Source organism: Ptychodera flava, chromosome 20 (assembly GCF_041260155.1).
Source record: "Ptychodera flava strain L36383 chromosome 20, AS_Pfla_20210202, whole genome shotgun sequence".
Lineage (NCBI taxonomy): Eukaryota > Metazoa > Hemichordata > Enteropneusta > Ptychoderidae > Ptychodera > Ptychodera flava.
In genome coordinates, this window is record NC_091947.1 from 7,515,789 (window position 1) to 7,646,930 (window position 131,142).

A 131,142-nucleotide genomic window follows, 5' to 3' on the forward strand; every position below is an offset into this window, starting at 1 on the left:
CAAACAAATAAATAAATAAATAAATAAATAAATAAATAAATTATTTATTTATTCATTTATTTATTTATTTATTTACCTTTTTAAGGACTATATTTTCTGAAGACCTAAACGATCCGGTGATGCGCTTTATTCCAAAGTCTCATTTCCATCCGCCTCGGGGTGTTCTGTGTTTGTTTTTGATTTGTCTTGTCATGATTTGAATATTTATTAGTGAATTTTAATAAATTCTGACAAGATTGCAAGGTGTTATCAGTGAGTCACCTTTACAACCTAGTTCTAAATGTGTATTTCCAAATGTACCAGTGGGCATATTCAAACTGCCACAATGGGTGTTCATCTAGAATTATGTATTTCACGATTCGACACGTGATTGAGAGTGTATCAACATACACTTCAATCAAAGACCTTGAGGAGACGAATACAGCTTGAGTGTCCCCGGCAACATCCGATGGAGAGAAAACGAAAAGAAGTCGGAATGTTCAATTCGTTCGATGCCTCTGAGAATTTTCAGGTGCAAGAAGTTGTTTTTATGTTACAGGAGTTTTAAAAATGCGTAACACGTAGCTTATATAATCCACCCATGGATATTCTTCGCGCACGTGTCGAACCTTGGGGAAATGTTTGTATTTGACGACGCGTCGTTGTCCTTTCCAATAGGCGATGACGCACTTTTGCATCGGTCTACGTGACACATTCTTGCGTGTTTACCTCATTTGACGGGTGCTACCTGGCATTACACAGCGAAAAGAGGGAGCTAACAATGACTCGGTGTATCGAAGAATCTCTTGTGTTAAACCAAAGTTTTGCTGCAAGCTAGTGACGGCTATTGGAGTCCAGGCGTCATCATCTTCGCTTGCCAAGCTCTCCGCTCCGGGCAGCTGGATGCTTCCCCAGGCGTCATTAGAACAGTTAGCCATGTTGGGCAACTGTCGCAAACGTAAAAGGTTAATATCCAGGCGGTCGATCAGTGAGTTCACTTACGATATATGAATTCGCTATGTGGCTCACTAAACGCATACATGCATTTCTGTGGCGGGTACTTGCATGCCGCATAGTAAAGAAGTAGGACTTCAAAATGAGTTTTGACAGTAGTAAACTAAACTTTATAGTTCCAGAAATTGTCAGAATACAACGGAAAAGGAGCCCTGAAGGAATCACTGCAAGTAAAAGTTTGAAAATCAGTTAATTTCCTCTCTTCTGCGAGACTTCTGTTGAAGGCTTTTTGACGTTGGGATTTGCAGGTTATTCAATTGGACAACACAATAGCAGGATAGTTTCGTCAAAACTGTATTCACCCTGTATAAACTGTATGCGCCCGTTGACGAACCATAAGCAGAGGGGGCCGACAAACAGTATACCTCGTAAGTTTGCTAACATTGGGTTGTGGCTAGCTGTCACTATAGTGAGCGTTGCAACGCTGTACAAATACCCCACGCGGTTCAGTAGTTTAAAACTGTCATCGCGTCATCGTTCAGACAGCATATTCAGATGTGTCAATTTCAATATTTGTAAAAGCCCGGGAAATAGTTTCCAGGACTAGGTACATGCTGCTATAAAGTTGTGATACCGTTAAAAAGTCTTCACTTTGAAACCAGAGTGTTAATATTCGGTGTTCTTGCCCTCATGGTATATTTTATTGAACGTTTTAAAATAATTATTCATCATGTAATCGACATCCTGTTGTAAGGTCCTTATTAATTAGATCAACCACTTTGACTCATCAGTGAGTACAGTTTTCGTTTTCTTCAATAATCACGCTCTCAAAATGTTTGATTCTGTTGAAATAATTACTAATTAAACCCTTTGAGTGCTGTAATTTTGTTCGCCAAAATTTTAGCGCAACATTTTACCAATTTTTACGAATTTTTCTGTAAGTTTTTGGATAATTTTGGACCAAACAGACATCACATTTCAGTAGCTACAGGTTGTTATCAAAATTTGGCAAAAGATTCTGAAAAATTGACTTAGGGTATATTCTTTAAAGGTGACAAAAATTGACTTTGGCGCTCGATTGGTTAAGTTTATTGTTCCCTTTTATTTTATTCTCAGTTTTGACAATTTGCATTGTTAATGTACAGTAACATTTTGACAATTTGTTCTCAAATATAACACTGGATTAAAATTTACATATTTAAAATCATCGATTTCGGAACGTACTTTAATTTGAAAAAATGAACATCAAATTTTTTATTTAATGATGAAAACTTTTCAAAAGATTTATTTACATAGCAAAGAAAGGTTATCTTTCAGTTCGATATGAGTTGACATAAGATACATTGACACTAGATCATGGGGTCAACCGTTTCTTTGAAAGGGCAACCAGTGTTAGCAAGTATGTAAGTGGGCCCATATTTTGGGTTGCAAGAAAACAACAGAAAAAGCTTGAACTCTCTAAGCGTCATCGCCGTCCATTTCTATCAATAATTTCTGAGCGAATCAGGAGAAAACCTATTGCGAACGACAGACGTTTTCACCCGCTCGCATCAGTGGGAGCGGGGAGCCCCCTCGATGATTCCTGCCGAGCGACGGAAGAAACTGGCTCATTACAAAGTCAAATAGAGGAAATTAATTCCAAATATGATTTAACGTTATTCTCCATCATCCGGTCCGCTCGGCTTGGTAAGGTCGGTGTAGCATAATCTCCCTAACCAACGGTGTTTCGAGGGAGACGGGCTCTGTCCGAAGAAACACCCCTGGCTTGCGAAGTTGGTTATTCTCTGAAACATGTTACTATGAAGTAAAATCATTATAGAATGAGGGTAACATCTTGAAATATTTCTTCTCGATTATTCTGACTCTGTCCTCTACAGTAAAAACATATGTTGGCGCTCAACACTGTATGAAAATCTATTCGTTTGGCACAGATAAGTTTAGCTAATACAAATCTTCATTGTAAATCTACGATGAGTCAATCCTAAAACAGAGGCACTATAGACGATCAACACACTTGCATATACTAAACGAAATAAGACAGTAGTCTGATACAAGAGGGCGCTATATTCGAAAAACAACACAGACAAACCCCAGATGGATTTCAAGGCTTGTAAGACTTGAAGGAGACAGTATGCGTACTGAACGCATGATATGGGATTTTTTATAGTTCTCTTTCTCTTCTTTTTAGTTAAATGACTGATTCTTTTCAGACAAGCTGCTTTATAATTTTGTTCATTCGCTCAACACATTCACACTTCTGTAGATTTATTTTATTTGCCATTTTGTTGGAATAAATTTTATCTTTTTTTCAAAAAAAACAAATCCTAGAGGGATTGGCGGGTTACATTTTCATTAATCAACAGCTTAGGGAGATAAAACGTAAGCCGCTACGGATCTGTACGAGAATTCGAATGTAGAATTTGAATGCAAGACTTTTAAAAAGTAAATTTACAAAGTAATTACAAAGTATATTTGTGAGAAAAAAAACGTTCGCTGCATGATAAATTTTAACAATAATGTATATACTGAAGTCAGGCTGAGAATAAATTAATTTTTAAGACAATGGTGTTTAAAAATCACGCATCTTGTGTATCGTGCAACACGCCTGAATATATGATATATAACCCATGTCATGATGAACGAAGGCGTGATACAATAATTACGTTGGTGGCGTCCCACGCAAACTAGCAATATAATGGTCCAAAATAATTATACTCCCGTGAAGCGAACGTGAGGTAGAGAAGAAATACCCTCTCTGCGACTTTTGCGAGGGTAATTTTCCCTCCGGGCATAAGGTCAAAGAACTTTCGCACCCCATTTTAGCAATACCAAGTCAAGATTAAAACAGAAGCCAGTAAATGGTAGAGACAAACAGAGGTCGAACACCTCTAGCACTTTCCCACCATACATTAAAAAGGGGTAAAATGTAAAGGACAACGACAATGTTAAATATCTAATGTTAACACTTATTTTCTTGTTTAATATGTAGAAATAACTAATGTAAACACAAAAAGCTGTCAAAATTTTGCTTCATAAAAAGTAAATCACAATTGTTACATGGTATTTTGGGTAAAAAAATTTCAAAATTGTCAAAAAAAATCATTTTAAAGTCGTCCTATGCAATGTACACAAATTTATTTTGCTAAAGTTGGTGTTTCTCATAAGAGCAGTATCTGAGCTTTCCAAAAATGTAAAGTTTGTGTTATTTCATGCTAGTTTACTCAATGTAGGGGAGGATATAGTACCCCCTACCCCTACCCATTTTTCTCCATTTTTCGCGGTACATGCAAATCAAAGTCAAGCCCAGATAGGTAGTGCATCCCAAAATATCTAATGTTAACATCTTTTTTGTAGAATTATTTAGATTTCCAATCCAACAATTTTGTTTATTTTCACATAAATTATTGTTCAGATATTGCACATTATATGCATCAAATAAAAATATAGATATTTACAATGCTAAATCGCTTAACATCACCCCCTCCCCATATGTGAAATGGGAAAATCACATTTTGATGAGAAATATGTCCTTTTCAAATTATTTTGTTGGGATTTTTAAATACATTGTAAAATATATCGACATTAAGATATTTATAACTTACAACTACAAGATAATATAATGATCATTCAATCATCACTAACAACGTCCGCTTTCATGCTAAAAGCTCTGACAATAAGTTGTATGAAGATAGATTTCCATCAAAACCACGGTGTAATTTGAACGCACGCAATGCGTGTACGTAGCGTCCAACCAATTTATTGAAAATTGAAAATTGAAATCACCTTCAAAATGCAATTTTCATTTGAATGAAATAACAACCAATTTTTAATATTCGTTTTTGCAGACAAAATTTTTATTTTACCGATTTTTTGGTACGGTTTTCGCGGCCAATCAATCCCAAAAATATTAAACAGCCTTTGGCATAGAAAGCAACATTTGAAATGTTTCAAATCGAAAATTATTTTTCATTTTTATCTTCGTTAAAAAAAAACGATTGGCGGCCCGTTTTAAATAAAGCTTCTGCTATTTCATTATTAATGAAACATAATTCTGTTTCGCCTTCTTTATATTTTGAATCCGAAAAGCAATTTCAGTAAACACAAATTAAGCCTTAATCAATTAATCGTGTTTCATTCATAAGATTTGAAGACACAAGTTCGGGTTTACTTTTATTGAACGTTCCTTGTTTCATATTTTGAATTTAATTCATTTTTTAAAATGATGTTGCCATTCTCAACAAAGCATAAAAATAACTTCAAGTGTTCAACTTTATTCTATCTTAACATAACAAAAATGGTATTTCTTCCGATTTTGTAAAATATAAAATATAGGATAATTTTGACATTTGAAGGAGAACAAAAATGATGAGAATCGAAACTTGTTAATACTAAATCATGTACGACTAATTTAAAATGAATTCGCTGTTCATTTTGTTACTTGCGAAAATTGAAAATTGAAAATGGTAAGTTAAACCATTTTCATCTTTTTGAAAATGGTCGAAACTTAAAAGTTATTTCAATTTCTTTGCTGTTCCTGGCCCTCTACCGGCCAGTGGGCGAGCAGCGATGCGTGCGAGATTTCCGGCTTCCGTCAACGCAAGAACTGCGTAAATTAAAATGGAGTTGTCTTCCTTAGTCTCTGAAGAGTTTATGCGGCAAATGGTTGTTTTTGAAGGTAAAACACACCGCGAGATAGCATGTACTTTGAAAGACTTGTTTCCTGATCATAATCTGTCAGGATTAAGCGAGAGATCAGTGCGCAGATTTTGTGAAATACATGAAATTAAGCGACGCCACACGCCGAACAATGACCAATGATTAGTACAACATATACTGTTAACATAACGAGCACTAGCAAAATCCTTATAAGCGTCCAGAAACTCCGGTCGATGCTGGGTCACCACACACCGGATCGCTCACTACAGTCAGTCAATAGAGTGGCTAACTCTCGGAACTCTCTCAAACAACGAATCTGGCTTCTCCTCCTCGAGGACGAAGATGACTTCATCACACAACCAAGCGGAGGGGATACAAAACAAGAGAGCGACTGATGAAGGAACCCCATTTTTGGTTCCGAAACACCGTTATTAAAGACGAATCACTCAATCAACAAACCGGTTTACCGGGAACCCAGATTACATGACTAGGGACTCGTGAGAAATTGTAGGGAGGGAGGGAGGGCCTAATTAAAAAGAGTAGGCCCCTATACGGAATCTAGGAATTGTGTTAGTTTATACATGCCCGTAGTATATTCAGGCAACACCACAATACCCATCTCAACACTACCTTTGTTGCGCCAAACTTACATAAGTCGGGGATTGAGATTGGTTCGAATCCGATTGAAAACTATCCGTATTGATTAGATAGAATAAAGTCTTTGAGTTTGACCAATTTCGACACCTCTACATGCAGAGTCTCTGGTATGCGTCACAGTGGTTAACTGGAAGTACATTTGTTTACGCATGGAGGTATAAAGTGAGAGTCGTCTTTTGCCCGTGATTAGGACACCAAGACTGGCCAAGACTGTATCGTGTTTCGAAAAATAAACGTTGACCTGGCCTGACACGAGTATGCCTATCGCGTTCATGTTAGGCCTGCCCGCAGCCTGTGTTGTGGTGGGACTGTGGTTTACTTGCACGCGTGCGAAATACAGCGTTTTGGTAACATTTTGATTGATACAAGTTGGCAGGATGGTGGACTTGTCCACAAAATAAACCTGTTTGCAACGTTTTTATTAATACCTGTCAATAGGCTTACGCCCATACCAGTCACAGTTCGATAGACACCATAGGACATACATATTTGCAATATAGCAACCTTAACATATGGTCTTCAAAATCAATGTACGGAATTTTGATTGATCAATTATTAATGTTACAAATTTACGTGCAGTGTGATTTTGAAAAATACTGGCCTCCCTCCCTATAATTTCTCTTGAGTCCCTTTCTGCATATGCACGCTGGTCATTCGCTGGTCCCCAGTTCATGCATTTAGAAGGCGGCGTTGAAGCCCGAATGGTGATTTGTTAGTCCCCACGGACACCGTCCGGGGGGACTTATAGGTTTGGTCATGTCCGTGCGTGCGTCCGTGCGTGCGTGCGTGCGTGCGTGCGTGTGTGCGTGCGTCCGTCCGTTCACACAGATATCTCAGAGATGCAAGAAGCGATTTCATTCAAACTTGGTACAAGGATTACTTCATATGTCATACAGATGCACGTCAATTTTTTTTGTGATACGATCCAATATGGCCGCCAGGCGGCCATTTTATTACGATTTTTTTCATGTACAGAGCCATAACTCAGACATGTTTCAACCAATTTTATTCAAAGTTGGTACAAGGACATTGACCAATGTCATAGATATGCACGTCAATTTGTTTTGTGATATGATCCAATATGGCCGCCAGGCGGCCATTTTATTACGATTTTTTCATGTACAGAGCCACATCTCAGACATGTTTCAACCGATTTTATTTAACGTTGGTACAAGGACATTGACCAATTTCATAGATATGCACGTCGATTTGTTTTGTGATACAATCCAATATGGCCGCTAGGCGGCCATTTTATTACAATTTTTTCATATACAGAGGCATAACTCAGGCATATCTCAACAGATTTTATTCAAAGTTGGTACAAGGACATTGACCAATGTCATAGATATGCACGTCAATTTGTTTTGTGATACGATCCAATATGGCTGCTGTGTGGCCATTTTGTTACGAGTTTTTCATATACAGAGGCATAACTCAGGCATATCTCAACCAATTTTATTCAAAGTTGGTACAAGGACATTGACCTATGTCATACATATGTACGTCGATTTTTCATGTGATACGATCCAATATGGTCGCTAGGCAGCCATTTTATTACGATGTTTTCATGTACAGAGCCATAACTCAGACATATTTCCACCAGTATCATTCAAAGTTGACATTGACCTATTTAATACATATGCTCGTCAATTTGTTTCACGTCATGTAGCAGTAACATGTCAATTATTGAAGTTTCGTAAGTAGGCTGATATGTCAAGAAATATGTACTGCATCAATTCATGAAACTTTATACAGACGTTAACTGATGTTAAGCTCACATTGCTTTAACATTGAAAAAGACATTTATCAGTGTCATTTTAATTAATTTGTAATTGCATAAGTAATGAACTTTCCTAATTAGGGTGATATAGCCACAAATTAATACAACGTCAAATGTGATGAAACGTGATACAGATGTTGATCTCATAGTGTTGTAAATACCGCATCAAACTTTATGAAATATGGTACCAGTGATAATCTGTTAAGTGTTAGAAGTATGCAAAAATCTTTTGCAACATCCTGTTGATTAATTCCTAGTTGACTCATTTTATGAACTTTAGGATGGTGGCCTACATTGGTTTATGTTTTCATCACCATGGAACTCATTCTTGGCCATTGAGCGCCGTCTGAATCAAAGTATTTTTATCACAGACCTAATTAATGAAGAGGACTCTATCCTCTCTGAGGACATGTAATCAAAGTACCCATTATTAACAAGTGGGGACTGTGTCATCAACGATGACTTGTTCATGAAAATGAATCAATGAATTAAGTTGGAGTGAAAATTCACCTACTTCTGGCTCGCGACGCGTGCGTGGCACGTGAATTAGGCTTACCCCGATTCACCGGTGTCTCGCCATGTATTCCACACAAAATAAATGCAATGATCCTTTTATTCACCACATCGTAATACTAAACAATCTTGGTAGAGCCGATGTGTGGAGTAGTCCTACGAGTATGACGAGAGTGTCCAGCTTTGGCTACGCCGTGGGAGGCGGCGTAGCCAAAGCCGGACACTCTCGCCATACTCGTACGGCCAATGTTTAGAGTTGCCCTCAATTTCCTTTATATCGTCTTCGGTAGCCAGTCTTCCGCAGCACATGCAGTGAGCGCGGGAACAAGTATGCGTTGCGGAAACTGGAAGTCTCGTACGCATTGATGCTGCTCACCCACTGGCCGGTAGAGGGCCGGGAACAGCAATTCAAATGAGTCGTCTTTCGACCATTTTCAAAAAAATGAAAAAGGTTGAAACTTACAATTTTCAATTTTCAATTTCTAATTTTCGCACGCACCAAAGTAAAATTGCAAATTTCTCTTAAATCGGTAAGACATGATTTTATTTCAAAGAGTTTCCTTTCTCTTCATTTCGTTTTTCATCAAATACATACAATGTCCCGTAATAAATTTTACGAATCTTGAAAATAGTATTTTTTTTTTTATTTTAAGATTAGTTAATATTTTGATACTGGTAATAATTTGTTTTGTTTTGTTGAAAATGAAAACATCATTTTAGGATACAAATTATAATATGAAAACAAGCAACTTTCCTTAAAAATAATCCAGAACACGTGATTTTGAAATTTAAGAAATAAAATAGAATTAATAGATTAAATTTCATTTTGTTTTCACTGATAATTGCATTTCGGATTCAAAATATGAACAAGGCGAAACAGAGTTATGTTTCATTAATAACCAAATAATAGAAGCTTTATTAAAATTGGTCTGTCAATTGGTATTTTCAATTAAGATGAATATGGAAAATAAAATTATATTTCAATCATTAAAATAACGCTTTTTGTGCTAAAATGCATTTTAATATTTTTGAGAATTGATTGGCCGCGAAAACCGTACCAAAAAATCGGTAAAATAAAAATTTTGTCAGAAAAAACGAATATTAAAAATTGGTTGTTATTTCATTCAAATGAAAATTGCATTTTGAAGGTGATTTCAATTTTCAATTTTCAATAAATTGGTTGGACGCTACGTACACGCATTGCACGCGTCGTAGAGTGCGCTTTCGGAGCAAGTGACATGACTCGATCACTCATACGCGTCGTCTGTCTACCTCGCACTGCGCAGTGCGAGGTCCCAGGTATGAGGTTGAAGGCAGGTTGAAGGATTAGACGACGCGCATGCGCTTGGACCAGAAAGCATGGGGATTCCCCTTTCAAAAGTTCCGCAATGTTGTCCGCGTCCTGCGCCCATTCTTACTTAATTTTTCGATTTTTCCCGATCAAGATCACATAATACGTGCACAACAAAGTGATCATACTCTAATTTCATTTTGTCGCACCAATAGTTGAGGGACATTACTGACTGGGCGACTCCTGTTCATTCCCCGGCGCGGCGTCTGGCAGTCAGAGTGACGTCACAAGGTCATCTGAGGGCTCTTCCATTGATCCAATACTGTGGGCATTTTGTGTCCCGAAAACCAAAGTTTTACCATGTAGATGTAATCTTACTTGTAAGAGTCAAGTTAATGCGTTGCGTTGTTTTCAATCCACACAATTAAAATTGAAAAATAACAATAGTACGACTCTATCAGCCTTCGTTGATTTTTTTTCCTTTGATTTGTACGCGGTAATGCAAAGGATGACGAGACGCATGCCTTCATATTATCAACCAATCACTGACTGTATTGCAAAAAATGATGAGAAAAGAAAATTTTTATCATTGCATTGTTAGGACACTTCATTGAATCTGTTTTCAGGCGGACTTTTCTTGGTTTTGACCTTCTTCCCAGGTTTTTGGTCAGAAATGCTGTCGTGACCAACGTGTGTAGTTTAAATTCTTGCTATCCAGTAAGTAATTTTCAAAGGCAAGCCATGTTTTAAATTCTCTGTGAAGTTCTGAGATTATGTTTCCCTTCCCCACGAGTCTTATTGTCATTGTGTAGATCACCGTACCAAGAAACTTGATACTGTTGATAATGCTTACGTAAGTTATCATGTCATTCTGGACCGTTTTAACAGTGAGATTAATGTTACAAATAGCTGAAAAAAATGTTTCCCTTTAATAAAAGTAAGTAGTGTGTCTGAGTAAGAGAAGATAACTTGAGTGTTCTATTATATATCGAACTATTTTTGTTTTCAGCCCTCCCTTCGTCAATTAATATATTGCCCTGACCGGGCGCAGACCTCGACCGACCGTTGATATCGTTGTTATTTCTGTCACTACCCGTGATGCAATGCTATCGGACGAATATATAGAAAATGGCGGTGAAATCGCGGTGATGAGTGATACGTGAGCGTACTGTTTTAGCTTGGTACCATGGCCCATACACCTGCGGTCGTCATGATAAGCGATGACGAAGATGACGACGTCATAGTAATCAGCTCGGACTCAGATGTCGACGAAAAACCGGGTGTGTGCACGCCGAGAACGGGTAGTAGAAACGGTGAGCGTGGACCGTTCAAAGACCGTGACTATAGCTGCTGCAACCAGCCGATCAAAACCATGGCTGCAAGGTCACGCCGTCGGAAAAAGCCTAGAGATCGAGCTCCTCGCAAACCTACAGACATGAAAAACAGAGACAGGGAACGGGTTAGGATGAGCACAGACAGCTTTACAGATGAGCAGAAGTTCCAAGAAGATATGCGATTAGCCATCGAGCGCAGTTTGCAGGCAAGTACAGTGTTCGCTGTTGTTTTACTTTAGATATCAGCTTCCGAGACGCTGCGCATCAACACAACATTAGATTTTGGTGAATACTGTACCTGGGCGGACTTTACCGGTAGTGGCAGAGATACGCAGTAATCTATATTTACTATTCATGTGACAGAAAATCAATCTTATCTTAATCTCATAAATGCAACACCAGTCTAATCGGAGAGGAAGGTGAGGAAATAGGTGATTGTATATTGGCAATGTACGTCAAGAAATTGTCGATGGTAACCGTAAACAGTCTACTGCTGTCACTGTATCATCTTTCGAGCGTCCAACAAGGTCAAAGGTAGACAACGCTACGGAATACGGTCAATCGCTTTCGTGTTTTATATGCTCATGAAGGTAGTAGAGGGTTCCATGATATGCTGTTCTCTGTGGACGTGGAGGAGCTTAGAACAAAAAATTATGTACAAGCTCCATACCTCCCCATATACTGAAAAACGTACCCCAAGGGGTACATTTAAACCGCTACTAAACGGGTTTGCAGAGCTACCCTGATTTGTTCATTCTTTTTTTTGTACGAAAAAGATTTTCTATTTTTTTGTTATTTTAGAGCTTGATTTCGCTTTTGAGTATTCTCATCGTCAAGCATCATTGTACTAAATCGTTTATAAGTTACTATGTGAAAGGATAAACAACGCAACCATTTCATTAAATTTCAGACAACAACCACAAATAGTTGTATACCCGTATAGGTACATGTGTTTGATGTACTGTAAGCTATGCGATTAATGGAGACGTGTACTAGTGATCATATATGTACTTTTCAAGTCATATTTTTGAAATTTTAAATTTTCACAAGTCTTAGAGCTAAGGTTTTCCATGTTGTAAATGTTTTGCTCATCAAAATCAGAACGATTTGCCAAATGTTTTTTTTATTTTATTGATTTTATTTTGCACAACATAATAGCGTTGATCGCGATTTCAGGTTTGTTACTAAATATAGCTGTGTAAGCGCATGACTTTCGGACAAATATGCTGAAATTTGGACAAATTTTGTTGTTGTATGCGCGGCTGTTGTTGCAGCTTTAGTCTCAGTCATCAATTCATACGAATAAGTGTGACGCTAAATAGCCATTCTAACACTCGCAGGTTTTATTTTCATCGTTTATGCGGAAAATGCGGACAAATGTTTATTTATGCATATTAATGAGAGAGAACAGTGACATCATTTGCGATCAGCGCTATTAAATACACAAAATAACCAACAAAACAACAATATTGTGCATGGATCACACAGAAAGTCGAAAGACTTATTTCCACTGTGGTCGAATATATTATTATAGTAGTGTTAGTACCATTGCCTTTGTACAAGGAACGTGTCCGAAAATTTGAGTGAGCAAATACATGTTGTAATCTTGGGTGTACAAAAAATATGCAAGCAAAAGTAAGTCTTTACCAAAACTGAACATACCTGACACAATGCTTTGTAGTGCCATGCATAATAGAAGGAGCTTGTATCCACTTACGAACACTGCAACGGAGTGCATAATCGTTTTATTAAAAGTCACGCTACACTAATATGTGAAAAATAATTGGAAATGGAATAATGATCTTTATGTGTAGGTGGTTGGTGGTGGGTAAATTTTGAAATCAGACGAAGCTACCTGGGTTCAGTTCCAATATTTTTATCAGTATGTCAGATTTGTGCAAAAAGTTGCAGTTGCAGTTGTCACTAGACATGAAATCTTCACTGTTCTATTTGTATCGTCAAGATGTGACAGCACTGCATCTGTGCTTATCAAATCAGAAAACTTTTGTCTATTCTTTGCTCATGATATGGAATGGCTATTTCGAGGCAATCCTTTATTACTGGTCTCTATCTCCGAAGTCAACAGCCTCCCGCAGAGTAGCAGTCCGCCTGTGTGTATATCAGTCTGTCTGTTTGCCAATCAATTCGTAAGTCTTCTGTTGAATGAAAGCTTCCTCTCAATTAAAAATTTAAAATTCATTCACCACAATCATGCAAATTAAACTGCCAGGACAATTCAGACTTTCAAGGCTATAGACTTGTTTCATTTTACTGTGTGTCTTGCTCAGCCTATACACAGTCAGGCACAACCTGTCCACAGTTGTAGACAAAATTTTACAGTCAACTAACAATTGTCAAGTAAGAAATTTTTGGAACTGCGAAGTGTACCTTCTTTACCATTACTTTGCCAGTGATAATTCTTATCAGTGACCTGCATGTTTTATGATGCAAACATCACCTAGTGAGGCCGCATTTATTGTAGAGAATGAAACTTTAAATAGTGCATCTCTTATTTTTCAACAAATCACATTGAAAAGGAAAAAATTTACTGTGGATGTAAAAATGTGTACTTTTTGTTATCCCGGAAGTGAGATCATATGATGTGATGTGATAATTACCAATACTGCATTTGTTGGTATGAAAGAAAGAACTGCTTGAAAGATGGTTTTTTTACTGCATCTCAATTTGATTCAGTTATTGTCTAACCATGACATTCTGACTCTAAGGCTACGTCACCTGCTTTCAGATATGTGGAGACATGTGATTGGTTTGCTTGGAAATGTACTGGGAAGGACTGGTCCATTTTGCCAACAGGTGGTGAAGGGTTAGACTCTCCAAGACAGACAAGAGGAGCTATGATATTTTGTCAGCAAATGTGTCTTTGAGATATGACAATATATTTCCATGTAGTCTTAAATGTTGGCAGGGTTTCCAAGTTAATTTTAAGAACAATTCCCAAACCAACTGTCTCATTAAACTTTGCAATATTATCACTACTAGCACACATACACTACAGTATCATAGTATCATGCCGGCAGCATTCTCACCATAATGTTTTCATCACTTCAGACTGACAAGACACCCTGGAATGGGGAGCAGAAGGCTGCTTCCAGTGGTAATTTTACAAATCAGGGACATCTTTTCTGGTCACAAAATAGACTATCCACCGATGCTTCTGCCATTTGACCTTTCAAATCTGCTTTTTTTGATGAGTGCCAGGCACAACCACTCATGTCTTCAGCAATCAGTCATGGGTGAAGTATTGAATTTATTCCTATTGTTTGGCACTTGCCTATGATACTGGCTATGCTATTTCAGGCAAACAAGACACTTTTGACAGTCTAGTCACAAATTAAATGCTACTTATTGTCCAGATGTACATGTAGATACCAGAGTATATTCTGAAAACCACTAGACCATGATGCCATCCTTGCCCTTTTTCCTTTCTTTGCCAGTTGGCATGTATCGCCTTGCTTATCAAACACAATATAGTGTGCACTGTATACTAGAGCATTGTCTTTGACAAGCCAGGCGATAGATACACATTTACCGGTACTGTATACAGTACATCTCTAGCTCAGTTCTCTGTCCGTTTACCTGGGTCCGTTCACCTGGGTCTGTTTTCCCAGACTGTTGCATGGTGTATGCTCAGGTCTACAGTCTACAGTGGCTGTAGCCTGTAGCCCTACTGAGCGAAGTGACTATTTGCTGAAAGAAAGTACTTGGTGTAGACAGGCAACACTGGGCCATGGTATTATAGTAATTTCTGTACTTGATATGTTGCATACCAGTCCTTTGATTCATCTGGTCTTTGCAGCCTCTGTACATCTGTTGAATGAAGACATTATTTGATGGAAAATACTCTGCTTTCATCAGTAATCCGCTGTAGTTTCCGTCAGTAACCAGTGATAACATTCTTCATAGGATTAGGTTAATTCTTGATAGATATGTCCTGTAATTTGTGTATTCTAGCAAACACTCATACTATCTGCTGATCCCATCGTACGACTGTCACATCAGATAGTTTTCCCGCCAAAACTTTCTTATCAAGAAGAAAAAATCCATTCAATATTACACTGGAAATGTTCCCATTCTTGTTACAAGATACCCTTTTGAGACATAAAGTTCATCTTACATTTTCCACCATCCATTGACCCTACATTTGGTCAACCTAACTTTTCCCGCCAAAACTTTCATATCAAGGAGAAACAATCCATTCAATATTACACTGGAATGTTCCCATTCTTGTTACAAGATACTGTCTTGAGACATACAGTTCATCTTACATTTTCCACCATCCATTGACCCTACACGGGATCAACCTGACCTTTTCCCGCCAAAACTTTCTTATCAAGGAGAAACAATCCATTCAACAATTACATTACTCTGAAAATTTTCCCATTCTTGTTACAAGATACTGTTTTGAGACAAACAGTTCATCTTACATTTTTCACCAACCATTGACCCTACATAGGGTCAACTATGGCCATGAATCCCATGTTGCACTTTACTCTATAGAATGTGTTGTTTATTCATTGATGTGATTCAATGGTTCTATTTCTTAACCCGCTACCAACCATGCATGGCATTTCTGATCATTTTATGGCCTCACAAGAACTATGCAGAAAACGGACAAAAGAATCAGCAGGTAGAACGCTGAGTATAGCAACGGCCTGGTCAGTCTATTCACTTGTATGTAGTGGCGTTCCTATGACAGAAATACTTTTAACACAATAGTGCCTCAGGTTTAACCTAAGTATGAACTTTTTTACAGTAGGCACGTGGGTTTATGCATAGATAGTTGAGTTTGCCGGCTATGGTTTATGAGGCATATGGCTGTCAGTTTCACTGATGTCCCAGGTGTTGTATTGAATTTGAAAACTCTAGCAAATGCTCCCTTCTTAATTTTACACACAGCAGCACATACTAGCGTTTTCAACAGTTGTAGACAAGTAGAGCAAAAGTTGCCCATAATACACAAGTAATTGTGAAAAATTATGGTAAGGTTTTAATATTGGCAGTTTATTTGTGTAACTGTGAAGTTTTTAGGCCATAATGTCACTATACTTTGGTGAGCTGTATCTTATCAAGTCCATATCAGCAATGATGTAATCACTTATTTGCCTGGACCAGCCACAAGACAACTATCACATCACAGTTATTGCAAATACTGTGGGACATGTAGATTAGAATGTAGGTTTGAGTCCAGGCCCTTGCCACCTTGGGCTTTCAAGAGCCCTGAATTTAAAGGATAGATTCTATGGCTGTACCAGTACAAGCTAATGTCCAATTGTAAGTGTCGGAAGAACGTCAATATTAAAATGCTTAGAGACTAGTCTCTCACAGCCCTTCGCTGGCTACGCACTAGTGTGGCCAGGTTTGGCACAAGCCCGATTAGCCAGCTTAGCGAGGCCTCACTGGCTGCACCAACTCACTGAGCCTAGGCTACACCAGCCACAGTGTCTACACATAGCCAGTAAGGGGCTGTGAGAGAGCACACAAAATGCTAACATGTTACAGAGCAAGATATAAGATATATGAATATTCTCCATGGATAATGAGTCCTTATCTCTGGATTTGCATATGGTAATATGCAGCACTATAATCATTGACATCTATGTTAGAATTGGAACCAAGTTGCCAATACCTTTATTTTTAGACATTTTATCTAATCAGTGCTGGATAGCAAGCAGATGATTTTTGCACTCCTGTATAGATTGCCAATCTCTCTATAAAGGCATTGTTGTGTCTCTAAACAATTATCATATATCAACATATGTACATCATGCATAGCACCTTTCTATTGGTTGGTACATATACATGATCAATTGTGAATGAATACTTGCACTTATAAAACATCATTTGTGCCAGGCCTGTGAGGGCAGTGTTCAGAAACTTGTGACTCACTTTAATATTACATAAGCAGAACTCAGTGTGGGTAAGTGTTGCTGTTGGTGAAACGATAACTACATAAATGATAAATTAAGTGAGATAAAAAATAACAGACTGGCATAAGCACGCGAAGGATTTCAGGATAGTCAACAAACAATTTGATAGCTACAAGTAAGTGTACATGTAGCTCACTGCATGCATGCTGTGTTGTGCTGGTGAATTTGATGAGGCCTTAAAAAAGCAAGTGGTCATAAATGGATCATTTAACAACATTGAAGTGGGCGTCAAGGATCTGCTGTTCACCTGTATGACAAACGTTTATCACCGAGGTAGTAAGCAGACAATTGCCCATGAATTTTTTACGCAAGCTATGTGTCTACATAGGAGAAAATAATGTCCATTCCAACAAAAGTATACATATGCTTTCAAATACAGATATTCTTGTGCGTTGGATATGTTCTGACTTTTGTTTACCGGACAACAATTTCTCGGAGGGGAGGGAGCGTTCAGTAGGTCGCGAAAAAAAGACATACATGTATCATTCATAAACTCAGACAATGCTGACACAAGACTAGATGAGAGTGAAATGGGCCGTATGGGCGTGTACATTCTGTGTGTAGCACAAATACGGTTGCTAATTTTCATTTGGTAATGCAGACTGAAACACAAAATTCACTTGTTGTAATATGTCTGTTTGTTTGTAATTGCACATCTCGTTTCCATTCCATCACATATTTACTCACAAACAGTGTGAAAGTCTTTTGACTCATGAAGCAAATCAAACGGATGTAGACAAACCACATTTTACCATTTTATTTCATGCTGTAGGCCAATTCCATGATGACTGACATCAACAGATATTCCAGCAGTTTGGATGTTGATAAGCAGTTAGAAGATGACATAAAGACTGCAATAGAATTGAGTCTGAAGGTGAGTGTCTTTCTCTTTCTCAGGCAACAATTTCATGTTCTGACTCACGTCTCTTTTTTGCACCTCCATGTGAACTCAGAAGGAAAGGTGAAGTTTACAAGATTTTGATTTTCTGGGCAATGATTTTCTTTGAATAGTCTTTCTTTAGACACTTCTAGAAAAAATATTACATCTTTGCAGATCCTGATGATAGGAGTGTTAGTTGAGAATATGTCAGAGTTACATTGAGACTGTACAGTGGTGGACCCACCTCACTCACTTCTGTATTTACAAAGGCATGGATCTGGTGCAGGGTATTGGTTGAACAAAGATCTGATTGTGTGTGTATAGATTTGTCCAACATTGTGGTGTTTGTATTGTAGGATGAGATAAATGATGTGCAATTCATTCATTGACATGGCATCCATCACTTGATGGTAAATTCCATCAATGCATACCCTAGAAATGGTACAACTCAGCCAAGGCAAATCCAATACGGGTACAAAGTTGCACAAAAAGCACAGTGTACAGTCTGTTTATAAGTTGATGCAATATCAGTGAAAGACAACTACCCGTATTTGTTGAAATGAGTATGATAAACAGTCGTTTGATGATAACAGAGATCGATATCATTCAGAGGTAGACAGCTGTTGGTTATCAAAACCATAGAACACTGGGATTACTCAAATTCCTGTTACTGTCACAATTCAACTTTATCCTGTTTCTAAGTGTTCATTAAAACGGTACAGTTTTTGCTTGATTCCTCAAAAGAGAAGGAAAAATTTAGGGGTGGGCAGCAAAGTATGAGGTTTTAAACCACCAGTATGAAAATATCCTGACAATCAAATGGCAAAATTTCATAGGATCACCACTTTGATTTCCAGAAATCCCTTTTAAACTGACTACGTTTTAAGTTCTGCTTCCTAAGTTTGCTACTTTCAACAATTATACCAGCATTTGTGTCCATGGGAACCAAATCACCTGTACTCCAGCTGTCCTTTCGTACCCATCACATTCCAATAATCAAAGCTGAGTACAATACACAACTTTTTTGTGTGAAATTTCTATGAACATCACAAGAAAATCAAATTGTTTGATACAGGTCACTTTGTATCCTTTATGTGTCTGATTTTGTGCATACATTGTGCAATGTTGCTGTACAGGGTAGTCTTTTCAAGGACATTGGACATCCGGACAGCAGAGAGAAAACTGCAACAGGTGTGTTTAATACAGATAACAACAAGCGACCTAGCGGCCGATATAGCTCCGCTGTGTTTATGTAGAGAATAACTATTTTTGACACATGTTGATGAAGAAGGGTGGAAATCTTTGATAGCTCGATGCAGTGGCCAGAAAAAAGTGGCTAAAATAAGCTGCAAAAATACGCAATTGAAGATTTCATCATACTTTGAATGTATCACATAGGATCATCCCAAAGAGCATGTCAACCAAAGCTATCTGATGAGTAGTTTTTGAGAATAAATTTTTTGACCAAAATGGCAACAATTGCCCCCAAAGTAAAATTGCAGATTTCATCATAATTTCAAAAGATCAAATTTAGTTCATTAGTACTTTTTTTGAAACGCATTTTTTGACCAAAAATAGGAAGAATTGCCCCAAAAATTCAAAATTGCAGATTTCATCATTATTTCAATAAATATCATTAAGTTCATCTATGGAAACCTGTATACCAAATTTCAAAGCTATCAGATGAGTAGTTTTGAATATACACATTTTTTGACCAAAAATGGCAAAAATTGCCCCAAAAATACAAAATTACAGATTTCATCAGAAATTCAATATATATTACTTAGCTCATCTGTAGAAACCTGTATACCAAATTTCAAAGCTATCAGACCAGTACTTTTTGAGAAACACATGTTTTGACCAAAAATGGCAAAAATTGCCCCAAAATTACAAAATTGCAGATTTCATCATAATTTCAATAATTATCATTTAGTTTATCTGTAGGAACCTGTACACCAAATTTCAAAGCTATCGGATGAGTAGTTTTGGAAATACACATTTTTTGACCAAAACTGGTAAAAATTGCCCCAAAATTACAAAATTGTAGATTTCATCATAATTTCAATAACTATCATATAGTTAATCTGTAGGAACCTGTATACCAAATTTCAAAGCTATCGGATGAGTAGTTTTGGAAATACACATTTTTTGACCAAAAATGGCAAAAATTGCCCTTAAAATACAAAATTACAGATTTCATCAGAAATTCAATACATATTACTTAGTTCATCGATAGAAACCTGTATACCAAATTTCAAAACTATCAGACCAGTACTTTTTGAGAAATAAATTTTTTGACAAAAAATGGCAAAAATTGCCTTAAAAATGCAAATTTGCATATTTCTGCACAATTTGAACAAATCTGATATAGATCATCCCTAGGGACCTATGTACCAAATATCAAAGCTATCTGACTGGCAGTTTTGAAGAAGAAGATTTTTAAAGATTTTTTTACCAGAAATGACAAAAATTGCCTTAAAAATACAAATATGCAAATTTCGCCACGATTTGAAGAAATCTGACTGAAGTCACCCTAAGCAAACTGCATATCAAATTTCAAAGCAATCGGACAAGCGGTTTCAGAGAAGGAGATTTTTTTACCAAAAACACCAAAAAATGCCCCAAAAATACAAATATGCAAATTTCACCACGATTTGAACAAACTGAAGTGAGGTCACCTTAAGTGAACTGCATATAAAATTTCAAAGCAATTGGACTTGCGGTTTCAGAGGAGAAGGCAATTGTTGACGGACGACGACGGACGACGGACGACGACGACGACGGACGACGACGGAAAATCAACCTATTTGATAAGCTCCGCGTCGCTGACAGCGGAGCTAACAAACTGGTTCAGTTTTATATCTGATAATGTCAAAGGTCAATCCGCAATCATCAGGTAATCATCTCCCAGAAACTTAACATGCGAATAACACGAAGGACACGAAGGTTTTTTACCAATCCAAACCCTTGCCACCATATCAGATATGGAAATCGATTGACTCATTATTCCTTTATGTTTTAGGAGTATATATGATTCAGGCGTGATAGATTGTGGTTACAGTGTTTTAATGTTGATGCTATCGTACGTGTACAAGGACAGGCAGCTAGCAAATCTGTACAATTGCCAAGGTTTTTCTGTACCTAAAGGGTTTAATTATCTCAGTAAAATGATAATTAACAGTTTTGCCTGCGTAATTAATTATTAATGATCAACAAGTGGAAGCCCTCCATAAAACACAGTTTTGTTGTATTGTTGTCATGCAAATAAATGATCTGATTCTTGTGTTTTGGATCTGGAGTAGTTCTGGATCTTTTTTTTTTCATTTAAAGGTTTTACGTTAATGGTTCGGGCAAAATAATGGAAAAGCTAATGTGTTTGGGTAGATTTAGCCATGAATGCAGTGCAGGGTAACTGACCTTTGTTTCAACCCCTGAGAGAGAAATAGGCAAATAGTTTACAGGACATTTACCCCAACCCTAACCAGATGACACCGATCTTCCTATCATAAAAATATGACCCTTGGGATTGATTTTTCATGCTATAGTTTTTGAAAACATTAAATCAAAAAAGGCAAACGCTTTGGAAAGTAGTGCAATATTAGAGACAGGCTAAATAATTTCAATAAGTGAAATGACTCCTTTTAGAATACACTGAATAGGTCCTATAATTATAGTTAATTATATCATACCAGTATATTGATGGCGCAAATACAGCGCTCTGATTGGTCGAGACGCAAAAAGAACCGTGGTATATTGCGATATACCACGGCTGGCATACGCGCGAGTTCTCAGCTTGAGCAAAAATCCCTTTTTTGACGTTCCAAGCCATAATTTCAATATACTGTTATGATATAATAGCAATAAATCACACCCAGCGACGGTATACTACGAGATTTTGACCAGTTCACTTCATATTATTTATTTATTATTGCTTAAATATACAACTGTCCATGCAAGCAAAAACATTGGAACTAAGGTGTTGTCTCTCCCTGTCCCATATGCAGGGCTATGCAAGAGAATGGCTGTAGCTATAAGGTAGTGTTTGCCTGCAATCATAAAACATTATCAATCCAGGTGAATTAATGTACCAGATCTCATCAATAAACATGACATTTGTATGATTGAAAATTTCCACTGTCCTTTAATGTCACTCCACACCTTTTCTACAATTCTCGTTCTGTGTAGATGTAATAATTTTAGCGTCGGTGAAAGTCCCCAATCAGATTAGGCCAAAAACCCTCTCCCATCCCAACTCAACCCTCTGTGAATGAATGTTTGCTTTTGAACTTGAGAAATAGCTTTACAGACATATACATGTATCACAGTTTTTTAGTTGCGAAGCATTTTTTATTCAAAGCAATTAGAGTGTGAAGTTTGTTGCTATGGCAACATCAATAAATCATAACTAAGTGAAATGATAATCATGGCCTCGAGATCTTTCGACGGTGACTGTGCTTTGGATGACAGAATTTGATGTATTTTTTGTGTCAGTATCTTTTTGAAATACTTCAAGGCAGAAAATATATGGCACACCCCCACCCCACATGGTGGATCCCTGCTACAAATGCCGCATGTACAGTATTCTTTGGGGTTGACATTTGTACGTGACAAAGATGATATATGAAAGGAGAAGCATTCTGTTGCTGACTGCACTAGCCAAAGTCCTTTCAGGAAAAAAGAAACATCAAGGCAAAATGTGAAGCAGATGTTGAAGAGAATTTCAAAATGTCTTAATGTACTTCAAGGGTAAACATAAAGTATATGTAACTGTGATTATTGACGTCATTCAAACTCACAGTCATACCTGTAGTTTTGCTGCTGTCTATCATCTCATGTACTACCTTCTACTTTGATCTACGCCCACTCAAAGCGTATACAATAATAATTTCCGATATCGCATCGATGGTTTGATGCATACCGGTATGCTTGCAGGTTTTCACTGCTTCTTTGCTGTTCCTTTGAAACAAAAATCAGAAACTGTTATGTTTGTCTGACCATCAGCTCGTAATGAAGACCATTCTATTTTTGTGTGACCACAGAATGGAATAAATAGCTTTCTGATTATTATTCAACATTGGAACATGGTAACAATAGATTTATAAAAAATGCAAGCCTTTCAAAAGTTAATTTTCTGTCACACTATACATTAGTTTGTGTGACTCATTTTCTAAAATTCTTTTGCGAGGTTTCAACAACTCAAATAGGTCCACTGCCTGTTGATTTCAGTTTCAAGTTTGTTGAATTTCTTCATTCAGCAAATCTGAACACATGAAGACACAGTTTTCTCAAACGTTCAAAATCTGTGTTCCACACCTGTCAAAACAAAAAATACATTCAAAGATAAATACAATATTTCTTTTCCAATGTCCTGGCAGATGGCAAATGCATAAGAACCTCATGAATCAAAGGACGTCCTGTTGATTTTATTAAAGCAGAAAAAGAACGGGGAGCATGTCAAAGGTCAATTTCCAACTGTATCAGTCAAGTATTTGCACTCCAGTTTCAAAACCGATTCGTTAGTGACAAGACTAGCAGGCTTTGTACAAAACTTTATTCAGGGATGGAGCAACCTTTCAGGAGACAACACCCTTCTTCCTCAATTGTGTGTGTCCAAGATAAAATTCCACATGGCTACACTTTCATTTTCGAGTGTTAATGTCGGTACTGTCATGCTCATGCAATTGCCTCAACATCAAGCAAATTCTTGCTAATCCATAATTCATCGAGTATAGTATTGGAGACCTCACACAATAAAGTAAGATTCTCTTCCAGCACCTTTTGTCACATGCTCGTAACCTTTTCCAATTTCCAATCAACAGAGTATCATGTTTGTTCAATTTATATGAATTATCACACTGCACCTACTACCGGTCCAGTATGTTCCTGCATAGTATGTTGTTAGAGGAAACATAAATAATGTCATGCAAAATTCATTTTCCCATAAAAAAAATGATCGATACGTGATATGTACAGATTTTATTCAGAAGAATAAGTGCTATGAAGAAAACAGAAATGCATATACATGTATCCTGGTGCTTTCAGTAATTGTTTAGTGCAGTTTTGATGGTCTTTGCTGCTGCCATGTAGATATTATGGTTTGCTAACCATCCTAGGATCCCAGGTACAGATACAATACATGTACATGGGTACTTCAAACTCTAAATTCACTGCTATTCCTACACAAATATTTCAATTTATTGACAATCATTTTCCATACTCGATCATGTGCACACTGACTGACGTACAAGCCTGCACACACTGACTGACGTACAAGCCTGCACACACTGACTGATGTACAAGCTTATACGGTACACTGCGCTAGAACCATGAGCATAGATCGCTCATCAAGTACAGATGAAGAGACTAAAATCAAGTACAGATGAAAGGAGACTAAAATAGGTCTTCATGAACTCTCTCACACATGGGGAGGTTTAACCATGTGCAGTGATGATACAAAAGCCACATTCATGGGTACTTGGTTTTGCGTGAATTATGTTCAGTGACTAATGCCCAAATCTCTAAGGTTTGTCCTTGGTTTGTTTGCCTCATGTACGGTATTCATCAAGACAATGCCCATGGTGTTTCATGGCATACAAAGACACTGCAGACAGTAACTTTTGTCTGCAGCCTTGCATGACTGATCATTCTCATGCCGCAAACAATCAAGTCTTACCTTGACACCATTTTCGACATTTTTGAAAACTTATTTATGCCAAGGGTGAATTTGCAGTGTGCGCTTACATTTTTGTAGATTTTCAGAACTTCAATCGGTGCTGATTTAAGGTTGTGAAAAGCAAAGGGGGAAAATCTGATCTGACAAATAAAAAAGAGAGACAATATACGGATAAAAATGTTCTAATCCACTGTGAGAGCTTTATCCACTCCTTTGGTGATAAGGAATTACTTGGCACTACAGTACATCTGTGTACAAGTACATATTGTACTGCTTACCCATACCAATCAATTTCTTCAAAGCTACTTGTAGTAATTGTGAGCAGACAGAATGTCAATACACACAGTATGCCTATACCAGCTTGATTTGCGTTGCTTATTTTGAAGCATATGTATCAATTTACAGTGGTTTTATAGAACGGAGCCCTTCTTGTCCGGGAGACACTTTGCTTTTCATTGAAGATTGTATGACATGTGTTTCCCAGTATTGAAGAGGATATTGGCTGTTTTCATGAAAGTTATGTACATAGAGCATGAAGCAAATTTACTGTTGTGATAATCTGATGTAAACATCTCTTGAGAAAATAATCTGGAGTTTGAAAATGAAATAAAAACGTTGCAATGTTTTGTTTGTAGTCACATGTGTGTAGGACTGCACAGAAACAAGGACAGATATATGTACCCAACATCACCTTTTTCCATAGAATGGAATCTTCCATCTGTTGTGATGAGTTGCATGTAGCCCGGCTCATGCATGCAAGGTTCAAAAGGTACCCGCATTACGAATGGAGTGTACTCCGCTTTTAAATGATGAGGTGGCCTTAGGTATGCAAATGAGGACAGCTAGTCACATGAGGCTGATGTAATCCACTTCCCTTCCAAAACGCAGGAGGATATCAGTTCATTTGTGTAGCATTGTTGTGTGTGACCTACAAAACACCCATGCCCACAGTTAGCAACGCCGCTGCTCAGCCCAAGCTATCGTGAATATTCTAATCTTATCTGTTCACAATTTTGACTTGTGAGAACTGTGGTGGTAGTAATTAAGCCATGTTACAACTTGGATACCATTTTCATTCAGTTGCAATGGTAAGTGTAGATGGATTTTTTTCATCATGGTTAGAAAACTAACTACCGCAATAACCGGTCATATTTTATTGATGTATGTATATTATAATTGTCATCGTGAACAGTTAAGGAACTGTTTTAGTTTTCGAAATGCTCACAGCAATTGTTTTTGTCTCTTTGTACATAACATGTGACAAACCAGCAATTGCAGCTCTTGGTGGTTGTAATTAACGTGTGGATTTATTTCTGTTATTGTTCCGATTTTGCTGAATTTAAAAGGGTGGGTTGTTTGTCGTCAGTAAGTTAATTATAGAAATGCCGTCACTTCTTGTCTTTTATTTGAAGTGGTGTATCAGGAATGAAGTGTTCATTTTGAATTTTAGGGAACAGTTAGTCTGTGGTACTCAGTGTTCTTCTCATGCATATTTTTGTAACCTGGTTTCAATGTGTATGGCTGTTCACATGCTCATCATTTCATCACTATCCTATGTTAGTGGACGTGTAGTTTGTGACGTAGTAGTTTGCTGATGCCAAATTGATTTGCTGTTTTGACAAATGAAGTACATCTACTCCGTAAAGAGTTAATTAGTTAACTATTTACGGCAAAGAAGTTCACTTTTTAATGAAGATGCAAAAAGTGAAGCCCTTCTTTCCTATAAATGGTCATTTTCTTCTGGCCAAGCAGTTGTCCTGATGAAATTAATATTGCCAGATCTTGAAATATCACAATGCTTGAGTTTTTTAAATTTCTTTTCTTAGATCACAATGTCAACCTTTTGTAAAATGAAAGATCCCTAAAGATTGGCTGGGGAAATTTGGTGCAGTCGTGCTTTTTTGACATTTTAATGAATGATTTGTAGAGCTATTTAACTCAGCGTTGCAGACTTCCAGAGTGGTTAATCGCAGCCGATAAAATCCAATAAGAAAAACAAAATTTAGGGTACTTACAGACATTGTTTGCCAATGAAGTTCCCTACCGAATAAGTGCAGTTATAAAATTGTATCTCTTCCAAATCCATGACAAGAGACACATTGTGTGTTTTCTACAAGTATTTGACAGCGATGCAATGAAATATGTCTTTTTTTATAAAGGGAAGCTTGCCAATGATAAATGCAGTGATCACATTCTGCAGGCAAATGTGAGCGCACCATTGAAGACTGAAATCTGTGTACAGCTGCAAAATTCTGCCAACAAATTGAAACGGCATATTTTAGCAGTTTCCTCCATGCACTTTATCGTTTCTGTTGCCTGGTTTTATTTGAATGAAAGAACTATTGTACACAGACTATTCATCACAAGATAATGAAAAAAGGGCATTGTAAGTTGAGGGAGCACAGGTACACGGAGCCCTGCCAATGTGTCTGACTGTGATTGGCCACAGAAGGCTTCTTGCCTGTGCTGTGGAAATCAGAAGGGTTGTGTTGATTGTTGCGTGAATGTGTAAAATTAAGTTTTTCACTAAAGGTCAACCACAGAATAGAAATATTAGAAAAAGAAAATTTGGGACATAATAAAATTAGAATACATTCTGTGGACAGGATGTGAAATAATAAAGGCCTTTGTTTCTTATGTGATGTCGTTCATGTTCGTTCATGTTCAATGATAAAAGGATATTCATTACGTAGCAGATACTGTAGTATTTTCTATTGAGATGAATTTGTTCCGGAATATGCTAATACATTAATGTGCTTGTGTCAATTAGCTTTTTATTCTGAGCTCACTGTTTCTGTATCACTTGGCAGATAATTGTCTTCTCCTAATCTTGTCTCCTGGGAAACCAGACTTTAGCAAACTAATTGTACACATTGATCAGTTACAGACAACATGTTGTATATTTAGATAGGTCTATCAGCTCAGTGGTTTACTTTTAGAAACTTAAACAATTTAAGTCAGGATAATAATTTTTGATCTGGTATACCTGTATAGGATTAACTGTTCTAATCTTTTCTCCCGTTCAACTCAATTTCATACTGAGAACAATGCATTGTAAGTTACCTGTACAGTCCATGAAATTTTAAAAAATGCCTCATCCTTTTGCAAGATTGAACTTTGCATTCAAGCATCAACTTTGCACTTTGATGTTAGGGATGTAAGTTCCTAGGGATAACCTATTTCAGATTTGTTCAAATTTTGAAGACATATGCAAAATTTGTATTTTTAAGGCAATTTTTATAATTTTTAAAAAAATTTTAAAATCCCTTGTCTGATAGCTTTCATATTTGGTATACAGGTTGATAGTGATGATCGAAATGTGATATGCTCAAATTATGCTGAAATCTGCAATTTTGTATTTTGGGGGCAATTTTTGCCATTTTTGGTCAAAGAATTTGTTTCTCTAAAGCTACAGGTCTGATAGCTTTGATATTTGGTAAATATGTTCCTGGGGATTATCTTAATATGATATCTTCAAATTACAATGAAAACTTTGTATTTTTCGGTCGATTTTTGCCATTTTTGGTCAAAAAATTTGTGTCTCAAAGAGTGCTTCGCTCTTGCATATCATAATCATAGAAAAGTGCGCTGCAAGCATTAGGGAGTGTGACTTAGCATTGAGTTGCGAAGCGACAAGGTCTGGAGACTACTGATTTCGGCATTCCAAGATATTTATACCCACCAATCAAATAGCTCTATCAACATTTGAGACAATAGGTGAAAGGCCAAACCGTTAAAACTGGCCAACCGTATCACATAGGTGAAAGTTGTTTATTGTCAGGGAACCTTGCTTTGTTTCCATCCTCCAATTTCTCTTGTAATGGTAGCTGTAATCCTGCTTTCAAATGGTATGTGTCTGTCAGAAAGCAAAGTGTTTGTTGGGAGGCCGAGCCAGTAAAACACTCTGACCATTTTGTATGTGCAAGGCTTGGGACATCGTCGCTGTATTAAATGTTGAACCAAATTGTCATCCGAATAACTGTGGATGATTCTGATTTAGAACGTACGGTATGTAATTGACTGTGAGTCTTCATCGGCAGCTGGTATTAAAAATTCAAATGTTTTGCTGTGTATAGACAACAAATTGTTCATTGCTTTCATTGTCAGCAATTCTGTTTCACAGGCAAAAGTCTAACAACAATTGTATTTTTTGTCTTTTCTTGTAGGATGGTTTAAATCACATGTCACAAAAAGGCGTCTACATGTCAAATGTTGACTCATCTGCAAAATATGACAAGACAAGCAGCATTTTCCAAGCCAGCAGCCAGGACTTTATGTCTTCAAATGCAAAGTTCGATCTCAGCCCTTTCTCCCGGAACTACAATGTTTACTCATCCGGAAGAGACACGCCTCCACCGAAGCTGGAACGATTCGATGAAAGTTCTCTTGCCGAACACCAGGTCAATGGCCTCAGTCCGCCTGTTCTGACGCCGAATACCGCAGTGAACCGTAAATCAGTAAATTTCCAAGCTGATTATCAGAGGCCAAATTATGGCTCTGTCGTTAGCTTGTGTTCAATCAGTGACTCTCCTAGTAGCAAAACAGGGGAATTCCAGCATTTTGACTTCAAGACTGCCGAACAGTTCAATAGAGTGCAATCACTACCAAGTTCGCTAAGTGCCAAGACGCCGAGCACTCCACGTGCAGCTTCAAGAAAAATTGGAACTCAGCTCCAAAAGGGGACTCTTCCTGGGACGCTAAAACACAACGCTGTTTCTGTGGATATTTTGTCTGACACAAGCGAAGAGGAGCTGCCAAATTTTGGATATCTCTTCAAACATAAACATAGCAAGGACTCGGCTGTTGTAATTGATCACAAAACTTCTCCAGGACAGCTTGCCGTGACCCATAGAAAGAATGGAGTACATTCACTAATATCACCGATCAAAAACAGTGCTGTGGAGAGAGCAGATTTTGGAAACGTTTCGGATATACCGGAGCTGATCCACCGGAAGGACTCGGTTTCACCTTGTCATGGTGATGTGTATCCAGTACACTGGGAGAGTGATAGACTGAAAGGATGCATTGATAGGAATATCACTGCCTCGTCTGCTTGCGTTTCCACTGTTCAAAACACCAATGGAACTGTTTCGCCCCTGGCAAATGGCAAAGTTCATGAAAAGCGAGGGGAGAAAAGGAAGGACTCTGTCAATAATTTGCAAAACGGCTGTTCACCGAAGCAAAAGAAAGTTAGCAGTGTCATACATAACACTGACGGTGCAACAGTGCTCCACAACTCAAAACAGCCAAACGAAAAGTTTGACATCAATGGAAATTTGAAAATGTGCTTCGACAAAAAGATGCATGAAAAAAGGAAAATGCTGACATCGTCTGAGGATGTCAGGAACAGATACAGAGCTGAAAACTTTAATGGTGAGCCTACCGCAAATTTAGCCAAATCACAGAGCAATAACGTATCTGATGTGGACTTTGGGAAAACCAACAAGCTTGGTACATGTACATCTGGACAAAATAGAAGGGGACATTGCATTGAAAATGAAATCTTACATCATTCACAGCTACAATCACAGGGTCAAAGGTCAGAAAGGAGCTGCCATCAGTACAACAGAGATACAACTCCAGATTCCAAAACACTTAAAAATACAGTGAACGGTCATCACAGGATGAATTGCAATAAACTTTCCCTGTCTGAACGGAATATCAAGAAAACACACCAGGAAAAGGTAGGCTTGAAGGCAAATGGTCATCAAAATCCCAAAGTTCAGAAAGTTCGAAAACCAGAGTCTGTGAGACACGGCCATGAAAAGCTGACAAATGGTGAAGTCAAAACCAAAGTATCAGTCAATCAGTCAAAGCCAGTGTCACAACCAGTGAAATCGTGTCCCGCATCACGACAGATGAAGTCGCCAGTTTCACCTAAGACTCAGTCCCAGCCAAATCCAATGAAGCTGACGCCATCTCCCACAAAGCCTCTTCTAAACCAAGCAAAACTCAAAACAGGTCCTATAAAGAAGTCATCATCTCAAAGCCAGGTTGCGCATATGGAACATTCCAAGAATGTGTTGTCCTCCTCAAGAAAAGCAAAGCCAAATGACAGTGCAATAGAGGCTGTCAAGCCAAGTAAACACCAGCAAAAGACAGTTCCTTTCCCAAATCAACCAAAGTTCTCCTCTAAGACTGTGTCCTCAGATGCAAAGCCAGTGACCGGTTTTGAAAAATCTCTGTCCTTGCCAGCTAAAAGTGAAAAAGTTGAAAAAATTCACAATGCGTCACGCAATCCAAAATCTGTGCTTACAGAAAAATTATCTTCGACAAACACACTCACAACCCCCAACCGTCCAGCGTCTGGAAAAACGACAACTTCAAGGTTTATGAAGAAGCAAAGTGGCAAACACAGATCTTCACCTGTCACCAGCGAATCGTACCAGTCAGTTATATTGCTGAGTAGTGCATCAGACAGCTCTGACAGTGAGAGGACCCTGGAGGACAAACAGCCCATCCTGCACACACTGACCAGGGAATTACTGCAAAGGTCAGAGTTTCAACGCAAGAAGAGTACCACGGGGCAGTCAAACGGGAAAATGAATCCTTCAAACGGGAAAATGAATCCTTCAGTGCCACAGGTTGGTAAACAAATAAAGGAAGAACATTCTTCCAAATTGAATGCAGCAGTGCTGTGTAAAAAAGAGGAATCAGAGACGGAAAGTCCAGTCATTCCAAGGAAGAGGCAAGAAAGTATGTTCATAGTGGATGAAATCATTCTTGATAGTAGTTCTGACAGTGACAGTGAACTTGTAGATACCTGCTTTGATGCTCGGGGAAAGAAAAGTGGTTTTGACCATGACAGTGATCTGTTAGATATCAATTTTGATGTTCTGAGAGAAACAAATAGATCACAGGAAAAGACAAAGCATGTAACACCGTCCAGCTCAGGACAGAAATATCAACGCACACAGAAACCAGAAAAAATTCACCTCTCCGCACACCTATCAAAACATTTCTGAGGAATAACCAAGAAGTTTCTCCTTGCAAGGATGCTCAGAAAGTTAGAAATAGAATCCCCTCCTCACCGGAAAAGTCAAGAACTGGCCCACCAACTATTTTGTGTACGGCTCCCGTACACGTGCACATATTAGAAGGTAATCACCAGGAAGGTAATCGCCAGAGGCCTGCAGAGTCTTCATCCTCCCCTACCATTGTTGGGGTACAGAGCAGGCACTTGAACGGGACAACTGATGTGAAACTGTCTTTTGGAAGCAAACATCTGAACACCATTGAAGCCTGCCAGGATGAAGGTCACCATGAGGCTGCAGTGCAGCTGATCCAGGATTTTGTGTCCAGCGAGAGGAAACCACCCAAGGCAATCCTCAAATACTTGGTTAAAGATGTGCTGCTTGAGAGTAAAAGCAAGGCGCTCACCTCGTCGGTGTATGCCACTCTCAAACATATTCAAAATCTTCACCCGGAGTTAGAAAGTGATGTGGACCTATGGAACTGGAACTTTCTGTCTGGAGTTGTGGAGAAAATATTGCATAGCCCGGAGAAGGAGACAGAAGTCTACAATAATGTCCTTTGTCTTGAGTACATCATAAGTGTGTTAGAGAATAACTTGGAAGTTTATGCCAGGTTTCCCCAAAAGTCAATCATCTCCCATTATCTCGCCGCGGAGATGCAAGGCCATCGTTTGAACAGTCTGGTAACGTGGATGATAGATTGTGTAAAGATAAAATTTTCTCCAGAGACTGTGTCGTATGAAAGTCATTCCAGAAGTGAACATGTCGCGAGGCTGCTGACGTTGCTGCAAAAGCTGCTGGAGATGAGCGTGGTGGTCACGAGGAATCCGTCAGACAGCGCCACCAAGGTGGCAGAAGAGATGGTGTACCAGTATCTGTCCTTGCCCAGTTTGAAGTGCAGGCAGCTGTTCCTGGAGACCATGGGATCTCATCTCGTCAGAGCCAAACTGCTTGAACTCCTGCTGGAAAACTGCTGTGAGCTAGACAGCTCTTCCTACAACGAAGTAAGATCGCCGGGGCATTGGGCTGCACTCTCGGCCAGGAAGATCCTAGAGCACCATTTCAAACGGAAGCCAGTCAACAATCCATTTTCTGCGTGTCCAAACGAGTCAGACAACTCACTCCAGCAAGTCAGAGAGGCGGAAGCGTGTGAGGAGTTAGTGATGATACTGTACTGTCTATTGCAAAGCCATCTTCGCTGTGTGCATGGTGAGTATGCATAGCGTCTATTGGGCATGTTAGAAAGCTAGGTGACTTCTTTCTAAGTCTTGTGAAAGTCCAACTGCAGGTTTAGTGCTGTGTACATGTACAATGTAGTTCATAACTCTGTTAAACCAGGGAATAAAACCAAAGTGGTTCAATGCACCTGTCTTAGCGCTGCCAAGTTTAATTTAAAAGAGTTATTTGATTTGACAGTGCAAGTCGTTTTCAGAGCTGGTTGAATGAGTGTCAATACCCAAATATTTGTGATGTGATTGTACATTCAGTATAGTGATCATCAATAAGTCTGTTGATTCTCTACAATAGTTCAGGTAATTGCCCAGGGACCTATGTATTAAAAAACGTCAGAGTACTCAGGCTCGCACTTGCCTTCATACATCCGCATTGAAGTTGGAAAGAAAATCGGCAGCTTTCATACCTAAATTTTTGAGACGTCCCTTGTAATTGGAATAAAAAAGACCAAGTCTACATCATTTGATCAGTGAGCCTGGGATGTAAAAAGCTCATTACATTTTTCAAATATTCATAATTTATAATTATCAGGATTTAGAAAGTCTGACCTTCACATGAAAAGAAGAAATGAAACCACTTTTAGAAGTTTCCTGAGGAAAACATCTGATCCAGATTTTTGAGATGTCCCTTGTAATTGGAATAAAAAAGACCAAGTCTGCATTATTTGATCAGTGAGCCTGGGATGTGAAAAGCTCATTACATTTTTCAAATCTGACCTTCATATGAAAAGAAGAAATGAAACTACTTTTAGAAGTTTCCTGAGGAAAACATCTGATCCGGATATTTCTTCCAATTGATGAACAAATGAGTGACTACAAAATCAACTTATACTATTCCTTTGTGTGAGATTTATTGTATGCAGAGGGTTTCCAGATCAGAAAAATGAAATCCAAGCTCAAATGTTTTCACATCTGTCTCTCTTATGCTATACTTAAAGCTTCCCCACCCACATTTACCTTGGAATTTGTTGTGATAGGATATTTCAATAGGATGTTACATAATTTGTATTATAATGAGACAGACCTGTACATGTGTGAGTTTGGCTGTGAACTCTTTTGTGTGCATAAACGTATGCATTCTGGTACATGTATGCACATGACAGCTTGCATGTGTGAATATGTTCACGAATGTATGTTCTGGTATTTGTGAAATTTCAGAAATGTACTTCCTATTATTCGTCTGTAGTACTTTGTGGATGCTGTGTTGCATGGGAGAAAGCTTTCGAACATATCCAAGACTCATGAGGCAAAGTTGAACCTGTTCACCCCAATTCCCTATAGACAGGTCCACAACTACCATTGATAACAATGGGTTTGGGCTAAACCATGGTGGTGAAAGGGTTGAAAGTTAAAACAATCAAAACGCTGAACTCAAGACTGGCTTAGTTGCTATTTGATACAGTGCAGCCAGGACACAATTCCTGAATTTATACACCTCCTACACTCTATTGTAAATAAACGCTGTCATAATTTTTTATCGCAGAATATTTCTCTTTTTTTGTTCCTAGGTAAACTGCACCTATCACTGACATTGCTTTACCATGATGATTCAGCTAGGTCCCAATCTAGCCAGTCGTCATCTCAGTCATCTGTCGATGGAAGTCTGGCCAGTGATGATCTGCAGTGTTTGAATGAGATACATTCACACATTGTCCAGCTCCGCGACAGACTCAGTACTTACTGCCAAAACTTCACCCATAAGACCAAGCTGCTCTTCCATCTCATGGAGGTCTTCAAAGATTTTGGGCAAGACTAGGTGTTTTTTTTATTCTCTACAGACAAACTCGTGTTCACGATGTGCTCATGACAAGATAAGCAACTCAGATACTCTAACCGCATAATTGAAATTGTATACATAGTTTGAAGAAATTGTTTTCAAAAATGTGGCCAGTAAAGACATTCTATAGGACAATCAACCCTTCAACGCTACACTGACAGGTAGTGAAGATCAGTTGGCATTTTGCCAGGTGTGTAAATTCATCAAAATGGCCAGTCAAGGAGGCCAGGTACTTGATATGCAAATCAGGGAAAACTGAATTACATTCCATGACTTTCTGACATGCTATCACAGATAGAATAGATAGAATGGTTTTTTGCTAATTAATAATAGCAAAATGTACACAAAAGTTGAAAAAAAAACACCTTGATGTGTGCAAGTGAAAGTTTCTTTCTCTCTATCATCCAGAGATAAAGTGCTTTCAAAGTGTCCTGTCCCTTTTCCTTAAGTTTAATGACTTTATGAACAGTACTGAATGTTGTTGAGCACATATTTCACACTCTTCTATGAAGCAATTTTCACTGGAAAAGATCTGTCCGATATTCCATACTTACATATGGGGATGATGTGAAAAAAGCACATTTCCTTCTTTGGATGCCATGCCTTATAAGTTCCATACAACATGCCGTTTTAAATTTGGTGCAAAGTGTTTTACAATTTGCCTCAAGAGGACACAGTGCTTTTCTGTAAAATTTCCGGGTTAAGTATGACTTGACCAGCTTATTACCTTGTCATTGTATTTTATATACTGAAAGATCTAATTTCAATTTTAAGCACAGAAATTATCAAATTGACAAGCTTTTCAAGAGTCTAATGTCACCTTGGGATTTTCTATCATAAAATACCTTGAAAGAAATACTGTACACCTTGATATTTTAGGTAGAAGGCGCCTCAAAATGTATTCTTTTGTGTTTGTCAATTCGTGCAATAACAACAAAAGAATTATGCACTGATCAGGATGTAGGGAGGTTCATTTTGTTTTTCAAAATAACAGGAAAGGTGAAAGTTGGCATTATTCAATGTTTGAGTCTCAGTATTATGTATGACATTCTCAGCAACAACCTATTCCGCTCAGAATGGGACATCAGGTCCTCCCAGTATCATGACTTTGGCAGTCGCGACCCTCAACACACTCTTGCCAGTGGTGGCGCTCTTGTCAATCAACTGCCACAGGTGATTAACATAACAATAGTGCATCAATACTGCTGCCTCAGTTTACAATGAAATGCTTTCATGTTACAAAAATTTGGTCCACTATTATTCACCAAATACTTGTTTAGATCAAGCTAAAACAGATTTTTACATTACTTCCTGATTTTCAATATAAGTAAAATTATACTTTTGGGCTCAAAGTGTTCATAAGTATCATTCATCTGTACTTTTTGAAAATGTTGTAAATCACATTTTGATAAGTGTTTGCAGTGATGTAAGCCCTACCAAGAGTGCCACAACTCCATAGCATAGCCTTCCACTGCTGGGCAGAATATTTGTCATTTTTTGAAGTCATCCTATGAAGCAAAGAATGCACAACATATTGCCGCTGAAATGAATGAGCAGCAATGTTTCGTAGAAGTTCAGATTTGTTCACTCCGTAAACCAATTTTGGCTTGCTGGAAATTTCCCATGAGTTTACCCAATACCAATACATGTTACTGATAAAAGTCTTGTAGTCAGTGACAAATCAACTTGTCGTACAAAACACAGTGTTTAGTAAAGGCAATGATTTTTTTTGTTTCGTATTATAAAGTATTGCCAGTATATCAGTACATGTATTTATCACAGAAACACCAGCAATATTGTATGAATCATCTTTACAGGGTTGCAAATTTATCCCTTTTCCTGCCAGACAGTAATAACTGTATCACATCCCCATCAGCCAAGTCAGTAAAAAGCGGTATTGAGCCAAAACATGACGTATTTTCACCCACTTGGCTTGGTATGTTATAGCATCTTTTGTCAAAAAAAAATCAACTTTACAGTATTATGTTTTCAACAGCCTTCAAATGTACAGTATTATGTTAAAATACATCATATGGAATACGTTGTGTTTCATTAATTTTAACCATCTTGACCTGATGGTGAAATATGGACTTGGCAGGAAAAGGGATATGTGTGTGTGTGTGTTATATCACATTGAAAGGTCCGCCTTTACCGTTTAAAGGGACATATTTCCTGATATGGTATACCTGTATGTTTTTTTCTGCTTGTTTACCAAAGTCAGACTGTGATTATAAATCTTTTGGATCAATGTGATCTCCGTTTACTTTCATCAGGAATATGGGTCTTTAAACAGAATGAACAGATATTTCTTTACACTTTGATCTCCCTTCTGAAAGTGAAAATATTCACTTAAGCATCAATGTTGTTGACTTGTCATACATTGGTACAAATAATTCTGTTGAAGCCAGTATTGTATAAGTACATCATATAGTATTGTAAAGTTATTGTTGTTATGAGGGAAATACCTATGTGTATGTTAGTTGTACATCATTTTGTGGAACTATAAATTTGAATCTTGCCATGTGCTATTGTTTCTTCCTTGTCTTGCTGATCTTCATTGAAATGTAAAATGTGTCCCGTGAAGCAGTTTTACACAAATTAGTTGTATAGTATTACTATCAGAATCATGTCAAGTTCATATTGCTAAGGGGACAAAGTTGCAATCTTTTCAAATTACTTCTGTTATCGACAATGTATGTCGTTCTGCTCACTGAAACATACTGTCAGTCCTCGGATCCTCTTCTCCTGCCGTGCTCGTACACATAATAACAAAGCGTCAATTACATAATTTATGATATACACCAGGAATTGCGTCATCAGCGTATTGACGTGTTATTTGAATACACATAGTATGAAAAGACGCCTGATGATTGATAATTCAACATGTTTCAATAAGCAGAACAACGTAAATAACTTCGCACATCAAACATAAATTACCAAAATAATTTAAAAAGATAAGCAACGTTTGTCCCTTTAATGTAAGAATTTAATTTCCTACATAGGGACAAATAAAATAAATTAATTGAGCTCTTTTAATCTGCTGTAGGTATCATAACATGACACAGTACTTTATACTGTATGATGCAGTTGTCAAGGCAACTAATGAAGTTTTCACTTTTGCCGTTTGACTTTTATGGTTGCAATAATATACAATTCCGAAATTGCCATCTCATTTTTCAATGCCGAAGCAAATATATCAAATAGGTAATTGATCTTATTAGTTTATAGTATGTTGTTAGTGGTCTTATATTTATATGTCGTGGTCCCTTCTGATTTTTTCAATCCCAGAATCTCTGTTCACATATTTAGATCCAATTTATCTGTAGAAGTTGGTAGGATTTTTTCCCAGTATTGTGTTCGTTTTGAAAGGAAGGCCAGAAGACGCCTCATGTCAAAGAATGTCAACATTTTGTTTCAATCATGGATGTAGTGTTCGCCAATCACAGCATTCCTTTCAAAGTGGGCAGTTTTTCTGCAACACTGATTCTGATTGGCCAGTTTGTGTGTATGTATTCTTCAACAACCACTTTCTTTATGCAAAGTACAGTCTAGGTTTACCTCACAGGATTTGAAGAGAAAGATATGAGTGACATATGTCGTGTATGCTGCCAACACCATTTTGTCATCGTGTTTCGAGACAATGCTTTTTGCATATGGGTTTGTAAAATGTCGTATTTGTTAAAAAAATACGGGCCTGGACTTTGTTGTGATAGATTTTTGAAGAATTTGTACAATTTAGATATTTATTCTGGTGCACTAGTACATTGTGAAATGTGAGGAATAGGTTTACAAATGTGATGGAAGAGGTGTACAAGTTGTCGAGTCTTGTATAGTGAAGATTTTTACTTGTATGTACTTTCTATTATTTTTCTATTTTTCTATCAACAACCAAAGACTTTGACTTTTGTACAAAATAGTAGTGTTCGTATAGAATATCATTGTTATACATTGTTGTACTCAATCACTGAGATGTTAAAGTGGCGTTGATGAATTTTTTTACAGTAAATTATTGACAAAAATTCAATGTAAAATGTTTATTTTGCATTTTTTACATCTTCAATTGTGTCATGTGTGAAAGTATTGGGTGTCTTGTTCGTGTGTCAGTAGATGGGTATGTGTGTTCTCAAAGCAGATGCTGCTACTTAAAATAGTGTTTCTTTATGTACACAAGCTACCAGGAAGGGATTTCAAAGTTCTCGCCATGTATTCCACACAAAATAACTACGATGATCCACTCATTCACTATATCGTAGCACTAACAACAGTAGATCGGATGTGTGAAGTTGCCTTTATTTCCTTTATATTTGTTACAAACACATCCCTACGCTGGCGTTGAATTTATAGTACAACTTCCTATTACCTCATTGCGTTCAATTGTTTCCCAGCATTTTCTGTGTTTGTAAAAGGCTAATGTCATCATTTATAAAAAGCAAGTTGTTTTGTGCGCTTGTGGCACATTCTGATAGTGAAAGAAAATATATGCCTTCTCAATCAAGTAATACAGGTTAGACTGAAATTAAATATCTGATCCTGAAATGTAGAATATTGGTGAACAAACAATAGAACTGCATGCTTTACATGTAATAATCATGATCGCCTTCATACCAGCTAGAAGTAAAATAGTCCAATATATCCAGTAGCACGGCCATACCAGTACAGTATTTCATGTTCTATGTCATGTATTGAACCCAGATCTTGCATGACAACTACCTGTATTGGCAATCTTCATCTAAAAGACCCATTGTTCTAGTTTTTCAGTGAAGTGCATAGTTTGTTATAGTGCATTCCCCAATGAATAGTCCAATGTCAAGTGCCACTCCTGTTTTGCCAATATAGAGACCTGGTTATTCATATTTTTGTTGGATTAAAACAAATTTTTGATAAGAAGTAAACAACATATTCCTAATAAAGATGTATCTATCAATTTTGAATGGAAAATTTTTGATATTACCTAGTTACCAGGCTGTGTTAAAAATAATAACCATCATGAGACTTATATATGTATAGTGATATGTCATATTGCTATTAAGATCAAAATTGGAACCCAAGATCATTGACACTTTTCTATTGTGGTTTTTCTTTCGCTTTTCTTTTTTTTTGCCCATTGTGCTTTTTCTCTAGCAGTTTTTTTGCCCAGAGTTCAACACTATTTGCAGTTTCCAGCCGTACGAATATTTGTAGCAAGGGTAGCATGGATGAAATTGTTTCATAAGTTTGCTCCAAAATCTAATGCTCTAGCTTTTCAAGGTCAAGTAAACTAACAGAAATAGTGCATCGATGCTCTTGTTTCTCATCCAAAATTTTTTTGTAAAATGTGTATATGTAACTCGTACCACAAGATATACCTCCATGGTTTTGTTTCGTTGAGTTATTTGTCTCTTTTTATTCATCTTCGCTTCTGAATTTGACGTTATTCATTTTTGTCTTGTTTTGCCTGATTTCTGCACTTGTTCAAAGTGACCTTTGGAATCATGTACAAGTTGGACTGAGAAGTGTTTCAGCAGTTAACCACACACAGTTGAAAAACAGATTCTCGCTCTCTTGCTTCTAAAAAAATTGAATATAATTGTCTAAATATTATTTCATTTAAAATGCTATATTCTCAGTTGATATCACATGGATCTAAACTTCGAGCAACCTGGTTCTGCGATGTAAAAAGTTCGATATATGGAATATTTTCCAGACAGGACTCAGGTATGCGTGAAAAACAAAAGAAGTTACACAGTATACTCGTGAGGGAGTCTGAGTATGCGCATACGTGGGAAGTTGAAAGGTTGAAAGTGCAAGTGAACGTCCTCGGAGCAGGAAGTCCTTCTGACTGTAGGGCGTTGTTGTTCAACGTATCCGTGTTTCACTTCGACAACCGTTCAATAACTTGATACCAGTTTCGCAGTAGCAGTACTTCAGAAGATAACAAGAAAGCCATGTCGGATGAAAGCGCAGTAAATCCGGTCATTAAGTACCTACTATTCGCTTTTAATTTTATATTTTGGGTAAGTCAACATATACAGTGTTTATTCTCTCAGATTGTGATGTGTGACGATTGGCTTCGGACTGCTATGTACAGTTTTACTGCTTGTGTGAGATATTATTCGCGTTCTACCTCCATACTTTAACTTTCCATGTACAGCTGCAAGTGTCTATGAATCCCTGATCACATATTTAGAGCCACGAGAATATTACATTCAGGGTTCTCCTGATATAGTTGCATGGTGACGATATATGATACCGAAAATTCTATTAATGTAAAATGTGTACAGCCTGTACCTTGCAGTGTGTAGGTCTGTCATGGCTTCACACTCACAGGGCAAAGAGTTGCACGCAATCGACCACGGGTTTGTGATGGGGTTAGGGAACTGCCCCGAAGTGAGAGACGTTCTGTGACAATGTTTATTCGGGACCATTTTGAGGTTTCAAATTTACTCCGCAATATAGAAACAGCCTGGAATTTCAACAATCCAGAATTCAGGATAGGGCTTAGCTGTTGTTTCGGAGTACGGACTAACACACGAATACTTCCTTTGTGTGCCTTTTTTTCAAAACATTCCATCCTTAGATAAGAAGAGAGTGGAACATTTTTATAAATGTAGGGGCCTGATACTTCTTAGGTGGCTCCTGTTTATGTGTAATAAATGTGTCCAGTAGCCTCTCACTGTTAAACAGTTGTTTATCATGCAACTTGGATACTTTGTTGTCCTTTTGAAAGTGTTCAGTTTTGTACTTTTTCCAATTTTTTGGAATGTACCATAACACACTCTCTTCTAGTGTGAGTTGAGTATAATTAGGATTGATTGATACATCCGTGATGGACCATGATTTACATCACCATCATATAGTCAAGAAATTGTCATTATGTCTCTAAACTTTGATACTAAAAACTTGTAGTAATCAAATGTGATAACAGGCTAAAGACAAGTGGTATTACATTGAAATATTCCTGTCAATGATGTATGTGTATATTGCCCTTTGACCCCAGTGTGGACTTTGCTGCCAGATTACACTTCAGACTTACCATGGCAACCTCTGAATAGGCCAAAATATTACTGCCTCATCTTTACATTTTTTTAACCAGTTCACCCCGATTGCCTGTAATTAAGTGCACAATCGATAACAATCAGTTTTGGCGAAACTGTAGTGGTGAAACGGCTTGAAAACATAACATTATGCATGCAAAACAATTCTGCAGAAGTGAAGTTTACTCAATACAAATTGACATATTGTAAATTGGCCCTTGTTGTCAAGTGTGATATCCGGAAGAGATTCACAATCACCATGGTAACTCTACCCCAACAGAGTAAGGGCAACAAGCACACATATTTAATCTTGCATTTATACGTGTATGTTCCTCGTACTACAAGTACAGCTAATTCTTGTTTGTAAATTTGTGGAAGTTATTAAGTTGTAATTTGCTGAGGGAATAGCACAGGAGTGTATGGTTGGTGAGCATGGTATACTGCACCAATGGTTATCCTATCAGGCATGAAATCACTTGTCAACAGTCACAATGTTCATTCTCTGCATGTTGGTTTTTATTGTGTTTTGAACAATCTTGAGTTGCTGGGAAAAGATTCAGCATCTATATGGGGTACCAAATTTTAAAATTAACCTGTTTGTAGATTACTTACGTTCCTGCAAGTGTTTTTCCACTAGTTCTGGAAAGGGTTATTTAAAGTTATCATTTCACTCATCAATGTCAATGATATTGTGCAAATAAAGCATTTGCAAACATCTTTGTTGATCTTTTTTGGATTCCAATCACAAATATTTGCCAGTGTAATTACCGAATTCCTACCGAGATCACCTGAGATCACAGTTAGAAATTATAAATTGCAGTGAATCAATTATGATGTAAAAGGTCATTGTATGACATTGCAATCATGAGGAGAGAAGGAGAAATTGAAGAGTGAGACTAACCAGAACCCTCAGAAGCTGATGTAACCATTTCCGATTTGAATTATAGGAAAGTTTCCTATGTCACCGAATGATCTACAGGAATCCAAGAGTAGCACATCTCTTTGCCACAGCATGCACTCACTAGCGTTCAAACTCTTTATGTACTAGTATTCCCTAACTCATTGTGCAAGAGTGCCATTCACTAACGTTCAGACTTCAAAAGCTATAAATTCAACCAGCCTATGAAAAGCGATCATCCTCTCCAAAGACGCGACCAAAGGATTTTTTAACAGATTTCATGCAAGCCATGAATTTACCGCAAGACCAATGTTTATATTAAGGTGAGAACATGCCTCGGGGACAGATATTCAGATTCTCAAACTTTTACAATTCTTTTTCTGGTCTACCACTTGGGGGGGGGGGTTCATTTAAAGCTCTTGGTGTAAGAAAACTTAACACCAGCTTAGTTTTTCAATATTCGAAAATTGTATTTTTCTCCATATAGTTAACACAGGAATGGTAGCCATTTGTAATTTTAAATATTGATTAATCTTGGGTTATTTGTGTCTCTAGTACCAAAATTTGTACGGTGACCCCCAATCTTTATTCTTGATTTTGAAAGAGAATGTTTCAAAGATTCCTTGAGGAAAGTTTGAGCAAAAGTTTAAGGCTTTCACTTTTGAGGCGCATACTACCTTAGAAAGTAACCTGTTGAAAAGATTCATACAAAAGGGTAATGCCTGTGTAATTCAATGTTGTGAAAATACAACATTCTATAATATATTAGACTCATATAGGTTGACTACCTTTGAATATTTTCACAAGACACTCGGCACATTTCTGAAGTATGCATTGCTGCATACTTGCTATAAAGGTTGGTGCAAACACTCTTCTTCAGCATCTGTGCAATCGTTGTCAAAGCTCACATAATGAAATGAACATTTTTGCAGTTCTAGTGACTCTTTGACATAAAAGTTACCAAGCCAACATAATGCTGCCCTGGAGATGGATTTTACCGTAATGCGCTTTTCAATACATGTATCTCGCAGGCAACATTGGCCCATGGCTTACACACGACTTGATACATTGTTCTTTTGATAAAACTGGAACCGTCAAAGTCTCAGTTTGATGTGTTGATTATTATGAACAAAATTCATTTGCTCTACAGATTAGGTGGGATTTGAGCACAATGCAAGTAATGAAATTTGCTTCACAGGCTTTAATTATGATGATCCTAAAAATTTTTTATGTATTATGTTTTTATTCGAGTCTTTTCAAGAAGGGAAAAAATTAGTAGATGTTCTCACATTTGATAATATAAAAATGAGTTCAATTCATTCTCTGCATGAAACATACATTTGCAATTACTGCAATCAGTCATTGATTCAATTCAAAGCATTTGTTCCATTTCAATGATGATTCATGGAACCAAGGAAGGAGACAATACCGTAATAGCTGTCAATTTTCATGAAACCAATATCATAATTTCCTATCAAATGTGCCAGTGTACTTTCAGTATCCAGATGCTACTCTTCCTATCAAAAGGTCAGTAAGTTCAAAATAGCCGTCCCATCAAATAAAATCAGAAATTTTAAATGCCATTATTCATTTTCTATATGTGCACTTCACTCAGCTATGGAGTCCCTAGTTGTAATCATGTGCAAAGGGAAGTTTACCTGCAATAATCTGGAAATCTTTCAAAAGATCTTCACTCAGTATGCATAATTTCCCAGCACACAAGGTATACAGTGATTCATTATGAAGCTAGAAATTTCTGTTATTCAAGGTAGTCAAGGTTTTTACGCAAAAAGTTTAACAAATAACAGTTATCGGAATGACTACATGTATGGTATAGGTAGTAATGAAGCATCAGGCATTGAGGGGCTGGTTGTTTTATATATGAGGCTTGTGATGAGTCTTGTATTTAGAAACTACAGGGGTAAAATATTTGGAATGGTTTGCTGAGCAACCTCTAGGAGATTTAAGCGACAACATTTAATTGCCACCATACTCTCCTGTGCTCTTCTAAATCATTATAAATGTCAATACCAGTAGCTGTAGTATGGAGTGTTTCCCAGATACACTGACTAGTCTGCCACATTGTCTGTGTGTGTTTGTTTGATGTCATGTAAATAACTAGCAGGGTATAAACTGCGTTGTTTTCAGTGACACACCCTTTACCACTGCTGGTAGGTTCATGATCATACTGAATGAAGTACCATGCACAGAAACATTGCCATGAGCTCGAGTGATGTCACCATGTGTTTGTTTGCACTTTCTTTTCTCCAGGTGGTTGGATTTTTAATGCTAGGTCTGGGAATATGGGCTACAGTAGAGAAAGGCGTCGGCAATGTAATGGACTACTTAGATCTGTTGACTGACCCAGCCATCGTGCTCATTGTTGTTGGTGCCGTGATCTTCATTATAGGTTTTGCTGGATGTGTCGGTGCCATCAGAGAAAACACGTTTTTTCTCATGTTTGTGAGTATAAATGAAGACTCTTGGATTCCTGAATTTTTGTTATTCATAGTTATGATCATTTTATTCATTGAATAAGTGTGCTCGACTGAGAGAGAGACAGAGAGAGAGAGAGAGAGAAAGAGAGACAGACAGACAGACAGACAGATAGACAGAGACAGAAAAAGGGAGGAGACAGACAAACAGACAGACAGAAACATAGACACAGAGGGGGACGGAGGGAGGGGACCAGAAAATGTAACAATCACAAATATCTTATGGAGATAAATTTATGATCATCTAAAATTCCTGAATATCTCATGTTCTAAAATGTGTTTTTTCCTGGAATACAAATTTGCAACACATGAAAAGTTTACCACAAAACCATATTTATGAAAACAAGCTATCAACCCTAAATCTTGATAATTTTCTATTTCTTTCTCTACAGTTTTATCTCTTCCTGGCGTTGATATTGCTTTTAGAGCTGGTAGCAGGAATTGTAGCCATTGTGTTTGCTGAAGAGGTAATTCATTTTTCTATGTGTTTATTTGTTTTTTTGTTTGTTTATTCATCTATTGCATCACAAGATTTCTGAAAGAACAGCATCTTAACAATATCATTTTGTTGAACAACTAGGTACATACCTAATCTTATGTTACACAGTTTTAACAATATTTAAACCTTGTTGTGTTTTGTACTGTCAGTTCTTTTTCTAACGATACATGTATTTTATTCTGACCTGAAAATTTGCATCATCTGTTGATAATTTTACACTTTATCTTGTTTCATTATTTTATTCTCTAGACGTACAATCAAGTGGACATTGTGGTACAAAGAGCAATTGTCAGATACAGGAGTGACCCAGACTTGAGAAATTTCATTGATTTTGTCCAAGTGGAAGTAAGTTGAATTAAGCTTCTGTTCTAAAATATTGAAATGTCTACTTGATGGCTATAAGTCTTAATTTTTGTGACAATTATCCTCCTCAGCCTGGTTATTTTGCAAAGTCATCCAGGATTTATCCAACTGTCATTGATTGTGTCCTCATGACAACAAACAGACAGAACGCTTTCAATTGATATGATTACATTAGGGGACGTTTCCATCTAAAAAACAGTGCATATTCAATGCACATTCACCCCTTGAAATAGGGGTTTGAAGGGGTATGGAGCTCCTAATTAAAGTTATTTGCCATCTCGTAAGCTGTTTGCAATATGTGATTAGAGATAGCGATTAAGTGGGTGTACAGGGAAGACATCTCTGCCTTACACACTTCACTCATACAGATAATCGTTCGCCTTGAACTTCTTTAAACATTGTACCCTAATTTTCACAGATTAGGACCTATAAATATACTACAAGCCATATGTTAGTTCAAATTAATAAAAGTAGGAACAAATTCCGATGTCCTGAAATGATATACTGTTGTCAAGGTTTACACGAGACTGAGTTTGTGCCGCTTCACTGTACAATACCTTGGCATAAAGTAGTACCGGCCAAGCTATTGGTATCTGAAGTTGCTGACTAAGCGTTATGTAATGTCTGATTATATCTGATATAACTACTTCAGATTGCATATTATCAGTGCCGAAAGAGCCCAAAAAAGTGTACTGTTTTTTAGATGCGAGCGTCCCGTCATGATATATATATATCATATATCGATCGTGCTTGATCATTGTACGGCACAGAGAGGGGCCGCCATTTTGTTTGTTTACACTGAGGGTTGCCATGTCAACAGGTGTCGCGTGTGTGACATTAGCTGTCATGCCATGCGCTCACTACCTGTTCCGAGGTAGAGCGTGTCGTTCGAACGGCAAAATGTTTGCCAGAGCTTATCTAAAAAATACAAGAACTTAAGCAGAAAACCCATGGGAAAACATTACAAGATGTACTCAACATGTTATTTCTGTATTTAGCAACCCGAATATGCTTGTTCCTCGAAGCCCTTCAAATTTCACGTCGGCAACATCACTACGCAGGCGGAAAGCGGCAGCCATTTTGTTTGTTTACGTTGTTTACCATGAAATTGCAAATGTAGTTCAGGAACACTCCAAAACTGATGACGTTTAGTATGCATATCTCAACGTTTACCATGAAATATCATGGCTGATATTTTAATGTAAATGTCACTAGGATGAGGTGATATGGGCATGGGTATATGATAAACCATCAAAATCATACCAACTTTGTTACCTTGAAATCATATTATCCATGTTTGTCATGTATGTGAAAACCACACACGTGTGTGTGTTAGTGTTCTTCCGATGGTAAAGAATGTCAAATTACATTATATGGGACATGGAATATTTAACTGATTTTAACTCATTTGACCATACAGAGACAAACAAGTAGGGCAGGAAGACAGGTAATATGAGAAATAGATGAAGTACTATTTCAGTATAAAGAGTATTTTTGAATAAATATCTATGAATGGTGTAATTGTTTCATCTTCAGCTTAAATGCTGCGGTGGTAAAGGTGGTTATCAAGACTGGAGCAACAACATGTACTTCAACTGTTCAGACAGCAACCCAAGCAGAGAACGCTGCGGCGTACCGTATTCTTGCTGTCGGCCAGAGGACAATGGAAACAACATCATCAACACACAGTGTGGCTATGATACAACAAATAAACCTGTAAGTACTGACTGTCATACATATACTGATACATTTACAAGATTTTCCAAAAAAATGTATATTTGTCATGCCATGTTTTTTTTGCATAAAGTCTGTTATCAAGACTTGTAGTGATCCAATACTGTACGGTATACTGAAAGGTACTCGCTTCCAGACAATTCAAGCGAATGCATAAAAGGTTCCTGAAACAGCCTTTTTTCAGCTGAACATTTTGATACTTCATGACAGTAGAATGACAACTGATTGGGTCCACTTATAGTTTTTACAAATATATAATTAATAGGTTAATCTCTAATTATGAAATCTCAATGTTTTTCCTTAGTTAAGTTTTCATTATCAAATATAGTGGAAAAGTATCCCACCTTTCCTGGACACAAAACAATTAAGTCATGTTTACAACAAAAAAGACCAAAAGATTTGTACATATTCCAGTGAAATTTTCCCATATTGCTGGGCTATCTTTGCTTAATCTAACTATGGCTATCTACTATTGACACCAACCATGTCTACTCCTGTGTTGTGTTTTCTGTTTTACTACCTCCTATATTAGCAATCAAGTATTTCTCTATCATTTACATATGTGTATCTGGATAAATAACTCCGCATTACACACACAAACTTTTATAAGCTGCCTTAGATGCTTTACAAGTAATGCAGTTTTTGAGTGAAGATGCTGCTGACACTTGCGCCATCATATTAGTTTATTCATATTCTTTTGTTTTTATTCATAACACACTTACATGCCAAAGGCATGCTCTTGTATGCACAATACCATAAAGCTTGTCTCATGATTTCCAAGTACAGTGTATATACAGCCTGGACTTCACATAACACTTTTCCATGACTTCAGAGAAGGAAGGCTTTCTGTAAAAGTCAATTATGTAAATTCTTCATAAATTTTCCCGCAGACAACAGAAGTGAGTGATATAATTTACATAAGTGGATGTGTTGCGGTACTGGTCCAACTTGTGAATAATAATGTGTATTTGATTGGTGGACTTGCAATTGGTTTTGCAATTGTGCAGGTGAGATATATAAGTAGTCATTTACCATTCAATGCTGTTGAAAAAGTGATCTTTCCTGAGTGTTGCAGAGACCGTTAAATCTGTTGGCACCGTCCAAATAATTATATGTATTGTGGGTTGTTATATGCGGTGATGGTGATTTTATAGTTTGCAAAGAATGAATTTGCAAAAGGTATTCTGGGATAATGTGAAAAAATCATTTGTCCACATTTGTGTGTCTTTTGTGATTTTTTTGGTAAAAATATATTAGGTCTGTGTTGTATAGTATATATGTAAGAAGAAGAATATCTGATAACATGCTATCATCTGTGTTGTTATTCAATATGATTTCACTGAAAGCAAAATTAATTTTTCTTTTGGGGTCAAGTTTGATTAGATATTTTTTACAGGCCAATGTGACAAATTGATAACATACAACATTTTCGAGCTGTTCACTTGGAAAGAGAGACTGAAAGATCCATTGCTCGAGGGCGCTGTCTACCTCCCTCCCCCTGTAGAAAGCGCGCTCGAACAGATCTTTCAGTTATTGGAAAGCCAACATAAATCCAGGATACCCATGCCATTGAAACAATTAGTGAGACCAAAGCTTTTGCAATCGAGGGTGGAGGGAATTAATCTAACATGAGGTAAATTTGTCTTGTGCATTCTTTCATACAGATCATTGGAATATTCCTGGCCAGGACTTTGCACTCACAGATTGATGAACAGAGACGAAGACATGAAAGAGGTAAACAACAGAATCTGTCTCGGTTCTAAGATCAGTACAACAGCTCTCAAAGTGCATCACAGCAAGGAAAAATATCAGCCATATTGTAATTCTAATAAAAAGCTTACAAGGATTGTAAGGATTATTGGCTATGGGTACAAATTGAAGTGATAAACTCTTTCATGTTAGGGAACTGTTACTTATTTGGTGGTTAAAGTTATTTTTACTAATACTTGAATTTCCATACATCAATTTTGTCTTGGCAATGGTGTTCATCTTTTGAATGGTTTTGAATTTGATGTGGTGCAAGCATTGTGTATTTTTACGACTATTTTTTCTCTTAATTTAAACATGCAATAGGTCCTTAGAAAATTATTAACAGCACAGGTATGCAGTTTAAATCTTTCATTTTCTAGGCATGTACATACAGAGAGTCATTGTATTTCTTTTGAAGGTTAGAATGCACCTTGAAGACAAATATTTGGACACATATTTTTTTTCTGGTCTACCACTTTTGGGAGTTCATTTTTCAATAAGCACTTGGAGTGAAAGACATTTTCACTGTCTTAGTTTTTCAAAAAATTGGAAATTTTATTTAGTCTTGATAGAATTAACATTGGAATAGTGGCCATTTTGAATTTAAAATATCGGTGAATGTTATTTTTTTCTCTGTTGCCAAAATTTGCAGGTGACCTCTGATTTTTATTCTTGATTTGGAAACAGCATGATTGAAAGTTTCATTCAGGAAAGCTTGAGAACAAGATTATGTATTCTGCTTTGGAGGCGCGTACTGCCTGAATTATTGTGTGCTAGCATTAGGTGATGTAGTTGTTATGTGTACCTTGTATAGAAAGGAACTTTTGCAAAAACTGACTGTGACAAGACAGTCTTATCAGTGTTTTGTGCATAGAAAGGTATAAAAGGATATACTTGCAATATTGTCAAATGTGACCCTCTTTTTCCACAAAGTTTTCCATGTCTAGCAACATCACAGAATCAACAATTCAGCTTAGCAAAAGTTTTGTACAGGTAGTGTTATTGTAAATGAAATTTCCAACATTTCAGAAATTCTTCTCTACAAAGTGTACCAACTGTGTAATGCAGTGCATTTAATAATGCAGCCTGTTCTGCGGTACAAATTCCAAAATCTATTATCAATACACTGAACAGATACTGCAAATATGAACTAAATATTGAGTAAATTTTGAAAAAAAGATATGAGGGTTGCTGGTATTTACCGATGTACCCATTCATTATGGGCTATATCATAATAATAGGACTCTAGGTAAATGAATATTTTCTAGTATTCAATATTCATTTAGAACAGTACCATATACGGCATTACATTCATTGTCTTCTCTATCATATTTCATGATTATTTGGAAATATGTATGATAATATCACATCTGTGCCTTGGATGATAAGGTGACTCACAACATACGTGGCTTTAAGTTCAAATACATTGTTGTGTATATTATTGTGCTAGACTTACGGTGTCAAAGAGAATGCATACGATGTACAAGGACATAAATCCTTGTAAATTGTGAGTGAACTTGTCGGTATACACATTTAAAAGTTGAATTTCAAATGCAATGTTGAAAGTAGAGTGTTTTCAGAATCACATGCTGGGGAATGTCCGGCAAATCAGTTGAGCATGTAGAATAAAATATTCATGGGTCATGTGATTGCACACTGGGGAAATCAGTTTAGCATGTAAAATAAAAAATCCAACTCACACAGTGAAGAAATTGTAGTTCAGTGGAATTATTCCACACAAATTCAGTTTTATTGACTGGTCTTTGTACATTCTGTGACTTAATCTTGTGAGATTTTTTTTTTTTTTAATATTCTGATTGTGTATAAAGGTTTTCCCAGTGTTTACATACAGCAGTTGTGAAGTCAAAGGTCAAATAACATCCCAAGTTATTGGACATTGCGCTACTGTCATTGGACTCTGTATCTCTTGATACTAAAGTCTCCTGTACAATGAAACCACATGTTATAGGTGTAAATGTATCATAACATCCCTATTATAATCAGTAGGGGATAAAATCTGATGATTTTTACAATTCTTTTCTCTTTTTCTCTGAATTGTAAATTTTCAATGCTGTGCTTGAAATATTGTAGTTTTAATGTATTTAATGTTATTATTGTATATTTGGTACAAAGTCCATACTCTAAATTTTTTCATAGAGGGACAGTAGACTGATAGAGGCTGAATGTTTTGCCTGTCAGGTGTAAAAAACACACACTCTGTGTATCCCAATGCAGCTTGTAATCTTTTTGATATATTAAATTCAGCAACCTTGTCTATATGATTAATGGAATTTTCAGAACTCCGACAGGTTTCTGTGCAATATAGATTACTACCTTACCTTGATCAGTTTGATGGTTTTCATGTAGACACATTTAGAGGTTTTTAAAGTTTACTTTACATTCAGAACCTTGTCTATATTTGTAATATTTGGAACTTCCAAAACTTGCTGTGCAATGTACAACTTACATGATATTACAAACACACGATGGTCAAATCTTGGAAATGTGAGGTAAATTTATTCCTCAATAACAAGAGTACAGCTGTAATACTGTAGTTTGGTAATACTGTAGTTTGGTTTTACGGAGAACTGTTCATTTTGGGGTAATGAAAGTAGTTGGCAAATAACCAAACCTAGTGAACCATCTTTTCTGTTGTTCAGCTTTAGTGTGTGTCACTAACTTTTTTTTATGCGACGTTTTTTTTATTCAAAAATATGTTTTCATAATATTGTAATATCTACCAAATACAATATTTTCATTTTAGCTCCCATTGTGTCATACATCTGTGTTGCTGCAGATCTGTAGCCCTACCACTCCCTTTGCCCACAACACAATCAGCAAAGGGAGAGGTAGGCTACGGATCCGCAGCAAACATCTGTGATGACGAGTGTTCATCTCTCATCTAGATTATCCAATGTGTGTATGTCTGTCTTTCTGTATGTTTTGCTGTCCATCAACTACAAAACCTCAAAAAAATACAGTCACTTTTATAACCAGTATTAACATGGTCAGAATTTTATACAAACGTCGAGTCAGCACTCTGCAAACTATGTGCTTGGCAGAACAGCTATCACGACAGCATGCACCCAGAAATTCATCATGACAGTATGCACCCAGAAATATGTATGATGAAAATCAGAGTTGGATAGTTCACTCTCTGTTATTGCAATTTGAATCTGGTTTATGTACGTTTGTTGCCTGGTAACCACTCTTTAAGTGTCCGTCATTTTAGTTGGCTTTTAGCGATGTAATCCCACATTTACATACCCAGTGCCCTAAAATGTTGATCTGGCACTCCTGAACAATGCAATCAGTTTTCTCTTAGGGGGCTGTCTTTATGAAGCAAGTGTACCCCTTAAGATTACATGTCTATGGCTTTGTAACATAATTTAGTGTTTGGCCTTAGTAGTGTTCTGCAAATTTCCCTTTGAACCAAGCATATTATTAAATTTCAGCTTTCAAGCTTGCAACCTGCATGTTAGCTCAACCTATGAGCATTGTCAGGACCAGTTTAATCATTTATGGCAGCATCTATGTGAAGCAGACATCAGAACTGCCATGAAAAGAGAATCTGGAGGAGTCTCTTCTATGTAAAGCAGTCAGCCTTGAAACGTTTAATATGATTGGCCATAGACCTTGAAGACTTGACAGAGATGCCTAGATCAGCCAATCATTCTTTGGTTTGAAAACTGTGTCACAATCATTTGTGGAAATAGGACATGAGCACTCTTCCCATGGGTGTCTCGATATTTTAATGAGGATCAAGATGGGATAATGAATGAACACCCAGTGAATGGACTCTCATTATAGTATTGGTCACAAATATCTGCTCCAGTATTATTCTTCATCTCCCATCTGTGAACAGAAATTATTTTTCAACATGTCACTTCCTGAAAGATTTTTTTTTTTTTTATTTTTACACTTCAACAGAAAGTATTCTCTGATGATGTATAAAGTCTTGAGATGATTTTTTTACACTTTTTGTAAATTTTATCTTTCTAGTTTAGGAAATGTCTGTAGAATAGGATAGAAAATTTGATAATATTAATGGTGGTTTGAATTTAATTAGGTTGATCTTCAATACATTTTTTTTTCATATATTTTATTATCATTAAAATAAATCATTACAAGAAAAATTTGTCACGGAGTTGTTAACCAATTTTGCAGCATGTGTTTGATAGAAGACGTGTCATTTGCCATGGGAGTGCTCAATATGAACATGCACTGGAACGAGTTATACTTCAACCATGTCAAATGTCACGTCCAAGTATTGTGCCCTCTTACCCCTCCCTGAACTGTGCTCCCTGAACTTTGGTGCAATCAACAATGAGGTTTTATACCAAAGTGATGGGAGCCACAGGTTGTTCTAGATCCACAACAGTCGTCATCTATCAGCTCTACAGCAATATTTTACCATCTGATGATAACATTCATTCGTATCAGCTGTCACACTTTCTTAATTTTAACCCAACACGCCGACATTTCAGATTTTAGATCATTTAGTGGTACTTAAACCACCGCAAAACCCTTTATATTATACTCACGACACCAATATTCACACCAGACCCCCTTTCTGAACAGTAGGCTATATTGCTACACTCTTCCATGCCAATAGCTTGGAGGATCAAACTCTGGGTATAAAAGAAGAGGCCCTGGTCTTACTTCAGAAATTGTAAGACACTAGAAATGTGTGTCAATGCATGGTTGCCCAACACAACATGGTTGATATCCGTACGACTACCTCATGCAGTCACTATTGTGTCTGAAAGTTAGGCGGGCTTCAGATTCCAAATATTTCATGAATGCAGAACATTGGCACACACAAGAAATGTCAAATAATGCATTATAGTACCCAGTATTACAATTAGAAAATTTGATTTTCAGCTTTAATTTCAATCTGATTACATTGAATAATGGTGAAACTTGCATATGTAAATTTCAAGGCAGAATACCTTCATCATTGAAACTTCTTGTCTGGTAGCTTACACATTTGGAATGAACAACTTTTTGCAGTTTGCATCAGTGTTTACAGACTTCTCCAAAAAATCTCCGGATTTGCAAAATATTTACAGTGCACATGACAGTGCGTCACGTATTGCACTACTCGCATACAGCACAGCATGTCACTGTTCAGTGAGTTCAATATTTGTGTAATATAAGTTCTGGGTCCTTGTTGCCTTTTGCATAGGAAATTTTTGTAAATTTTGAGTTTTCTTGATAATATAATGGAAATAACAGACTCCGCCCTGACCATTTACTTAAGGAGCACCGGTGAGAGGAAAGCCAAAATTAAATGGCTTGGCAAGCCTCGCCCGTTAATTTTTGGCTTTCTTCTTGCCCTTGCCCATAAATAAACGTTGATGGTCAGGGTGTCATCCTTTATTTCTATAGTATTAGTGCCAAATGATGGTTGCACTCTACTACATTAAATGCAGACTGTTTCAGATAAACACTCATCAAGTCCAAACTCTTTATTTCATCAACTTTTTCATGTCAATTTTGTAGAATGCCCTTTTATCAAGATTTGTGTGTTTCTTTCCTCGGAGATTGACAGCAAATGGAAGAAGAGCTGGCTTTCGAAGCACACAACCAATACCACCTGGTGTGTAAGCACGCAGTTCAACTGTCTTGCCCTTGGCCATGGTTACTGCCGCCCACCCTAAGAGAACAATAGAATACAAAAGCTATAAAACTTTGAGCATATTTATTACACCAGTCGGAAAGGTTGAACAGCTGCAAAGAGATGTTGTCAGACCTATTGTAAATGTTTACCATGGATATGGGAACACAAATGGAAGATTTGATAGAAACAGCGTTTGCTCATGAGAATAGAGCACTGTTATTTTACAGTGTCCTAAATTCTGATTTCAAGGCTCAACTCTGAGTATGATATGTCTGTATCTTTTTTGATAATATAATGTAAAATAATATAATAATATAAAAAACAAAAGAGCTCTCTTATTTTACAATGTCCTAAATTCTGATTTCAAGGCTCAACTCTTATGATATGTCTATATCTTTTATGAATTTTTGTCCTTCAAAAAGTTACCATCCAACATTACTCTCATTAGCTCTTAATTACATCAAATTGAGCAATACAAGCTGTGTCAGCGTTGTCATGTCCACCCCACACTGACCGATAAAAAACATCAGTATTGGGAAAAATTCAAATTCTAACTGCCATGTTACATGTAACAGTGCCCTCATCAGAACTACCGGTATTGTTCTTTTATCACCTAATTACCGCCTAAAACGGTAAACTTTATTGCTGTATTGGTCAGTGAATACAAAGGGTAAATTTTCAGTTATTTTGCTGAGTATGCATGTAATATTCAAAATTTACATGGAGCTCTATCTTGGCAGCCATTTTCAAGTATGCACTAAGAAACCATTTGTTGATTCAAAATTACCCATAGATTGCTTTTATGTGGGCATCCTACCAACCAGACGCGTTTCATAATATGTACAAGAACATGACATAATATTTGTTTATAAATCCAAAATCATTGAAGAATGTGGATGGATGTTTCCTAGCAAAATACTCACAAACAGAAGGAAGTTTTCAAATACCTGCTGATGAAAACACTACATCTGCAGCACTTTCCCTCCATCCAGTTCCATCCACAGTCATGTCCTTTGGGACAAGAGCTGGGAACGTCAGCAGTCTTTCTCTACCACCAATTGGAACCTGTGAGTTAGCATTTGCAAAACAAATGAAGAGGACAACGTTACACTTGTACAATAAACATGTCACTCTTTAGTCAGATTTTAAAGTGAATTACCATTCTCATGACTGAAAACAGACAAAAAGCTGGAAATGAAATTTGATGATGTCAGTTCCTAAAGGTGTGTATTCATTCGACGGTCAACATTTTTTCAGAAAACAACAATACCACTTCAATCCTTGTACTATCTACATAGATCTCCAGTATCAACCAATAGATTTCAAGATGCTTGCTAAAATCTAGGTATTTTTTATACTATTTGTGTTGAGGTCATGGATAGAGTGTTTATAATTCTAGCAAAATATCATTTGATTGCAGCTTGCAGATATATTGAAGATTTCATATTGCAGAACAAATGTAGCTGAATTATATTTTTAAAGGAATTTTTATAATTGAAACCGAGAATAACTGTATTTAAAATTCAAAACTCATAACTTAATGCACATACCAATCCATGTACAGATCATAACAAACCTTGAATAGATCCTTCCCAGCATGCTTTGCATAGATGTCATTTGCTTGATCCATTTCAAAGACGTGTACTGGAAGACGATGTGAGGCAAATACTGTCAACATGATGGGATTGTCACCCTGGAAATCAATGAAATACATGATACATCACTTCCTAAAATAATTGATCACGCAATTGTATTGCATTTTACCTCCAAAGAATCAATAACATTGAGAAAGTGGAGACATCTTATCAAAATAAAATTTACATCATGTGCTTCGATAGGTAACAGGGACACAGATAATTTTGATTTGAGTGCACTTGTGTTGAAAAGGGAGCCTATCAAACATGGACAGTAGAAAAAGGAGCACCTGTACTTGTCTTTAGTCAAAGCCAATTGGATATTGAGGTGCACAGTGCCTCCATAATATGATTGGAGTATATATCTACGCTTTCACTAGAAAGTACACAACTAATGTAAGCTTATACCGGTAGTTTAGTCTTTCATTTGGAATTGTTGAACATCTCTATTTGAGTCCAATGTAGACATTGGTGGTGAAATGTATACGATGAAATTAGATGTTGATGAAAGGTAAAAATTCTGAAGGCTGGAAATAGAACATGGCTATTCTTCTGTCAAAGTCTAAATGTGTAATTGCTAAACATTTGGAACTTATATGGTTTCCCACAAACTCCAGTATTACAGTATTCTTTCCTGTACGCAACCACTATCTAATTCACAAAAACACACAAACTTGTACTGATATACATGCACACAGAGGATACATAAATAAAAGACCGTACATCAGATCAAACAACAGCTTATGGTTATACGTTGTTTATGATCTTAAGTCAATGCTGTGTCCAAACAGGAGGCAGTATCAAGAGGTGAAATTACCTTTATATAGTCCAGTCGTCCCAGGCCTGCCAAGAACATAACTTGAGACGGTCTAATGCGAATGGTTTGTGGCAGCAACACTTGCGATGGGATCACATACTTCAATTCTTCTGTGGTTAGCTTTGTCAATATCTACCAATGAAAGCAGGATATGTATGAAGAATAACATAGTATCTAAACACTGCAGTTTACCACATTGTATTACAGTCATCTGTATACATATTCTCATTCAAGAGTTTATTCAAAGCCTGGTTGATTCAAGAGAAAACAAACTACAAACCAGGATTAGGGTTACTAAATGAGTGATTATAATCTACACCCTGTGATCAAGATCAAGATTGTATCATGTACTCCAGTAAAATGTCCTGCACAAGCCATGACCAACCAATGGACCTTTGTGGACTATTGGTAATCTTTTTTTGTACAGCACAAAAATTCATCCTCACGCCTCAGAAGATAGAGTAATATCGACCCACACAAATAAATATTTGAAATATCGTAGTCTATACAGATTGGCATCAAATTTTTAAAAAGTGAATTATTTTGCAAAATGACCAAATGTTTTCATGAGATTCCTTCAAACAAAACAAGCTAATACTATTCAAGAAAGACATGTTGTAAAAATTTTGATTCTCATCAGCAGATACACCATATCAAACATTATACGGAAAATTGCGAGCATATTTTAATCACCTGATTTTCACTGACAACACCTGGTGTATCAAAGAACCATCTGGCTTGCTTGAGTTCATTGGGATGGGGTAATTCAGGCATGTGACTGGACCTCCAGACAGGCTTGGATTCAGACTTGGGTTTCTCTGGATCCGTAACTTCCAGTTGGAAAGGGTTATTGTTTGCATCAAAGCTGAGTTCTGTTGTTGCTTCTTCAGTAGTCTGAAATGTCTGCTTTACTGTGCCTGAGAAGAGACATACACATCACTTTTATTCTATATGGGTTTTTCATTTTGGTAAATCATACAACACTCACGCAGCGATGCCAGGTTTCAAAATTACCGACACAGAATAGAGTTTCTTACTGTGGCTAGAACTCAATTGAGCCTAGTATTCTGTAGGCACATTCAGAAATAGCAAAGTCCAACAGATTGAGGTCAGGGCCCATCAAATTTATTGGAACAAATTAATACTGATAGATTCACTTGTGTGATAGAGAATGTATGTACAACTAACAAACCCAAAATCTGGAATGCTGGATTTATATTGGCACTGGTTCGGATCCACCACATACAGAATGAATTTTTACAGCCCTGCATATTATTATATATCTCTCTTGAAAGGATTTCTTTCATAGTTTTAATGCAAATGAAGAATTTAAAAACTCTTCTGGATTCATTTTGGATTGCTATTGTACATAACTTTACAGAAATCATGATAAACCGGGGCCAAATATTTACAAACAAATACAAAAGATAAGTTTTATATTACTTGACTAACTTTGACAATTCAATCACACATATGATATACATCATCACTTTGAAAATACAAAAACATTCAAAAGATTAGACTGAAAGTGTAAGACATGTTCAAGTGCTCCTGCACTCTACAACCTCTGACCCTAGGGTTGGAGCTCGTCGAGCACTTGGGCGCCCACACAGATGTGATAAGATGTGATAACAAGCATTTGTATTCCATACTGGAACGTACATTAGCTGTTATGGCAGTCAAGAGCTGAGTGTTACACATTAAAACATCTGCACTTTCTACGATAAAAAGTTCACTGCTACCTAATTCTGTTTTAAAAAGGACATAAACTGAGATACCACTCACAGAGGAATCAAAGTTGAAAGGTCAACTTTCCACTCATATAGGAGTCAAAGTTGAAAGGTTAACTTACCACTCACACAGGAGTCAAATTTGAAAGGTTAACTTACCACTCACATAGGAGTCAAAGTTGAAAGGTTTTTCTTGCTTATTGATCCTTTTCTTCCGTCTTATCTTTTCCTGTTTGTTTTCAGCATCCAAACGCTCTTTCCTCTGTGCCATTCTGGCTGATGTGGGACTCAATATGGGAAATTTCAGTAAATTTAAAGTGGTCCCTGGCCAGATAGAAATGGTTGCCCTGTGTATGATATCGGACACTTTGGTCTTGCAGTAGTCAGACCTGAGAAGCTGATTAAAGAGGGATGACTTGCCAACATTTGTACAACCTATTAGATAAACATCGCCTTTGTACTTCCATATTTTCTGTAGATTTGTGATGAGGTCTTCAATCCCGAAACCAGACTTGGCACTGATCAAGCTTACATGTTTGATTCTGTCAAGAGGGGCAAGACCAGCTTCCACACATTCTTGGAGGAGCTTTGTTTTGATGTGATCCATATACTTTGGTGAGTCTCGTGGAAGGAGATCCATTTTATTTCCAATGATAACAACGGATTTGTTTGTTCCTATGAGTTCTCGCAAATTGGGGAAAATACTACAGGGAAAGTCCATAAGATCGACCATACAGAGAACGAGGGCTTTTTTCTTCTTTATATACGATACTGTCTTTCGAAAATCTTCTGCACTGATGTTGACCTGAAGGGCAACCTGGTGATGAGTAAGCAGCCAACACCTCTGGCAAATTGTCTTTCCCAGCTCCAGTAAATCCAGAGCTTTGAACTTCTCGCTTGGAAGATATCCAGGTTTAGCAATGTCATGGCAGTGGAGAGTAGCACCACATCCTGCACAAGGCATATCACTTGATGGAACGCTTGGATCAGGGGTGCCAAAAATCCTCTCAGATCCTGGTATCCTTGGCTTCCGGACTGGCTGGCGTTTTTTCTTCAGGGATTTAAGGACATCGGCAACAGCAGTTTCCAGATTTGCAGAATCTACTGTACCAAATATTAAATCTGTATCATGTTCAACTTTTGCATGTTCTCTGGCAAACTCTCTAGCCAACACATTAGCTACATCTCTGGGCAATTCCTCCAGATCTATCACTCTATGGGCTTCTGTGCTTAAGTAATTAAAATCCGCGTGTAGGGTTTCTTCATCTCCTGATACTGGAGTCTCATGAAACTTGCTTAAATTCTGTAAACTGTGTTTCTGGTTTTGTCCATCTAGTTCTTGCAGGGCTTTCTGCAATCTCCCAATCATTGCCTTTTCTTCTTTTTCAACATCTACGTCAACTTCCTGATCTAAAATTGCTTCTTCACCTACTGAGGTATCGACAAACATTTTATGTTCTCTTTTCATAGTCCTTTCAACAAATCTATGATCCTGTATAGTTTGATGGATAAACTTGAAAGATTCAGAAGCCCTGGGGACATTTTCAAAGCTCCAACCTGCGCCAAAATACTGCTGATCTATTTCATTGTCATGACCTTCCTGTATGTCAGCTATGTTGTGAATTTCTTCTTGATCAATGGAAAAAGATGAATATCCCGTGTCCCCTGCTGTGGTGGCACTTTCAAAATACTGGCTGTCGATTTCACCCATATCGGCAATGTTATGGTCATGTCCTGCCTGAGTTTGTGGCGTGTTGCACATTCTTTTTTCATCCGCAATGGACCCTCTTTCAATGCTTTTCAAGATCTGTGTCATGCAGAATATTCTCAAAGTACTGTTCATCAAAACTGTTGAAATTTGTATTATTCACTTCAAGATCCTGTTCGTTTGCTGCCAGCTCAGTCTCAACCTCAGTTGCACTTCGGTTAGTTTTATCTGTATGTCGCCCTCTATCGATCGAGCCTGTCAACTTTGGTGCATGTTCCTTATTCTCCGGCGAAATGTTGCTAGCGCCAGAACATATCCCTCTTTTAACGTTTTGGCGTATACATGATTCCGTTGGCTTGGATTTGCAACTCACCAGTGGTCGAATGATGAAAGTACACTTCTGGAAAATCCTGAATCCCTTCAGCTGCCCCTCCTCCGGCAACACATGATGATGATGATGATGATGATGATGAACTCTAGTTGCATGATGAGCACGCGAACTGAGTAATAATGATGACAAAAAAGTTGGTCGGGCGTGTGAGAAAAACGACAGCGTCTGTTTTCTCATCATGATACATTAAGAATACTGTGCATATCTTGAAACTGGCTTAGAATTTCCTTCCTTGGCTCAAAAGCACAGTAATAATATCGACATAACATTGATTTAGGCCCGGAGTTGCATATGGTCTGTTTGTTTTTCACTCCATTCCTCAACAAATACTCCAAAAATTTTCAGTTTTTAAAAAATATAAGCTTTCAAACATTTTATTTTGTCTTCTTTAAGTCTTTTTAACCTACTATGCTACCAAAATTCAAGAATCTAACATGTACACCCCTTTTATTGCGTCAAAACATATTAATAATTAGTTCGCGGGCGATTTGACCTTTCAACCGTGACCTGAAATACATAAATAGTAACGAAGGAAGACTCATGATTTTATCCAGACTTTGCAACATGGCCTCCCCGGCGAAAGTCGTGTTGTTGGCCTGTGGATCTTTCAATCCTATAACGAACATGCACCTTCGGATGTTCGGTAAGTGTTTCTAGCGTACATTGGGGCTAGGGTTGTTCTTCGGTTTTGTGGTACAGTAATCCAGTATAATATTGTGTGTGGTCCGTAAAAGAAAGTACAAGTCGTTTTGTTTTTTAAGAAGTAAAAATTTGCTGAACGTTTCCATTTTTATGTATTCATGTTATCATTTCGTATTTGCATAATATGGTAAGTGACGACGAAATCCAGATTCAAGTAGTTAAATTACGCTTATTCTTATGGTTTTGTCGTTTCATATACGAAAAGCTTTCTCTAACATTGTACATATTTCTACTATGGTGGGTCAGATATTTATTTCATCCGTTTGACTTTCAGAACATCTTTACTAACTCATAGCCAGTCGGGTTACATTTACATACGAGTGTTAACGTGAATGTGGATGTATATTATTTGATGTACCTGGCAAATCGAAAGTGTGTCTCTCAAATTCCTTTGCCCCTGCGGAGAACTGCCTATTGTTTTGTTCAGATTCCATCCTGCTTTCTGTTCATTTCTGCGAACCACAGCCTCGCCCTAGTCCAAGTGGCTCCCGAGTCCCGTGGTTGTGTGCTTTCACCGTCGTCTTCACTCGAAATTCGTCTGCTTCATCATATAAAAGCGCGTCTCATTTCTCAGAAACGTTGAGTGTTTACATTACAATTTTAGATTCTTCTTTCTACCAAGAGGCAGTTGCACACATCCAAATGTTACCACAATAGAATATTATTTTTCCATATGACCAACATCACACAATACATTTTTTACTTCGTTGGGAAGTTCTTTCAATGGGCAAAGCTTATAAAATGTCATTCTGAAATGACGTCACATGCGTTGAGTAAGAAAAAAATGGCTGACTGTCGTATGTTAAAATTTACTGGTAAAGAACGCAGCAGTATGCAATGTTTCATTCTTCATAAATGTTATCATTGTATCAAGTGATAGTGTCTTTGAACATAGGTATTGACATTTATTTTGTACTTAAAGATTTAAATTTTAAATGTTTTTTAAGAATTTTGTTATTGCGATGACACCTCAGTGCATATATAACACATGTAAATTGCACCTCTTCCACAGCAGCAAATGATGTGTAACTCACACATTCTCCTGATTATTGTCTTTTAATGAATTATGAACTCAATACTTTCGAGAACCCCAGTGGACCTAGAGAAGGCAGACTAGAGAAAGCTTTGTCAAGATTACCGTGCAAACTGATCAGGTCACAAGTGAATTGTAGTTCTGGAACTTTCTTGAGAATTGCTCAAAGGGGAAGTGATGGCAACTTAGATTGAAGCTGATAGAGACAGAATGGTTATTCACATCCTGTTCTGCCTCAAGTAGACATGACCTTTCAAGAATAATCGATCAATGACTATGCTCTCTTCTGGTTAAATTTCATTGCTGCAGGTGCAACTAATATTTCTTTCCCAAACCTACAGTTACAAATTGATATCAACATTCTGTTTTATAAACTTTGTTACATTTAATTAACGTAAAGGGCTTCGATATTGATAGGCTAATACTGTAATGTCGTCATAAACACACCTAATATTTGATGTAATGAATGTAACACTGTGTGAACATAGACATGTGCATAGGAATCTGGAAACTAAAAGGTTTCACATGATCCCAAATATAGATGGAAAGATACAGTATGCCTGTAGCAGCCTGTGCACTCAAGGAAGTAATTTACTGGATTGTTCTTTTATCATCAAGGAAGTCTGAGCAAAATAAAAGCTATGACAATCCTGTTTGATTGAATACTTTCCCATGATCCCAGTTACTAGTTTTCTTATCCTCTCACAAAAAATATCTTTTGTCCAAGGGGTGTAATTTCTAGGGTGAAAAATGCCAAAGGGTGTTTTCCCTCAATGATTCATTGTCCGTCCATTTTTATTTGAACACATATCGCGATGTGATTGTCAGCTATTACAAATGAAAAAATTATCAATATTGACAAAATTTACTGTTGATGTTTAGAATTTAAGGTTCCAAGACAAGAAATGTGACCTTTTTAATCTAACAATTCTCTAACGGTTAATAAACTCAGAACCCCCGTAAAGTATACATTTTCTGAAAGCCTACATATATGGGAACATTTTGGTAACCACAGTGTCACCATTGTTTACATAACTATCATGTGACAAGATAATTTGCATAACCTTTCAAAAGTCGGTTTTCCCTATGTTTTGTCTCAATACTTCAAAATATCTGACTCAAACTTGCTGGAATGCAAGCTGTCACAATGCTCTTTCAAAGTGTGTCTCAGATTTTTTATATCTTGCTTAGTTTTTTTGGAGCACAATTTTAAAGAAATCAACTATGGTAAAATTCACTGCTCTGGAAGTTTTTCTGGCATAAAAACTGTTTAAGAAGGTTTAAAAAAATTCTGAGACACACTTTTGAAGACCTGTAGGATAGCTTGCATTCACATGAATTTCAGCCACATATCTCAAAGCATTGAAACAAAACATAGGGAAAACCGATTTTTGAAAGGTTATGCAAATTACCTGTCACGTGATAGTTATGTAAACAATGGTAAAACTATGGTAACCAAAATGTTCCCCTATATCTAGGCTTTCCGAAAATATACAATTTACGGGGGTTCTGAGCTTACTAAACACTAGAGAATTGTTAGTTTAAAATGGTCAATTTCTTGTCTTGGAACCTTAACTGATTCATACCCTTTTACCGTACACAAAACTCACAACATACATGCCAAAGTCAATCTTTGTTGCCAATACCACGGTCCCTCTGAACCATGCCTATACAACAACTTTTTTTAGATTTTTCCAAAAATTTTGGTTAAAAACTGTAGCAAATGAAAAGGTATGTCATTTTGGTCCTAAGCAATCAAAAAGGTAACAGAAAAATTCATAAAAATTGGTAAAATAAATGTATTACACTGAAATTTTGGTGGGAAAAATTACGACACTCCAAGGGTTCAAAGGTACTGTACACTTTGTATTTGCATTTTTGCACTTTACCAGCCATTTTCCAGATCACTTTTCCCCTTTCCTATGCAAACTCAGATTTTATACATCCATGAAGGTTTTGCATATTTTTGCCTGCTCAGAATAATTTGTTTTTAGCATACAAACAAAATGAAAAAGTTTTCATTGAGTCATATTTGCTGAAGATGTAATCTCTGTATTTCCTCAAAATCACATCCAAAATGCCATTGACTCTGTCTTGACAAGATTGACACATTAAACACATGATATCAAGTCAAACCAGCATTGTCAATTATGTATGTACATTCCACAAACTTTATTTATCCTACCAACTACGGCAGCAAGTGAAAAAAGTGATGATTTTGTGAAGTTAATCTAGTTTCCTCCATGATCATAGATAAGAAATTGTAACTTTAGATGTTTACAACATACATTTTTATAAAGTTCTATTAATGTGTGTGTCAAGAAAAAAATTCTCAGTTTTGTTGAAAATGTCAAACAACTAGCATGAGCGTAATAAGAGATAAGTGCAACAATAATAAATCTATATACACCATGTTGTAAAATGTTCTGTGGTTAAATTCTTTAGGTAATTAAGCGTGCAAATGCTGCAGTGTGTTTGTCAAGGTTACGGAATATCAGGTTATACTGTGTTTTACATGATTAAACATGGTTATATAGTAGATTCTGTGTTGGTTTAACTTTGCATACATGTCACAATATCTCTGAAAAACCACCCACCCAAGTTCAAATAATATTTTTTTATTATATGTTTTCATTTTAATTTAAAAGTTTATTTGAAAGTCTGTAGCTTGGTCTGCCAAAATGGCTAATCTTCTGCAAAGTAAAATTAAAAAAAATTACAACAACAAAAATGACATAAAAATATATGTAAAGTTTTGGCATACCGGTACATGTATTGATTCAGATATTGCTGAAATATATTTCTTAGTATAAGTGCTTCACCTACTGTACAGCTAACACCATCCCTGAAATAAAATTATGCATCATTGACAACTGAGCATGAGCAACTTGAAACTTTTAAGACTTCTAAATTGTAGTCTCTGATAACATAGTATTTTTGTGGAGGTTAAGTCTAAAGTTCCATTCCATGAGTTGATCAGAGGTCAAATAATCTCCATTGGTCCATGAATTCCCAGTCTCCCATTGATAAGTTATGCACCAGTTCAAGGATACTGTAGGAAATAAATGTTGAAGCCACCTTACCCTCATATTGTCACCAAGAATGCATTTGAAACATACCAGTGAACTTGTATGGAAGGGTGTCAATGTCACCACAACACCCTACCAATATGCCATCCTTTCATTGAGTCTCAGGTGTCAGTCCAACTGCATTTTATTCATTTGAGCTCTATCCAGCGATCTGGCTAGCTGCCCTTGACAATACTGTATCAGTGTAATTGGAACATCAGAATTTTATCTTTAGAAAATCTGTAAACTCTAAGTCCATCCCGGATTGCATGTATACAATGTACTTTAGAACCATTATTTGAGACCTTGTAAACTCTAGAAAATGTTATGGTTCTGCTCGCCCCTTGATTGAAACATTCATGGTGGTGATTGTGCTTTGTAAATAGACTAAATTCACACAGTAGTTGAGAAGTGGCTGTTGCTAGCCTGCCTGCTGCATTTCCTCAGTCACAGCAGGTATCAACATCATAGGCACTGCAGGCAAGCTGTGAACACCCAACCAGTGGCCTCAAGCAGGTTTCATTCTGCTTTCATATTTACAACATTTTTGCATCAACAAATGTTGCTTTGACTCGGTCTTGTCTCTTTCAATTATTTATCTAAGGTTTGTGCAAGCAACAGTCTATATTTTGATTAACCTTGCAGAGTTTCATATGTTTGCCTTTCTCCATCCAATAAATTCTCATCAACGTCTTTGGAATCCAAAAGCATTAACCCGAGCTGATTGCTCCATCATTGCTAGAAGTGTTCTGCAATAAGGTTCAAATAATGGTATACTCTCTCATTGCAAGAGTAACATCATATTAACCCCTTTTCCTAAGCTGCAGTTAAACCACTATTTTTGTATGATGACGCAAAGCCTACGTAAAGAGAATTCTTAGAATTCAATGCAGGTAAAATAGGTATGTCATCGGCATGGTCACTTGAAATTCACAGTAAAAACTGCTGTTGTTGCATATTGTGAATGTGTCTTTTTCCAAATTGATGACATGAACCACAAATGTATCATAAGAGAGTTTTCTGGTTGTGAAGTTTTGGGCAGTCACTGCTCAGTACAACCATTGTTGTCATTTGTTGCCAAGGTGGTCTGATGTGAATTTGCTTACCAATTCAATGACTGTTCACAAACACCTTGAAGGGTACCATGCAATTTGCATAAATTATTTCAATTCTAAACCAATGAGATAGCAGCCTCACATGTAGGTTCCCTTAGTGCCTTTAAGAAAGATTCAGATTTTTTTACCTGTCTTTTCTTTGCACAAGTCACTTTACTCCTTCAATTACATTTACAATTCATTTTGTGCCTTTGATAATAGCTTGATAATGCTTGTTTCTGTTTTTTTATCCAAATCTTTGAAATGGTGTCAGAATTATGCCAGGTGGAGCCAAATTGATTTGTCAGTGGTTGAAAAAAACCAGATGAGTGAAATAGTAGATCAAATTGACACTTACATAGGAAACCAAATTTTGATGAAAAGAGCTTGATTTCATATTAGTGTAGTGCTAAGATCGATAGGTAAAATATTATAAAAATGTCATATAATGAAAAGTGATTTGATATTTTACTTGAGACTTAGAAACAGGGTCACATTGTTACCAATGAACATATATTTTCAGTAACACACATTCTTTTAGAGAAAAAATCAGTTTTGAAGTTTCCCATGGAAGATGGTACCATATCAAAAGGTCAGAATTTCTTTTTAAATTAGGAAAGATAAAAGGTAAAAATGTGATAAATATACAAATGATGTATTAAACTAAAGGTGAAACTGCCACAAAAATGAAATGAGAGATAACAGCTTCAGAAAAATCACCATGTCAGATCTTCTACATCAGTCAGTGTACTGTAAGTTTATGTAATCTTTGTCTTTGTCTTCAATACAAGCCAAATTATGCGTAACTACCAAAGTGAAGTGTGTTCAGATTGTGAGATGCTAAAGTACTTATGAACAAAAACGAACGGTAAAAATTTGTCGAAAGCTCTTTCCCGCTCAGGTTTAAATTGTAAAGTTCAATTTTTCTTTGATCAGTATGACGTAATGGAAATCTACCCACTGCAGTGATATGCACCAAAGTTTATGTTGAGGAACACCCTTTTGTGACAGTAAAAGTAAGTAAGGGCATAAGCAAAAGGGGGCTTTCAGCACCCACCAGTCACAGCAAACATTGTACACATTATTTAAAATCTATCAGAAATCCTTTTTCACAGTTTGTCCTGTTCCAGCTTTTGATCAGAATGTGTCATCCATCTCTTCCTGTGAATAACTGCCAAAGTGTGTGCCTTGAATTCCAAAATATTTCATTATACTCATAATGACAAAAAGCAGCATATGACTTTGTGTAATACTCAACCCTTGTCCTGCCACCTTTCAATTCCAGTTTATTTCTTGTGTTTCTGTGAGAGTTCTAAAATATCATACCCGTAGATTTCGTTCTTACAGATATCTTAAAAAATCAATTATGAAAAATGTTTTGTTTTATAGCTGTGTGATATTGAAAAAGTGAATTCACAAATAGTATTTATTTCGTTGCTTCAAAGATTGTCTTTTTACCGAGTATGATCAGATTTCTGGTGCATACGGTACATGATTTTTCTCAACCTAATTAATTCCATACAAAAAAGAAAAAAACACTACATATATTTAAAATAATAAAAAAATCATGTTGAACTGAAATTCCCAAGATGTGTACATTGGAAAAGTAACAGCTTCTATGGTTCAAAAACTTAATGAAACGAGGAGTAGAAAAACAAGACAGTTTTCCACAGTAATTTGTTTGACTGTCACCAAGTCTTCCCTTTAACCTTGTGTTTAAAAATATGACTTTGGTACCGCCAAATGCAATCAAAAAGTGCCTTTAAGTCACAAAGCCAAATCAGATCTCTCAGGAACCACAATTACACAGAGGGTTCCCTCAATCACTGCCAAAGATGAAGGCATCTGAGACTTGATTTGGACGGTAATTGGATGTTTTTGAAATCAATTCATCAATGTACAACAGCGGAGATTAGTTTTTAAGATCTCAGGCCATTTTGGTAATTGATTTTTCCAGGTTCAATGTCAGTTTTAAGTATGTATCTGAAAGAAATAGTTCTGAGTATATTCCCATGACAGCCTGTCCATCCAAGCTGCTGATTTATCATTTTAAGGCTTGTTTCTGGTCACTAATATTGACTCAAGTTAAGTTTGAATTCTGTCAAAATTTGAAATGCTGTACCACCATAGAAAATGAGAGTACCACCTTTTCTATATGAGAATTAGCTCCGCTGTCAGCGACGCGGAGCTTATCAAATAGGTTGATTTTCCGTCGTCGTCCGTCAACAATTGCCTTCTCCTCTGAAACCGCAAGTCCAATTGCTTTGAAATTTTATATGCAGTTCACTTAAGGTGACCTCACTTCAGTTTGTTCAAATCGTGGTGAAATTTGCATATTTGTTTTTTTGGGGCATTTTTTGGTGTTTTTGGTAAAAAAATCTTCTTCTCTGAAACCGCTTGTCTGATTGCTTTGAAATTTGATATGCAGTTTGCTTAGGGTGACTTCAGTCAGATTTGTTCAAATCGTGGCGAAATTTGCATATTTGTATTTTTAAGGCAATTTTTGTCATTTCTGGTAAAAAAATCTTTAAAAATCTTCTTCTTCAAAACTGCCAGTCAGATAGCTTTGATATTTGGTACATAGGTCCCTAGGGATGATCTATTTCAGATTTGTTCAAATTGTGCAGAAATATGCAAATTTGCATTTTTAAGGCAATTTTTGCCATTTTTGGTCAAAAAATTTATTTCTCAAAAAGTACTGGTCTGATAGTTTTGAAATTTGGAATACAGCCTTTCTATCGATGAACTAAGTAATAAGTATTGAATTTCTGATGAAATCTGTAATTTTGTATTTTTGGGGCAATTTTTGCCATTTTGGTCAAAAAATGTGTATTTCCAAAACTACTCATCCGATAGCTTTGAAATTTGGTATACAGGTTCCTACAGATTAACTAAATGATAGTTATTGAAATTATGATGAAATCTACAATTTTGTAATTTTGGGGTAATTTTTGCCATTTTTGGTCAAAAAATGTGTATTTCCAAAACTATTCATCCGATAGCTTTGAAATTTGGTGTACAGGTTCCTACAGATGAACTAAATGATAATTATTGAATTTCTGATGAAATCTGTAATTTTGTATTTTTGGGGCAATTTTTGCCATTTTTGGTCAAAAAATGTGTATATTCAAAACTACTCATCTGATAGCTTTGAAATTTGGTATACAGGTTTCCATAGATGAACTAAATGATATTTATTGAAATAATGATGAAATCTGCAATTTTGAATTTTTGGGGCAATTTTTCCTATTTTTGGTCAAAAAATGCGTTTCTCAAAAAGTACTTGTCTAACAGCTTTGAAATTTGGTATACAGGTTTCTATAGATGAACTAAATTTGATCTTTGAAATTATGATGAAATCTGCAATTTTTACTTTTGGGGGCAATTGTTGCCTTTTTTGGTCAAAAAATTTATTCTCAAAAACTACTCATCAGATAGCTTTGGTTGACATGTTCTTAGGGATGATCCTATGTGATACATTCAAAGTATGATGAAATCTTCAATTGCGTATTTTTGCAGCTTATTTTAGCCACTTTTTTCTGGCCACTGCATCGAGCTATCAAAGATTTCCACCTCTTCATCAACATGTGTCAAAAATAGTTATTCTCTACATAAACACAGCGGAGCTATATCGGCCGCTAGGTCGCTTTTCTATATGAGAATTAGACATGTTCAGCACAGTTTCACACAGTGTTAATGCTGGCAAATAGCATAGAATTAAAGTCCCTGTAGCCATGTTTGTGCTTTCCACAGCCAAATAGATGAAGAAAAATGTCTATACTGTTCTCTGGTGTGTTCTATAATACTGAGAAATCTTCATATCCCGTAGCAAATATCAGACAATTTTTATAAAAATTTAAATACCACACTTTAAACTGAAACACAGGACTGTGACTGAAACTTTTTAAGTCCAAATGCACTAGCCCTATGAGAAAAATATTTTACTTCATCAGTTTCAAGGCAAATACACAACCATTACTGCTCACAGGAAACCTAAACAATCATGTAGCATAATGCATAGAAAGAGCAGTTCAGAAAGAATGTGCTAATTGAAAGTGTCATGAAGTGATTTCATTTGTAAATTCTATTTACCTTGGGTTTCCTGTGAGCAGTAATGGTTTCGTATTTGCCTTGAAAACGATGAAGTAAAGTATTTTAAACATTATTGAACAGAGTTCTCCAGTGCTAATAAGCATTCAGTAACAGGGAGATCATCCATATATTCAATTTTAACAGTTTAAATTACTGCTGAAGGAAACTATAATTGCAGAATGCATTTTTAGTTTACCTGTAGACCTCTTTTTGAAGCAACCTGGTTTCAGGTCTTGAAAATATTGCACAGTGTAGTGAGTACCAACTTTCACATGATAAATCACCTCTATCAGAAATTTCTCAGATAATCAAAAACTTCTGAACTGATGCATCATCCCTGTCAAGACATAATCAAACATTCATCTAAAAACTCCGGCACTTTATTTATATTATTCATTCCACTGTCACGATGTCAGCTTTGTCTTCGGAATTTTTTATTTCCAATTTGATAGGCTAATATGGAAGACAGCAATCATGGCTATGTGATGAATGAAATATTCAGTGAGACATTTCAATTTATGCTGTGATTGGCGCTTACATTGATGTTGAAGGTGCATTAAGGACAATTATTTCATGTGATTACTGTGTGAAACATTCCAGAAATGGCCGGAGATTGATAAATGTGAAATGATCGCTGTAACTAAATCACTTAACACAGATGAATTGCTCCTTCAAGAAACATCTTTCTTTAAACAATGTGATCTTTGTGCAATACTTCTTATGGCCAGGATATGGCTTTTGTGGACCAAAGTGGTTCGACGGAAGTGTTGGACCACAGGAGGGTTCCCCCTCTAAGCTGTATGACTGATGTCCCTCAAAACCCATAGGCAGACAACAGAGATTTTAACATGAAACATGGTACTTAATGCACTGCTTGAGAAATTATCAGATGGCTATGTTGTAATTTTTATTTTTAGTCCAACATCAAACATTGCTAAAGCTGTATAATTGACAGCCAGATTTTTGTTCTCATCGTGTAGAAAATATTTGCGCATGAACGTGGCAATCATGTGGTAGTAAAAAAAGGAAGAAATTCATAATTTGTTCACATTTACTGTATCCAGGGAAATGGTGTTATACAGTAAACTATTGAACATTATATTGCAGCTTCATCAATACCAGTGAATTTTGTAACGTCATCCCCAAGATCATCACTGATAATGTATCTGAATATTCAGCATTGTGGCCCCAGATGTTTTATACATCTACAAATCACCGGCATTGCCAAAAACCACAAAGTAATAGCAATGATGTACCCCCTCCCGGCCCATAATGGACTCAAGTAAACTTTACACTCCATAATGTACTGGGCTTTGCCTCGTAAATTATCTTGTGCAAAGTTTGCTTTCATCTATGATGCGTCGAGAGGGGTACATTATTGCATGAACAGTGCTTTCCCTAACATGATTTAATTAGTGTCATACACAGGGAAGATCACGGTAAATGCAGATAACGTAAATTTGAAATCTTTCTCTAGCATATCTTGTTACTTTCAAACATGTCAAGGAATAGGAAGTTGTGCATCATCAAAATTAATGTCATCACATATGAACATGTTGATAAAAGAGGGCAAAATAATTTCCAAAGAGTAAATAACAATAAATTTCTAAAAACACTGGTTTAAAATAAAAAAACAGAATGACTCATAAGTACATTAGCACTAGATTTAATTGATAGCTTTAATACAACAAAGTATTATCTGGACATTAAAATCTGAGGATGTATTTATTGTTATTTCAGAGGTTGCCCGGGATCATCTGCACAAAACAGGAAGATTTCACGTGATTGGTGGAATTATATCACCTGTCAATGATGGCTATGCCAAGAAGGTAAGGTCATCATTCCAGGTTTTGTTTTGCACATTAGAGCGATGCATGGGATTGGTATTGGTAATTATAGGTGAAATTCTGCTAATCCGTTTCATTTGCCTTGTCTGAGTTTGTTTTCATAAGTTGTAACCAGTATAAGCATTTTTTGTAAAATCAAAGTTTAGGGTTACAGTTTCCAGGGACCAGCAGTGTTTGTAAATTAAGCTGGTCTTTCACTAAGTACATGAAATCCGCAACTACGTCATAATTCACAGAAGCTTCGTGAGCAGTGAATAAGTCATTCTTTTAGAAGTTTGATCAATTTAATTCACTTAAAAGCCTTCCCAATCAGATTTATGACCAATATCACCTTTCTACATCACTAAGTATTATTTAAACTCAAGCAATTACTGGAATTTTTGTCATTGAGAAAAATATGGGGATTTTGAATTTTGGAACATTACATGTAAGAATTGTCATCTTTGTCTCAGTGTACAAAACATGGGATAGCTGAAGTTCAGAAGAAGACTTCCATTATTTATTACTGAGTAAGGTTTTACTGTGTGACTGTGTTCATGGTTATTACATTATGAGTCAAAATAGGTCGTGAAATTTTAGTGCAAAACACAGTGTGAAGTTGACCTCTTGCAGAAGAAATTTGCCCCCAGAAGCCTTGAACCATAAGTGTCTCAAATAAAAAAAGGATTGCGTTGGTAACTGAAAATTCAAGTATTTGAAAGATTTTAGTTCAACACATTTTACATACATAAATCAATGAACTTTTGTGTGTGTGTGTGTGTGTGTGTGTGTGTGTGTCTGTGTCCATGTCTATGTCTGTGTCAGATATTTTGAGATGGTTCATTGTTTACAAAATATCTACTCTTTTTCATGAACATGTAGACCTGTGATATACACCTGATGCAACAGATTATTCCAGACATCATCGCAACAGGAATTTTATAAATTAGATTGTTGTTGTTTGAAATAGAGTTTGCATGTTTGTAAAGCAACCTTACTTTTGTGATCCTCTCGGATATATTCTCCAGAGACATTATTTGGAGGAAAATTTCTATGGCCAAAGAGTCCATACAGGTAGACAAAATTGTTTTGATGACGTTGAAGGGTTAAAATAGAAAGATGTCAGCAATTAAAGTAGCACAGTTTGCCGTTCACGACTGTTGATTTCCAAAAAATTATTCCATATACTGGATGCTTTCAATGACATACTTTCTCCAGGGAAATTCGAGCCATGTAGATATTTCGTCTTCATATTGTCAGTTCGTCTCAATTAGAGTTACCAGGTTTGATAAAAGTGAAATTGGAAATGTAAATGTAGTGTGGTAATTTTTTCAGCAGGATAATTTATTGCTGTGATACTTAAATCAGTTATCATGGGATTAATACCTGACAGTTCACTTTTTCTTTAGTAAACATTAATCGTTTGGGCTGAATTTCAAATAACGCATTTAATGTGTATAATTCATGTCATCCCAGTCACAGATAAATGTCATCACATCTGCAGAGAAACTTTTAGATGTTAATTTGTGCAGTAGCATTGCAAACAGAAATTTATTAAGGTAGTACGTGCCTCGAAGGTGAAAGACTTTTGCTCAAACTTTCCTCAATGAAACTTTCAACTATTCTCTTCTAAAATCATGAATAAAAATTAGGGATCACTGTACAAAGTTTCGCACTAGACAACCAAATTACTTAATATTTACCAATATTTGAAATTCAAAATGGCCACCATCTCTGTGTTAACTCTATGGAGAAAAATACAATTTTAGATGGTGAATGTTTTTCTCACTTCAAGAGCTTTAAAATGAGCCCCTACAAGTGACAGACCAGAAAAGTGTTGAAAAAATTTGAGAGTCCCAGTATCTGTACCCGAGGCGTGTTGTACCTTATAAATCATACCTATCCATTATTTCAGAATTCAAAATCACCAACACTCGATCTTTAATTCAAAGCAATTTACACAACTTTTCAGAGATAGTTGCCAATTCAACTTCTATTTTATTGATAGCTTTGTCGTATCTGAGAAGATGCAACACCCATTTTTCCCAGGGAGAAATTACTTTCCTTATCGTGAGTTCCACATCATACTAACTTGTCCACTAATTATTGGTGACATTTACGGCACACCTGGGGCAGTGACTGTTAACTTTTACGGAATGTTGAATTTTCAGGAAATTTTGATAAAGTAGCTGACTTGCAGAATTTTATTGACTAGCGTACTGATAGATTGCACATAGTTACAGGCCACCTAAAAATTTTGCTAGCATTTATGGGGCATTTGACATGGTGTCCCATTTCAAACATTTCAGAGGTAAAATAATAAAAATTTAAATATTTAGTATTTCAAATTTTTCAGGTAGCTCTCATAACCGAAAGTAATAAGCCAATACAGATTTCCTATGTTCAAGTTCAATGTTATGACAATTCCTATTGTTTGAATTTTCATTGAGAAAACAAAACATGACATGTGTTAGGTCCAAAAGCTATTGATAAAACAAATATTGCCAAATTTGATATAAGTTTCATACATGTATAATTAAATATATTTTTCAACAAATCTCTTGATTGAAAATCAATGACTAAAAAAATATATTTATTATATGTGAATTTTATATTTAAACAGAAGATAAAGTAGACGTAATGGAAAAGGAATTCAACAAAATATGTGAATAATATTTGACGATATTGGCAAAAGAATTATCTTTAAAGTCACACATGTTATACAAAAATGTAAATAGTTTCCCCCAGAGCAAGTAATATTTCATATAAAACCATAAAGTACTTTGTATATGATTCTTGTTTAAAAAACAGGACTGTGTGTCCCAAAAGCATGTACATAGATAACGGTTATGATCTTGATATGGTACAGTATTCATCAGATTGTACGTGTATCAACATCCACTATCCAACAGGGAGATGGTGCGGTACATACAAATAAGTCATGTAAAAAGTTGCATATTTCATGCTCAGGATGACTTCTAAACTATGCTCAGTCAAACAAAACAGCGTTCCGCTGCACAGTTTGTCGATAATACCCCTGAAGCTCATGTAGTTGGGTACGATCACCCAGGGGATACAGTCACTGTAAATTGCCTGTGTCATATTCTAATCATAATGCTATGGATGTATGAATCGTGCTGTACAGCTCAGTAATTGCGATGCAACAAAAAAAAACCTACATCATCTCAGATCCAACAAATGAAACAGGATATGCAAGAGACAAAATAAGCTGACATTGTTGAGTCATTTCTGCTGATGACGACTCTAAATTTTCTCATGGTCTACTGCTTGTGAAATATTTCTTATGCTTTTATGAACCACTCTTCCATAACAATGCAATATTTTATGACAAATTACATCATAAATCAAAGAATTACTTCCATTTGTTGTAGTTGAAACATCATAATGACAGGCAGAAAAAAAATTCTGTGAAAATTCCAAAAAATGATGAATCAATACCATGTAAAGACATTTCATCTTCTTCTTCTTGTAATTGTACTGGTGTTATCAAAGTAAGTATTTATTCATGGAAAAATAGCAGGGAATTCAAAGGTACATTTAGTGCTGATGCATACAATGCCCACAATATACATTCAGCAAGATTTATGTAAACTACCGGGGTAGCCCCATGCATGTAAAATCATGTGTATGCAAATTATCCTGTACTTGCAAAAAAAGCTCACTACATCTCTCTCACCTGAGTCAGGTGAGGCTAAGTATTTCCTCTTTCATCGATTTTTTTATAATTCTGATCAATATTTTAGAGCAGCTGTGTTGACTAAGTGTAAAACGCTGAAATAAAATGTGTTGTACAATCGGAGAAAGATTGAGTAGAAAGATTGAATTACTTTACATCATAATTCTGCCCTTATATACTAGATAATCATCCAACGCTGTTCAAATGGAAAGTTGAGACAGGATCAGATGACAGCATGGTGTTTTAAAATAAATAAAATGGCAACGGGAAAAAAATACAGAAAGTGTTTACTCCGGAAAGAACTGCGACATTATGAAGGCCTCGACTGCTCAAATCATTTTCCGAGTATGAAATCTGAGAGGTTGTTTACATTCACATCAGAAATTCCAGCGTGAGTAACTATAACTGAACACAGCCCTTAAAACAGTTGACTTTACTGGACACTGGGCATTCCACGAGTGACTTCACCTAACATTTCATCCAAGAAAATTGTTTGAATATTCTTGGAATGTGCTGGCTGCAGAGCAGGGTTTGTAAAAGCTTAGGTTTGAGTAGAAGAAGTCAAAACACAGATGTTAAAGCTTGTTTTCATGTGAATTTATTGTCATAAAGATGGAAATGAAAACAGCATTTGCATTGTACTTTCAAAAATAAGCACAAAGTTCATCCTTGTCCTTCTAGTTCTAATGAACTTTTAACAAATCTGTTATAACATGTGAAATCAAATTATTGATACACTAAAATAGTTCTGTACCAGAAAGCATTTTTAGTTTTCATGGTGTAATTTGACAAAATATGAATGAGACAAATTATTGTTAATGATGGTGAACTCAATTTATATAAATTGACGTATTCTTTTCTGTATTAAAAACCAAGTTTTTGCAAAGTAGGATACTCTAGTCTAAGTTTCCTAGCTTCAAAATTTTATATACTCTTTTAACTGGTTTAGCTTCAGCCAAACTGAAACTTCAATTGCCATAGTGTGATAAGGCCTCTGAAAATCGTAAATGTGTTATTCTTGTGAAATGAAATTACAACACTGTGTGCATGTGTGTTCATTATCAAACCAAAATGACTTTTAGAAATTCCATCAAACTGCAAATGTGATTTTGTTCATCTGAGTTGACCTTTTCATGACTCTGACCTTAACTTCCAACCTCCAATAACCTATTGGACACAAGACTGGGCCATATTCCCAGATGTGATTTTACAGCTGTTAGACAAAATTTACAGATTATAAGCCATTCCACGACCAGATTTTCACACCATAGGCCTAAACAATATCAAAATTTTGATGCAACCCCAAACTCACATCTAGCTTCATGCTCTGATTTTCTGTTAAAGCACGTTTGACTGTGAGAGGACTGCTACCTAAAAAATTACATCACTTGTTTCCCTATGAAATGATTTGCTATATCACAAAATTTTTCCCTCTAGAATTGGCTCTTAGTGTCATGGAAGTCACTATATTCTTTACATTGTGCCCAATTCTGCCATACAAGTCAGTATTCTGTTCATATTTTCTGTATGTGCCTGAATGAGTCACGTGTCGATGTGAGTGATGTAAAGTTTCTTAGCTGGAGTCCTTTCAAAGTCAAATGAGCAGTTCTATGGCTGTACTAAACAGAAAATCAGAAGATGACGCTTGATGCAAGTATTGGGATACTGTATCATACCAAAACCAAGGAGATGTTCAAGACGAGCCTAGCTGCAATCGCAAAGTACACAATATCCACACTGGCACCATGAAAATGTTATTTCCACATTAGCCATGGACATCTGTGAATAATTACAATTTATGTATTTCAAATAACACACTTTTCTTTACATCTTTCATTACGGTCATTACAGTTTCATTTGCTCTTAAAATCCCAAGCTCTGTTGTCATTTGGGAAAACACATTCACCGTTGCCAATTTTCCAAATGAGCCAAAGGACAACTAAAGGTCTGCAATAAAAAGTTATGCAATAATAAAAAGCAAGAAGCATGTAGAAGAATTTGATGTTATTTGGACAACACAGTGTGCATAATTTATGAGGACAAAGGTCCAGACTATCAGCCAATGTCATCTGGTACTTTTACTACCAAAGGCAGTAATATTTGTTCTTTGCTTTTAAATAAAGGTTTACATGGCACTTTGTAGCAGTAAAAATTTTAAATCGAAACAAGGTTAAATTTTCTCATGTAACAATACAAAACATTGAATAAGCAATGTAATTGCCAGTAGGTGTTTCTTGGCTTATGTAATTTAGAAATATTGTATGCAAGTTGTTCATTTTACACTTGCTTTCATTTTGTCAGTAGGAAAATGAGCTGGCTTTAGTGTGTATCATGTGACAGATTGTTTTTGTTGAGAAAGCTATTTCTTTGGACTTAATATTTTGTGCAGACTAAAACTGCATTTCATCTTCCACTGGATGATTACCAGAAGATGGAGAATACAACCGTGATGTCTGTCTCTTGGCAACAGCCATTAAAATTCACTGTCTTATTAGTGTTTTCAACTCTTCAGATACGAACTACGATATGACAAATGTAAAATGGCAGGTACAGCTTATTACAAGTGCTTCACACTGTCCTTCTCCACATAGATTTATGCATTATTGTACTTCTACCTTCAGGTTATCATAATTCAAGACAAGGTGTATAATATAAAAAAATGCAGCCTTAATGATGTAGGAATAGATTACATATCATTGATTACATGCATGTATCATGAAATGTCAAGCAATGTATCATTCATACTTCATATTCATCTCATTATTGCCCACAGCAAAAACACAAATTAATTATACAACAAGTCCAGTACATTTCATCAAATATTTTATGATGTGATGTGAGTTCTATTATATTTGATGATTGATTTTCTTTAATCATGGGTTGCAATTCAAAAAGAATCACTCATTTTGTCGTCTTTCAGCTCAAAAAGATCAATGCTAAAATGGGAAGCCGTGTCTTTAATTAAAATTTTGTTTTATTATATTGTTGCAATTTGATTTCATATTTTCACATGATCCTGGTTGAAAACATGATAATATAAAATCTTCAGGATCTAGACAGTATGGGGGAGGGAGGGGGGTCGAAAGAGCATACGGGTACATGAATGATTTCTGAATTTTTACATTTTCAGATACAGCTTCTGAAAGGTTTATCACAATTGTTATCAAATTTTAAAATGTTGCGCCTTCCTAGTGAACAGAAATAATGTAACAATCACATTAATATTTGTGTGATGGTTTAATTTCATGTCTTTTATCCAAACTTCCCTTATTATTTTGAGAGAGTCAGATTTCTAAATATCACTGCTTTGTGTTGTTCATTTCAGGGTTTGTTGTCATGTAAACACAGAGTAGCCATGAGTAGGCTGGCGGCAGAGTCATCAACGTGGCTGACTGTTGACCCCTGGGAAAGCGAACAAGACACGTGGCTGGAGACAGCCAAGGTCCTTCGACACCACCAAGCAGTGTTGGATGCCAGATATATCAGCGACTCCGTCAACGGCAACAGAAGCAAGCGGCCGGAACTCCAAAGTTCGGTGTCACACATTACATCCATCGCAAAGAGGACGAGACGGAGCAGGAGCATCCAGCAACAGCAGCAGAATTTGGATCTGATCGAATCCAATTCGAACTTTACAACAACAGGTTGGTGACTTCAATGTGACCGTGTGTGTTGTAAACTCAATGATATCAGTAATAAAGTAGTTGCTTGAGAATGTACCAGCATCGTAAGAATTATATGAATTTTCTTTGTTAGGTAGATATTGAATGAAAAATGAATAAATTTCTGGTTTTAAATTATGTTTCTATTTGTATTTCAGTATCTATTTACTTATCTTAACATTATGTTGAAGATTAATTCTTGAACTAACTTAAAAATTAAAGTAAATTTTATCTAAGGCTAATTGTTTAAAAATTGCAAATCAGTGTTATATTTTCCGATTTACCGGTTAAATTGATCAACTTGTAAGGTTCAATACTAGGTGTTACCAATGAAGTTACCATAACACATAAAGTGTGCGAAATAACATCATACATTGTGCCATTGGATAATCCGTCATTGTCATCAATCTACCAGTCAAATTATTTTTAAAAAACAGTCACCCTGTCCTCTCACAACGGAACATTGTGTTGGTTGGTGTAGGGTGTTATGTCAGTACTAACATTTTAATCTATTCCTTTGCACATCTGTCCCATGAGCTGGATGTGCATTGAGGCTGGCCTCACCATTAAAGTAATCACCATAGAGTGTATCAGTAGACTTTTCAGTATTTTCCCCCACCACACTCTTCTGAAACTGACAGCCACTGCAGTAACTCTAGAATAAAGCATTAACTGTATAAGTCCATCTCATCTATAACTTCCAGTCACATTCTGAGATGACTGCACTTCTTAAACACTGATATCTACTCTTCAAGCCATGAAATAGATAATTTACATCTGTAGGATTCGTAGATATGCAAAGCTTGACTCAGTTCTCTTTCCCTTTTCCCTTCTTTTCCCAACTTTGTATCGCTGCCGTATTTTAATTTATCCTTTGCATGCCATGTTCCCGCTCATATCAACCCCTTCCCAATCACATCTCATAACCAGAGCCGTACATGTCGATGGTGCACTGCCGAAACTCATGTTGCACGTTTAATCTTTATGTTAATGAATGTTTTCAAGCTCTTTCACCCTTTAATTTCTGCACCTCCCCTGTTCTTGATGGCCAAAAAGTCAGCCGATCTAAAAGAAGAAAACTCCACCTTGACGTTGACGGAACTCAGAACAACCAAGAGTGTGCATCAGGTTCCGATAACCGTGTTGGAAGAACACCTGGTAGGTGACCAATCATATCGCTGAAATTAATATGCAAATTTAAGGAAAAAAAAAAAGAGTTTCAAAGTGCTTCTGCTGTTGTCTGCAAGTTCATTCTGCTGTGATGTTTAAGTTTTGTTTCCAAGATTTGAAGAAATAGGCTTCTTTTTAAGTTTTTTTTTTTCAGCCATGATGCGACCAGTAATATGACTGCGGCAGTAAATGAAAGTACATAAATTCACCCAGATGTGAGTGTAGATGATGATGCATGACCTGTGGTTTAATTTATGATGGTTATAATGTTTCTAGGACTGATGCATGGATGCATCTGCATGTTCTGATTAACCCCTAAAGTAGGCTCAGCTGTACGTGCGCATTGTGAGTGCGTGACTTTATACCCAGCATGATTTGCAGTGAAATTGTTATTGTGAAATCTAACATTACTAATGAAAAGACAATGCTATACCGCCTGATTATCGATAAATGAATTAGAAAAGCAGTAGAAGTCATCTGAGGCTAGGTGCTTTTTTGTAAGAGTTGATGTCATCACTCAGTCTTGGAAATGAAACTTACACACTGATGGCGGGATGAACTGCAGAGCGTCATATATTGTCCATTTCTGTCATTTGCAGAGAGCCCAACCAGCTCTTGTGGAGTGAAAGCTGTGTTTCTGTGCTTCCGATGTCACACTTTGTGTCAGCCTTGTACATCAAGGGGAGAATCATTGCACTTATTAACCCATAAGACTACTTGTCATGTCTGTCCCTGTGCTGTGGTGGGCCTTTGTGCTTTTGTTTTGTTTTGTTTTGTTTTGTTTGTTTTCTTGTTTGTTGATTGTCGTGTCGCTGTGTCAAGTGTTGAGTACATTATCCAAATAGCGCCAAAAAAGTGTTTTAATCGTAAAATGAGCAAATGGTATTAGTCTCATAACAGTATGAACTGACTGTGCTGTGTTTAATACTCTGTCCTTTTTTTCCCTCACAATGTTCCATTTACCTGTGTTGGCCTCTTTTAGAATTTATAAAGTCACCTTTTCTTCCTGAAGATTTGACATTAATGATGTTGTAGACAAGTGTTACTCTTCAGCTCAAACTGTAGTTTGTCTGTCAAAGGAGATTTTGTCCAAAGTGTAAAAGGAAAAAAAATGTTATTTGTGAATTTTATATCAATATATGATAAGAGTATTAGCTCTGAGGTCTTGTCATTGAGAAAGAGTGTGTCGTTTGTTGACCTCTTTATTCACATACTTCTCAAGATATACAGATACTGAAACTGAATTTTAAAACCTCCATATCATATTTCTGCTGCACATCAAATATCACTACTGACAAAGAGTCAAGGAACTTGACAAAAAGCCCACAAGGTTTAATATAAATGTGGACACAGTTTTGTCTTCTGATTTTCTTGGTTATTTTTAGCCTCCTTGAAAGCAATTCCATGCATGCTTAATTTGCCGTATCCCAACACAGTGTGTTCAGTGACCATGTCAATCCAACTGTAAAGTGGTGGTAAGTGAGCCCTCCAAGCTAAAATGACGCACATCGCTGATACGCAAATTTTCTGTGATATAAGAACCCATTCCATATTATCTTTATTGAGGTTGGACTGATATGCAAGAAAATTTGCAGATATATTTTAATATTAGCTCATAGCTCAGGAAGCGGTCAATGTCAGAGGCCTATAGAGTACTGTGTTGGAAATTATTGAAATTTCACTTTTGGAAGTACTTATAGCTTTGTGTTTGTTATTGTGAACAGCTTGCAATTAAATGATTGTGTATCTACCATGATGGCAGCTTGACAAAATCTGAAATGTACCGTATATTCAGTGTGGAAAGCAAGCCCTCAGGAAAGTCTCCACTGCATCATATATTTAATTCTACATGGAAATTCTCTGAGTTTGTTGAACAGTAATCTTCTATACTTGCCAACAATATTATCAGTATAGTGTTCACATTTCCCTGTCAGAACTCGGCAACCATGATTTACAGCTATTTTCAAATGTACAGGTAAATTCAAATATGTATATTCTTAGGGTATAATAGTCAGTCATCTGTAAAAAATTTTTAATCAAATATTATTGACTATGCATACATAGTATAATGAATTTATTGCTTGAGCAGAACTATCCATAATTACTTTCATCAGCATGGCTGCAACGTGAGGACACAAACACTTTTCAAATCATCAAAATGTAATGTATGACAAAATATCACGATACTGCTTCTGTGAATCTTCTGCATTTATGCAAGCAAGAGGCACGGTCTGTCTTTGAGGAATAAATCAAATTCCTCTAAAAAATTAATTTGGAAATAAATAAAACATAGGCATGGATCAAAGCTGTTGATATGATGTAAAGTAGTACTCCCACAGTTAAACTGCTAGGTAACTGTTAATTTGTCATGATTGGTTATTTATAATGTATGAGTCACCAGCATCTGTAGTTGTGGCTATCTTCATAATATGTAAGCAATCTTAGCTCAGACACTGAGGGCTCATTCTAGCAATATGTACTTTCAAAGCAGCTAGTTTATCATTAAAAACTTGATTCAAAATGTAAAATTTATGTGAACATTTTCCCTATTTGAAATTTTACCAGGTGCAAATTCTTTGAGTCGCTATATTGAAAAATTTTGTTGTGTTTGAGTCATACCTATGATGTTGTCTGGTAACCCTCTTTCTGCCAAGTCCATATTTCACCATCAGGTCAAGATGGTTAAAATTAGTGAAACACAACATATTCCATATGTGTATTTTAACATAATACTGTAGATTTGAAGGCCGTTGAAAACATAAATACTGTAAACTTGGTTTTTTTGGACTAAAGATGCTATAACAGACCAAGCCAAGTGGGTGAAAATACGTCATGTTTTGGCTCAATACCGCTTTTTACTGACTTGACTGATGGGGAAGTGATACTGTCTGGCAGGATAAGGGTTAAATTATCAAATTATCTTGTATTTGTGATATCCCATGCAATGTACCAGAAGGTCAATTATTCTACCAACTAAAAAATAGTTTAGGTATTCTCAGGGATTTAGAGCCACCTTCCTCTGTAATTTTCTTTTCCTACTAACAAGCTAACAAACTTCAATACCCAATGTTTATTTCTTGTTTCATTATTATACAGGGGAAATATGGATTATAGTGATATTATTGATTGTTTTCCAATGTTGTTGGTATAATTGCCTCTGCTTTTCAATTCACCTGTATTGATCCTGATGAGAAGATCAGATTAGGCGTTAAAGTCGTGGCAAGTAATTGCTGAGGTTTTATGCCTCCCGTTGTTACACGTAAAGAGTGATTGTTTTGTCAAAATAGTCATTCCGGGCCTGTATATTCACCGCATGCACCCAGGGTTAGGTGTCGCAAGGTTGCTAAGCCCTGTCATCTTGACTCTACCGACAAAGCTGTCAGTGGTTGGCTGGCTTGTCAGAAAAGGGATAAAACAGTTTATCTGTAGACGTACATGTATGTCAATTTTTGTCACTTTGACAAATTCAACTGAAAGTTCTAAAGTACATATACGTTACAGTGAACAATGGCTCTACCATTGCTGAGTTAGATTATGTTTAACATTGTCTTCTTGCAAAATAAAAAACCACAGAATTGAAACAGATTTCAAATTCCTATGTCATGTTTTAGGTTTTAACATGAAACAAAATCATTGTATTGGTAGTGTGAGCAAGGTCTGACTACATCTTGGGAAAATTCTTCGTCATGACGATGGTGTTAGAATCATGACCAAGGAAAGAAAATCTGCCCTCATAACTAAGTTTCCTGAAATTGCACAGCTCAACTCATCTGTGATAAACCAGCCTCCAATTTCCTAATTTATGAACAAAATGTGAAGTTTCACCTCTTTCAACACCAAGTAGAATATTACACCATGAAATTAACCGATTTCAAAACCAAACAGAAGCTCAGTGAGCCAAACTCATTTCATCAAGCAACGGAAGAAAATGTTTTATTCAGGAGTCTGGCTTTCTGCTGAACAAGCAAGAACTATTTCCTGTGTTCATCCAAGCAGATGTAATAAGTGTATTATATCAGTGGCTGTAACAGTTTTTGTCTCATTTACCCTTATGTAATTCTGTATTTTAATAGAATGCAAATGCTGATAGATCTCAGCTGAACAGTGTACCGTAATGGATCCAAATCTAATTTGTAACACATTTTTATTAGATTTTATGCCACAAATATTTGAGAATGCTCAGGGTAGTTTTGAAGTTAGGTCACGTTGTCTTTGTTGCAAAAAAGGGGAAAGTACTGATTAGAGGCATTTAGTCAGGATTTTGTATTCAAAGAAAATCAGTGAATCTGTCGGCGTCTTCTGTGAATTCTGCACAAATCTAATCATGGGTTTTCTGAATTTGTCAGGATTGATTTTGCTGGAAAAGCATGAAGAGAAAAAGGCACAAATTCAATCGTGCGCAGACACTGTAACTTGTTCAGTGAAAGTGATGAGTTCTGACAAATATAGGAGTTAAATTCGGAATTTCTTTTAGAACTATTCAGCTGTGTACTGGGGACCATCAAAACTGCCCAGTGTATTTTGACCATAGAGTTCATAATGCCTTGAAATTGGCAATGTCTTTGTGCAATGCATTATGGGTAATTGCTATGATGTAGTATATCCTGGTTAATGGATATGTGTTTATGCAGTGTGAATAATGGTCCAACACCAATGAACCATTTAAAGTTGAAGTCAGCGCCATTTCTCAGGACACATAAACATATCAGGACACAGTACTCCTGCTGATGGTCAATGTTAGCCAGTTTTAAAACAAACATTTGTATGAGATTCCTGGGGGTTTCGCAGAAAACTGTATTTTGATATTCAGACTTTCTTTCTTATACCAATATGGTAGTCCTTGTGATGAGAGAAAAAATAAACCAAGGCTAAATATGAATTGTAACAACCTCCCAAAGAAATATTCCCTTAACAACAGTAATGTCGAAAATACACCTAAAGAATTTGTCCAGTTTGAGAACTTGTGTAAAGATGTCAACCCAATGTCATGATAAATGATAATTGGTTGTCATAATTGTTGTGTGTTAGGTACTTCATTTTCAACTGGACTCAGGAAAGGAAATAAATAACAGTGCAACTCAGGTAGACAACTTAAAACATTCTTGTTCCTATGTAATGAAATAATGTTGAGGAGGTTACAATAAGGCATTTCACAAAGTAAAATCAGTTTGTTTTTAAAATACAGTGACAGAGTTTAGGAAATGCAGCCAAGGGTACTATTCTCTCACGGTTGCAATGGTATTATATATGTTCTATTTTATTGACTGTTTCACCATTTTTGCAATTCTCCATGCAGTGCTATCCCAGCTGCAGTGAAACCAAGCAATTCTTATTTGACATTTTTATATCTGCAAATTTGATGAAACCGAAAGTTGGTCAGATTTTAACACATATCAAACAAAACATTGACAGAAACATTCTGATTGTACTTTAAGTCATAAAACTTCACTCGTTGACATTTTCCAATATTTATTGCCGAGCAACTTTGAATGGCATTTTCACCAATACAGTTTCTTATGCAAAATTTACCTGTTGACATTTCACAGTGCGTCTTTCAAAGCCTCTTCTGCAACAACACACAGTTTTACGTCACTTTAAATACATCTAGAGTCCTGAAGCGTGCTTCAAAGTCTTTTAACTACATGGATGAAATGAGATCTCAAAGGAATAATACAGTGACGGTTCCTCTTTGCCAAAGTCTTAGGTCCAAAATACAGTATTGATTTCAGATTGTGTAACTTCCGCTACAAATTCCCAAAAGGTAACAATAATCGGCTTTTGTGAGATTATTAGTCCATTTCTGCTGAAATTGAATCCAATTGCCTTTCAATTTTAGGATTATAGAATATCAAAACCGCCTTTCTTTGTGACTTTGATGTTGTTTTTTGAGTCAGATTATCATCAGCTGTCAATTTTCCTGGAGTCATTAGCGTCACTACCTTCTTATTGATCAGAAGGAAATCAGTACCCAGAAGACAGGTTTAATCAGTGAAGTCTAAATTACAGTGAAATGTGTAGGCTGAAGAATACAGTTAAAATCTCAATTTTGTTTCACTGGTATGAATAGGAAAACTATCATTCTATAGGCACAATAACTAACAGAATCCAAGCATTGATGACACAAAACCTTCGTATGGATATGGATTCAAAGTAACCACGCTGATCCAAATGGATATGAACTTTTATCAGACCCTGGGTCAGCATAGTTTGTTTTCCATTTTGAAGTCCTTTCAACACAAACCTTGATTTAAAAGGATGTTGACTTTTCTTAAAATGAAGATTGCTAACTCACAATTTTTCTAAAAAAATGTTGACTGTTTAATTAGAGGGTAGATTTTATCAGCTTCTGTGGAACTCCTTCCACCAATAATTGTAGCACAAAGAGTGTATGTTTACTTCATACCATTGTATTGAAAGTGAAAGCAGATAAATAGATCATTATTAGTGATACCCGGTAATTCTAGGAATGAGTCTGTGGCAAGTTACAGTTTGTGTTTAGTGTAAAATGGCCCTTATAATTGTAATCCTAAGAAATGTTTTTTGTTCATATTGCAGTGGTACCAGAAAATGTACATTATACACCATAGATGTTTTACTTTATTTCTGCAGATTTATTAAACAAGCTGAAGTCTTCAAGATGTGCTTGTCATTGATCCTGCTCTAATTTTGTAGAAAAGTACTGTACAAAGGTATATCAAAAAGTTACTGAAAAATTAAAATTATTGAAAGATAAAGAAATGATTGAATTGTAAAAGAAACATTTCTGTTAAATTACAGATGAAACAATGAGAATGAAGTTTAAATTTGTTTGCAAAGTCTATGTTCTATATGAGTGCCATTCATTCACATTCCTTTCAAAATCATGATAAATTAGACTCACATTGGATGAGCCATTCTGCTGTATCTGAACAATCCTCCCGAAATTCGAGAGAATTTCAAATTACATTTGTCCAATACGAACAACAGTGAATGTTTGCTCTACATAATTGCAAGCTTTCATCATCCAGAATCAGAAAGGATCATTACGTATATCCACATGGGGATGGTCAACAAACTTTGAATGTAATTTGATATATCATATATTATTAACCGTCGTTGGTGTTAATATTTATCCAGTGTCTTACATTGGGGATTGATTGCCCTAATGAATTTTTAATTTAGCAAAGAGATTTGTGTTTCTGAAATCATGTCCTAAGAGAAGGAAACTTTTTCACAATTTATGACGTCCGCATCCTTGAATATTTTATCAAGAGCTCTGTTGGGAAAAAGAAAACATGGCAAGACGTTTAACAATCTTTTGAAAACTTTCCCTCAGCTCTGCTTTGGGAATTGTGAAACATCATAGGGATATTCGATATTGTCACACAGGAATTCTTTTCAAACGGAAAGCAAGATTTGAATGATTTTGTTTTTAATATCAACCTTGATAGGAGAGTAATCTGTTTTCATGTCTGAGTTTTGTTTGTTTTAAAATGTTTTAATCTTTTTATGAGGTTCATTCATAAATGTTAAACGTCACCAGTTACATCATGTCTTGGGATCCATAATAACGGACTGTGAAGAAAATCAAGTTCACTGCATCACAGTAGAACCAAGCATCAATTGGAGAATAGTTCGATACACAGCTTCAGACACAGTGGGTGATTTCTTCATGAATTTCAATCAAGCTGATCACAGATTTGAGTTCAGTTCTCCCTGTGTTTTAGTAATTGTTGAATTATACTGCTCATTCATGGTTGTACTATCTCATCATCTTTTTCATGTGTACCTTGAATCTACGGCACTGAATTTTGCTATTTTTTGTGGTCTATAGACTTGGGTTAGGATGTGCCTCTATGAAAAGACAGTCAAACTCAAATTTTTACACTACTTAAATATTCTGCTGTTTTTGTGGAGAAAAGGAAGTTTCCACTGTCTCACAGTTATGAAAATCAAAAAATGCATTTTTTCCCAATCAAGTTTATAAATAGGGATAGTAACCATTTTGAATTTCAAATTTCAGTAAATTTTAGATTTATTTTTTTTGTGGATTACCAAAATTTGCATCGTGACCCCTGACTTTTATTCTTTACTATGAAAGAAAATTGTTTAAACTTTCCCCGAAAAAAGTTTGAACAAAAGTTTTAACCTGTTCACCCCCAATGTCCTGTAAACAGGTCCACATTCACCATTGGTAATAATGGGTTTGGGCCAAACCATGGTGATGAAAGGGTAAAATACTTCAACTTTAATACCACTAAGCCAGCAATCTGTGCTGTGACTTTGCTAGAGATTTATACGGGATTGCCTTTCAGCAAACTAAAGGACTTTCTTCGCTATTTCATTTCTGCATAGTTGAAGTTATCAAAATGTTTTATAACATGTCCCATAGGACACTAGTAATGCAGAAAAGCCTAAATACTTACGGGATTTTTTTATCTTTGCCATGTGCTGTTATGATTATAAATCTCCCTAGTTTTTATAGTTTTATCAACATTTCAGCCCTGTTTTCAGAGTCACTACATCGATGATTGTAAAGTCACCTTTCCATTACACTAAACAAGGCAACATTGAAAGTCAAATGATGATTGAAATTAAAGATTCACGACATTTCTACTCAAAATTAATAAACCTTCCATTAGTAATCACTTGGATGGCATTTACAGGTAGTAAAAGTTGTAAGCGTAATGAAAAAAATACATGGTTCTCTGCTTCCGTTGATACCGTAACCTCTCGATTTCCATTTCATTAAGTTTTGTGTGCACATTTTGAGGGCAATGAAGGTGGATGTGCAAGTTTTTACAGGGATTGTGCACAACAGAAATAAAATGATGGACCGAAGATTTGTCATGCTTGTAACCATGTGTAATTTTTTCACAAGATAATCCAAGACATCCTGAATCAGGGGCATGCAATTGTACATGTGAAATGCAAATGGTAAATCTTACAGCATCACTCAGGGAGAGTGTGTTAACAGTTGCAGAAAGGCAATGCAGGTGTTTTTCCAGCAAACAGACTCATTACTTCACTGTTAGAATATGTGTGAGATTTAAAGCCCACAGCGATTTTCAACAGTGATTACTCTAAGGTGGGAGTCCACCTTGATGTTTGTTTCCTTTTTACAGTTAGCGCTAGCCTAATGAAGTCAAATTACGTACATTGCATCATCTGAATTGACTTGTTTTCCTGAAGTGATGAAAAAAATCAGGCGGGCAAAGCTCCTCTGTGCCAGCTATGTCTTTATCTTTACGGGAGTTGCGTTGAGTGATTTCCCAACGGCATCTACAATGTGAGAACTGTCTTACCATTGAATGAGCCGAGCCATCAGTGCCCAGCAATTCAAAAACCGTAATTACTGCGCTTCAGAGTCTGTCGGTTCATCATGGTGTTGAAAATCATGATTGCAAAAAAAAGTCCTTCCACAAGCCTTCCAGACACTTGTTCTCCTCTACTTGTCAGCAGTGAGATTGTTTCCACAGTCATTTGCTCAGCATAGAAGTTTGAGAGATGTTAGATATGACTATACATAAGAATAGCAAGTTGTATCTTATTTCTGCCATTCTTCACAAGACCATTGCAAGTTCATGTTCAACTCCCTATAGCATGTTGAAATACCTACATTTTTAGCTTGCTAATACTGTATTTGTACATGTAGAATGCACTGTTACTGCAGCTACAATTGAATTCACCCGTCAATAATAACAATGTGGTCTGTATGCATACAGGCTGAGTTGACAAGCTGAACACTGTGTATCTCAACACACACTGGGGAGTAGAACAAGAAGATATTAAAACAAAAGTAGGCAATAAAATCATCAAAAGTTACATTTAACAATTTTTTCCCAATTCTGACATATATATGAAAACTATTATAGTGATTTCTCATGAATGCAAATCTGTAAGAAGGCACCAAGGTTGTAGAAACCTGATGTACAGTTTAGGCTTTCACTGAAAACTTGTAACAAAAGCGTCGCATCTTAAAAAATGTTCTAGAGCCTAAAAGAAAAATGGCAGACACACTTTGGAAGAGTGACATGGCACCTTTTTATAACACTAATTTCAACCGGAAATACTGCAGCGTTAGTGCAGGGAAATGAAAAAAAACATGATTTTTTAAGTGGTTATTCAAATTGACTGTCACATGGTCCTTTTGTAAACAATTGTCCAATAATACAAAACACAGTATTTGCTAGGCTTTCAGAAAATATATACTTTGATGGGGTTACGAGCTAAATTTTCTGCAGAGAGTTCATTAATTGGAAGGGTTCATTACTTGTCCTGGAACAGGTATTTCAAATATCAGTAAATGTTAGGCTGAGAGCTATTTTATTTTGTTGGAAATTAATTTTTCAAACAACTGAAATGTTATCTGCAACAACAAACAAACAGACATGAGTGTATCAGTTGTTTGTTTCTTTCATAATGAGATTTTTAATGCTGTGTCCATGTTAATTTCGGACAAAGAAATACCTTTCACTAGACAGGATTAGATTCTCAAATTTCATCCCCATCAAAATCTGTGATCATTCTTGCCTAACAATCCCCAGTGTGCCAGCCTCCAAACCCAATCAAACTGAGAGTTAATTGCTCTGACATAATCGATCGTAATTATTTTCAACACCTTAGATCGGAAATTGATTTCATCCACAAGAGAGAGTTCTGTTTGTTCAGCTGTTGTTTCTTGTGATGGAATTTCTTCAGTATCTATGTAAATAATGGTTGTGTGTTAGTTACGAAAAATTGTAACCATCAGAGGTCTGAAATCAAAAATAGAGCATTATTATATGTGCATGTACAAGTTAAGAACAGGAAAATTTATCCTTATTAAACAGAGTAGAAATGTTTTCTTTGTGCCAGCACTTTCATTTTAATTTGAAAGTGAGTCTAATTTAGGAAAATATTTATCAGTCACAACTGAATGAATACCGGGATGAAATGTTTTTGCAATAAGCATTCAAAAGATGTTCTTTATATGGCAGTGGAATGTCTCTTTCAATCTCGTAATTGATTTCAATCCTTCTTTCTATGTTCAATTGATGGAATACCCAATATTAGCCATGCAACCACAAAACATTTTGTACAATATGTGCACTGTTTTTGTGAAATCCCCATAAGCTGTATCATTTTGCATTTTATTCACCAAAAATAATCGTTCAATCTTCGGAGAATTTTGATTATTAAGCCACTGATATTAACCCATACTGTCTTTGAAAATGTCACTATTGATGGATTCATTCAATTTTTCACAGTTTGTGTGCACTCACTCATGGCAGCCATATGTAACTTATAAACTGAAAATTGTTTCGTTGTTAAAATCTAAGTTGTACTTTCGTTACCAATGTTTGAAAACCAATATGTGGTCACACTTCAGTAAGTAAATTAACATAAGTTTCATTTGATTTCAAACCATCTTATGGAAAAAAATGCAAAAAGATGCGGCTAATTTGGCTTTAACAGAGGAATTCAAGTCCAGATCTAATTCAGTTGTCAACATTTGATTTAAGAATTTCATACAGTATATACAATGTTGGCAAGTTGAACACTAAGAGGCATTCTGTTGTTATTGTGTGGGCGTGAACAAGAAACTGTACGGTATCATACAAGCGGAACAAAAATGATGGAAAACAAATCAAAAGTTACAGCTAATGAAGCTTTAATATTGCATTGATGTTATCAGCGGAGAAGATGACACAGGAAGCATTGCTCCCACCTAGATGTGTGATGGTGATTACTGGTGATGGTAACACTGTCTCTTTGCAATTTTATTTCCGCTATGCAAACACATTAGCCTCTGATGAGCCCGGAGACTTCATTTCCAAAAGTGACATCTTGTCTCCAGGGCCCCCACAAAGTGACATCATCCACCCACCTTTCAGTTTGGAAAACGCCGACACAGAGGCATTGACCTGCCTCTTGTTTAGTGCTTTTCCTTATTTGGTAAGGACTTGAGCTGAGGAGGCCTATCTTCATAATTTCAGAGAGTGCCCTGTAAAAGTGGTTTACTGTGTTGACTATAAAAGAGGGGAGGTTTATCAGGAGAGTGGCAAAGGATGTACAGATTAAGAAAATAAAAGGTTTCATTTTAAATTTTGTGAGAATTTCACTGGTGTAACATCTACAGCAAAAAAGATGGATTGTGTGAATAAGTAAGAATCACACAGACCAAATGCTGACCACAATTACAACTTGTAATGGTTTCCAGCACCTGCTGTGAAATTCAAGCGAAGAAGGCACCAGGCATGACGAGAATGGCAGCTTGATTTTGTCCAACTAGATACGCAGAATCTGTATATGGATGTGTAATTATTATAAAATGGTGCTAATATTTCACATTAATTAATATCAGTTTTATTGGATCTTCTTCACCCATCTTGCCTCATAACAAAATCATCCCATGTTAGATACTTTGCATTATCTTGTTGGAGTTTTTTACCACCAGTGCAGGTCAGACAAAATATAGCATCAGCTTCTCTCATGATACTGTCATCACAGGATTTTATGATTATTCCACAGAGAAAAAAATTCAAACATATATGAATTCAAAAGCCTTTTAGTCAAAACAGAACAGTGTCCCTAGCAGATTCAATTTTGCCATCTCTATCAAACTTTTTCAGGGTAAGCTGAGGTTCAAAATGCAGAAGTGGACACTCGTTATATGAAAGGTATTGATGCTGGAAACCTGAATGGAACAGTCAGTTTGAATGATACACATAATATTGATTCAACTATCTTTGACCTTGAACTTTGTTTTATATGTACTGCGGATGACAATTTATTGACTGGAACATGACCTGACAGCAAGCCTTTATCAGATACTAATTACTAAACAATGATATTTGTTCAACAATCTCAATGTGCATAAACCTTGTTATTGGGTTTGCAATACATTGAAATTAATCCAGATGTCAAATATACATACCAACAAAGTACAAATCTTTAAAAAAAGAACATGTACCGTATTTAAAAATCCAGTATTTTCCATAATGTTGTACATTCTTAACCAAACATGGAGAAAGTTTGCAAAACGGTACTTTTTAATAGAAATCTGTAGTTCTTGTGATTTCAGTCACAGACCCAAGGGTCTGTATTTTTTTTGGATGATTAAACATATTTTGCAATTCAACAAACATAAAAAATCCTAATTCATATATTAAATTCATGACAATACTCTTTACATTTCAACATTTTCATTTCACCAATTGACTTGTCAAATGAGAGTGTAGCTTATGATATTTTCACAGGAAAACCCAGCCGTCAGTGTTGTCAGTTTTTCTGTAAGGATTGTTTCGATTCTGATGCAAGCAAATTCAGCCTGGAGCAGAGAAGGGTGAAATATGTGTAATTGGTGTTCCTTGACAAAATTAGAATTTTCAACGAGTAGAGATGAATGAGAATGTGTTAGAAGAAATGGAAAAGCTGGAATTGATAGGCAAAGTAATGAAAGAAAATAGTCCTTGTGCCCATTGATCACGACAAACAAATCAACAGTCTATCACTGGCTTGTTTCAATACGATACATCTGTGTCAAATCGTTTGTGACGTCGTGCAAGTCAAATGCGACAAGGTGCCATAGCCTTGTCAGTTAAAGTCCAGCATTCAAAAGTAGCCTAGAAAATGTTTCTTTTTTCAGTCATTTGGTTTGTCGGCAATTGATTGAATCGTTTCCAAGGTCCCCCTTTGACGGTTTTGATCCGAGGCATTAGCGCTGGACGAGTTTTTGTCAGAGTTCAGGATGTACAGCTGACATAAACAGGCACACTAATCGACTGGAGTCTTTCAGAACTCTGATCCTGAATACATAATATGGAGAGGTGACTGTGACGTGGCTATGTGACTCTGCTGATCAGCTTACAGCATAGGATGCAATGCAAGGGTCATATCTATGGATTACAGAATGCCCCAAACCAATAATCAAATTGAATTAAATAATCTTGCAACACATGATACCATAATTTGATTTAGTATTGCTGCATTTTGACAACTGACAACTGCGATATCAAATGGTACTGAAATACTGTTGACAGACTCTTTCTTGCTGATGTTGCCAGAAGTAAACTGCGAAATCAGTGTTGCCATGCATCCAGGCCTCAAAGGGGGATTATACAACTTAGTGAAATCTGTGTATGACTAGAAACACCGAACGTGGAAGGAATTCTGATGTCATCAAATCTGCCCACAAATCCAGGAAATAGTCTTTAGGGATCTTGCAATGAGCAGTCAACAGTAAAAGACCGGTGTCGACCATTTCTAGAAGTTGAACAACACTTCAGATCTAAACAATTTCCTTCTGTCTGTACACACTTCCTTTTTAAATTAATTCACCATTCTCAAAAAGTCGTTCACGTCTCTTCTTTTCTTTTACATGAAAGACGTGATCTAGCCGAGTATAATCTTTCACAAATGGAAATTAAATAGCAAGCTCTCAATAATACAGTGTCTGCAGTCTCACAATGATATCAAACTAAAATATTTCCCTGACATGAAAGGGAGATTGCCGTCTTTCTGGCGACAGAGAGTTACTGTCTGAAGTCGTTCATCAGCTAATTTTTTTTTGAATTCAGGTGGGTTATGTGTACCCAAGATCATTAGAATGAGTGCAGTCCATTAGAAGCACACACTTCATCGATAAAATGATCTACCTCCCATTGATTTGGATAAGATCGAGTAGCAAAAAATCCATCAAGTCGGAAGATTTAAAATGAAAAGCTAGATGGGATGCAAGATGCTGTCGAGGTATAGAGTCTGGACATACATCTCCAATTAACCAATACTTAGCGGTTTCCGTACCACTGAGAGTCAATTAGGATATCTCGGACAAGTGTGCGGAATTCTTCATGGCTTACTGCGGGATGAGGGAAGATTTCACAAGTGCAATGGTGATCGCACGTGGAATAATCTGTATAGCTGGAAAGTTTGTTTTGCTTCCTGGTTTGTAGTCGTCTTTACCATGCATGTACCTGTACTGTGACACTCTCTCATGCAGAAGTCATGTTCAATATTAGTGTACAATAAGCTATCAAAATGGTTTTAGCAGTCTTTTAGCCGTCTGACAATTTCAGAAGGAAAAACTGATATCAGATGACTTCAGCTCTATATGCTGTCAAGGCATACAGAAACTTTGCCGTGTCAAAACTAAGACTGATATTGAAAAAATATTATTTATAATATACCGTATGACACCTGTACGTCGTCATTTTGTAGGGCAAATACCTGCACAAAGATAAATGACCATAAAACATGTAAAATTTGTTGATCTTTACCTTTTCATGCTCTTGTTCGAAATTTTGGTGCCATGAAATGCAGTTTTGCACATCATATTTTCCATAAGATAATAGACCGTTCACCCACACACCGTGTACACCCTTTGATATTTAGACGTACTGGATGATATTTGTATGGGATAGTGATTTTAACCTTTACTGCTATACAGCGTATTATAAAACAAAATAGCCCGGAGTACACCACGGTTTTCAGCATATGAAGACTCACAACTGATCAAAAAGGTGATGCTTCTACAATATAACCAACTTGATAACCTGTCATGCTTGTCTTAGCTCAATAATATACGTTACTTCAAATCTTTTTCTGAACTCAGATGGGGAACGTGAAGGGCAATTAATGCTCGATGCACTGTTTAAATTCTTATTTCAATCCACATCATGTTCGTCTAAATGAAATCTTGAAAAAAGTTTGATATAAGAAGTTGGCAAATTTGTGTAGGCTGTACATCTCACATATTGTGTATGCATCAACAACAGGAGCCATTTGTGGCAGGATAACTTTGTCTTTCAAAGTTCAGTGCATCGTCGGAAAGGAAAGAGCATTAATATTGCATTTCTGTCACAGAGCTCCTTAAAGGAAATCCATTGCCGATAACAGATGTCCACATTTCCTGCAAAGAAACAGACAAAAAAAGAAAGATGGAATTATTCACAGTGTGTGGGAGTTTCTATACTTGTGATGACGTAGAACGGAAGTTATTCCAATTCCTGTGACAGCAGATGCTTTGTAACCTGATGTGTGGCATATACAGGGTTTAGAAATGAATTTGTGATAAGTAACCATGATCTGAATTTCTTGATGTGTTTCAGTTTCTCTCTAATCAATCATAAAATCATTTTATTGTTTTTTTCATGTCACTCTAGCTTTTGTATGCATTTTACACTATCAGATTTATTGTTTGACTCTCAGCAGAGTCTTTTCATGTTGAAGAAATAAACGCCCACTGAGTGTGTATAGAGAGTACGTAGTCAATACGGTATGGTCACCCTTTGAGGGCTGTTAGAGAGTTACAGTGTATTCAGAAATCTAAAATAGCATTACACTTGCAGGTTTAATATTGTACAGTGGTAATACTCTGTCTGTTCACTTTAACAATAGTCAAATGTTATGTGGATGAATCACCCTGATAATAAGAATTGATCAAAATGTGCAACTTGTAATTCTGGTATGCAGAGAGAATGGTAGGGGTGTGCTTCAGCAGTGTTTTGTCACACCATTAGACTAATGTTAAGATTTTTACTCCAGTATCTTCCAATCTTTGTTTCTATCAATACCGGTACACTCACAAAAGGTAAACCTTTAGCAGAAAGTGTTAAGTTTAAATTTACAGCAACTGAAAATCTTAACTGGATGTGTACTTTACTTGCCCTTTAGTTGAAGAACAGAACAGATTTTCTTAAATATTTGAGTGTGTAGACATCATTTGAAAATCATGTACTTGCTATGATTTTAACATTTCTTTAATACTATTTCATCGTCTATCAGTTGGTGTCATTTGAAACATGTTCTCTCCTTTCTCTTATAATATTTATTTGGTGTATGAATAACAAATTTTACACTTGTCAAGAATCATAAATGATATTGTTTTAAATTGAACACACAGGGACCCAAATTTTTGATTGAATTGTCAAGTCATCATGTGCTTGGCCTGGATGAATGGGTTGGCTTACTCGGCTCAGTTATGTAGGTTTTTCTCAAGCAAGTCACCAAAAACGTTTATCCACAATGTTACAAATTCTGATGTTTATTCTGGACACGAGCGAACGTGTGCGGTGTCATAAAATATTCATTTTACAAATCCAGTGCATCATTACCCCAGCTGACAAAACTCATTAAATGTTGGTTCTGTATTGCAAATTACCTCTGATAGTCCATGATTGCAATCAGGGTTTAGAATTATTCCAGCTCATCAGTGAGTGTCTCAAAATAACCAGATCTAATGTAGTGGCAACTTTTTGTATTATGAGTGGTTAAACTTCCATGGCAGTTCTTCATTATTATCATTAAGTAAACTTCTACCTCAAATACATCTCCGTACCAAAACCTGTAGGCTGACATTATCCTAATAAAGTGAAGGAACTTTGAGTTGAGTTTTTAGACTGAATTGTGAATTGTCAAAATTATGAACTCATCATTCAAATTACATAGACTATGATTTCAGTACACTGTACCAGCGTACCATAGACTCCAACTTACATAGACTATGATTATAGAAATAACGGGCGACGCGCTGACCATTAACGTTTATTTATGGGCAAGGGCGAGAGGAAAGCCAAAACTTAACGGTCGAGGCTTGCCGATCCCGTTAATTTGGCTTTCCTCCAGTCAGAGCGGAGTCTGTTATGGTCAGAGTGGAGTCCGTTATTTCCATTATATTATCAACGAACCAGGGAAATCGTCAAAATTTGCAAAAATTTTCGGAGCGAAACGAAAACTTAGCCCCAGAACTGAGCAATACGCGATGCACTGTCATGTGGCTGTAAAATATTGGCAAATCCGGATATGTTTTCAGAAAAAAGTATCTCAACTTGACCTTCAAGTGCTCGATTTTATTTTTTGATTGATTATGATTTACGTTTGAGCTGTAAAGTTACGACACTATGAGTTGTTAATCTTATTATTCATATTCACGGGCATGTAAACAGACCATTACTGTGTATTTGTGATCAGTCACGTGGTTCAGCTCGACCAATCAAAATGCGACAGGCAAGGCATGGTAATATAATTCAGTACACTGTACCAGCGTACCATAGACTACAGCTTACGTACCCATATTATGCATGCACTGATAACATGAGTACATTTGCCAAAGTCAATAACCTGTGCTTTTATTAGTGTTGACACCAGTTATGGTGTGCGTGCTGATTTGACCAGAAATAATCCAGTTAATAGGTATAAGTTTCACTGAAGACAAACTTCATCTGCAAACAAAGTGTTATCATTTACATCTCTGGCATCTCAATATTTCTGCATGAATAAATCAGACAATTTGCCAAATATGTATAAGTTGAGTGTCATTGACTCTCTCTGTAAAGCTCTAGCAATGAAAGCAGAGAAGTTTTTAGCCATCTGTATCCCCAGGGCATGCATTAGTACTGGTGTTAGTGGTTAGAGGTATAGTGCCTTCAGGGTTGGCAGTAATCTGGTGAAAAGCACTTGCCAACCAGAGATAAATAGCAATCTCAGTGTCCTCTCCGAGAGATAGCCAACTCTATCAGTAAATATAGCCCACTTAAGTGTTCCTCTGTGAAAATAAATGTCTGGTGGCAAACACATCGTTGAAGTGCCTTGAGGGGGTTTCAGGCAAGCATTGGAAAAGGTTAACTTCTGTAGCATCTCCGCAGCTTACTTTGTAATCATCTGTTGTGAGGAAGGTTGCAACGCCAAGATGAATGGGATACCCCACACTGTGGAAATCCATGATTGGAATACTTAATGTGTTATCTCTGCCTAACATTAAGGATATTTCCATGTTGTACCAAGAGTATAGTTTTGACCATCTGTGAAAACTGATTTCACTCTGTGTGTAAATTTCATAAAAGTGACACAATAATGAGTACAGCACCACTGTCTTGTACAATTGTACATGTTCACTTCATGAAATCATCCCTGCACTACTGATGCCAAAATACAGCCAAATTTACATGTTTTTCAAATGTGCACACAGAAGCTTCAATTTTGTTTGGTATTTTATATTTTTCAGATGATGGATATTTCTCACAAATCAACAGTCCGGAGTATGAGAGGCCGGTGCAGCTGATGTTGCTGTGTGGGGCTGATATGTTAGAATCCTTTGCTGTCCCTGGGTTGTGGAAAGAAGAAGATGTAAGTATTAATAACAGAAAAATAAGTTAATCGAACCAACTGTCTTGGTTTCAATCAGTTGACTGTTAACAAGACTTTAATATCGATCAATATTCAGTGGTGTACATCTGTAAACAGACATCTGGAAATAGAAAGAGTTCAAATTATCCTATTGTCAACTTCAATAGGACAGTTTTAATCTTCCTGGTGATATTCTGTAGTTTCTTGTATGTTTTGGCAGGGAACTGATCAAACAATCAAAGACAGTTAAAATCTTATCAGAGAAGTTTTCTCATAGAAAGTATGCAATTTTTAAAAAAATTCGATTTTCGTGACCTGTTTCACCGGTCATCCACTGCTTGCCAAGCACTTATTTCCTTCAATCATTTCCTTCTTGGTATGCCTGTATGATCCTATTTAACCCTTTCACAACTGTGTTTTGACCCAAAACTCATTGTCTACAATGGTGATTGTGGACCTGTACACATTGGAATTGGGGATGAACATACAGGTGGATAATGGTATTATAATGTTGTGATTTTACACCTGAGTGCATATATTTTCATGTTACAGTAATCCATTGAAATGACTGTTTAATGTCTTACTGTGGATTATGCCACCCAGCATTTGAGTCCCTGTTGGTACAATCTTTAGAGACTCTGAGCTATATCAGTGTCCATGTATCCATCCATTTTCCTGTCAGAGTATTACACTCACGATTTATTTGCACCCAGGGGCTTTTTCAAGTGTCCTAAGATGCTGCTTCATCGTTTGGAGTCTGTGTCATACTGATACTGATACTGTATGTCTCTGTCTTTGTGCCTGTATATGTGTGATAGATGTGTGTTCAAGAAATTTGCGTCATGCCCAAACTCAAACACAATATACCAGGAGATTAGAATTTTCCAGACATTAAACGTATCTGAAACAGTGTTTCAAACTCTGCCTTCCAAGTTTAATACTGGAAAATGTGAGAGCAAAAATCAATGGATTGGCCAAAGTGTGAAACGTGTGATTCTTGCAATCACAAAACCAAGAAAAAACAATGGTTAACTGATTATGAAATCTGTCTGTGGTTTTCTTTGCTTTCGTTTTCTGATACTGGATGAATCTTTTACACAGACACAGTTCAACGTCAGGTAAAATGCACCTTAGGGACAGATATTCGGACTCAAATTTTTACAATTCTTTTCTGATCTACCACTTAAGTTCTTGCAGTTAGAAAAATTTTCACCGTCTTCATTTTTTTCAAATATTTTTATTTTTGCCCATAGAGTTAACTCAGGGATGGCGGCCATTGTGAATTTCAAATATCGGTAAAATTCTCTGGGACCAAAATTTGCACAGTGACCCCCGATTTTTACTCTTAATTTTGAAAGTGCATGGTTGAATGTTTGCTTGAGGAAAGTTTGAGCAAAAGTTTGAGTGTTCGATTTTCAAGGTTCATACTACCTTAAGTAATATGTAAAGCACTGTCATAAGATAGTCAGCAAGTGGGAATTCACTGTCCTTAAAGGGTGCATGTTGCTTATCAGTCAGTGGCATTGATGTGGTTGTAGAGACTGTGGTATGAACCACACCTCAGCATGCACGTCATTCAGTGCATGTAGTTACCAAGACAGATCTGTTATCTGTGATCGGTACAGAGACATCCAGCTGAGTTCAGAACTGACTTGGACATGGCAGTGATGTATCGGTAGTGTTTTACGTGAATCATGGAGATGTTGTGTGGTGTAAGCAAGTTTCAACTGCCATAACCAAAAGTATGAAATGCAAATGATATTGAAAAGCATTGTGTTTAGAAATTAATATTACATAAAAAAATCTAATTTGATATGATATGGTATCTGATATGATAAAAAATGATATGATATTAAAGGGCCAGTAATGCTAACTTTTGGTGATTTTTTCATAATTTTTATTTTGTATGTCAAGTGCAAATTCTTATTTCACTCCAAAAAATAGTGTCAATGACACTGTGCTCCCATTTTACAGAGATACTAAGTACTAGTACACACATGACATTGCATTCTTACAGGTTGATTACTAAGAAAATTCCATTGCAAGTCCAAATTAATCTTATACCCCAGCAATATGAAATGCTCCATCTCATAATGACTTTTACATATCTGACAGAAAACACCCTAGGATCAAGACTACCATGTTTTAAAGCAATCCCCAAATACTTTGGGAGAAAATGATTTTTTGACAAAAAATGGAAAAATTGCCCCAAAAATACAAATATGAAAATTTCACCACAATTTGAACGAATCTGACAAAGGCAAACCCTGGGATAATACATACAAGTTTTCAAGGCAATGGGATGAGCGCTTTCAGAAAATAAGATTTTTTGACCAAAAATGGGAAAATCACCCCAAAAATACAACTTTCAACATTTCACCACAATTTGAAGAAATGTAACTAAAGTCACTATAAAGAGCCTGCATACCAAGTTTCAACCAAATCTGGTCAGTGGTTACAGAGTTTTAGCAATTTGCAGGATTTTTTCCTTTTTTTCCCTCCACATTTGCATATTTTTGACTTTGGCATATTCATTTGAACAAATTCACATCTTCACCCCTGGGTGCACCTGTCCACCAAATACTAAGATGGTAGGTGCTGCGGTTTAGGAGTTTTTAATGTGGATGGACATACATCCGCACATACTAACATACATACATACATACATACATACATACATGCATGCATGCATGCATGCATACATACATACATACAGACAGACAGACAGACAGACAGATAGACATGCATACATACATACATTTATTTTTACAGCTTTTAACCTCCAACAGCCGCCCAACCTATCAATATCAGCTTGTTCAACTTGATACCCGGTACTACTGCTTATAATAATATAAACAAGAGTTAATTACATTCTAATTAAAGTAAACATGCCTTGCTTATCAAGATTATGTCATAAAAACCCAAGAATATCTGTCAGGTTATAAAGAATCTTCAGCTTGTTATCTTTATCAGTATTTTCATCCTATTAACCAAGCACATTTTAACTCTCAAATTAACATTGCAAGTAAGTTCTGTTGAATAAGTTGAGACTATATGTACTCAGAGAAAGCACACTGAAGAGACAAATGTTTGCAACTTAAGAAGTTCAAGGTCATCAAAAGCATTATAAGGAATCATGTAACTCTTTCATTGCACTGTTTACACAGATTGCATAATTGCTATAAATAGCACATGAGGAATCTTACAGCCCAGCTTTACCATAAAAACCCTATCACTTTGATCACTCTTTTAATTGACCACTCTATTTTTTTCCTCAAAATGTAATTCTATTTAATGCTTATCAAGTTGACCACAACTGGAAATCGGAACTGTCTCTATCTCTCTTTATTTGGCCAACCACAGTCCCTCCACCAAACGGTCGGGAAACGCTATTGTCAAAACGTGCGAACGAGGGATTAGCTGGTAGGATGCGCGTTGCGCTGGCGTTCGCTGTTGATGACGTCACACCAGCTGTAGCGTCCCCTCAAAGAGTGGGTACGGTGGTGTCGTCTTCGACGAAGAAACATACCTGAATCGGCCGTAAAGTGTACAGCTATTTTGAACGTCAGCATATTCTCGATAAGCAATATTTCTTTATAAGGAAAGTGGGTGATCTTTTATTCCAATCGATTTTCAGCGCTAAATCGGCGTTTGTATTCGCTATCGCGTGTAGGTCATTTTCATTGAATTGCGTCTTTCATGTGTCAGGAGAACATGAATTTTTGTTCGCTCTACACTGCAAATTATGACGGTCTGTTTCATTCTGATGTCTGTACTTGTGATTAAAGCATACGTAAAATTACACTGACGAACCCAGTTTTTGAATAAAGGTTTATAATGAGACGCAAACTGATAGTTTATTGTGTAATGCTTTGCTCTGCAATTTAGAAAATGGCGTCCACTGACGATCTGTGTTCGCGTTGTGTGAAGAGTCGAAATATTCATGGTTTTTCGTTTTGATGACTGGTCAAATAAGTTCGATTGGGACCTATTTATCTGATTGAAAGCAATTTCAACTTATTTTAGCGATTCAATAACTGCAAATCGAAGTATAGGGAAGGATAGAAAAGCAGATGACCCAAACTCGGCCGAACGCCATTTTGTTTTTGCGACCCTCGCAGAGTCGATGTTCGATTCTTTGAAATCTTTTTTGATCGCTGTGCCTTGCGTACTACATGGTATTTAACGTAGATTTTCTTGATTTGGTACTTGTATAACACCATTTAAAATACACTGACGACGCAATTTTTGTGATCAAACGTATCCATTGGCGGGAATTTTACGTGAAAAATATTGTTTTGATTTAACCCCATTGCGGTTTTTCTGGCGTGTCATGAAGCCCTATCGAGCCATGTGCTTGTTGTGTCTCACAGGTCTCCCCGTAGCCGTAAAACAATGCCGCTACGAATGCCGCTACGAATAGGAAATTTACATCAAAGAAAGGTCATTTTGTTTCGATGTCCTATGTCCTCGAAAATCGCTGGCTCCTTGCACTCGTTTTCACGGACGGGGCATGTGAACTTCGTTTTAACTTAAACTGAAAGTTATACAATCAGATCACTGTAGACCTCTTCACTCTGTTCCTCTGAAATGGTGTTGAAATCGATGTCTTGTCATCAAGAGAAATGAAATCATGGTCGTAATGATTACATTGGTGTTGACTGCAAGTGTAGTCCAGTCAAACACAACCAGCACGTGTAAATACGAAACACACCCTATGTACGCATGCGCATTGTCCTTTAGTTCATTGCATGTCAGGTAAAATGGTGTCATCGTTTATGCTAATGTTAGACCAAGTCGCTATAATCTCTTTACGCGAATAAACAGTGTAACGGAAGCGCAACGCGCATCAGGACAATAGAAATACATTGCGTTTCCCGACCGTTTGGTGGAGGGACTGTGGGCCAACCGATCATGACAAACTATTATGAGCTCAGCAATTTCTTTAGAAAACATACAGAGAACAATACATGACGGTATAGAATATGTTAAAGTGGGATTCAGGAAAGTTGCCTTTACATGTTTTAATCATCCAAAATGGTAAACATTTCACATGAACTGTCAAAAATGTTGAAATTTCTAATAATTCTGCACTTAAATTATTTTGGCTTTGTTGATTTCCTAATTAATTCAATTATTTAAAATCATATTAATTATTTTTTTCTGGTCAAATTGATAGGGTTTTTACAGTACAAGAGTTACATACAATGTAAATCAAATTCAGTTAAATATCAATTACCGTCTAACATTGCAATATTCCTATAAATAACACCTCAGCCTGGAACAGCACAATCATAATCTGCTCATTCACACAGGCAGTACTTGACTTTGAATGAATGACCTACTACATTTCATTGTGTACCAAATTTCAAAACATGGCAAAAAGTACCACAAATTTGCAAATTTCCCCTTTAGTTCACCGAGTCATCTTCAGGTCACTCCTAGGAACCTGCACACCCAATTAGAAAGTAATGGCATACACAGTTTCAAAGAAGATTTTTTTGACCAAAAATGGCAAAAATTGCCCAAAAATACAAATATGAAAATTTTGCCATAATTTCGATGAATCTTATTTGGGTCATCACAAGAAACCTGCAAACCGAATTTTAAAGCGAACAGACCATTGGTTTCAGAGGAAACAATTTTTTACTGAAATGGCCAAAAAATAGAGAAAAAAATTCATTAAAAATAGAAAGCAGCCAATATTGACACCAAATCTATATGTTTGAATGAGTGGGGCCCAAGGTACCTAAAAACCAAATATGACAATGATCAGATGAGTAGTTCCTGAGTTATTGATTTTTGACCATTTGGCCTTTTTTTCTACCTCATTTGCATATCCATGAGACTAACAAGTTGGTTTTAACAACGGCACATCTAGACCACATATGGCATCACTACACCAAAAATCAGCTTTATACGTGCAGCAGTTTCGGAGTTTTTGCGTTGGACGGACAGACATCCATACATACATACATACATACATACATACATACATACATACATACAGACAGACATCTCACATACAGACTTTTTTCAACCATATAACCTCCCAATTGCCATATATGTATGGCAAATGGGAGCTAAAAATTGTTGAAATACCCACTAATTAGCTTGTCAACAGAGCATTTGTATGTGTAAAATATACTGTTATTGTTTACATTTGAATTCTTGTCCAGAAGAGAATTCAATTGTCAACAATATTATCACAGTTTACACATGTACAAGCTGAGTTGACTAGCTAAATACCGTGTATATCAATATGCTTTGGGAAGTAGAACAAGAAATTATGGTTAACGTTAGGAACAAAATAATTAGAAAATCATTAAAAGTTATCATTACTGGCCCTTTAACAAACATACGGCTTTTTACTGAACTAATGGTAACATATGCACAGTAGATGTGGCAGCTTGGTACTGTATTTACTAAAACAAACTGCAAGACATCCATGTGCTTTGTTTTCTGTCCTGAGTGAAACTGTCACTAATTATGCCCATGTCCATATCACTGTTTTGTTGATTTTTACCGTAAAATATCAGTATTGAATTTTCATGGTAAATATCAAGGTATGCATTTTAACCATCATCAGATTTTGGGTGTCCCTGAACTACTGGTAGATTTACAACTTTCAAAGTAAACAGAAAAAAATGCCTACCACCAGTGTGCCCTTTAACAAATGTCTTTCTGTAAACTTTGGGGAATTCTTTGTGTCAGCCTTATCTCTTTACATGTAAACCAAAAAATTTGCTTGGGTCACAGGGCAATTTGTTTTGCATCATAGTGTGTCATAGATTGGCTTAGAAGGCACACCACTCTACAGCTATGATGTTGCCATACACTGAAAGTTGGAAGGCTAAACTGGGATATCTTAGGTGGCTTAATACTGTGAATAGTGTCTTGAATTTTTCCTTTAACAGTTTTACCGATGTCCCTGTAATTTTAGTGCAAGAAAATACACACAAAACATGACTGGTGTATGAAAAGGTAACAACTGAAAGAGTGGTGTGATATACGTCATGCATGTATATTCCATTTTAACATGATGAATCTCAAAGTAAAGGATTCAAATGGCCACCACTCCCCCCCCCCCCCCCCCCTCCCACTGCAGTCCAGAGTTGAAAAATTCAGATGAGTTTTGAAGTACAGTAAAATGGATGAAATTATTGTACTTTGTGTGACCATACACAGTTCTTCATGTTGCAGATCACTTGATGTTTAGTCTGTTACCATTACTCACAGTATTTGGCAAGATGTCATTGCGTGTGCATAATGTCAGGCAAACTGCACTGTCAAAATCAGACACTTTATGAATAAAGCTTGTCTTCAGAAATATTTCAATATATTCACGCTTACCAGAATGAAAGGAGAGCCCTCTATCAAATGTTTTCCTCTTGTTTGTAAAATTCTGGTTATGGGTAATATGATATATAGGTTATTACTTAGTTTGTGCACCCATTCCTTGTGTCATTTCAACATTGATGTCAGCGTTTCTGCATCAGACATAGGATGAATGCAGCACAAATGTCACTGATGCTGATATGAAACAGGAACAGGTGATAATTTAAAGGAGGCACCGTGGAAAAGGAGGCACTGTGAACCAGTGGTTAGGGTAACATACTCACTATCAGAGGATGGTGAGTTCGAGACCCGGTTCAAGGCCCGGTAGGTCCAGAGTAATGGACTCGCTGTCAGAGGATGGTGAGTTCAAGACTCTGCACGGTGTTGTGCCCCTGAGCAAGGCACTTTACTCCTCAATGCTCCGCTGGGGGTTAGTGGGTTATGGGTACCTCATCCTGTAATTGGGCTAATGCCCGTTGGATGATGGACTGATTAAAAAAATAATTGATAATCACCTCACAAGATCACTGTCCTAGCTACCAGTAACATATTAGCATGTTTTTGTCCCATTCAACAACTGCGTATATGTTTTCTTGTCAGCTTATAAAATGTGACAAGTTCCATCCAACCAAAGTGAATATGACTGGCGCCATCTGATGAAACTGAACAGTGTTTGAAATTAGTTTTGCCTCCCAAGTCCCTCCACACCAAGACCTCTCACCCATTACTACTTTGTAAATTTACCTTTCACCACCAGTGTTGCTGATTTCACAAACTGAATTTCCCGTTTTCTCATTGCCAGATTGATGAGATCGTTGGAAAGTTTGGCATCGTCGTGATCAACAGGGCTGGATCGGATCCCAGGAAGTTTATCTATGACTCCGATGCTCTGACAAGACTTGAGGTAAGATACCATTTTTTCTTAATCTGTCTTTCCATGGCCTTGTAACTACAGAATCATTACTCTATGCAATCCAGATAATACTGCTTTACATGGGTTGTAAAATTCTCAGATTGTCCTATTCCCAAATGTAAAAATAAATCTACGCTCACTCTTAAAATCTGAATGTCAAACCTTACCTGACATTTTGCCAAATGCATTTCTTTTTCATGGTTTATGAAATATCCAGAAGTTTGAATTTGTAAATATCATGAGTATGACTGAATAAAACAATCATTGAATCAGAGAAAAACCAGTTAAATGCTGCTGTTAAATCAGGACTTTCAGAAAGATTGATTTATATAAAAGATTTCAAATCATCTAATGGGTCTATGCAAATGTATACAGTTCCATTAATCAGATGAAAATTATCAGTAAAAAGTTGAAAGTTTGATTTTTTTGAGGATTGTGCACATATATGTATTAAAATTTTCATCAATGCCATTGTAATAAGTGCGTGGGCACAACCAAACTTACAAGGAGGGGATGTAAGGTGAGAGCAATGACTTAAAGATGCAACTCTGAAAGTCACAATGTGTGGACTTAGTAATATTTTGGCGTCACCATCATGCGTCAGTAGCTGTCAACGTGATTGATGGCAGCATTGAACGATCAGACATCTCGGCTCCTATGTGATAACAGATTAATGACAAAGCAGCTTTATCTTTGTCTGATTCCCAACTTCTCAAGAAATCTCCCCGCTCAGATTTCCTCTGTTAAAAGAAGATCTCATGTCTTTTGGTTTTCTGGCTTATTTGTGAGTTGTATCTCAGGAATTCATACAAGTTTTGTTGGCCATACTCTGTTGTAAGCTCTGTCAGTTTCACAAGCAGAGGCTGTACCTATACAAACGAACACCCACACAAGACAATCCCATGTTTTACTCAAAAGTTGTGTTCTGAACAAAACATGGCTTCCAACAGTTTTTCAATTTTAATTTCATCAATATAGCCCCTGTTGGTTTTTCTATACATCTATACGTATACATAATCTTTCTTTGCTGAATTTCATACCATATCTGAAATCATATTTAAACAGTGGTTTACAAATTCAGTGGTCCGTTAAGTGGGACTATCACACTTTCCACTTGAACAGTTTTAATTTTCCGTTCTACTTGTCCAATGACCAGTGAATGCTTATAAAATACTTATATGATAGAGAATAGTGAAGCTGTGTAGTGAACCTGTGGACTTACAATGATACTGTCAAAGGACACCAAATGAATATTTTTACCCATGGCATGCCACATATGGAAATTTTTTTTTAATTTCTGGCCTGTTGGTCTGTACTCAGATAAAAACAGATAACAAGATTTTACTAATGATTATGCAATACACCAGACGTTAAAAAAAAATGCCTTGTTCGTGAAAACTACATTGCAAAGTTTTGATAGGTAAACTTCATGTTTTTTTTTCTTCAAATGTGAAAATTTGTAGATTGATCACATGTATATTAATCATATTTCAAGTTAATTCAATAGATACTTTGCATTTATCCCCTAAAGGCTAGTATGATGCAGTGCACATCACTGTTACACAGAGAATAGGCCATTCTTGCACAGTTGATGTAATATGATGTACGAAACAAGAAAAACTTTTTGACGTTTGTTGAAACCGACTTCAGAGGACATTATAATCTTGTTTTTAGAGTCAGAACCTCCAATTGCAGGCAATTTAAGTGTTAGTGATCAAATATCAGCTAATGGTGAAAAGAGTGTACTGTACAATTTCTCTTGAATCTAATGAGAAGTCTAACTTTGTCTCTTGCAGAATCACATAGAAATTGTCACGGAATGGATTCCAAACGAGATTAGTTCAACCAGAGTCAGGTTTGTGTAATTTTATTCGTCTTCAATGACCACATCAGAGTCAATTCAAATAACTTTATCATGGTATGGGATTACATAAAAGATGAGGCTTCAGTGGTCAATGTTGTACTGGCCAACTGTCTTTTTTCTATTATTCTCTCGACTGTGAGGGCGCCCTTCATTTCAGGTCTGTATTGCAGATTTTACAAGTATTTTATTTCAGCATGTACAGTAACTCATACCCCAGTACATTACCCTCACAATGTCAAAATTTTCCATCTTTGCTGAAAATTGGGCAAAGAGTTAATATTACACTTTGTGTGATTGCAGCATTGAATATGTTTGCATTTGATAACTATAGTTGTTCAATCCAGAACTGGTTTTATTGGGAAAGTAATAAATGTATATGGTCATTAAGAGTCATTCTGTTTTCTGTTCACATCCATCCAATGACAGTCAACAGTCTCAGTCAAACCAATCATGTCACTCAGTTTGAATTTTGTGATTTCAATAAGGCAGGAGCCATGTTTTGTAAAGAATGCCATTTTCTGTTCTAATCTTGGAAGTTCATTCTTTGACATCAGGCTATCAGAAGAGAGTTTTAGTGATGTAGACAATACAATACTTGCTACCTACCAACTCAATGATGTGCTATCATCCATTTCTTGGCTTTGAACTGCTCTGTGATGAGAAAGAGAACCACAAAGACACAACTTTGATTTGAAATAATTGATGAGTCATGAAAAATAAGAAATTTCCAAGATAAAACCATTTAAATGGCATTATTTATATCCTTCCCATCCACCTCTGTTAGCTCACTTAATCTTCTCTCAATCTCTTGACATAATATGAAACCTTGGTTACATAAATCACTGTTACTTATTATTATATTAATAAATGTAATAGTTGCCTTGAAATTGAAAGACTTCAACTTTCACTGAAACTTGCTGTATGCCTTTCAAAGTCAAGAAAACAAATCAGAGGTTACCTTGCAAAATGTTGATTCAAGAGAAGAAAATTACCCAATATTTATCAACTTGTGGCATTCAAAATACTTAGTGAGCTTTCAAAGTAATCCCCCACAAGTGGGTAGACCATAAAGTATTTTAAAAGTTTTAGTCTGAATATCTGTCCGTAAGTTGCATTCTATGTTATTCTACCTGAATAGTGATTGTTTGCTCAGAAATAGTACATCTACTACTAGCTTCTTTCTGCCCTTCTCTAATATTGAAGTCCTTTTGTAATATGCATTGATGCATGCTGGCCAAGTTTTTGCTGTGTAACGATACCAAGAGGTTGATGGCATGGAAATGTAGCAGCATTTCACTCATCCCTAGTATGATTGATTTGATATAGAAAGGGAAATTTAGGTGAAATGACTTTGGAATTACAGCAACACTCTCTGGTTAATACCTCCATACTGAAATCCTAATCACAGCATTTGTGATTTAGATAAATATGCCAAAGCTGAATCTATCTCCCTGTCTCAAAAAATTTGGGATAACTGCAGCATTGATGGCATAAAGGGTTTGATAAGGAAAATGTCATCTTGAAATGAAATGTCAGCCAAGTATATAGTGTTGACCTTTGCCAAGAAATCAGTAGACGTTATAAAAGTATTGTATTATAAAAAGATAGACTATAATCTCCCCTTATCTTATTCATACACACCTACAGCTGCACTAGATTCAACACAGAGCTTTTACCTTCAGTATCTCTCCAATAGATATTCAAATCAACCGTGCAAAGGTTTCCATCTCAAGTACAGAATTCTAATCCTAAGATTTTCTCCAGCTTCAAATTTGAATTGTATGAAAGAATTGATAGTTTGAGGAGGTGTAAACAGTATCATATGAATACTGTATGAAGAGAGTAGATTTTGCAGCACGTGAGAGACCAATAAATCCATACACAATATATCTGTTGACATGTTTGTTTAGTATTTTTATGGACCTGTCGTATGAAACCAAACATAACCTTTGTGAGCTGGCATTAATCATATCACATAACACACAGACACTTTTCAATGAGACTCTCCTCACCACATGCTTGTCTCTGATATTGTGAACACAAGTGATCAACAACAACTGTTTCTTCACTAAAAGCCCACTGTGTTTTTTTTTCTCAATGTTGTCACAAATGCTACACATTTAGATTGCTCTTTTCAAATTTTACCCGTTGTCAGATTTGTTTTATGAAGTGAACGACCAAACAGATGGATTGTCGTTTATTGTTCAGGTTAGGTCTCACAGTGCCATGAACAAGAAGTCAAGTCTGCCAGTCTGTTATCTTCACATCTGACAACTTATTGATTATTGAAGATTCACTCCATATTCACATTGCAATGCCATCCACTTACTTTATTGATAAGGAGAGTTTATTTTTTGTCAGTTTTGTCTTGAAAAAGTCAAAGTAATTACAACCATCAATGATCACCATACACATAAAGTAAATGATTATTAAAGTGATTATAGAAATTTAAAGGCTGAATTAATTTATTTATTCTTTATTTTTGTACATGTTTTATGTAACCGAAGGGATGGAGAAAATGGTTTTGGAAATTTGTCAAAATGTGCTATCTGTTACATGTAACCATTAACATGGCCATGCCGTGATTGTATTGCATGTCACATCACACGTACACAGTTGCATCAGTTAAGCTCTCTAGTCCCTAGGCTGTTTTCCACTTGACGTGTTCCATACATCTGTATCAGTTCTCAGGATCGCATCGACACTTGAACCAATGTCAGCTGAATATTGAAACAACCTTCCATGCATCCATGGATGGACACAATTGAAAATGTTTTGCCTGTCAGTCACTTACTTTGTCAGTGAAACAAATTTTCATTATTAATATCATTGATAGATGTAGTTTGTGGATGAAATGATAAGGTTTAACAAGTCAAAATTCTGAACTACATAGCATTGTGTTGTATGTCTGTAACTTGAGCAGGTGTTTTTTTCCATTGGAGTAAAGAATTTTAGTCAAGAACTTATTGTTTGTAGCGTGCTCTATTGAAAGACAGTGACCCATTTCATATTGGTCGTTCAGTCAGCCATCTCAAACCGTTTTATAAGTTTTCTACAAACCAGCTGACTTGATGAACGGCATGCATGAGGAGCCAAATGATAACAGTATTTCTGTGTTTATGGATTTTTGCAGGAGAGCCCTCAAGAGGCGAAACAGTGTAAAGTACCTGATCCCTGACCCTGTGATTGACTACATTCATTTACATAAACTGTACCTACAGGAAGAGGAAAAACAATGACAATCAAGGCTCACAGGGACAAACCATTGCATCGCCAAGACCGAGGCTTCCAAGAATGGGGTGATGAAGACCTTATTGACAGCCGTATACTTCTTACATGCATCCATCTCTTTGCCATCACTAGAGGGCTCTGAAAGTTGTTGTGTACTACAACCGTGGACCAGAAGATCCTGCAGTATTCCATAAACATATTTACACCAGGACTAACTAAACCAGCTTCCTACGTCATAATCTTGTTTTTGTATATTGTTTGAAGAAATAATATGAAACTTTGTATTTGGGCATTTGGCAAAAATGTTACGTTTCAGTGGGATATTATTAAGATGTCCAACGTTTGAACTGATCAAAAAATGTGAAATATTTCAATGTCTGTAAGAAATAAAACTCACCTGAGAATATTTTCCCTCCAGAGAAGGAAATTAGAATGTAATAGCAAGTATTATAAAAATTCATTAACAATTACAATGTACTCATGATATTGTCATCGTTTTGTTCTGTAAAACAAGTACGTTATTTTCATCTCCCTAGGCTGTGTTGAAATATGCAGTATTAGCCTTGGCAACACAATGCATTCTAAAACATATATAATATGTTTGTTGACAAGTGAATTCCAGTGCAGACTGAAATTCACATTTTGGCAATAACATCGGACTTTGCACACACACACACACTGGCTGTGCCAATGAACTGAACACCAGACACTTTAACATAATTTGGGAAGTGGAACAAAAAACTGTGCTCTGGAAACAGAACAAAAATAATGGGAAATATGTCAATAGTTACAGCTGACGGAGCTTTAACAATTTAAGTTATGCAAATGCCTAAAGAGACTTTCAAGGTTTTGATCCGTTTTTGTGGATTTTGTTGAAGGTATGATAGCTTTATTCTGTCAGTAACGAATATATATTTAATATTCCGTAAATGGTAATATACAGTTACGAAGATCTCTTCATTTGTATCATTTTATGAGTCAGATGGTATATTCCATCAATGATGGTATTCGCTACATTCAATTCTGTCATTTCATTGTTCCCATACAGTGTATGTCACTTTCATCAGCTATGCATATGTGAAATTCTGCCAATTGTGAAACCACCACAAAACAACAGCTAGGGTTTCCATTTATGCTTTTCAATTTATATTGGATGGAGCATGCAACATAAAGTGGTTGTCTTTTAAGCCTCTTCCAACTTTGAAGTGTGAAAATGCCAAAAATCTGTCCATCTGTCCATTATTGCAAGCCAACACGTTTGATTTGACATTGGTGTATGGTTGGCCATGACAGTCATCATTTATCGCCCGGCAACAGCAAGCTATATGATTAATAATACCCAGACTGCAATGCAAATATGGCACAGTAATTATAATGAGAATTATCATTCAAAATTTGATCAGTGAGGCATAGCTCTTACATCATTGCGTACATACAGCTGTCATCCAACCTGTTGCATTTTACATTTCAGTCAATATTTATTTTTTTTGCAGCTACTCATTGTTTTAAATAATGGAGCTATCGTTTCTCATTTTTTCAATTCCATATCATAACATTTCTGGGAAAGAAAAATGGCCCATGGGTGAAAAAATGCCATAAAAATATATATAATGAAAGAATTGGTATTATTAACCAGTTGTTCAAATTTGTAGAAAGTTAATTGTATATTGAATGTAACAGGCATTTTCCAGTGTTTTTCATGTCGTGAGCCATGATAAAACAGCCTGCATATAATAATACTCAGCCAAAGGTCAACTGAAGGTCATTTGAATGAAAAAAGTAGACATGCTAATATCCAGTAAGCCAAAATGACAGATACAGATTTAAGATTGATTGACATCTCCTGATTGATAATATATTCATTTCAACCTTTCATTGCCTGAATATGGTACATCACCATTGTTTCAATAGGATGGATGAATCCATATACTGGCAAAATGGGGGTGGAAGGGTTGGTGTATTGGTCTTTGCAGGGCATATATTTCTCCTTGCCTTCATTTCATTAGTTTTTGACTCTTTGAACTCTGTGTGTGAAATATTGTAGGTGCGATGGTGTGAGTTTGAACAGAATGGCATTATTACATCAAAATATATTGTATTTATTTACACATTTTATCATCGTTCACATTCAGGTTCAAGTGTAGATCGGTATTATGTTTTATATTTCCTGTAAGCAATGAAAACTGTTACTGTAATTGTTGTTGACATTTTATGAAAAAAGAGATGTGGAATCTTAATGTCAAGTTTACCAACAATAGTCTGACATCACAAAAAAAAAGGAAGAAAGTGGCGCTGACATTTGACCGTTTCATTGAATATTGTTAATGAAGCATTACCAAAATGGTACTGTGACAGAGTTTGTAGAATAAATGTCAAATTGTTTCAATCGAATTGCACAAGGTCACAGACCAGCATGGAGAGTTTGTAGTTTGATGACTGCGTACAATTGTCAACAACATGAAGTACGGTAATTGTGCAATTAAGGGATAATATATCTGTATTAGGGTATACAGCCATCCAAACAACCATCTTTGTCCTCAATGCAATAGCACTCTGACCATGAGCAGAGTCTGTATTCTTCTTGTGATGTCTGTCAATACTTTTTTGTCTTTTGTATCTTACCAAAATACAAAATTCATGATCAAAACTGTCATTACATTTTCAATTACTCTCTGAAATGTCACGCAGTGAAGGTTGTGTAAGTTATGGTAATTGTATATCCCCAAATACCTTAAAATATTTATTTGGTTTACGTGCATATCATTATATCATTGTTCGTTTGACAGTATTTGCTGTCATCAAATGTACTGTCTGACATGCGTAGTGTCAGTTTGTATTTATGAAAGGGTAACAGCTGTCTCATTGAGTGTTCAGGATGTCGGCAACAGGAAGTTATTAACAAAATCTGTGTATTCAACCGAGATGCCACAACCTGACACCAATGCTACAAAGGATGAACATAGCCAGGGCGTTCAGAATAGACCCCAGAAAGTCAACAGGGAGGGGAGGGGAGGGGAGGGGGAATATGGTTGAGAGGGAGGGAATTTTTTTTGAATACTCTGTGGTGAACTCTGTGGAAATGTTTCACCCACATATTCACAATACACAGCAGTAGTAGGTGTGTTTATGGATCAGGCAATGAATTGACAACCAAGCCCACATTTCAAGTCTCAAGCCATTTACTTCACCAGTATTGAAACTTGCTTTTCGGTTCAAGAATTTCTATCAATGTCAGTGGTTACAGTTGGTATAACAGCCACGTTACTTGTCGCATCTTTATCTGCCATAATCCTGGTAACACTTGTTTGCATAACTAATGGTATTTACTTGAGGTTATAGTGGTTCATATTTCTCATCAACGGATATAATCATATTGGAATACTGTTTTCTATACCGTGAAATCCCCCCAACAAAAGCTTGCTTCAATAGTATCATGTTTAGAAAAGTCCTCGTGAAATAGAAGTGCCAAAGTGATGAATATATATAATCTGCAATAAGTGATGCAAATATTGATAAGCAATGGGTTTGCTCTGTGACCGATATACCAGTGATATATGTATATAGTGTATTCACATCGTATACAAGGTTGCTATCCTTTATGAAATCTACTATATGAGCTAAAAGTGATAACCATGTAACAAGTTTAGCTATTGAATATCGTGTGAGAAACACCATACTCTTACTTCCCAGTATATTAACACAGGGTTAAAGCACAATCATGTCATTTTGCTATTCTATCCCCACCCTAGTCATTCTTTTCACTCATAATATTTCTCAAAAAAGATATCAGAATATCAGACCAGTTTCTAGCCTCAGGAAAGCTGAAAGTGTTATTCCCTAGATAAGTAGTTGCAATACCCCTACACGAGAATGAATTTTAGAATCCATCAGGGTGCATTATCTTTTAACACTTTATGACCTTACTGTTTAGGAATTTTCAAGTTTCATTTTTATGTATTTAGATATTTATTTGATAGGAGGCAAAGTCTACATTGTACTCTTACAGTGTTTTCAAAAGTTTCTTTGGTCTAATTAAAGTATTTAAAACTGATTCAGAAATCCACAGACATTAAACATGTGGATATTAATCAGTTTGAGGCCATTTGAACCTGACAATGATGGTCGTTACTATGATACATGTGGTGATATTTTTTGATACTTCACATTGTACCCACTTCTAAGGCAATATGAAAATCACTAGATCTTGCACAAAACAGAAGATACAATCGCACACTATTGCCACAGTCCTGAGACCGTACCAGATGGTGTTCTTTTTACTCACAGTAGTCTATATCCTACAGACAACACTTCCAAAGTCAAATTCATCTCAACTGTTACATTATCTGCGTACACTGTGTCGTGAAAAATTGAAAGGCCTTGTATTTAACTGTTGAAAAATTTATCAAACTTTGCACTTATCAATTGAATCGTACCCAGGAAAATGATTTGAGTGGGGTCTTATTTGGTCACACAGTGACGGTTCCCTGTAAGTGATCTTCAGTGTAATTAATTAAGTGCAGCAGGAATTTTCATAGCTTTAGTTTTGCACACAAGATCTTGAATAATAATTTCTGAAATTCATTTTATCACTCAACAGTCCATAATGTGGAGTTTACCCTATTCATGATGAGGAGTATACCCTATTCATGATGCAGAGTTTACCCTATTCGTGATTGTCTACTATTGCTCATTGCCATTCATCTGAAGTTTCGTCAGGATGACCTCATTCAGGTTCCACCATAATGTGATGACTTTTTAGGGTTTCTTCTTATTTTTGGCTAAAAGTCTCAGAAAGAACTTTTCTTACAAGTTACATTGTTGATTTTCAAGTTCCTAGCAATTACCTCATTAAGATGTATTTATATGAAAATGATATTTGCATTTTCAATTATTTTTATTTCTTGTATTTCCAAAGGTAGAAAACTGCTTTTCTTATGGCCACAAGTTGTATGGTTTGTAAGTTCTTAGAGAAGACATTTAAGGTGCTATCATGTAAATTCAGGTTTTTTATATTCATTTTTTCTTTAATTACTTTCCTTGGCATTTCAAACAAAACTATATCGCAACGCTAAGTCACCCACTTTAAATTTGCATAGAACTTGTATCGGCTTTTTGAAATAATCATAAAATATCTTTGCTGGTTCACAAAAAGTCGCTGTCATAAGTATTTTACAATTAAATGTAAACTATCTATCATGGAGGAATGTGCTTCTGTCATTGTTTATATATCTGCCATGTGTATTGAATACTTCATATGGTGAATTTTTTTTTCAAATTGCAACGTGTATACTATGTACAACTCATCAATAAAGATTGCTTTGTGATTATTTTTCAAAATAATGTTCACCAGTGCTTTTTGCATTTCTGTGGTTCTAGACTGTAGACACTGAATTTCTGCAGCCTTTTCCAGGTATTTTCCGGTGAAGTGGTCACGTGATGGTGATAAACTGCCCAAAGCAGTTGCAAGGAAACGTGAATTCCATAACATAATTCATGGTTTGGATCATTTCATGGAATGAAAAGAAATTTATGACGTGAAATAATATGTCTGTGTGTCTTCGTGTGTGAGTGAGAGGGTAACTGTACAATTGTAATCCTGTTACAACTTGAAACTCCAGACACCACGAATTTCTCAAAAAAGCCATCAACGCTCTATGGATTTGCCTTCCCTACCGCGAAATACTGAATACTTTACTAACGATTGCCAGCTACTAGTTCTTTGACCTGTTGAGTAAAAGAATAAATTATTTCCGTGCGGTGTTCGCCGCGGCCATGAAACCATTTGCAAGTACCTGTTTTAGTGAACAGCTTCGTTGGATGCCATTTTAGTAGCGTGATTACAAATAACTAATTTATACGATTTATACTTGAAGAAACCTAGGCATAAAATGCACCATAGCCACTATAGCATATTAATAGCGAATATTTCTTTCGGATTTCTTCACTAACCCTCCCATAGCACCTTACATGAACGATGAAAATGTACCGGGAAAACTAAAGATTCATGTCCACGATTCAATAGAGCAAAGCATGGTACATGTATAAAACACAGAGCCGTGGACATATCGGAAAAGTGAAATTTCGGGATCCAGCCGGCCAGATCTTTGCCAAGTCCAAGGAGTTTATGTGAAATATGAAGAGACTACTGTGGTCACCTATCGGTAAATCTTTTCGAAGTCTGGTCAATGCACATCGTTGAAACTATTGGACTTTCCAGGACAAGAGATAACTACCTTTAAAGTTTAAGCCTGTTGGTGATATGGCGTCTATTCTTTTAATCACGACTTGTATCTTTAATGGCATCATGAACGCATCTTACTGACCATTAAACGGATAATAAACAGATAAGAACTCGTCTATGATTCACAAAATGCCGCACAAAAGATATACTGTTTCCGGGGAACATGCCTTTCACAAATATGTGATGAGTTTAGAAAAAACATTTTCAAATTTCATTTTAAGACTCTCTCTCTCTCTCTCTCTCTCTCTCTCTCTCTCTCTCTCTCTCTCTCTCTCTCTCTCTCTCTCATTCCTACAATAGTCTGACTTTCATTACTAAAGTTTTTAAAACTTACACTGCACACTGAGGGAAAGGAAAAAACATACAATGATGCAGACTCATCTGTGCAGACGTACTATATTCTTTATAGCTAAATACTTTGTACTGCACCGGAGAATTATTTCTCTGTCCAGAGCTTTCGACAACTATCCAGCCGTCTTTACCAATGATGTTGATTAGCACCACTGCGGTGCAGTACAAAGTATTTAGCTATAAGGAGAAAAACACATTTTGAGACTCTCTCTCTCTCTCTCTCTCTCTCTCTCTCTCTCTCTCTCTCTCTCTCTCTCTCTCTCATATATATATTCCCACAATAGTCTGACTTTCATTATTAATGTTTTTAAAACTTTTGAAAACTGGATACCAAGCGGTTTGAAAAACTTTCCTATTTCCCAAGAACTACGAAAAATAAGTTTTCGGGATAAAGATTGATTGTCCTGCATACTGAGGGAAAGGATCACAGATTTTTACCAAAAATAGCGTGTTTTTACTTATCAGAATGATCCTTGTAGTTTGCAAGTTGAGCATTCTTTGCCTGTACTTGAAAATCACCAATATGGTGTTATTGTCAAAATATCAAGCAATAACATGATATGAATGCCGGCTCATTTGTTTTTGGTTTTCTCATTAAATTCATTTTTGCTGAGTCAATCACAGTTAAAACTTTGATCACAAAAGGCCAAAAGGAAGTTAACCTAAAATATTGCTGTATATACTTATATTCACATTAACCTACGGATACGTACAAGCAGAGCATTATTGATTTGCCTTTCTGTATTTTGACCGAGGTGACTCAGCAAAAAAACTAAATGAGCAAAACCAAAATAGAGGTATTGAACAATTTTGTTTGACTAGGAAAGGGACATACATTTTATGTCCCTTGAAATTGGCAAATTTATAATAATTGGAACTAATTTGGGATAATGGGATTTTCATATTTTGCAAATTTCTCAAAATTGTTAGGTGCCATATAGCTATATGTTGCAATATCGCAAATTACTCATAAAAACAAGTATCTAATATAAAAAGAAAAGCAGATGAGATAACATTTGTCGATTATATCGACATTACTTCACCATCCAATTATCCCAAATTAGTTCCAATCGTGTTTTATTATACCTTTTAGGCTTTTCCCCGGAAAAGGAAATCAGTGTAATTTTTTCCTCTACTTGCCAATATTTTTTATCCCCTCGGTACTCCACCTTGGCAATGATAATGACTGGATATATATCAACTTGTAGAGGACTCGGTGAACCTTTATTTCTCGAAATACTGCATGTTCCAGGGATACAACTCATATATTAAACGGTCCATCTCACATGAACAATACCGCCGATTCTGTGTATTCAACGATATCCTTCATATCAACGATTGCGTCTCAGTCAGGTTGTTTTCTTTCTATTCAAAGTCTCTTCCCATAAGATGCGAGGAAGAAATCCAATTTTTCCAGCCTAAGGGACTGGACATTATTTAGCAGGGGGGGAGGGCCGGGGGGATTGGGGGGAGGGTCACAAATTTTTGAGCCTCTGTTTGGGGGAGGGTCACAATTTTTTGAGCTCCTCTAAGGGGGAGGGTCACAATTTTTTGGGCTTGTTGTCGGTGCACTAAAGGTAGAAAGCAAATTGTTTGTATAGAAAATTATGCTCACATGACATCACTCGCACACTGCCTCTTACTTTCTATTAAGTGCTCATTCCCAACTCTCTGTGTATCTCTTCCCCACCATTATCTTAAATAGGATTGTCTCTCTTGTTGCTATTCTTATTGCCATTAAGTTTATAGCAAATCCAATCTATTGTTCCTCAGCTTACCCGTGGCACTCTGGCTGCCCAGTGTACATGTAGTGTGTTTCGTTAATAAACATTGGACAGTGTTTTTGCTAAGATTGGGGAACATTGGGAACCCTGGTAAAATTTCTGTCGTCCGCTAGTATGACTGCACTGATATACCAAGGCTAACCCTGGTAAAATGACCGGGGAACCCCGGTAACATTTACCTAGGTACCGCCCTTAACAAAAACACTGCTTGACATTACAACAATATCTTACATTGTTCCACTGATGTAGTCAATCTTGAACCTATAACTATTTGACAATATTATTTCTCATTCCACTTTTTGTTGATCAACAAAAGTTCCCTCTCTTGCATAAGCCACTTCCCTTTAAAGTTTAAGGCCAAGCTCCACCCTGCATCAGTCACTTTATAGGTACATGAATTTTAGTTTTTAGAGATACTATTGTTTGAAATTAAGAGCAAGCTTTGGTGTGATAATTAATAATTTTGATTCCAGAAAAGTGATTTTAGTATACTTAAATATTTAGGTACAATCATCTGATTGGTATGGCTACTTGTGGCATTTTTCAAGTTTATATTGGCTTTACCACGTGGGTACTATCTTTGGAATGGATAGTGTTCATTCGTGTTGTGATGGCAGGATATATGACATTTGTTGAAATTTAATGTGGGTAATTTATACAGTGAATCAGCCATGTTGATCATGTATTCAGATTGAACTTGATTAAATACGGTGATATCCCAATGTCATTTCAGAATATGAAGACTTGATTGGTCATGAAATCCAGTGTTTGCCACTTCTGTGTCAAATCAGGATCAGTCTTTCCTCTATTATCTAGGCTTCTGTGATATGTTTAAAATGCAAAGAAACGAGGCACAAAAATTGACAAAGTATTGTCAATGTTAAAACACCATAATTTCACACTATAGCATTCAATCCATGACCATACTTTGAATTGTTTGCTTAAATTATTGCTTGAATAGGCATAGCCTTTCTGTTGACCTTTCCCCACAAACAGGGCAACATGACCAAAACTTCTCATTGTCTACTGGAACACAATAGTACATTTTGTAAAACTGGATTTGATATGAGTGCAATGAGTACATGTACAGGTATTTTCAGTTCTCTGACTACACAGGTTTATCAGGAGTATTATAAAATTCAGTGAATAATGGGGTCATGCACACACATGTAGTTCTATCTGTACCAGGAACACATTTTAAATATACTTTCCCATATTTCCTCCCCATGTAGAGATTGAACTGCTCAATACATTGTACATGACCATATATCATTGTTATGGAGATCAGTGTCACATTGTGTTTCCAGTATTCCCTCAATTGTCAATGTGAATGTCATTCCAAAATCATGAATTTCACTGATATTTTGATAAATATTAAATTATAATTCCTTAGAAAAAATGGCAGGCACATGCATGTACATTAATATAAAAGAAAACATTTGAAGAGCATTACTTATCACAATCACTCTTAATGGAGTATAAGTGTGCTCTATTCCATTATGAGCCAATTTGGGCATTCATTATTGGAATTATTGAGCAGTCTGTTGAATCATAACATTCCACATCTGCAGTTCAAAGCCAAAGTGAAAGGGTACATATTTACTGCCTATTTGACATGATATATGCCATTGACTTGGTGTAGCAGTCGAAGCCCTACAAGAATGGTAAGAGTATTCAGCTATTGGCTGCTTTGATTGCCTCCAACAATGGCATACTCATCACACAGGTGCAACCACAGTCGCAACGCGAAGGCCTATGCACCCGGTAGAGAGAGAGCTCTTTGGGGTAAGTAGTCTTTGCGTAGCGACGGTGGTACATATATCCGCCTAGCGTAGGGCAATATTGCCGTTGTACCTCAATATTTGGACTGCTGTTCAGGTAGGACGTCAACTTGATCAAACCCTAAAATCTAAAAGCTTAAACTCGAAAAAAGGCAAACCCTTCAGTTTCGGGACTTCAGCTACATATATGATACCACGGTACTACCAAAAGAGTGTGGTAGCTAGCTCCTAGCTTTGCATGGCAGGGCTGTGTGTTACCAGCGTTATACGGCCTGTGGTAGGAGGTAACACACAGCCCTGCCATGCAGAGCTAGGTAGTTCCATGGTGATACTGGTACGCTCCTGCTTGGGAAAACAACACCGAGACTTGTGAATTGCAATATCAACATTCTTCTGATCCTTAATATATTTTTCATAAGTCAATAAGTCAATCATTTAAACATACAGACCTTTATTTCCTGAAAATGATAGGCTAAAATGTACAGTGAACGTCCCGAGAACTTCTTGGTACAGCGCGAAACTTGTAAACAAACTTGAATGCGTTGAAGGTATTTGAATATTTTTAGAATGATGTTCACGGTCACACTTGGAAGTAGTGACAATTTAGTCAAGTTGTAAGTGAAACATATTTGTGAAAATCATCATTAAAATAAGTACTCTCAATAATTAGACCTGAATCAATTTTGACAGTCAGGAAGAACGGACAGAAATAATTGAGTGAAATTAATGACTGACGAATCTCTGACTTAAAATGAAGTTGACATTACTGTCATTTTCCAGAATACATGTAAGTACCAAGCTTGCAGGTCAAGTGCAGAGGGTCAAATATGATGTGAAATAGGCCCAGAAGAAAGTTTTTAAATAGCTTTGAAACAAGCGGACTGCCAATCTTATTTAGTGGTCATCTAGTACCAAGACTTTAACTTTTTCACATAATGCTATGCTTGGTGTCTACCTCCACGGTGTACAACATACCCGTACATGATTCAACACTCAGCAGAGGACTGCACTTTCATATTGGAAATATTTGTGAGTTCACATGGTGGTGTAATCTTACATCCCTGTTCAGAAATGGCTAATATTATGATACTTTGGACAAAGCTATTTTTGTCAACATTTTACAGTACTATCTTGTCAATGCACCAATTATAAAAATATTCATTGCCACCATTTTAATACTTCAACAGTGCAATGGTCATGCTGCTTGATATGTACTAGATATGTACTAGATATGTACCAAGTTAAAGGGACAAAGTTGCTCATTATTGACATTATTTTGCCATTTAAATTTCTTTTGATAGATCATTCTCACTGAAATATGCTCACTCTCTGGTTATTGCAATTCAATTCTCACTTTACATAAGGCACATTAACATGTGAAATTTACTGTGACAATTTTTGGTACATACCTTAAATTAAATTATTAAGTGACCACATGTTATATCCATGCATGCATATGAGTGACAACCAGAGATTGCAATTAAGCCCATTTCAGTGAGCAGCAGAAAAGCATATATATTCAACGGAAATTAAAATGACCAAAATTTTGTCAAAAATGAGTGACTTTGTCCCTTTAATGGCCAATGAAAATAGCTAAATTCCATGTTTGCTGTTTTGTTATTTTTGCCTGTCAGTCACTGTAATTTGAAACAATGGTGTATGGACAAGATGTTGGGTTTGTTGTTTACTTTGCAGGTCAGAGTTATATAAATTCATAAGATTTCAGAATTTTTCAGTATTAGCTGAAGTATTTTTGCATGATATGCTAAAATACTGATTCAGTTTGTCAGCCTCAGCTTGATGACACTTGAGCAGTGGTGTCATTGTTTTGTGTCTAGTGAAGTCTTAAACTGTTTTTTTGTGGTTTGTTCCACATTTACAAGTGTGCTGACAAAGTGGAAAATAGAGCATTTCATCAAACTTGTGCAGAAAATCAAACAATGAATTAATTTAATCATAGAGTTTATCCTATGGTGTTCCCCAGAACAATCCACCCATACCACACTGGAAACAAGAATACCAGTACTCCTTTATCTGGTGATTGGTTTACTAAGTTTAAACAGTGTAAGAGTTAAACAGTATATTAAACCATTATCATATCAATTGAAATGATAATTGTGTAGGCAGAGAAATCAGGGGTTTCCCTTTTATTAAAAGTACTGAAAAATCTGTAGCATAGAATTATCCAGATTTTTTCTACAAGATTAGTTTTACCCCTGCTGGTCAAATGGGACTGACACCATGTCATTGAAAGTATTCTTAGGTAAGGCTGACATAATCTAGACTAAGTTCTTGTCACAAGCAGAAGCAAATAAAAAATTTGCAGACATCCCTTGCTGGTATCCATCTATATTGCCCTGTGTTGTAAATTCCCACCTCAATTTTTGATCGTTGAAGATTCGATCAATTTGTAATATTCTATTTTTTTTGAAACTGGGGGAGGGTCACAAATTTTTCAGCCTTGCTTTGGGGGAGGGTCATAAATTTTTCAGCCTTGCTTTGGGGGAGGGTCATAAATTTTGGGTCACTCTCTTTCGAAATCCCCCCGGCCCTCCCCCCCTGCTAATTTACGTCCAGCCTAACAAGCGATTTCGCTTGCGAATCCCTTGATTTGCTGAAATGGTTCCATGACAAGATACATATATCAAATGAGAAGACATACAGTATTAGTTGGTGCAAGACGATCAAATTCGCTCTTGTTATCCGAGTTGACCAATGGATTTATATAATCTATGTATCATCCCCATGCAAGAAGCAATGGACAAGCTTGAATACCGTAAGCAAAACAGAAGTGTGTAAATATTATAACTAATTGTCATGTAGACTTATATGAAGATATGAAATATATATTTTATATGCGTTTACTTGTTCAGGTCCGTTTACGTAAAAAATTGACAAATGAACCAAAAAAAATGCGATATGCTTTCTGCGTCGAAACCTTGTCCCCGGTCCTACTGGGGAAGTCATGGCTGGCAGGGACTGGAGACAGCTCTGGTCCGTACCACTCCCAGAGTCTCACCTCAGCCAATGGCTTACCAGTGGGTTCGTTCCGGGAGATCGTTCAAACTCCTCGACCAGGTCACGGGTAATAGAGTAATATGCGTGTTTAATGTTGTTATCGTTGTTGTTTATGTTGATATTGGGTGATGCAATTGAAGAACACAGTGATTTTCATTTGTTGATTCATGGACAGCAAATTCTTCGTATGTAGTAGAATTTACACCGGTGCTGTACTTTATCTTCTTGGCACTTACCTCAAAGTCTTGGAAGCTCTATAATTATTATTTTCTATTTTTTACACTTATTTAGAAGGTTAAACAGTAGAAATGAATCAACAAAAGAAAATACCTGTGTTCTTCAATGTTATTACCCAATAGCAACATAAACAACAAAAACAACAAAATTAAACATTCACAATACTCTATTCCCCGCGACGACCTGGTGTAAAACCTCTCAGCAGCTCCAGAACGAGGCAAATGAGCAAGCATGTCAGGACGCAATTGTGATTCGTCTGATTACTGCCACACTTCACATACCTCTTTCCCATAGCTCCTCTGTATTTAAATCGTGATGCAAACAGCTAAACTCCAACTTAAGTTTGTTACTAGTAAAACTTAAAGGGAGGGGTCGTTCCGTCTGCGGCTGCGCGACTTTCTCGTTGATAAATATTGTAAACCTAGAAATTGGCAATGAATGTCGTGCAAATGCGAAGCAAATTTTATATTCAGCCTTTGATATATGTTCATAGGTTTGAAAGTTTGTAGTTTTCCAAGCATTGCAAGACTTTGCCAAGTAAATACACATCAAAAAATATAAACACAAAAACATAGGAATTAAAACATTAACTCTTGTGGCTTAGAAAAGGCAAAAAACACACGTCAAGGTGATATGGAATTTATTTAGACAACGATGAGTCGGTAATTTTTAAATAAAGATCATTAGAAGACAAGGAGTACTGGTTGAACTGCCTTTTTTATTAATTTATCTATGCCATGATCCTGGTGTGTTCACGCACTCTACGTGTTGCTTCTATGGTTGTAGTTGGACTGACTCTTTTTAGAACACTAACGATGAGAGCTATCCATTAAACTCCTAGTACAGTAAAGTGCAATGACTGGTTGGTTTATTTGTCCTCTGTGGGTTTCCTGATTGCTGGCTTTCTCTACGTATACCGTAATGTACATCGTCATTTCCAGTATATGTACATGTAATGATTGATCTGTAACTGAGAGCGTAGATGATACATTTTCATCACGTAATGATTCTTACAGAGCCCGCTACCTGCGTTGAGTTCCATTACGGTCAACGGGACTTACATGTATTTTGAGCATTCTGAGAAAACAGGCAATCGCAGATAGGTTGGTGAGACACATCTAGTCAGGCATGTGGAAGTAGGGTAACGCCTGAATAAACCATTTGATAAGTCTATGAGTTGGCTTTTCCCACGTATCGAAATTTCCTTTTGGTGCGGCTGAATGTACTCGCAGGTTGATGAGAAACGAAGAATTTCTAAATTTTCAATTCGTTCATTTCCTAACCCTCATCAAACCGCATGCGTACAAGGCTGCGCCGTTTCAAAGGAAATGCACCCAATTTTACCAGCCAACAGTGTAAAATAGAAAGGCTCATTGCATATTGGAAACGTAATGACGACGACATACGAACTTTATGAAGGCGTTCTGTGGAATTCCGTTTGTCGCTTATCTGTGCAGTGCAGTACGTGGCTGCGTAGGGAGGGTTATTAACGTTACATTCTATTGGTCAATCATTCTATGCGTGGTATGTTTGTTTGGCACGTGTCTTGGTTTTTATATCGGGAATTACGGACTTTCCGCATTTATTCTGCCTCTGACGCAACTTAAACTGTTTTTACTATTTCAGTGAGAATAAGATAGCTTTCGATTATATCTGAGAGGGGTAGGCTGATGCAAATCGGGGTTTCTCCGTCATGTAAAATGTGTGCCCCTTCTAAATCACGACTCTCCCGGAGATTCTACCCTACTCCAAATTTGAAAGTTTCAAGTTTGTTACCACTGAAGTTTCTGTATACATTTCAAGATTAAAACATACACATTTGGTCTTCCCTTACCTTGTACAGACACTTTCTTGCCATGAAGATTTTGCACTACATATTACCACTTGCATATCTTTGGTATACACATGTACACTACACAGAAAGTTTCAAACACCGGAGATGTATTTTATTATAGCTCAGACATTATCTTATTTGTTGCCTTAAAAAAGTTTTGAGGATACAAACATTGTACAGTTGTCTTTCGGATTGTTTCTGGTCATCAACTACAGCCACTCTTCTGCTTAAACCATATAAAAATATGTCAGTCAGAATATGTAGGCCTATATGATGCTCTTGATAATTGAACAGTCTGGAATTATACACAATGCACACTAAACACTGTGCATTGCATTCTATGTGAACGAACATGCTGTACAGGGGGTAGTACAAAAGACTAGTTGATACACGACGAAATTACTATAAAACGGCAATGGTGTACATTAATTACAGATATTTATGACTACAGAATAAGGTGGAACATACCTACCGGACATGATTTCTGTCAAATTTGTGAAGCTGACACTCACAGGGTAATATTTGCAATAAAAGAGAGACATATTTTACTCTGTTGCTAAAAATGGTTTGAACAGTACTAAGCTTTTAAAGGTATACAGTCACCTGTAATCTAAATATGCCCATATATGGTCATAGGGGCGTTCCTTGGTATTCAAAATGCCCATGTGAGGGCGCTGTTTTTAAAAAGCAACCACCCGCTTAAAATCTGTGATTGGTTAGATTTTCTCTTTCCATGGTAACTGTGGCAAAATTGGAACAGGTGACAGTATTATTGAGTGAAAAGTTTTCTTGAGTCCACTATGGACCGAGGGGTACATTATTGCTATTATTTTGTAGTTTTTGGCCTTGAATTTTGTAGATGTAGAAAACATCTGGGGCCACATTGCTGGACAATGGAATACATTATCAGTAATACTGTAATGGGGGTGACGTCACAAAATTCACTGGTATTGACAAAACCATAATATAATTGCTGTAATTGTTTGCCATTATTGTTTTGTAATGGTGCCACTGGATACATGTTAAACTGATGTCATACTGCGGGACATACTTTATTTTAACTTCAATTGATTTTCATATTTCAGCTACCTTTGAAGTGACAGTTCTCGTGTAAAAGGCTATATAGAGTGAAAACATGTGAATATTAATTCGGCGTAAACAATTTTTTACAGTACAACACAGCTCGGACAATTCTTGTACATGCTTCTCGAAGTTGTAACCAACGCAACGAGAATTTGTGTTCACCTTAGAATTAGCGAATGTAAAATACGACAAACTCCTGGGGCAATTGTGTAAAATGTAATCCTTCCCTGCGGCACGTTTGTAATGTATGACCCTGATACCTATTTCTTTGGCCCACCCCTCATAAGAACTGAAAGCTCCCCGCGGTGTCTAATACCAAAGCGGCCTTTCCAAAATCCAGCCTTTTGTTGTTTACAAAAAGGTAGTTGAAATGGCAGCATGAATATAGTTTTGTTGCGTTCACGCATTTTATTCGACGCAAAGGAAGCAGACAAAACGCCGCATGTCACATAAATTCTAATTTTAATACCGGAAGTCACCGTTTTGCGTCATGGCTTATCTACACATCTTTCCCTTTGGAACTGTAACATATGTGACACCATACAACAATTTACTGCCGCGTACCAGTCAATATCCTTTCAATATGCCTTTGTATGTGATAACGCATAATCTTGAATATCAAGCTGAATTCAATTTTATCGAAGGAAATGCCGATTTTTAAGGTTCATAACAATACCAACCGATAGCCAATGTATGTGCAAGTTTTTTCGAACGCTCGGTGCAACATGGGCCCAT

At 36.4% G+C, this 131,142-nt stretch overlaps 5 protein-coding genes across 9 annotated transcripts; 4 read left to right on the forward strand and 1 right to left on the reverse strand.

Moving 5' to 3' along the window:
• The first annotated feature begins 10,949 nt into the window (after nucleotides 1-10,949).
• Nucleotides 10,950-36,937, forward strand: LOC139119894 (uncharacterized). 2 transcript variants are annotated; one of them, XM_070683841.1, is made up of 4 exons: nucleotides 10,950-11,370; nucleotides 17,885-17,986; nucleotides 28,832-32,848; nucleotides 34,380-36,937. In XM_070683841.1, exons 1-3 carry the CDS (start codon nucleotides 11,017-11,019, stop codon nucleotides 31,628-31,630), a joined length of 3,255 nt encoding a protein of 1,084 aa, XP_070539942.1. In that variant the 5' UTR covers nucleotides 10,950-11,016; the 3' UTR covers nucleotides 31,631-32,848; nucleotides 34,380-36,937. The 2 variants fall into 2 exon arrangements, with proteins under 2 accessions (XP_070539942.1, XP_070539944.1); XM_070683843.1 differs by lacking the exons at nucleotides 10,950-11,370; nucleotides 17,885-17,986 and adding an exon at nucleotides 25,496-25,753.
• On the forward strand, nucleotides 31,661-34,627 carry LOC139120617 (SUMO-interacting motif-containing protein 1-like). Its single transcript, XM_070685126.1, has 3 exons — nucleotides 31,661-31,732; nucleotides 31,837-32,848; nucleotides 34,380-34,627. Exons 1-3 carry the CDS (start codon nucleotides 31,661-31,663, stop codon nucleotides 34,625-34,627), a joined length of 1,332 nt encoding a protein of 443 aa, XP_070541227.1.
• Nucleotides 36,938-40,421: 3,484 nt separating the features above from the next.
• Nucleotides 40,422-53,107, forward strand: LOC139119896 (tetraspanin-33-like). The gene is made up of 7 exons (XM_070683845.1): nucleotides 40,422-40,641; nucleotides 44,831-45,022; nucleotides 45,447-45,521; nucleotides 45,803-45,898; nucleotides 47,453-47,632; nucleotides 48,541-48,657; nucleotides 49,315-53,107. Exons 1-7 carry the CDS (start codon nucleotides 40,573-40,575, stop codon nucleotides 49,411-49,413), a joined length of 828 nt encoding a protein of 275 aa, XP_070539946.1. The 5' UTR covers nucleotides 40,422-40,572; the 3' UTR covers nucleotides 49,414-53,107.
• Nucleotides 53,108-54,005: 898 nt separating this feature from the next.
• On the reverse strand, nucleotides 54,006-61,602 carry LOC139119895 (nitric oxide-associated protein 1-like). The gene is made up of 6 exons (XM_070683844.1): nucleotides 59,363-61,602; nucleotides 58,167-58,390; nucleotides 57,474-57,605; nucleotides 56,599-56,715; nucleotides 55,970-56,087; nucleotides 54,006-55,058 (listed from the first exon to the last, which is right to left on the reverse strand). Exons 1-6 carry the CDS (start codon nucleotides 61,044-61,046, stop codon nucleotides 54,871-54,873), a joined length of 2,463 nt encoding a protein of 820 aa, XP_070539945.1. The 5' UTR covers nucleotides 61,047-61,602; the 3' UTR covers nucleotides 54,006-54,870.
• Nucleotides 61,603-61,784: 182 nt separating this feature from the next.
• Nucleotides 61,785-119,418, forward strand: LOC139119897 (nicotinamide/nicotinic acid mononucleotide adenylyltransferase 3-like). Of its 4 annotated transcripts, none has more exons than XM_070683846.1 (8): nucleotides 61,785-61,945; nucleotides 73,032-73,120; nucleotides 80,140-80,458; nucleotides 81,407-81,634; nucleotides 100,611-100,732; nucleotides 108,873-108,974; nucleotides 110,780-110,838; nucleotides 113,981-119,418. In XM_070683846.1, the coding sequence occupies exons 1-8, from the start codon at nucleotides 61,843-61,845 to the stop codon at nucleotides 114,084-114,086; spliced, it is 1,128 nt and encodes a 375-aa protein (XP_070539947.1). In that variant the 5' UTR covers nucleotides 61,785-61,842; the 3' UTR covers nucleotides 114,087-119,418. The 4 variants fall into 4 exon arrangements, with proteins under 4 accessions (XP_070539947.1, XP_070539948.1, XP_070539949.1 ...); XM_070683847.1 differs by having other exon boundaries at nucleotides 81,482-81,634; XM_070683848.1 differs by having other exon boundaries at nucleotides 81,533-81,634.
• The last annotated feature ends 11,724 nt before the right edge of the window (nucleotides 119,419-131,142 follow it).

What these genes read in the sequence shown, in the direction of transcription:
- LOC139119894 (XM_070683841.1), top strand. Translation starts at nt 11,017, where the DNA reads ATGGCCCATACACCTGCGGTCGTCATGATAAGCGATGACGAAGATGAC. An exon ending in CCATCGAGCGCAGTTTGCAG is followed by an intron (nt 11,371 to 17,884) that starts GCAAGTACAGTG and finishes TTCATGCTGTAG; the next exon opens with GCCAATTCCATGATGACTGA. An exon ending in CAATAGAATTGAGTCTGAAG is followed by an intron (nt 17,987 to 28,831) that starts GTGAGTGTCTTT and finishes CTTTTCTTGTAG; the next exon opens with GATGGTTTAAATCACATGTC.
- LOC139119896 (XM_070683845.1), top strand. Translation starts at nt 40,573, where the DNA reads ATGTCGGATGAAAGCGCAGTAAATCCGGTCATTAAGTACCTACTATTC. An exon ending in CTTTTAATTTTATATTTTGG is followed by an intron (nt 40,642 to 44,830) that starts GTAAGTCAACAT and finishes TCTTTTCTCCAG; the next exon opens with GTGGTTGGATTTTTAATGCT. An exon ending in ACACGTTTTTTCTCATGTTT is followed by an intron (nt 45,023 to 45,446) that starts GTGAGTATAAAT and finishes CTTTCTCTACAG; the next exon opens with TTTTATCTCTTCCTGGCGTT.
- LOC139119895 (XM_070683844.1), bottom strand. Translation starts at nt 61,046, where the DNA reads ATGAACAGTACTTTGAGAATATTCTGCATGACACAGATCTTGAAAAGC. An exon ending in GACGACTGGACTATATAAAG is followed by an intron (nt 56,716 to 57,473) that starts GTAATTTCACCT and finishes ATTGATTTCCAG; the next exon opens with GGTGACAATCCCATCATGTT. An exon ending in TGTAGTGTTTTCATCAGCAG is followed by an intron (nt 55,059 to 55,969) that starts GTATTTGAAAAC and finishes TTGTTCTCTTAG; the next exon opens with GGTGGGCGGCAGTAACCATG.
- LOC139119897 (XM_070683846.1), top strand. Translation starts at nt 61,843, where the DNA reads ATGATTTTATCCAGACTTTGCAACATGGCCTCCCCGGCGAAAGTCGTG. An exon ending in ATGCTCTGACAAGACTTGAG is followed by an intron (nt 108,975 to 110,779) that starts GTAAGATACCAT and finishes TGTCTCTTGCAG; the next exon opens with AATCACATAGAAATTGTCAC. An exon ending in ATTAGTTCAACCAGAGTCAG is followed by an intron (nt 110,839 to 113,980) that starts GTTTGTGTAATT and finishes GGATTTTTGCAG; the next exon opens with GAGAGCCCTCAAGAGGCGAA.
- LOC139120617 (XM_070685126.1), top strand. Translation starts at nt 31,661, where the DNA reads ATGCTCAGAAAGTTAGAAATAGAATCCCCTCCTCACCGGAAAAGTCAA. An exon ending in TGGCCCACCAACTATTTTGT is followed by an intron (nt 31,733 to 31,836) that starts GTACGGCTCCCG and finishes GTTGGGGTACAG; the next exon opens with AGCAGGCACTTGAACGGGAC. An exon ending in CCATCTTCGCTGTGTGCATG is followed by an intron (nt 32,849 to 34,379) that starts GTGAGTATGCAT and finishes TTTTGTTCCTAG; the next exon opens with GTAAACTGCACCTATCACTG.